This window comes from Myotis yumanensis, unplaced genomic scaffold, assembly GCF_028538775.1.
Source record: "Myotis yumanensis isolate MYYU_CA2020_CCGP unplaced genomic scaffold, mMyoYum1.0.hap1 SCAF_1, whole genome shotgun sequence".
Taxonomy (NCBI): domain Eukaryota; kingdom Metazoa; phylum Chordata; class Mammalia; order Chiroptera; family Vespertilionidae; genus Myotis; species Myotis yumanensis.
Window position 1 is genome coordinate 150,900,227 of NW_027223752.1, and position 144,179 is coordinate 151,044,405.

The 144,179-nt window shown below is 38.8% G+C and overlaps 2 protein-coding genes across 5 annotated transcripts in view; both read right to left on the reverse strand.

Moving 5' to 3' along the window:
- Positions 1–32,905: 32,905 nt before the first annotated feature.
- On the reverse strand, positions 32,906–99,879 carry CENPE (centromere protein E). 4 transcript variants are annotated; one of them, XM_070433215.1, is made up of 44 exons: positions 99,788–99,879; positions 97,827–97,918; positions 94,619–94,708; positions 94,377–94,495; positions 93,538–93,657; positions 92,559–92,640; positions 92,336–92,403; positions 92,197–92,262; positions 87,950–88,001; positions 86,514–86,601; positions 85,566–85,695; positions 84,145–84,264; positions 82,116–82,274; positions 77,973–78,117; positions 75,428–75,516; positions 73,828–73,995; positions 69,675–69,749; positions 69,335–69,454; positions 67,557–67,679; positions 67,306–67,471; positions 66,835–66,989; positions 66,300–66,614; positions 65,717–65,977; positions 65,401–65,559; positions 63,405–63,695; positions 63,095–63,253; positions 62,410–62,697; positions 62,143–62,295; positions 61,706–61,972; positions 60,934–61,092; positions 58,260–58,541; positions 56,401–56,691; positions 55,664–55,822; positions 53,958–54,065; positions 51,837–52,055; positions 48,372–48,569; positions 47,435–47,638; positions 45,246–45,464; positions 44,067–44,252; positions 41,831–41,943; positions 39,942–40,039; positions 38,150–38,333; positions 36,604–36,848; positions 32,906–33,260 (listed from the first exon to the last, which is right to left on the reverse strand). In XM_070433215.1, exons 1-44 carry the CDS (start codon positions 99,841–99,843, stop codon positions 33,166–33,168), a joined length of 6,936 nt encoding a protein of 2,311 aa, XP_070289316.1. In that variant the 5' UTR covers positions 99,844–99,879; the 3' UTR covers positions 32,906–33,165. The 4 variants fall into 4 exon arrangements, with proteins under 4 accessions (XP_070289316.1, XP_070289306.1, XP_070289297.1 ...); XM_070433205.1 differs by having other exon boundaries at positions 53,958–54,062; positions 61,685–61,972; XM_070433196.1 differs by having other exon boundaries at positions 61,685–61,972.
- Positions 99,880–141,815: 41,936 nt separating this feature from the next.
- LOC139020019 (ATP synthase lipid-binding protein, mitochondrial-like) overlaps positions 141,816–144,179 on the reverse strand; it is a 3,065-nt gene continuing 701 nt past the window's right edge. The window contains exon 2 of the mRNA XM_070429570.1: positions 141,816–142,044. Coding sequence (XP_070285671.1) covers positions 141,816–142,044 — 229 coding nt within the window. The remainder of the gene's footprint in view (positions 142,045–144,179) is intronic.

Consider the following 144,179-nt stretch of genomic DNA (forward strand, 5'->3'; position numbering starts at 1 on the left):
CTTTGCTACCCAGGTTCTTTTGGGGATGGTGCTACTGGTGTGATCTCTCAAGTCTCCTAGGCTTGGTAATCTAGCATAGCTCCCTACTTGAGCTATTTGGGTTCTCTTGATGTAGGCTTGTGATCTGGAAAGACACAACTGTGGTGTCTAGAAGTTAGCAGCTGTGGAGGGTGAGTGTCCCAATTTTTGCTGTCTTGTGCCCTTGGTTGGAATAGTGCGTGCCCAGTGGAGATTCACAGTGGTACCCAAGAACCATCTGTTGTGGGGCTCAGGTGGCCTGCGCTTTGGAAAGGCGTGACAGTGGTGTCCAGAGTTCTGTAGTTTTGGGTGGGCAGACTCAGCTTTTGCTGCTGCCACCATGGTTGGATACGTGCACCCTACCCCCAGTGGCAGCTCACAGGGGCACCTACAGTGCATTTGCTAGCAGGGTGTACTGACAGATTCTGAAGGCCCTGGTTCTGAAGCCACAGAATTGTGGTATCTGTGGGCAGGTATCCCAGAAGAGGAAATTCAGCATTTCTACAGCCCAGGAGTGTGCCCTGTTTGTATATGTGCATACCCCACAGGGGCTCACAGCAGTGCCCAAAGGCTGCCTGTGAATGGGTGGGCTTGGGAGGCCTGCATGCTGGAAAAGCGTGTGCCTGTAGTGTCCAGAGTTCTGCAGTTAGAGGGTGGGAAGACTCAGTTTTTGCTGCTGCACCTGTGGTGGATAGGTGCGTGCTCCCAGTGATGGCTTAGAGGGGCACCTGTGGTGCCTTTGCCAGTGTGGCGGTGCACTGAAGCACTCTGAAGGCCCCTGGCACTGAAGTCGCATTAATGGAGGCATCTGTGGGCAGGTGTCCAGGATGAGTGAATTCAGAATTTCTACTGCCGGGGGAGTGCGTCCCTGTTTGTCCAAGATCACACCCAGCTGGGGCTCTCAGCAGCTCCCAAGAGCGTCCTGTGGATAGATGGGCTCAGGGTGCCTGCTCCTTGGAAATGTGCAACTGTGGCAGTGCCCTTGCCAGTGCAGAGTTCTGATGCACTCTGAGGGGCCCTGGTGCTAGGTTGTCTGTGGGCAGTTATTCAGGGAGAGGTAATTCAGAATTTCTACTGTGGGACAGCACACCTGTGTCTGTACAAAATCACATCCAGCAGGGGCTCACAGTAGCTCCCAAACGCTGCCCATGGAGTGATGTGCCCTGGAAGCACGCGAATGTTAGAAACCTGCGAATATGGCTGGGGAGGAGGGAAGTTGCACTTACTGCAGTGGGAGCAGTGCACCTTTGGAGCTGGTGGTCCCAGGGTCTGCGGGTTTGCGGGCGGGGCAGCAGGATTTTGGCTGGAGGGGCTGCTGGGTTGCACGCAGTGTCCAAGGCCTGTCTGGGCGGTGGTGCTGATGAGTTCCTAGAAGAGGCTACTCTCCCCTTCAAGGTGGCATGGGCTCCGCGCCTCGAGTCCTGCAGTTTGGGGAGTGCCCGCAGCGGTGGTAGTCTCTCCCTGTCCAAGAGAGCCTGGTCTGCCAGCCACTGCTGCTCCTGCCAGATTTAACTGTCCCTCACTCACTCACACACACACCACACCCACCCACACACTCTCCTTTCATACCTTCACTCACTCACATCCTCTCCCTCACCTCCATCCTGCCAGCTGCCATCTTTTTTTCTCTACTTTTTTTTTCTTTTTATTGAATTTATTGAGGTGCCTCTGGATAACAAAATTATACAGGTTTCAGGTGCACATTCTACAACACATCATCTATACACTGCATCCTGTGCTCACCACCCCAATCATCCTATGCCTTTTGATTGGAGAATTCAATCCATTTACAAAGTAACTATTGGCAGGTAATGACTTACTAATGCTATCTAGTTGTTCTGTGATTGTTTTGTAGTTTCATTGTTCCATTCTTCCTCTCTTGCTGCCTTCCTTTGTGAATTGAAGATTTTCCATAGTGTGCTTTGATTCCTACTCTTTATCTTTTGTGAATTTGCTAATGGTTTTTGCTTTGTGGTTACCATGAGGTTTACATAAGACATCTTACAATATAACAGTTTATCTTATGTTGATCACATCTTTGGTTATATTTAACTACAGATCTACCTTAAGAGGAGAAAAAGAGAAGAGACAAAAAGCTGATCTGTTATGTGAAAAAAACAGGGTGCAGTTAAGAAAGAAAGAAAAGGACTCTATTAAAGTAGTTGAAATGAACCCACAACTTGAAACCACCATTAAAACACAAGCCATCGCACTGAAGATTATAGGAGAGAATGAGGTAAATTTATCTTTGGGATAAATCTCTTATTTCTAACAGTACTTCATCAATATTTATATCCCTGTCATTTAACGTATGTTATGACATTTAAAACAAATCAAAAGATTTTATCATTCTAAATGTGAACTGTGGCATTTATGATTTAAATTATTATTAATTTATTACTATCCTTGGCATCTAATAGATGCTTGTGAATATTTTCTTTTTTTTTTAAATGGTTGTTGTTGTTTTTTAAATATATTTTTATTGATTTTTTGCAGAGAGGAAGGGAGAGAGATAGAGAGTTAGAAACATCGATGAGAGAGAAACATCGACCAGTTGCCTCCTGCACATCTCCTACTGGGGATGTGCCTGCAACCCAGGTACATGCCCTTGACCGGAATTGAACCTGGGACCTTTCAGTCCGCAGGCCGACGCTCTATCCACTGATCCAAACCGGTTTCGGCAGTGAATATTTTCTAAATGAAGAAATGGAAAATAAATTGATCCTACCCATTAACATAAATGTTAACTCTGGCTCATAAAAAATGTTAAAATACAGGCTACATTTCCTTGAGACTGTGATGGAACTAGTCAAATGTTCATAAATAAATTTTATTTCAGAATACTGTATTTTTGCTCTATGACAAATGTAGCAATCACTTACAATTTTAGTTTTTCATGGAAAGGAATGATCCTTGTGCTTAAACAGGCTACTTCCTTTTCACAGTTTGTTTAAGATACTGCTCTTAAGCTTTGGCCTTTCTTTTTTTAATGGAATGAGATAAAAAACGAAATGAAATGTGTCCCTAGCTTATAAAAGAGCAAAATTACACTCATAGGCAACCTTCTCCAGAACAGAACACCAGAATATTACAAGATAAAATTCTGACCAAACACTTTTGCAAACCAAAGTTGATAGGAATAGCTCATAAGAAAATGAATTCTGAGGTAGTTTATTTAGTCATTTTCAAATGTATCAGCATGTGAATATGTGTAAGTTTGTATATATTTAAAAAAACAATACTGTACAATGGAAACTGTGGAGGATTTAAAAAGCATATAAGAGAGAGAGAGAGAAAGAGAGAGAGAGAGAGAGAGAGAGAGAGAGAGAGAGAGAGAGAGAGATGGCTTTTGGGTCCATTGGATAAAATGATATTGTTAATTCAAATTCATTTGTCTCAAGTAGTGACATTCACAATGGCTTCATCCAAAGAGAAGGTTTTTAATATTTTCCATAAGAACTGATGTTTTGTCCATGATCTCAAAGGTATTGCTACTAACAACAGATGTGTCAGATTTTGTCAGTGATTTCATTTCCTTGATATATTAATATAGAGGTAGGTTAGTTTTCACTTCCAGTGATGGAATGGAGGAAAGTATAGCAGGTTCAGAGATCACATTTTAGATGTCATTCTTCTACTTTTGAGAAAAGTAACAATTGGTTCTAAGTAGTATCCCATTTTAATACAAGTGACTTCTGAAGAGAATGCAAGCCATAATATATACTTCGTGATAATTTATTGGTAAGTATTTTAGTGTATTCCCTCCAATTTCACATTTAATACTAGTTTAAGCATCATGAATGAGAAATAAAAGTTATTGACACAACAAATAATCTCATGATTTTCTAAGAAGACTTGGTAAATTTTAACTTAGTCACCATTTGTTTTTGGAAACATAGGCTTCTTTTGTGTTTCTATATCTACACTGGAGAAGAACTATGGATTGGTGCAAGAACACGAATTGTGGAGTCTGAAAACCTGGGGGAAATCCTGAACTTGCTTATCTTTTTAAACCCTCCATTCCAGATTGTGATAACTGAGTTGAGTTCATTGATGGATATAAAAGGGCTTAGCAAAATGCTTGATTATCAGTTACTAGTAGAAGTTGTTTTTATAACTGACTATGAAAGTATTAGAAAAGTAGAATATCTATGGGATAATATTGGGGAAAAAAGAATTTTAGGAAATTTAGTTTGTCCTAATATATGCGTGGTTAATACTCTTATTGTGGGGTAGCTATATGTTCAGACGATAATATCAACTTGTAAGTGTAGAGTTATTAGTCTTTTAGTTAAATGCATTGTGGGTTTGTGATGATTTAAAAAAAACCCTTTCTAATTCTGAGACTCTTAAAATTCTGTTGTGATTTTTTCACTTAAAAAATTCATCATACTATATTACATTTTTGAACTTTGGAGAATTTATGCTTGTATAAGGTTAGAGGTTTGGATCCAACTCTATTTTTTTCCAGTGGGATATCCACTTATTGCAACTTTTTATTATAAACCTAGGTTATTCTTTAATTTCAGAGGCTATCATGACATGTCATTTCAGTGTTTTAGCTAAAACTCTCCTTTGTGTTATTTAGGTTTCTGAGAGTTCTGAAAAAGAAAAACGTCGATTTCATGAAAATCGCATGATGTGGGATGAAATTGCCAAGCTAAGACTGAAAATGGGCACAATAGAAAAGACCCAGGAAATGGGAAAAGAATATTCTGAGGAAATTGCAATTGCTAGAGAAAAGAATGACCATCTTCGAAAGACAATAAGAGAAGTATTTCAACACAATGCGCAGCTTGAGGTCCTGAGAGCTGAGCTTATAATGCTGAACAGTAAACTGGAGGATGAACAACAAAACAGAGGAAGGTTGGAAGCAGAAGTTGAATCATACCGGTCTAGACTGGCTACGGCTGCACAGGATCATGAGCACTGTCAGACATCAAAAAGAGACCTACAACTTACTTTACAGAGAACAAGAGATGAATGGCTTTGTTTATGGGACAAAATGAATTCTGATATGTCTAACCTAAAACATAACAATGAGATTCTTTCTCAACAACTTTCGAAAGCAGAAAGTAAAACCAATAGCTTAGAAGTTGAGCTTCATCACACAAGAGATGCTCTCAATGAAAGGACGGTTTTAGAAAGAGACCTCAGTCAAAAACAGTGTAAAAAGGAGGAAACTGAACACATGTATCAGGAGGAACAAGGTAAAGTGGATAAAGACAATGGAAAGCAGGAATCCTTACAGGAGAAGTTTTCTCACTTACAGAGTGAAATTATGTTGCTTCAACAGCAACTGGGTCAGACTCACAACAAAGTTGATAGAGTAATTAACATCCAAGATCAGATTCCAGCTATCATAAAAATATTTGATGGTAAAAATGAAAATTATGTTCTTATGCTGAAGAAAATAATTGAGGACTTAACCAATGATTGGCATCATTTTAAAGAAAGAATACAACGGTATGAAAATGATGGTGTAGAAAAAGATGTAAGTATCCAGACAGATAAGTGTTTTTCAAATTTTCTAAGAGAAAATTCAGAGTAATATTTGATGATGGCTAAATGTTGAATCTAGTTGAATATTAAAAATGTAGAGATTATGGCCCTCACTGGTTTGGCTCAGTGGATAGAACATTGGTCTGAGGACTGAATGGTCCCAGGTTCAATTCCGGTCAAGGGTACATGCCCGGTTGCAGCCTCAGTCCCCAGTAGAAGTGTGCAGGGGACAGTCAATCAATAATTCTCTCTCATCATTGATGCTTCTATCTCTCCCTCCCTCTCCCTTCTTCTCTGAAATAAACAATATATATATATATATATATATATATATATATATATATATATATTCAGTTTATAAATGTGTTTGCTCTATCAGCTTTAAAGCAGATGTTGTATCCCATAGATGAACATTAAACCTGAGAGGTGCTTTGTTTTGTATAAAGACATTGTGCTGCCCATGAAATTTTAAGAGGTTATGTTATAGATTATTATTTTTTTAATGTTTATTTTATTTTTTTTAAATCTTTATTGTTCAGATTATTATAGTTGTTCCTCTTTTTTCCCCCCATAGTTCCCCTCCACCTAGTTCCCACCCCACCCTCTGCCCTTACCTCCCCCCACCCACTGTCCTCATCCATAGGTGTACGATTTTTGTCCAGTCTCTTCCCACACCCCTTCCTGGCCCCCCTGAGAATAGTCAGTCTACTCCCTTTCTATGCCCCTGATTCTATTATATTCACCAGTTTATTCTGTTGATCAGATTTTTTATTCATTTGATTTTTAGATTCACTTGTTGATAGATATGTTTTTGTTCATAATTTTTATCTTTACCTTTTTCTTCTTCTTCCTCTTCTTAAAGAATAACTTTCAGCATTTCATATAATACTGGTTTGGTGGTGATGAGCTCCTTTAGCTTTTTCTTACCTGTGAGACTCTTTATCTGACCTTCAATTCTGAATGATAGCTTTGCTGGATAAAGTAGTCTTGGTTGTAGGTTCTTGCTATTCATCACTTTGAATATTTCTTGCCACTCCCTCTGGCCTGCATAGTTTCTGTTGAGAAATCAGCTGACAATCGTATGGGTACTCCCTTGTAGGTAACTAGCTGTTTTTCTTTTGCTGCTTTTAAGATTCTTTGTCTTTTGCTCTTGGCATTTTAATTATGATGTGTCTTGGTGTGGTCCTCTTTGGATTCCTTTTGTTTGGGGTTCTCTTCATTTCCTGGACTTGTAAGTCTATTTCTTTCACCAGGTAGAGGAAGTTTTCTGTCATTATTTCTTCAAATAGGTTTTCAATATCTTGCTCTCTCTCTTCTTCTGGCACCCCCATAATTCGGATGTTGGTACTCTTGAAGTTGTCCCAGAGGCTCCTTACACTATCTTCATATTTTTGGATTCTTTTTGCTTTTTGCTTTTCTGGTTGGGTGTTTTTTACTTCTTTGTACTTCAAATCTTTGACTTGATTCTTGTGATCCTCTAGTCAGCTGTTGGATCTCTATATAATATTCTTTATTTCAGTTAGTGTATGATTATTTTCTAGTTGGTCCTTTTTCATATCCTTGAGGGTCTCACTAGACTTATTGAGAGTCTTACTAAATTTATCAGCAGTTTCTAGAAAATTCCTGAAAAACCTTATAACCGTGGTTTTGAACTCTGTATCCAGTAGTTTGCTTTCCTCCATTTCTGTCATTTGTGACCTGTTTCTTTGTCTTTGCATTTTGCCTGCTTTCCTGTGTTGATAGAGTGGTTTTCTGTGCTAGGTATTCTATAGGGCCCAGTGGCTCAGCCTCCCCAATTACCTGAGGTGGACACTCTTGGTGCACCCCTTTGTGGGCTTTGTGCACAGTCTTGTTGTAGTTAAGCCTTGATTGTAGTTGGTATCAGTGGGAGGAATTGACCTCCAGGCTAATTGTCTGAGAGAATCAGCTGTATCTACGGTGGGAGAACTTCTGTGCTGGAGACACCCTTATGGGGCAAGACTTGTTTCAGTGGGGCTTTGGTGCTCACTGAATCTGCCCCCTGAGTGTGTCCCTTATGGATCTGAGGAGTAGTAATCTGGATGGTCCCACTCTGACCACTGGGTACACTGGCTCTTGGATCTCTAAGGAGGTGCTAATTTAGCCTCTGCCTGAGGCTACCTAGCAGGAGCTATGGAGAGATCTGCAGATTCCTCTTCTTTGTTTGGGATTTGGAGGTGCCCAGATGAGGCCCAGCTGTGAAGCAATGCAAGCTGCTGTGGGACCTTGGGCCTTCTTTTGGATGTTCTGGGTCTCTCTGACCCAGCTGCAGTTTGTTAGGTAATTTTAGATTGCAAAGGGCCAGGTCATTCATATGCAAAAGCCTCTGTGCACAGCTTGGGTGGGGCGGGGTCTCATGGAATCAACAAGGCAGAGCAAACAGCTATGGCTTGATCCTCAGCCTTGCCCTAAGAGGCCCCTGGTCTCAGTGGCCTGTGGTAATTGCTGCAAGCACCTCTGAGAGAAAGCTGCCCTCAAGTTCTACCTGCTGCCAGACAGTCCAGTTTCTCTCCGAGTGAGTCTGGGTCCCCAGAGACTCGTCTGGAACTGGAATTCAGAACAGTCGGGAGTTTGTGTCTCCCTCCCAATTGAAAAAGACATCTGCATCCTCAGTTGCCAGCACTTTCCGAGTGTGCCTCCATATCTCTGCACTTACTTCTGCACCTCCTCCGAGTCTCAATGTGTTTTTCTCTTTCCTTCTAGTTGTAGAATTTCTACTCAGCCAGCCTTCCTGTGGTTCTGGATGATGTCTGTTTTGTCTTTTAGTTGAATTTTTGAAGTGGTTGGGTGAGGCAGCAATTTCCGGTGTTTACCTTTGTCGCCATCTTGGTTTCTTATAGATTATTAATAGATGTAGCTTTATATTTAGTCTTATATTAATAAAATAATGATTTTAACCTTTCTGTCACCAAATTGAAAACCATTATGAAATAGGTAAATGGAAATGCTCTACCTAGAATGAGTATTTTGAAATTAAGATTCAATTCAGTGGATTAATTTGAAAGCTAAGTTCAGATTTCCCAGATGAACTGAAATGTAGATGCTTTATCATATATACTACCTTTCCGTCAATAGCTTCTTATACATTTTAGTTGGTATAAAGTTTTTCTTATTCATGCCAATTTGAATTACATTTGGAAATATTTTAGTCTCGAGTAATATATCCATATGACCTCTCAACTCTTTTAAAGGCATCTACTTTTCATTAAATCATAATTTGGGACAAATGTGATGTGTTTTAGCAAACCTACACTTGATTTAATCTTTCCACTACTATTTAAAATTTTATTTGAATATTTTTTCAAATAATGTGCTCGTTTCTCATTTTGAGGCCTAATTACTATCATTTGGAAATAAGTTTGTCCAAGATAGAGAGAATTGTAGCCCTCTGTGATTTATTAACTTGGCATTGGATATCCATTTCAGATTAGTGAGGGGTGGCAGGATTTATGTGTAGCAGAGGGGGAGGTGAAGACCTGGTTAGCTAGGGCCTTGAAGGCCATTGGAATGACTTCATTTTTGTTCTAATTTAGGAACCTATTGGGAGAATTTGAGCAGGGGATTGAATGTGTGAGGAACTCTGAAGTTAATTGAAGCCTCTGGTTAAAAAAATAAATAAAATGAGAAAATTTTCAATAATATTGATTTTACTACCACTTGATGCACCATTTCTCTTTGAGATGTCAGAAGATTGTATAGCTTTGAGATTTATGGGGGAGGGGGATGAGAGTGGGGCTGAGTCAGCTGTCTGATTTGGCAGGAGTGTTACATTTTTTGTGACTTTAACCTGATTAAGCAAAGAGGAACATGTCCATATGAGGAAAAGAAGGTGAATTGATGTAGCTGATGATATTTTTCCAGTCATAGATTATCGTAATAACATTATGATAATAATATATGACTATAACAAGGTATATCCAGGGTGGGACAAAGTAGGTTTATACTTTTTATAGTTGTTTGTATGGAGAATAATACAATAATTAGTCAATAACTATATAAGAGTAAACTCTGTGTTTTGTGTACTCACAACTGTAAACCTTTTGCCCCATCCTTTATGTGAAGTTATGTATTATTAATATAATTTCATAATAATGTGATTTATAAAATGAGTAACAGAAATATCTTACTAGGCCATTGTGAGACAATTTCAACAAGAACTGGCTGATACCAAAACAAAACTATGTATGACAGAGCTTTATCGGGAGATTGAATCACGTCATCGTATGCATTTAGAAGATAAGAAACAAGATTTCAAGAACAAACTAGATCAAAGTAGAAGTCAAGTATGTATGAAATTTCACCTGTCATCAGTTAAACTATAGCTGGTTAAATAATACAAAGTATTTTAGGATACTACTTTTCTTATGTATTTCATTGTGATTAATTTACAGTGGGGTCTTGACTTACGAGTGTCCCGACTAACGAGTTTTTTGAGATACGAGCTGTCTCTTGGCTGATTTTTGCTTTGAGTTGCGAGCTAAAATTCGGGTTACGAGCCAGCTTCAGATACCCCACTGCTAGTTGGCGCAGCAAACGTCACAGTGAATGCCACAACATATTAATGGCATTTCAATTCATTGTAATGGTGAAAATTGATTTGACATACGAGTAATTTGAGTTACGACCTCTGTCACAGAACGAATTAAATTCGTAAGTCAAGGCCCCACTGTATTATAATTGTATTATCTCTATAGTGCACTTATATCTTAAACCCTGGCTTTTATTCTGCCATTTGTATATATTTTTTAATATTTACCCTTAGGAAAGTTGAGAATTATGCATCATTCTTCATAGAAGTCAAGAGGCTTTGTTTTCTACTAAATAACATTGCAGTTCATGCCATTGGAAAAGCAACCTCACAAATTGTTTTCAGATCAGCTCTTCACCTTGGGCTTCCTGGAGGTGTTGTAGGACAGTGCCTTTAAAACTCTTACATTCTGAAAATCCTTTGAGGCACCACGTAAATGTTTCTGAGGTCTTAAGGCAGTGCTTCTCAACCTTCCTAATGCTGTGACCATTTAATAAAGTTCCTCATGTCGGGGAGACCCCCCAACCATAAAATTATTTTCTTTTTTTTTTAAATTAAATCTTTATTGTTCAGATTATTACATTAGTTACTCTTTTTTCCCACCATAACTCCCCTCCACCCAGTTCCAACCCCACCTTCTGCCCTCACTCCCCACCCACTGTCCTCATCCATAGGTGCACAATTATTGTCTATTCTCTTCACTCATCCCCACACCCCTTTCTCCCCCTCCCCCCACAAGAATAGTCAGTCCATTCCCTTTCTATGTCCCTGATTCTATTACAATCACCTGTTCATCAGATTATTTATTCACTTGATTTTTAGATTCACTTGTTGATAGATGTGTATTTGTTGTTCATAATTTGTATCTTTACCTTTTTCTTCTTCTTCCTCTTTTTAAAGGATACCTTTTAGCATTTCATATAATACTGGTTTGGTGGTGATGAACTCCTTTAGCTTTTTCTTATCTGTGAAGCTCTTTATCTGGCCTTCACTTCTAAATGATAGCTTTGCTGGATAAAGTAGTCTTGGTTGTAGGTTCTTGGTATTCATCACTTTGAATATTTCTTGCCACTCCCTTCTGGCCTGCAAAGTTTCTGTTGAGAAATCAACTGGCAGTCGTATGGGTACTCCCTTATAGGTAACTGATTTTCTTTCTCTTGCTGCTTTTAGGATTCTCTCTTTGTCTTTTGCTCTTGGCATTTTAATTATGATGTGTCTTGGTGTGGTCCTCTTTGGATTCCTTTTGTTTGGGGTTCTCTGCGCTTCCTGGACTTGTAAGTCTATTCCTTTCACCAGGTAGGGGAAGTTTTCTGTCATTATTTCTTCAAATAGGTTTTCAGTATCTTGCCCTCTCTCATCTTCTGGCACCCCTATAATTCGGATGTTGGTACGCTTGAAGCTGTCCCAGAGGCTCCTTACACTATCTTTTTTTGGATTCTTTTTTCATTTTGCTTTTCTGGTTGGGTATTTTTTGCTTCTTCGTATTTCAAATCTTTGACTTGATCCTTTCGACCCTCTGGTCTGCTGTTGGGAGTCTGTATAATATTCTTTATTTCAGTCAGTGTATGCCTAATTTCTAGTTGGTCCTTTATCACAACATCGAGGATCTCATTAGATTTCTTGAGGATCTCACTACATTTATTGGCGGTCTCTCCAGTCTTTTCGAGGGCCTTACTCAATTTATCAGCGGCTTCTAAACAGTTCTTTAAAGACCTTAAAAGTGTGGTTTTGAACTCTATATCCAACAGTTTGCTTTCCTCCAATTCTGTCGTTTGTGTCCTGTTTCTTTGTCTTGGCATTTTTTATGCTTCGCTGTGTCGATAGAGTGCCTTTCTATGCTAAGTGTCCCAATTACCTGAGGTAGACACTCTTGGTGCACCCCCTTGTGGGCTTTGTGCACAGTCTTGTTGTAGTTAAGCTTTGATTGTTGTAGTTATCACTGTGAGGAATTGACCTCCAGGACAATTGGCTGTGAGAATCAGCTGTGTCTGCAGTGGGAGAACTTCTGTGCTGGAGACACCCCTCTGGGGCTAGACTTGCATCGATGGGGCTTTGGTGCTCACTGAGTCTGCCCCCTGAGTGTGTCTTTTATGGTTCCACAGAGCTGCAAACTGGATGGTCCCACTCTCACCTCTGGGCTTCCTGGCTCCTGGATCTCTAGGGAGGTGCTAATCTAGCCTTTGCCTGAGGCTATCCAGCAAAAGCCTCCCTGCAGGGCTTGGGCTGGGTGGGTCCCACGGGATCAACAGGGCAGGGTTAGCAATTATGGCTGCTCTCAGTCTTGCCCTCAGAGCCTCTGCTTCTCAGTGTCCCAGTAATCACTGCAATCACCACGGAGAGAAAGCTGCCCTAGGGTTCTGAGCGATGCCAGACAGTCCCGCTTCTCCTGTATGAGTCTGGGTCCTTAGAGACTCGCCCGGTACTGGAGCTCAGAGCCTGAGACTCCCTCCCGATTGAAAACAACAACCTCGCCCTCAGCCTCCAGCCCGCTCAGCATGCACTCCGCACCTTAGTATTTTACTTCGGCACTGCGCCTCCTCTGAGCCTCGGTATGCTTTTCTCTTTCCTCCTAGTTGTAGAACTTCCACTCAGCCAGCCTTCCTGTGGTTCTGGATGATGTCCGTTTCATCTTTTAGTTGTATTTTTGAAGTGATTGGTCGAGGGAGCAAACTTCCGTGTTTACCTATGCCGCCATCTTGGTTTCTCCCATAAAATTATTTTCGTTGCTACTTCATAACTGTAATTTTGCTACTGTTATAAATCATAATGTAAATATCTGATATGCAGGATGTATTTTCATTGTTACAAATTGAACGTAATTAAAGCATAGTGATTAATCACAAAAACAATATGTAATTATATATGTGTTTTCCGATGGTCTTAGGCAACCCCTGTGAAAGGGTCGTTCGACCACCAAAGGGGTCAAGACCCACAGGTTGAGAACCGCTGCTCTAAAGGCTTGTTCATTCACAGGTTTGTCAGGTGCAGCGGGCTTTTGGCTGGGACGCTCGCTGGGGCAGTCTCAGCTGGACACCTGTGTGAGGACTGACCACGTGGCCTGGGCGGCTTCGTTCTTCACAACACGGTGGTGGGTTCTCAGGGTGAGCTCCCTGGGGAGAGAGTCAGAGGGCACCAGACAGAGCAGGCACACAGCACTCACCATTATCACTGACATTCCAGCAAGTTTGTTATTGTTGATGATAACGTTGTTTTGTTTAGTATCTTCCCTTATTTTGTGGGAAATAACAAAGAATTTCAAGATAGCATTATTGAATTCAGTCTCCCACCCCCACTTTTTTTGGTTCTAAAAAATGTAGGGCTTATGTCGCTAAACTTTAACAGTAAAAGTTTTAATTTCTCTGAAATCCAGGCAATCATTTCTTCTTGGAATGCAATTCAAATTAGCATAAAATGTTTCTGGTTCAGTAAAAGACCTATGCCATTAGAAGCCATATTCATAAGATCGATTAATTAGTCTCATTTTGAAAGTCTTATCTTGGGAAGCATTTGGTGACAGTTCTGAATACCACGATATGATATGTCTAAAACTTTTTTAAAGATTATGAAGAGTTAACATAGGGGAAGAGGTAAGAGACTTTCTACTAAGGGGCAACGTGTAGTCATTTTGTGGAGGAAAGACATGAAACAGTCATAGGAAAAGGAGTATAAAGTCAAATGCAGACGTGTGGCAAAGACAACAACAGTAAATATATTTTTGTCTCCTGGTCGTTTTAACTTTGGTTTTGATTCTGAGTTATTCAAGGTTCCACATCCGAAGACCCTACCACTGTACAGATAACATTTTATTGCAACTGAACTCATTTCAAAATTTCATACTGGTGTCCACACCTTCATAACCAAACTATATCCTTTTATTCATGCAGAATGATGATCTTAAGGCAAAACTGCAACCATCATCTTCAAAATGTTTACGCCTGGATGAAGAAAAGACGCCTCAACAGGAGTTAGCAATGGGAGCACTTCTAAAGAGACGTGAAGAACTAAAGCCTAAACAAGAGAAGTGGAAACAAAGACCAGTGAAACTCAGAACACGTATCACAGAAGACTGTGTAGGAGAGAAGCATAAAGTAACTGCAAAGGATCTAGCAGACCAAGTGACACAACTCGATTTATTTTTACAGGTTAATTTATTGATTTAATGTGCTTTAATTCACTTCACTGCAAATTACATTTTGTATAGTGTTTTGCCTTTCTTCTACTTCCTTTAATAGCAATTTATTTTGTAGATTTCTGGAAGGAAGGTGGCATTTGTTTTTCCTTTTTAGTATTTCAGTTTCCATCATTATTATCACTAAATTGATCTTTCCAAATGATTCTAATTAGAGGATCATTTTATTTTTAAGACCAGTTGATGTTAAACAAGACTATTTGAAAGCAAAGGGAAAAATGTGATTTAGAAATGGTTCCATACTCTTGAATTAAGTTATGTCATTCTACTTTAAAATGTTTAAACTGATTCTATTATTCTTTGAATTATCAGATTACATGAGTACTTACTAATAGAAGAATGATTAACTTTATAACTCAGATTTAATTCAATGGACATTGATGAAAAATATTTTAAATGTCAGCTTTTTTTCCACACTTAAAGCTGATCTCTGAGTCGTTGACTCAAAACTAAAGAAAACCATTATAAACTGTTCAGGTTATACTTAATTTGAAAATGTATCCTTTTTATTTGCTTTAGACACAAAGATAATCTCAAGAAACCTCAGAGGAGTTAATATGTATTCATAGTGGTTCAATAAGAAGTCATTTGGAACTCAGAACTCCTCTTTGCAAACTTGTCAAGATGACAGCAGAAAGAGAATCAGAAAAATATGTCCGACTCTACCAAGAAGAATTGGAACCCAGAAAATTATTGGAAAAGAAATGAACTTTATACATCAACTGCAGAATCAGAGAAAATAAATTCAACTCATCGATTAGCCTCAACTTAAAACATAATTACTATTGTGCCAGGTTCATGAGATTAGTAGGGCATGAAAGCTAACTAAATAGTATAACTCTGGCAAATGATGTTAGTAAATAAACTTACCTTTCAAATGTTCCTTCAAGACAGTTTCATCTCTCCTCCTTTTTTGGTTTTACGTGCCTTTAGTTTTTTCCCCCTTAATGTTTCCATGTAGTTAAACTAATCTACTAGTCTTTAAGATGAATGTCTTGAAGCTCTAAAAGTTATCAATATTATTATAAAATCACGTGTCAGAATTCCCCTAAATAGAAACATTTAAGACAACTTAAACACAAAGGGTTAAGTTCCTCCAACACAATCTGGTACTTGGTAAATTTATTTTCTTTATTGTGATATTTTTTATTATCACTAGAGGGAGCCTTTAGAGAAACTATCCTTTATAGTTTTTCTACTCCACATAGAGCCATACATGTTAAATAGGCAAAGATTAACATAGGGGTGAGGGCCAGTATAATTGACAAAGTGGCTAAAAATAATGTGATCTGCAGGAGGAGGGTGTGGGGAAGACAGAAAGGGCAGATGCCACCTCCAACGCCTTGGTCACAATGTTATAAGCAATGGCCTCTGGAGCTGTTTTCGTTCATTTGATCACCAGCCAGGCTATCCTGTTCTCCCTTAGAGGTTGTTGCTCTAAATTATGCCTGGGTGTCAAATTATTAATATCTCCAAGGTAAGGAGTGTATTGTATAAGGGTGGCGAAGGCATATGCTTGACAATGTCTTTGAGGGATTTTTTTTTTAATCTCTAAAGTGGCTGCTAAATATGTCCAAGGGCATCTTTAAGGATCTCGTAAGTACAGCCCTTCCAGAGGCAGCAAGTATTACCTGATAAGCTGTCTGCATCACTGACAGCCTTCCTCCTTTGGATTACTTAGCTGGGACCACCTCTCCCCACTCCCTAGAAACATAAGTACTTTTTAGAACAGTTTAGAACCTATACTTGAATAGAGTAGCTCTGCTCTGACACATTTTCATTGTTAAAATGCTATTTAATGGGAGATTCCATTTACTATCCTGGATACTTATAAAAATGCAAGTCACTTAGGGAAAAATAAAATACTAAGCACCTGTTGTTTACCATCTTTACAGGGCTCAGAAGCAGCTAGCAGAGGTCAGCACTGAAGTTCTCCTTCTTGTAGAAACAACAAAACAGATGACTGAACACTACTAATACGAGGCCAGTCCTGGAGACACCTTGTGTTGGAAATCCTAATAGTTTTGCATGAAATAGGAAACTTGGTGATTCCCCCGCTGAGAATCTTTTCTTATGAATTAAATAAACATGTAATACTAAACTGATTAATTTCTGTGTTTAAGTGTGAATTTTTGTCATCTTACGTAGAGAACATTCTTAATTGCTACTTTACTTAGAGCATTTTTACTTCAGTTTTTATAAAATGTCTTGCTGAGCAGTTGTACATTTTCTAAATAGTGAAATGAAGGAAATATTTGAATTTTTATTTTATATATTTGCATTTTTAAATGAAGTTCACTTATGTCTGTATCTTGCCAACCCTTGAATGACTGATGACTAAATGGCAGTGTCAGGCCATCTTGACATAGCAACTAGTTTTCATTGTGTATCAGTTATCAATATATCCATTCATTATCTCATTCATTGAGCTTTCTAGTTCCATAATTAGTTTGGTTCTTTTTTTATAGTTTTCATCTCTTTGGTAAAGTACTTCTTTTGTTCATTAATTTTATTCCTGAGCTCATTGAACTGCCTTCTTGTATCTCATTGAGGTTCTTCATGACTGCTGTTCTGGCTTCTCTCTCCTTTAGATCACAGTCATCCATTATTTTGAGTTCCTTTCTGGAGAATTGTCCTTGTCGTCCCATTGTTACCTGGGTGGTTCAGGCTGCTGGATGGGCCGTTCCTCTGAGGGCACATTTGAAGTGTTGAACACTTTTCTTATCTGGGAACATTTTCCTTTCCACAGTTCAGCAGGTTGATAATTTGAGGTCTTTCTTTTGTTATCCAGTAGATGGTAGTATAGCGCAGTTTTTGTTTTCTCTTACCTGGACTACTTAAACTTGGGGCAGGGGATGCTTGTGAGTAAAGGTGTAGGAGGCTTTGCCTTGGACTTGGGAGTGCAGGTGGGGTGACCAGGGTAGTGGGTTCTGGTGTTGGATCCGGGTGGCCTGGGTCTCAGCACCACCCCCCTGACAGGGATGTGGCCAGTTGAGGGGAGCCAGTGTGTGAGCCCACTGAGCTGCTACCTCATTCCCTATGGCCACTGGCAGCAAGGTACTGCGGCCTGGAGGCTGGAGGCTGGCGGCTTTGCTTTGCTGCTGCTGGTCTGTGAAGGTGTGAGCAGAGCTGCAACTGGGGAGGGATCTGGACTTCTGGGGATGGAGAGTTAGGAATGCTGCTGGCAGTTGCCTTGCACTGGTTTGTGGTGTGGAAGCTGCACCCCGACTCAACCACTGCTTCTGTGTTTGCTGGACCTGTAGGTTCAGCCTTGCTGCAGTGATGGGTCTGTCCCTGTCATCCCCTCTCCCCCCTCCCATCCTGCCTCTCCTACACATTCCAATATACCCACCTTCGGAAGTACTGGCCATGGGCTTTTCAGTGTGTGGCGCACAGGACGCTTTGTTGGGTTCTGGATATCTGACTAGTTGTGGATTTCAGGGGACATGCAAAGGAGGTCTCCACCGTGATGCTGTCACTCACTAAAATACCCATTTCCATCAGTGCACGTGGCTGATGGTTTTGATGGTGCTTTTATGGTCCTAATGCAGAGAAAAACAGCATAGGCCTATGCTAATGAGGCTTCAACCTTGTTTTTCCATTTGGCTTCATCGGATCACATCATAGAAGAGCAAAGCTGAGGAATTTTAGATCACCTTTTGGGCAAATATGGTCTAAGTGCTTCAAAGTTGTGAAACTGGACTATTGGGTACAAAAAGAAAATGAATGGCAAATACTTCTGTAAATTGGTAAGCATGAGGCAAACCTAAAATGTTCTTGTTCGTTCTCACCAGGAAAATCAGAGGATGTCTCATTTTAGAAGATGAAGATGAAAGAGTGTGTAGCTGCAGAAGCAATACAAGAGAAGATATTTGTGAAAAATTTAGTCTTTAATCTTTTGGAAAGAAAGAGGTGTTTTTGTTTTTTTTTATTATTTCTAGATAATTTGAAATAAAATAGTTTAAACTTAATGTTGGTTCCAAGGTGTGAATAGTTTCCTTGTGTGGTATTGGTTCACCAAAACATGCTAGACTTTATAGAGATTAAAAAACGCCACTTTATCCAGATACAGAGATCAGCCACAAATCCCCGCAGAATGCCTGGAAAGACTTGTTGTACAGCTGTTGTTTACAGAGTCCTGAGACTTACAGACAGAGGTGCCTTCTAGAGCTGCTGGGAGTTTAATTATTGCCACTAGGAAAACATAAAGTAATCCAATCCTAGGAGAGGTGCTAACATGCCGTCTAAATTGAAAGAGTGGGGTGGGTTCTGGGATGGGCCATTACAAAACAACACATTCCTACAGTTTTTTAAGCTGTGACTCTGGAGAGTAAAATGTTAAAAACGCCTTAATATTGAATTTGTTTTTCAATCCCCTTTATTGGCAAGGTTTTAACATTTTGAAATATTCCTACCTTGTTTTCCCAACTTTAAGCACAATAATTATAATGAGGTATCACTAATTGGTGCTTTCAGTTTTCTCCACTTTCAGAAGATTTAGATGTGTTGCTTCTCTCACCATGACATGGTTAGCCTTGCCCACTTGATTCCATTTAGTGGTATAGATGACGGCCTGTCTGTTTTGATGATTTTTACCTTTGGTATTTACATTCTAGTTTAATTCTGGGATGTTTATTCTGTATATCAGAAGTAATTTCAGTGTTCTTTGATGATATTATAAAATACAAGAGATAAAATTAGGACAATATACCACTAGTTAGATTTTCTTTATGTTTTTTCTTTAATCTTTACCCAAGAATGTTTTTTCAATTGTTTGAGAGAGAGAGAGAGAGAGAGAGAGAGAGAGAGAGAGAGAGATGTGAGAGAGCAACATGGATCAGTTGCTTCCCAGCAAGTGATCAAATCAGCAACCTAGATATGTGCCCTGCTGGTGATGGCAGCTGTAGCCTTTGGGGTACTGGATGACACTCTGACCAGCTGAGCCACCCTGCCAGGGACTAGTTAGATTTTCTTGCACCTGAAATATTTTACTAATAACTGAAAACTTAACAATTTATTCCAGGAAATTTTTTAACAGATGAAATTTCTCTGGTTTCAAAATATTTTATGTGCAAGTGTTTTTCAGTATTTGTGTTTCTAACACAATTCATGGCATGACAGTTCCTCAATCATTGCTCTTTAAATCTGTGTTAAATAGGGAGACTCAATTTTACATTGATTGATTTTAGACTTTTGGTCCACTTGTGACACTGTCATAAAATATTAGAATGCTAATGATTTATTAAAGTTTTTCCATTCCTCAAATGTGTGTTCAATAGTTTAGCCACTCTGTATACAAATATATAAAATCTAAAACATTTATTATTCCTAAGACTTTAACTTTGTACGTGGCAGACAGAACATTGTGTCTCAACAGAATGTTGAGTCAGATATCTTCCTGACTAAACACAGGCCTCACGTTTACATCACCAAGGAAGTGCCTTTCTACTCTGAATTTTAACTCTATTCAAACTATCACAGTAGTTAGGCTAGTTTCTCAGAAGGCAGAGATGAGTTGAATCAACTTGTTTTTATATTGCTCTATGCAATTGCTCATGGCCTCACTTCTCTTTGCTCACTTAGATAATTGCCCCATAGTCATTTTATCTTTTGAAGGATACAGATATTTGCTCAACTTATTCCTATTTTTTTTTTCACTCATTTTCTCTGTACTTAACTTTTTAGTTCTTGGTCAATAAATTTTTCCTCATTTTTTTTTGCAGCGAAATACGTGCTTTTAATATTTACAAACTGCCTAGTGTATTTCCTTTTGCACATTAATCTATTCACAGTTGGATAATGAATTGCAATACTTTAAATGGGCAAATGGACTTGATTTTATTACATTTTATATTACATTTATTTCTATACCATTTAAAATAATATCAAAATTTAACGTAAAAGTCTCAACAGTTACTGAAAATATATTAAATTTGAAAATGTGCACATGTGTCTGGTTTGTATATGTTTATCAAATTGGTCTCAGAGAGAGAATGCAACATTATTTTCTAACCCATAACCTCAGATATAATTTAATGGTAGCTTATCAATAAATTAGTGTTGAATGAATGAACATCTACTTGTATTTGTTGTGCTTTGGTTGGTATTGGCTTCATTATAATCCTTTCTAAAATGTAACTTTCCCCCTCTTTATAGTGGGGGTTGTTTTGGACAATGTACATCATTATAAAATCAAGGAAGAAGAAACATTTCTGTAAGTGTTGTGTAGTCATCTTTCTTGTTGGAGCTGTGGTGGGGTAGGTGGCAAATGACTGCCTTCTTTCCCTTCTGATATTAGAACCTAGGAGTCAGGCAGATGGAGGTGAAATCACTAGCTTGGTTACTAACATGCCATAATGAATTGGAGGATGAGGTTCATATGTGCGGCCACATTGGTCTTTGGACACAATACAAGAGAAAAAAACCTTTTAAACATTGTATAATTTAGTGATGTATTATAGGGTATATGAATTACAGCTTAATAAAGATATTATAAAGATCCTATTTTGTTTTTCTTAATTTTAATATTTTAAATTACAGTTGATGGTACAATATTATATTTGTTTCAGGTGTACAACCACATCTAGTGACCACCCAATCTAGTACCCATCTGACACCATACATAGTTATTATAATAATAGAGGCTCTGTGCATGGATTCGTGCACTGATGGGGTGCCTTGGCTTGGCCTGCGGACATCCCCTGAGGGGTCCAGATTGCAAGAGGGCACAGACCAGGCCGAGGGACCCACCTGTGCATGATCAGGGCATGGGAGGGACCGTGGGAGGGCTCCAGGGCATGTCCGTCCTGTCTCACCCAGTCCCCATTGGCCTGACTCCAGCAGCAAGCTAACCTACCAGTCCGAGTGTCTGCCCCCTGATGATCAGTGCACATTATAGCTACTAGTCGATTGGTCAAGCAGTTGAATGGTTGCTTAGGCTTTTATTATATAGGACTATTGACTACATTCCCTGTGTTGCATTTTACATCCCTGGGAGTATTTTGTAACTACCAATTTGTACTTCTGAATCTCCAACTTTTTTTAACCCATCCTTCGTCTCCTCCCTGCCACCCCATACTGGCAACCCTCAAAATGTTCTCTATGAGTCTGTTTATGTTCTGCTTGCTCATTTATTTTGTTCTTTAGGTTTCACATATAAGTGAAATCAACTAGCATTTGTCCCTGTCTGACCTATTTTGCCCAGAGTAATATGAAGATTTCATTCTTTATTATGGCAGAGTCATATTCCATGCACCACTTCTATATCCATTCATGTATTTATGGACACAAAGGTTGCTTCCATATTTGGCTATTGTAAATAATGCTTCGATGAACATATGGATGTTTATGTCTTTTCGATTTAGCCTTTTACGTTTATTTGTATAAATACCCAGAAGTGGCAGTGCCAGGTCCTTCCCTGTCTTTCGCTAGATAGCCTTTGTTTTAAAGCCTATTTTGTCTGGTATAATTATTGCTATCCCAGCTTTTCTGTTTTGCTTCCATTTTCATGAACTATCTTTTCCCATCCCTTTACTTTCTATCTGAAATGAGTATCTTGTAGACATCATAAGTAAGGGTCTTGTTTTGTTATCCATTCAGTCACCACATGTCTTTTGGTTGGAGCATTTGATCCATTTTCATTTAAAGCAATTGTTGATAGATATGTACTTATTGTCATTATATTATTCATATTTTTATTCCTCCCGCCCCTTTCTTCTTCTTAAAGAAGATGCTTTAACTTTTCTTGGAATGCTGGTTTGGTGGTGGTGAGCTCCTTTAGCTTTATCTTGTTTGGGAATTTCTTTTATGTTCTTCAATTCTAAATGATAGCTTTGCTTGGCAAAATAATCTTGGTTGTAGGTCCATGTTTTTCATCACATTGAAAATTTTGTGCCAGTCCCTTCTGTTCTGTAAAGTTTTTGTTGATAAATCGGCTAATAGTCTTATGAGAGCTCTGGTGTAGGTAACTAATTGCTTTTCTATTGCTGCTTTTAAGATTCTCTCTTTGTTTTTAACCTTTTGCATTTTTATTATGATATGTCCTGGTGTAGGCCTCTTTGGATTCATCTTATGTGGGGCTCTCTGCAGTTACTGCACTTGTATGTCCATTTCCTTCACCATATTAGGGAATTTTTCTTCATTATTTTTTCACATAGGTTCTTCCTTCCTTCCTCTGTCTTCTCCTTGAGGCACCCTATGATGTGAAAGTTGGTCACATTATAACCACTTGAAGTTGTCCCAGGGCATCTTAAACTACCTTCATTCTTTTTGTTCTTTTATTTTTGCTGTTCTGATTGTTTTCTGCTTCCATATATTCCAAAACGCTGGTTTGACTCTTAGTTTCATCTACTCTACTGTTGAGTCCCTGTAATATACTCTTCATTTTAATAAATGTATTCTTCATTTCTGACTGTTTCTTTTTTGTTGTTGTTGCTATTGTCGTTGTTGTTTTAGTTTTGCACATACTGTTTTTATGCTGTTGAATTTCTCACTAAGTTCTTTGAACATCCTTTTAACAATTGCTTTTAACTCTGTATCTGCTACCTCTCTTTCATTTAGTTCTTTTTTCCTGAAGACTTCTCCTGTTCTTTAATTTGGGATCTCTTTTTTTCTTCTCATTTTTGGCTGCTGTCCTGTGTGTGTGTTTCCATGTATTAGATCTTGGTATAGTGGCCTAATGCAGTAGGTTTCCTATAGGAGCTAGTGGTGCAGCTACCCCAGTCACTGAGCTGGTGTGCACCTTGTGTGTGGGCTGTGTGCACTGTCCTATTGTAGTTGAGTTTTGATTGTTGTTGGCAAGTCACTGGGAAGGACTGACCCCCAGGCCAATTGGCTGTGAGGACTGGCTTCAACTATAGCTTAGGATCTGCTGGGCAGGGGTTGATCCCACAGAGCAGGACCTGCTTCAGTGAGGGTTTGGTGCCTGCCAAGTCTGTCCTTTGAGTGTGTTGCTTGTGGAGGTGGTTGGGTTGTAATCTGGCATGGTCTGAGGCTCACCACCATGTTCACTGGCTTTATGACCTCCCAGGAGGTACAAGGTGAGCCACTGCCTATGCCCTGCTGGGGAGAGGCCAAGCTCTAAACTGAGGCTGACTGTTGCTAGTACCAGGCCTGAGGCCACTTAGGAAGATGTATGGGGCTTGCTAGGTCAGATGCTACTTGTTTGAGAAATTTTAATAATGTTTGAAGGATGACACAACACAGCCCATTTGTATGGAAAAGTCCCTAGAAACAGCTTGGCTGGGCCCACAAGTTTGGTGAGGCTGCGTGCCAGGGAATCACAGGTATGGGGCAAACAGTGTTAGCCAGGTTGACTCAGTTATGGGGCTCACCTGCAGGCTCCGTGTGGGGAGGGCTCAGCAAATGAACAATGGCCTTTGCCAGCACTTTTTTTTTTTCTGGCAGAAAGCTGCTCCTCCAGCTCTTACCCTAATGCCAGACAACTCAGTTCCTCCTTGTGTGTGCCTGGTGCCCCAGTGCTGGAGCTCAGAGAGAGTGAGTCTGAGTGAGTCTGTGCATGGGCCTTTTAAGAGGAACTGCCTGAGACTCCAGCAGCTCTCTGTCTCACTCAGCCACAATCCCTGCTGATTTCCACATCCAGAGGTTCGGGACTTCTCCTGATACTGGAACCCAGTGATGGCAGGCCTTGTGTGGGGCTGGGATCCTCACTTCTTAGGGGGGACCACTGCAGGCAAGATATCCCTCCTGATTTTTACTCATCACACATGGGTGTGGGACCAGCCCATTGTGTGTCTTCACCCTTCCTACCAGTGTCAATGTAGCTTCTTCTGTATATCCTTAGTGATAGAAATTCTGTTCAGCTAGTTTTCAGGCAGTTTATTCATAGTTTTGATGTCGTTGTTGGAGGTTCTAAGTATGGTGTTTACCTATGCTGCCATCTTGACCAGAACTCTTCAAAACACTTCTTAAATGACAACACTTGTAGTATCTTACATTTTAAGCTTCCAAGAACATAAATCAATACAGACACAATTTTGAATCATGCTTTAAATAGCTTTCTCTGTATGACAATTCACAAGAGTATTTATTATAAAGTTTATGTTCATCTGTAGTGATTTTAACGGTTTCCTCATTTTCATTGTATCTTTAGCACTGTCTCTTTCTTCTTCTCTTTCTATCACTTCTATTTTGACAGACCAGGAGATGGAAGCGATGTGGCAGGTACTGTAGTAATCCTATATAATAAAAGCCTAATATGCAAATCAACTGAATGGCAGAATGACCAGTCACTATGATGTGCACTGACCACCAGGAGGTAGATGATCAATGCAGGAGCTTCCCCCTGGTGGTCAGTGCACTCTCACAGGGGGAGTGCCGCTCAGCCAGAAGCCAGGTTCATGGCTGACAAGCACAGCGGTGGTGGAGGGAGCCTCTCCCACCTCCATCACAGCACTAAGGAACAGCGAGCCAAGCAGTAAGGAGCAGTGAGTAGGCGGGCAGTAAAGAGCAAGGATCCTGGAGTGCGAGAGGGCACAGGCCGGCTGAGGGGACCCCACCTTCCAGTTCACGCATTTTGTGCACCAGGCCTCTAGTATAAGTACATTGATTTTAATTGTACTTAAAGAAAGCTTTTCCTTCCTTGAACAACAGAAATACGATAACAAAGTTTTTGTTATATTTTAATAGTTGGTCTTTCTGAAAAGATTAGGAATGCAGATTTTTTATTTTAAAGAATGGAAATATATACATATATATTTATATAATATATATTATATTAACAAAGAGATATACATTTTTATATAATTACTAGAGGTCCGGTGCACAAAAATTTGTGCACTTGGGGCAGGGGAGGGGGGTCCCTCAGCCCGGCCTGTGCCCTCTTGCAGTCTGGGACCCCTCAGGAGATAACGACCTGCTGGCTTAAGCCTGCTCCTGGGTGGCAGAGGGCAGGCCCAATCCCTAGGTGCAGCCCCTGGTCAGGCTCAGAGCAGTGCTGATTGGGGAGTTGGGGCGCCGCCCTCTGTCATGCACAGAGCAGAGCGGATCGGGAGGTTGCAATGACACCCTCAGTCACGCTCAGGGTGGGGCCAATTGGGGGGTTGGGGCACCGCTCCCTGTCACACTCAAGGCAGGGTCAATGGGGAGGTTGTGGCGCCACCCCCTGTCACGCACAGAGCAGGGCCCATCAGGGGGTTGGGGCGCTGTCCCCTGTCACTCACAGAGCAGGGCCCATCAGGGGGTTGAGGAGCTCCCCCCTGTCATGCACAGAGCAGGGCCAATCAAGGGGTTGAGGAGCTCCCCCCTGTCACGCACAGAGCAGGGCTGATAGGGGAGTTTGGGCACCGCCCCCTGTCACACACACAGCAGAGCGGATCAGGGGGTTGGGGCGCCACCACTGTCACACTCAGGGCAGGGCCAATGGGGAGGTTATGGCTCTACCCCGTCACACACAGAGCAGGGCCCATTGGGGGGGTGGGGTTGGGGCGCCGCACCCTGTCATACACAGAGCTTGGCCCATCAGGGGGTTGGGGCGCCTTCCCCTGTCATGAACAGAGCAGGGCGGATAGGGAGGTTGTGGCCCTGCCCCCTGTCACACACAGAGCTGCAGGGGGATCAGGGGGTTTGGACGCTGCCCCCTGTCACGCTGATCCTGGTGCTGGGAGGCATATTATCCTTTTACTATATAGGATAGAGGCCTGGGGATCGGCTGGTTTGCCCTGAAGGGTGTCCTGGATAAGGGTGGGTGTCCCCACTGGGGTGCCTGGCCAGTCTGGGTGAGGGGCTGAGGGCTGCTTTCAGGCTGACTGAAGCTCCCAACCACTCCCTTTTTTTTCTCTTTTTAAATTTTATTCTGGGCCAGCTTTAGCTCTGGCTCTAGCTCTGAGGCTTCCTATCTGGTTTGTTTGCCGTTCTGTAATCGAAACAATGTATAACTTCAGCTCTGAGATCCCGGCTGGCTGAAAGCTGGTTTCAGCTTCTTATTTGCAACATAGTACATAGTTGCTTAGAGTTGCAGCTGAGAGGCCGGCAAGTTAGGTGGGGAACGTTGGAGTCCGCAGTCACTAGAGAAAGCAAGCCTCCCTGCTCGCTTCAGTGCATGGCTGCCAGCCTCCATCTTGGCTGACAGTTAATTTGCATAAGGATATGCTGATTAGCCAATGGGAAGGGTAGCGGTCGTACGCTAATTACCATGTTTCTCTTTTATTAGTGTAGATAAATGGTTTCAAATACACTGAAGAGTTTAACCTTTCATCAAATATTTTCTTTTTTTGTTGTTAATCCTCATCTGAGGATATTTTTCCATTGATTTTAGAGAGAGTGAAAGGGAGGGGGAGAGATGGAGAGATAAACATCAATGTGAGAAAGACAATTGTTGGTTGTCTCCAGCTTATACCCCAACTGGGGCCAGGGATCAAGTCTGCAACTGAGGTATGTGCCTTTGACCTGAATCAAACCAGAAACCCTTCAGTCCATGGGCAACACTCTATCCACTGAGCCAAACAGGGTTGGGCTAAATGTTATCTTTTAAAACTGATCATAATTTTTAGAGTTCGAATATTCTCCTGCAAAGGAACAACTCTCATACCATATTAATATGGAATTTAGAAATAATAAAACACAAGTTTTAAATAACAGTTAATAAATCAAGGTTTTAAAATTCAATTTAAAAATGAAGTCACCTTGTAGATTTGTCAAGTAAATTGTTCTTGGTCAGCATAGTTATGTCATAAAAGTCATGATGAAGAGGATGGGTTCACATCATTTGAGGCCAGCCCTGCGTACTTTAACCAGACCATAAGCTACTTAAGGAAAGGACTGGGTCAACTGTTATAACAATGGGCACAATTAAAGACCCAGGAATGATTTTTCTGAATTGCATTGAATAATGAAGTCCAGTTAATAAATACCTTCAGATCTGTGAAAAATGTGGCAGAAATCCCTTTCCATAAGTGTTTAAAATTAAAATTTACTCTTCCTGGACAAAAAGAAAAACACAACAGACCACCTTAATTGAAATAATTGAAATGTGCCTGGAAGTTCAAATTATTTATAGATATAGGAGCTTTCAAGTTTTAATGAAACACGTTTAGCACTCACATTTTGATAAGAACTTTTTGCAGCAAGTTCTACAAAGATAGCCTGAAAGGTGAAGTTCGATAAAAGGAAGGAAATCAAAAGCTGAAAGGGATTTTCTGTCATGTGCACTGTGCTGGTTTGGGCATTTCTTTGCTTTCCTAACTGAAGCAGGGTGGACCTTCCCTGTGCTACTGGCACCACCTGGGAAGCGAAGTGGTTCTGAGGACTGTGTGCCTGTAGGTTGCAGATAGGAAGGGGAGGACCAGAAAGAATAACTTTACCAGCAGGAGTGGGAGATCAGCAGATGTCAGTATAAAGCCACACTTTCCCTTGATTTCCCTTTAACCTAGCTGAAAAGATTGGGTCCTGCCTGTCGCTCAGAGAAACACAGCTGGAGCTTCCTCCCCTCCAAAATGCCTACTTCCCCCTCTAGGATAGCAGCACTTAAAGCTATATGTGGAATAATTATTTCATGCCCCAGATATCACCTGTCCCCCACTCCCTTACACATGCCACACCCCCACCCTCAGGATTCGTGTTCTACATTTCTGAGGCAGCAACTCGGATTTTGCATTTTTAATAATCTCTAAAGAACATTCTGATGAACAGCCAGGGTTGAGAACTGATGTCTGAAGGGCTGGTAACAAATGTATGATTTTTGAATCCTTGCATACTTGTTTTTTCTAAGTGTGTCCTAAGACTTTACTGTTTCTTTTCCTGAAATGTATTTATTTATTGAGTCATTGATTCATTTATTAGTTCATGTATAATTTACTGAGTCTACTAAGTCCTAGGAATTGTCCTAAGTGAGGCTAAGGAGGGTACCCTTAAGTGTGGTAGGGACGATAAATAAGAAACGATTTCAATGTAAGGTGACAGCTATGACTGAGATAAATTCAGCAACGAGGGGGAGCTCTTAGCCTAAGGAATGCAATCATGGCATGACGAAAACATGAATGGGACACGTCAGTTTGGGCAGCACGGGTGCCCCTGTCCTTGGTGCTGAACCTGCTGCGTAGGGTAAGGACATTTTCCCCTAACACCTGGCTTCTGATGATTTCTCTGCTACCTATCCACTAATTCTGAACCAGCTGAGGAGAGAGGTAGAAAAAAAATGAAGGAATACAGACATAATCAGATTAAAGAGGTTGTTGGAGGGATAGCCGCTGAGTTATTGACTCAGTGATGTGGGAATTTGGGGAAGTAGGGAGTAGAGTCTTCAAATTATTTCGAAGAATAAAGTTTCTGCAGTTCATTATGGAATATTATACTTATGAAACCAGAGACCTTCCAGAAGTACTAACAACCTGAAATCAGTCCTGAAATAACATCTTTAGGTGAAGGGGTCAGAGATCCCAACAGTCTGTATCCTCCTCCAACCCTGAGCAGGGTGTATTACAAAGCTGTTAGTTCACACTCTTGCCATTGGTGACATCTGACACGTGGCACAGCCACAGGTTTCCCCGTGACACGCTGAGAAGGAGGGGCTGAACAACTGCTGAAGCACAGAGCAGCCCGTTCACGCCCTCTGAGAACCTGCCTCTCGCTGCCTGCCCTGCCTTTCTGGGGCCAGATTTTGGATCCAAAGGCTTACTTAGATACACCTGGACTAACAAACGAAAATGGATTTATTATGGAAAATGAGTGCCAACATGGCCTGAAATGGTGAAACGAGGCAACTTTCAATACGTCCAACGTGAGAACCACACACGATGTCTTTCTTACTTGAAACATTGGAATCAAAATGTTAATTTCCGACGAGCACAGACACAGAGCATTTTGACGAACTCTATCTTCATGAGCCAGGAAGAAAAATGTTCACTTAAGACAAGTAAAATGCTCTTTTCTTTGGCTATTTTGAAAAACTTACTAAAATACCAGAGTTTCAAATTCGCTAAAAAACCCACCCTTATCCTGATCTAACTGCTAACATCAATCCTGAAATAGGTAATGTGCAGAAAAAAAGCAACATCTAAAAATTCCACCTCCCCTCTCCCCACTCCAAAGTTTCATTTAAAATACATTGGGAAATCTTTCTTTAGAGCAGCAAATGAATGGCATCTCGGGTCACTCAGCTACTAACAAACCTAAGACCTTTGGGCAGAAGCAAGCCAGGCGCTTAACTGTGCATGCTGGGATTCCTAGTTCAGGTCGCTTCCGTTTTGAAGAGGAGTCTCATGTTCATACTGTATCTGTGTACGTGCTGCCTCCTAGTGGAGCTCGGTTGGAACTGTTAAGTCCAAGTAGAAGGTGAAAAGTGGAAAGCATTTTACAGCTTACTTAGGATGTGGCACTCATTTCCTTCACTTTAAGTTTAATCTCTCTCTAAGTCCTTGTCGTTTGTTTGCACCTACTATGTGCTGTTCTGAGGTTCACAAGATAGAATAAGCCTGGACAGTGTGCACAGTGGTTAGAGCCTCGGCCCAATCACCTAAGGGTCTCGGGTTCGATTCCCAGTCAAGAGTAGCAGATGGGTTGCAGGTTCCATCCACGGGTGGTTCAGGGCTTGCGTGGGAGGCAACCAATCAATGTGTCTCTCTCACATTGGTATTTCTCTCACCCCTCTCTCCCTCCCTTTCACTGTCTAAAAATCAATGGGAAAAATATCCTTGGTGAGGATTAACAAAAATATTGAGCCAGAAATTGCCTGTGGAAGATAGCAGCAACAAAATAGAAGGAATCCATGTCACTGAAGATGCTGGGGCCTTCCACCAAGTAGATTGATTTTTTATTGATTTCAGAGGAAGGGAGGAGAAATAGAAACATCAATGATGAGAGAAAATCATTGATTGACTGCCTCCTGCACACCTCACACTGGGGATCTAGCTTGAGCCCACACCCTGGGTATGTGCCCTGACTGGGAATCAAACCGTGACCTCCTGGTTCATAGGTCGATGCTCAACCACTGAGCCATGCCGGCGAGACCCTAGATTGTTTTGAGTTAGGGAAATAAAAATTGTCTAGTGGTTAAGGTATAGTTGTGGTTATTCTGTCACACTCAGTTTATTCTAATCACTAATACATGTTTAGTGGCAGAAGGCAGCCATCCTGACTACACTAAGGGAGGGGGCTGGGGATCTTCAGTAGAAGTACACGTTGGGTGAGAAAAATTAAGTTAGGCAGAAGAGAACAGATATCAGATCAAAAAGAAGGGACTAGGTCAAGTGGGCCCTCTATGCTAGGCTTAATAACTGGCATTTTATCCGGCATTTCATTGGGCAGAATGATTGTGTAGGTTATTTGTGCATGCAATATAGAAGTTGGCTTACTCAACACTCACCCCTTTTCCATGCCTGTTACTTTCGAAAGGCCAGAAAGCAAAACTCTCAATTCCTGCTAGAGTTGGCTGGCCAATGAAATGTAGTCTGGAATTTCTGAGGGCTTCTCTCTTAGAGAGGTGAGGCTTCTCTGAAAGGCTTTTGATTTTTGCTCTCCCGACTCCTTTCTCCTGGAATGCAGCTATGATGCCTTGGGACACAGCAGTCACTTTGTGACTTGGTGTGAGGTCAGAGGCACACAGTAAAGACAGCAAGGTAAGAAAAGGGACCTGATTCCTTGAAGTCGACCTCAAGGTAAGAGCCCTAGACTAACTCCTCTGGAGTTTTCATGTGAGAAAAATAAACTTCTTTAGATTCCCTTTTTCCTTTAGGTTTTTTGTTCTTGGAGCTAAGTGTGTTCATATGAGAACATTGTGGAGTCAGAAAGATGAAGGTAGGTTCCTATCTCTTCCCCAGTAGTTAAGTCACTTAACTCCCAAACCTGCTTTTCTCACCTGTGAAATGAAGTTAACTATAGCACCTACCTCAGGGAAGGAAAGCATGTAAAACCACCAGCACAAAGTGTTCCATTTGAACTTAATGTTATTATTAGAAATGAAATAATGGATAGCAAAAATTTTCCTTTAAAAAATTTTAAAGTAAGAATATTAACAAAGAGAGAGAAACTATAAAAAAAAGAACCAAACAAATTCTGGAGCTGAGGAGATTGAAAAATACACTAGAGGGACTCAACAGCAGACTTGATCAAGCAGGAGAAGAATCAACAAAGTTGAAGACAGGTCATTGGAAGTTATCCATTCAGAGAAGCAAAAAAGAAAAAAAAAGTGAAGAGCCTAAGGTACTTGTGAGACATTAGCAAGTGGACCAATATATGCACAGTGGTACTGCCAGAAGATAATGGTAAAACACTTCCCAAATCTGAGGACGGCAATGGACATCCAAATTCAGAGTCAAGCAACATTCTACTAGACTGGACACCTGAAGACGGACTGTGTTTTTAATGGCCTCAAGGTAGTTTTATTACCCAGGGGTACTTACCTACTAATTTGCATTATTTTTATTCAGTAGAGGAGCAGATATTGCAAAGAATCAAATCTGCACCTCTGTTATAGTGTCTTGTTTGGGTAAGTGTGGAAAGGAGAAACAACACTCCCAGGGTACAGACTTGGGGGAGAAGAGAGGATTTGAGGGACAATTTCTCCTTAGCCCCAGAAATTGCTATGATAGTATGTTAAGCAAAAACATGCAATACATTGACTAAAAATGACAGCTATGATGTACTTCATAATTTCTTTCCTGGAAATGAACCTTACCAAAAAGGCCAAAAAGGCCTTGAAATAACTAACTCTGTTCTGAACTTTATGTAACTTGTTTTGTGCTTTTCCAGTCTTGTGATACAAAATATCGGATACTCTCTGAAATCATAGTCCTTGACCTCTTAGAGAGTCATAGAGCCCTTTGAGAAGATGATAAAAGAAAGTATAAACCCAAGTATCCTAGAAAAATGAATCCGCACACAAGCTAACCATTTTTCAGGTTTCACAGCCTGCATGAAGCTCATTCACAGATGCCTTGAATATGTGGGGTCTCAGGTTTAGAACACGGTATTTAGATAGAAACTCTGGTGCCGTTTCCTCGTCTCTAAAATAAAGGGTAGAATGACATAGTAATCCTTTCACCTGGGAGTAAAGAGCAATAGAGTACATAATTCAGGAACAAACAAATCAATTTAGAGTGCTTATATAGGAAATGGGCTGGGTGGGTAACAGAAAAGTTTTGTAGTTACTACAGTAAAAGGAAGATTAAGACTAGAAAATAAAAAAATGGTCATAGCATTTACTATCCCATAACAATTTAAATCCAGAAAGCATGTGCATTTTTCCTTAGCAATCACATCACTTAAAAATATTTTTATTATTGATAGTATTACAGATGTCCCCCATCCTCCCCTCCTCTACCTTCCTCAGGACAGCCCCTCCCCATCCATGCCTTCACTTCCCTATTGCCAGTGTCCACGGGATATCAGTTCTTTGGTGTATCTCTTTGTCTCTCTACCCCCTCACCGAGGCATGTCAGTCTGTTCCATGCCTCCATGCTTTGGATCTTATTTTGTTGGTCGATTCATTTTGTTCATTAGCAGAATTCTAAATATTAACAAATGAGACAGGAGAACCAAAGATATCCTAAATATCCTACCAGAAAAGCATTAGTTAATATTATAGGAGTTGGATTCAGTACTAATTACTGGCTGAATGTTCAAGGTACTAAACAAAAAATTTATAATTTTGTTAAGTTCCATGTGGATAATGTTACAGTAATAAAAATGGATATAAGTTAAAGTTTCCTTCAATAGCTTTATTCTTTAAAAATATATAAATAAATAAGACAGTTCCACTTCTTAGTATGACATTCAAGACGACGACATTGCTATCACCTAAACTACTAGAATGCCTCAATCTCCTGTTCCTTCACCTTTCAATCTAGTGGCAAAACTAAAACAGAACTGAAATTAAGTTGGACTGTGACATCATCGCCAGGCATAGACACATGAAGTAACAGCGGAGGAATGCGGGGCCCGGAAAAGTGACAGGTGACTACTGCATCTTGCACTCCGGCAGGTCCTTTTCTGAGAAGGCCTGACAAGCAGCTGACTGAGGATCCACATTCTCCCCTCCAGCAGCTGGCTCTTCTAAGGAAAGAAAATAAAAAACAGAAGCAACCTTATTTAAAAAATACACAAAACTCAAGTACAACTGGAAATGCAAAGGATGTTAAGACAGTGGAGGTATGAAAAATGAAACATGGCAACATGATCATTAACATCCTCATGTCCAGTCATGAAAAAAGGTGTATTTCACTTCATCAGAGACAGAGAAGTTTATTCTCCATTTTTCCCATACAATGAATTGTGAGAAAAACCATGCTGTATATAAAACCAAGGAGTGATAAAGTCTTATTTGATTTCATAAATTTGAGATAAAAAGTGAATCAAACATGGATTAAGTTTGATTTTCTTTTGTCCTAATTTTAGAAAAAAAAATGGCGTGTTAAAATAGTAGTTTAGAGAATATTGAGACATCTTTGGAAAACTCTGAGCCTTTAAAAGCACTTCAGCTGCATCTATTTGTTTATGAACCATATACAGTACAGCCAACCCTTGAACAACAGGTTTGAACTGCACAGGAAAACTTATATGTGGATTTAAAAAAAAAGTTTTTATTGATTTTTGAGAGAAAGGGAGGATAGAAACATCGATGAGAGAGAAACATCATCAATTGGCTGCCTCCTGTACTCCCTTGCTGGGGATCGAGCCCCCAACTCGGCACTGAGCCTCACTGGCTGGGCTACATGTGGATTTTTTCAGTGAATAACTATAAATTATTTTCTCTTCTTTATGAGTTTATTAACATTTCATTTTTTCTAGCTTACTTTATTATAAGAATACAGTATATAATACATATAACATACAAAATAGGTGGTAATTGACTATGTTACCAGTAAGACTTCCAGTTAACACTAGGTTATTAGTAGCTGTTTCTACAGGAGTCAAAAGTTACTTGGATTTTCGAATGTGCAGGATGGTCAGCACTTCTAAACCCTCACATTGTTCAAGGATCCACTGTAAATCTAGCTTAACTGCTCTGGCCAGTCATCTCAAGTTCTTGAGATAATTTAGATTCCCTTTTATAGTTAAAAACTGACAAAATTTTTTAGACTGTCATTTTACTAATTTAAGTGGGACTATGTCTTTTAATTCTGAATCGGTAAGTTTTTTTGATTTGTATATTCCTCCAGCCTACTCTTTTGTTAATTTCATTGAAAAATAGTACCAGAGAGATCTGTTATTGATAAATAGACTGAAACAGATTTATTTGTGGTTGGATTAATTCCTACTATGCCTGTGCTTCAGGCATTGTCAGATAAAGAGAGAAGGGTGGTTATAAAAATTTCTATTTTTCCAAACTCTTCTAAAATAGTGTGTATGTATACGGCAAAAGTTCCATATAAGCGTTAACTAATGGAAGGTCTTAAATGGTTGTTAAATACTACTCCATGAAGTGAATAGTTTAAAAAAAAATTCAGAATGTTCTGTGTCTTACAATACCCCCAAGAGCATGTTCAGACTGCTGATGACAGAATTTGGATGTGTGGTCAATGAGAATCGGTTTCTTAGAATAGGTAAGATTTCTTCATCACAAAGCAGAGCTCTCATAAACCCTGGCTAGATGATTTGGCAGGTGCCTTTCTTGGTGTACGATTTTGTTGCTTTAGATGTCTACAGCTGTGTAATAGGGTATTTCAGACGGGCAGACACACTGTCACACAGGGCTCAGCCCCGCACACCTGGGCACGCTGAATGCCATGTGGTGAGAAAGACTACAAGCAACACATTACAGAGCTTCCCTTGCCATGATCCACCTAGTGCAGCACCCCTGCAGAGCTGGGAGTGAGCCTTGACACTGCCCCACTCCCTCCCACCAGGCCCCCAGCACTGCTGACTTTACTTCCAGATCTCTCCCATCTGCCTACTTCTCTCCACCGCTGGTGCACTTGCCCAAGTCCACACTACTGTCACTCTTGCTGAGGCAACTGTCAGAGTCTTGCTCTTATTCTTTGCTGGTTACCTCACAGCAGAGGTAATGTTTTCAAAATGTATAACTCATTATGTTCCCTGCCATTATTTAAAATCTTTCAAAGGCTTTCTCTACATGCTTTCAGGAAGGAGTAAAACTCCCTCTGTGTGCTCTAAAAAGCCCCACAGCTTGGCTCTTCTCTCTCCCGCTTCCCTGACTTCATCCCCACAGGCCAGTGCTCACTGTGCTCTGGCCACCAGTGTCTTACCAACCTTCCCTGTTGTGGTCCCTCCTACTGATAGGGGACCCACATCTGATAGAGCACCTGAATTAATCTGAAAAATAATCACATTATTTTAAATCTCAGAACACATATATTTATGTGAATAGGGTGTTACGTTTTTCTTAGAGTTTCCTTTCCAAGGCCTGTGCGAAGCGATTGAGGAGGTGACTCAGCTGTGAATCCAGCAAGCAGAACCAATAAGCATGGTCAGACCAGGAGTCAAAACATCATCTCAGCAACATCATCTCATCTCCTGATGTCTACAATAGCTGACGTCTGTGGACCCCCAGGGCTGCAGGTAGCACTAGCCCCTTCCCCTTTATAATCCTGTCCCCTGTACCTTGCTGGGAAGGCAGGATTTGATGCTTGTAAGAGCCCTGTCTTCTTGGTTGGCTGGCCTTTTCGATAAACGCCTAATATGATTCAACCCTTCCTTCATTATTGGACACAGCGACAGGCAGCCCAAGCCCAACTGGGGTTTCCTGGTAACATTACTCTGGGGCTGTCGCTGTTCCATCTGCCTGAATGCCTTTCCCTCTCCTCTTTGTTAAGCTAACTCACATTAACCTCTTAGATCTCAGTTCCCTTCTTAAAGGAAGACTGCCTTAACATTCATGGAACAAAAACCTATGATAAGCCTTAGAGTCTGGTGCACTCTTAGAATTTTACCCTTTGTGGACTACTTGATTCCCAACTATACTGCAAACTCCAGTGCGCAGGGACCATGTCTGGTTTTGCTCATCTATGTACCATTGGGGTCTAATGTGTGGCACATAGTTGGTCAAAATATTGTTTACTGAATGAATTAATAAGTAAATGATACAAGCCAATGAATATAATGCTATTGGGACTACTGGCCCACTGAATGGATGAGAAAGTCTTTTTCAGTAAAAGTTTTGTATATAGGGTAGTGTCTTTACGTCCTTGAGAGAGTTGCTTTGTCTATCTTTGGGAAAAGCTTGAGGGTTTAAGAGGCAGAATAAAGTCTTCACTTGGAGTGACTGGACCTCAGTGCTGGGCTTTGGAGAAACTCTCACAAAGACAGCAAATGAAGGTTGTCACACCACCGGCTCACCTCCTCCTTCTCATCAAAACTTGCCCTTTGGGGCCACATAGTACAGTTAAGTCCCAACTGTTACCCCTGATTCCCAAGGAACCAGTACATATTTACCCACCTGGACAAAGGCCTAAACCTGAGTTATCAAAATAGCGAACTGGATGGGGTACTGGAAAGGACTTCGACCGGCTGTCAAAAAACCGAGATTTTGGTGATTCCTTTGGCAGAGGGTCTTGTAAATTCTGCTCCTTGCACTGAGAAGGTGTTCGGTGTCTCTTTTCAGAAGCTGTTCTTTTTGGAGTCTTTGGAGAATTCTCACAAGTTACATCTTTGAGAGCCTCATTGGAAAGATGATGATTATTGCTTAAATGGGGGGTGGGGGAGAAGAGGAAGAGAAAGAAGACTGTAAGACTACAAAAAACAAGATTCCTAAATTGGGTTTCCTTATAGACCTCAAGTAGCCAGAGATGCTACCTGATCTCACCAGGACCCAGCTTCAAATCCTGCAGTGGAGGTCATCCTCCTATTACATCTAGGATACCACCCAAACTTCCTCAGAAAGATCTATGAGGGCCTGTGGAATCTAGCACCTATGGCACCTCATCTTGCATTTGTCTCATTCTCTATGCTCTGGCCACAGTGGATGTCTTCCAGTTCCACCTAACTGGTTATTCTTTCTCACTCACAGCTTGTGCACATGCTGTTCTGTGGGCCCAGGAGGCTTACCGATCTCTCCTTTCATCCAGCTCAACTTGTACTCATTATCCAGATTTATTCATAGATTAGTCTCTTGATCACCAGCTTTCTTTATCACTTAAAGTTTGATCCTCTGGTAAACTCTTTCATTTGTTTAACAACACTCATTAGAAAGAATTAGTTATTTGTGTAATTATTTGATGCCTATTTTTCTTCTACTATATCATTAGTAGACTAGAGGCCCGGTGCATGAAATTTTGTGCACTGGGGGTGGGGGTGTCCCCTTAGCCTGGCCTGCACCCTCTCACAGTCTGGGACTCCTTGCTCCTTACTGCCCACCTTCAGTGGAGGCGGGAGAGGCTCTCACCACCACCACTGCACTTGCCAGCTGTGAGCCCAGCTTCTGGCTGAGCGGCACTCCCCCTGTGGGAGTGCACTGACCACCAGGGGGCAGCTCCTGCATTGAGTGTCTGCCCCCTGGTGGTGTGTGTCATAGTGACTGGTCGTTCCGTCGTTTGGTCTATTTGCATATTAGGGTTTTAATATATAGGATTAGCACAGGATTCTAATCTTTGGTAGAAGCCAAATAAGTTTGTTAAAACTGCTTGTAAAGTAAAAGGAAGCAGGTTACAAAAATGGCCCTAAGGAGTCCTCTATTGAGTAAGGACTTATGACTTTGGTATATGGACATGTAGTATATTTAAGCTGCCCCCTCAAAGATCTCTGTTCACATCTTGGTTCTTGGCTTAGTCAAAAAGAGGTCAGTTGACTGATAGTAAACATCTGGACTAGTGTTACCATATTCTTATTCCTTTTAAAGAAGACACATTACATGAACTCTAAAAATTACTTTCCCCATGTTTGAAGGGTTGCTAATTGCAAAAAACATATATGTATGGATATATACTTTCCTCCCCAACATGTAACAGCCATAAACATAATTTCTGTACCATGTAAGCAGCTCTTACCTTAATGGTTCATTCTTTTGGTGTACTAGCTGTTCATTTTGCTGCTTCAATTTAGAAATTTCCTTTTTTAGTCTTACATTCTCACTTTTCAAAATAAGAGCTTTTGTGCTTTGTACAATGCCACTGCCACCCCCACACGTGAGGGGTTTATTGGAAGGTTTAGAATCATTAACTTCTAGTACAACTGTGGGAGGCAAATAAAGGAAACATTACTAAATGCAATAAGTCATTCTAAAACCCAACACATCTCAACCACCATCTCCCTGGAAATCATCCCTGAATTCCTTCTTCTTTCTGACTTCCAATGACTGTCCATCATGAATTCTAAATATCTCTAGAATTCTTCCCGCTGTTCTCCATCCACCAATTTTGCTACCATAATCCTGCTGAAGCCTTTCCCCATGACTGCACAGCAGCAACCCTCTCTAATTAGAGTTGTCCTCCGCTGATCTATCTCTTGCATCAGAGGAATCACCTGAAGGGCTTCTTCCAACACAGAATGTGTGTGTGGGGCCCACCCCAGCCACTCAGTGCACGGTAAATACTCAACACATACTTGTTAACTAAACAAACCTTAGAATTATGTTAAAGCATATATTATCCTATATTCTACACTATATGTATAAAAAAAGTGGTATGAGGAATTGTTTTGTAAATTTTAGGTAAAACTGCATAAAAATGTGAGTAGCTTAGAAGAGTCCACTAAATAATTAGAAATAATCACTGATAATTATAAAGGGGTTAAAGTGTGAAGATACTCAATGTCCATTTTGTTTTGAATTATTTTGATTTCAGGCAAAGGTATACCTAAAAATCACTTACTATTCAAGAACCATTATCCTGACCCTAATGTAACAACAAAGAGTCCTCGTTCTATTTTTACCCATTGAAGTTTCCCATGTAGGAGCTGCAATAGGCAGTAGGGACATTCAACTAAATTATGTTCTAGACAACATCTTTAACACTATCTCTAATTTCTTTTTTAAGTAAACAGACAATACACACAAATACCATCTTACATTTGCTTAACATTTAGAATATTCAGTGTGCTTTCATATACCACTTTTAGCGTGATCCTCATAACATGTGTACACACGTATGCTAGGTCAGGGGTAGTCCCCTCGACTTCTCACAGCCATTAAGTGAGGGCAATCAGTTGAGAGACCTGCCCCTGACTTTTAGTTCATTGCTTGGTATATTATATGAAGCTGCCCTAAGTACTGTTCAGCATTCTCTCTTGGAAGATGAAACACAAGAGATAGGGATATGGAATAAAGTATAGTTTGAGGAATGTATATGCAGAAATTTGATTATTAGATTTGATAACTATACCTAAGATAAATTTTAAAGAGTTTACAAGTAAGCATAAACCCTGTATTTTCAGTATTAAGAACAAGTAGGATATTTACTTATTTGTATTATGCACTGATTATATTTTACTATGTATAATATTAAAATCTATTAAGATATGTTTGGATTTTTATTGGGAAGGTACGTCTATCTTGATAGTTAAGTCATTCTTTTATAGTACTGAATATCTTCCCTAATATGTAAAGATCTGATAATGCAATGGTAAAATTAATATTTTTCAAGAACCTATACTGGGTAAACAGCTGACATTATAGGAGATGTCACAAGAGAAATATAATTGCAATAAATTCATTTTAAAAGCAGTTCTTTCTAAATTAGTGATTTGTTCTCGACTATCACATATATAATAGTTCTCAAAATGTATAAGTGTATTGAGAAGTAAAATGGACAGGACCTGGAAATACCAGCAGTTTCTACTTACTTGAGGTATCTTGGGCTTGTTGATTTCTTCTAAGATTTTCTCTCAATACCCTTATAGCTTCTTTTTGATATTCTACAGTGGCTTTTGTAGAAGCAATTCTAATGAAAACAACAATAGATATATGTAAGAACCCAGCAACTAACTTTTAATAGAAGAATACACAGAACTGCTGACAAGAATTTTCTATTAAGGTATATCACACTGACATAATACCCTGGTATCATGCACTTTGTAGCTATAATACCATCAAATTGGATGTATCCTGTTTGCTTTCAGGGGCAATGATTTAACATTGAGAAACCAACCTTTTAAATTTGTGGAAGCTCAATAGCTATTAATTGGATATTAGTTTCATTAAAACCAGTAGTGTTATCAATGGAAGGCTGATTAGAATGCATAAAGATTCAGAGTGCTATCTTTTGGCACAAATTTATATATATTATCATTAAATATTTATTAAAGATTTATAGGAAGAATAAAGTGTTAGAAATCAGAAGGGATCTTGAAATCTTCTAATACAAATCTATCCTTTTATTGATTATTACTGAGGAGCAGAGAGATTAAACAACTTGCATATTGACATATTAATAAATGGCAACATTATATTTCTAATTCAGGTTACCCAACTTTCTTTTAATGTTATCTTCATCATGCTATACCACAATGAACATGAGGCATGCTAGTATGTGCAGTATCATACATAGATAAAGCAACAAGAGGACATGCTTTTGAGCACTAGATACTATAATTTCAAAGGAATTACAGGGTGTGGTAAAAGTAGGTTTATAGTTGTGAATATGGGAAACAGTTTATTCTTGTAATATTAATTACTGTATTATTTTCCATATGAAAAACTGTGAACCTACTTTTGCCCCACCCTATACAACCTTTACATAAAAACACAATAGGAAGAACAAATGAAACTGAGAAGCAACAGAAACCTTAGTCAAACTGCTAAATACACATTTACATACACATACACATTTTTAAAAAAAATCCTCACCTGAGGATTTAAAAAAATATATTTTTATTGATTTCAGAGAGGAAGGGAAAGGGAGAGATAGAAACATCAATGATGAGAAAGAATCATTTGATTGGCTGCCTCCTGCATGCTCCACACTGGGGAACAAGCTCTCAACTTGGGCATGTGCCCTGACCAGGAACAGAATCGTGTCCTCCCGGTTCATAGGTCCATGCTCAATCACTGACCCACACTGGCTAGGCAGGACTTTTTAAAATTGATTCTGAGAGGAAGGGAGAAAGGACGGGGGGGGTGGGGGGGGTGGGGTGGTGGGGAGAGAGAGAGAGAGAGAGAAGAGGGGAGGGGAGGGGAGGGGAGGGGAGAGGAGAGGAGAGGAGGGGAGGGGAGGGAGGGGAGGAGAGGGGAGAGGAGAGGAGAGGAGAGGGGAGGAGAGGAGAGGAGAGGAGAGGAGAGGAGAGGAGAGAGGTAGAAACATCAATCAGTTATCTCAATTAATTGCCTGCTCAGCAAACTAGGTATGCATGGTGCCCTGACCAGAATCAAATCTGAAACCCTTGGGTTGTATGGGATGGTGCTCCAACCAACTTAGCAACCTGCCAAGGCCACACATGCACCTCTTAACATTCACTTCCAAGCATTAAAAGGCCATTTTAAGCTATTTATATGTGATTAAGCAGGAAGCATCCAAAGACATAGTGTGTTAGTAATTGATCAGAATTGTGCTTCCTTTTTAAAATCTTTGCATAATGATGAGAATTTAACAAATTAAAACCCTGGGGTTGTTTGTATTCATTTAAAAAAAGCTATAACAACAGTATTTTCAAAAGTTAACTAATGAAAAGAAATATATCATTTGGAAGGAAAATTTAAGATATTAAAATCATGTTCAATTAAGGCAAGGACATACTCCTTTTCAAGCTCCTTGACAATTTTCATATTCTCTAGATCTGTTTTCACCAGCTTCATTTTGAGATCTTCAATTTCTTCTTTATAGGGTTTGGCTCCTAAAGCAACTTTGTCCTTTTTTAGAGAAAAGAAAGATATAAGTTTAGAGCAGTTTCACTTTATTGGTAGAAACATTTTCAAACAGCAAACTCTACATATATGAAAAATGGGGAAGGCACAAATTTGAACCCTAAAATGAATAACAAATAGATATTTGATGTGAAGTATATTTGAAGCTATTGGAAACTAGTATGTAGAGAACATATGAAGAATTTTATTTCTTAAAACAAATTATTTCCCCAATTAAAAAACAGTAACTACAAAATAAAACATAAAAGTTGAAAATAAAGAAATGGGTAAACAAATGAAACAAAGTTAGGAAAATGAAACAAAAAAAGACATCAGAAATTATAAAAATAGAACTGAATTCAAGGCACAAAGTATTATATAGCTTTGTATTCAAAGATGGTTCAATCCAGTGACATAAATGTATCTACTTTCCACTCAGAAACAAACTATCCTATCTAATAAAGAGGCAATGTGCAAACTGACCATCACTCCAACACACAAGATGGCCACCACAAGATGGCCAGCAGGGGAGGGCAGTTGTGGGCTATCAGGTCAGCAGGGGAGGGCAGTTGGGAGGGACCAGGCCTGAAAGGGAGGCCTAAAAGTTGGGGGTGACCAGGATGGCAGAGGAGGGCAGTAAGGGGTGACTGGGCCAGCAGGGGAGCAGTTAGGCGTCTATCAGGCTGGCAGGGGAGTGGTTAGGGGGTGATCAGACTGGCAAGCAGAAGTGGTTAGGGGCAATCAGGCAGGCCGGCAGGTGAGTGGTTGGGAGCCAGCAGTCCTGGATTGTGAGAGATATGTCCGACTGCCCGTTTAGGCCCAGTGGGATCGGGCCTAAACAGGCAGTTGGACATCCCTCGAGGGGTCCTAGATTGGAGAGGGTGCAGGCTGGGCTGAGGGACACCCCCCCCCCCCCATGCACGAATTTCGTGCACTGGGACTCTAGCTCATATAAAAATACATACATATAGAATTCTTTTTTTAATGAATGTCTCATTGAATAAATGCTAATAAAAAGAGTACACTTTCTTTTTTGTTGTTGTTAATCCTCACCTGAGGATATTTTTCCATTGATTTTTAGAGAGAGTGGAAGGGAGGGAGGGAGACAGAGAGAGAAATATCCATTTGAGAGAGACAGATCAATTGGTTGCCTCCCGAATGTGCCCCAACCAGGGCTGGGATAGAGCCTGCACCTGAGTTATGTGCCCTTGGCCAGAATTGAATCCAGGACCCTTCAGTCCATGGGCCAATGTTCTTTCCACTGAGCCAAACCAACTAGGGAAGAGCACACATTTTTTACTTCTTTCTAATTAACTGGAATGACAAGACACTGGAGCCAGAATAGCAAACTTAAATGTCTATTAGGGCCAGACTCAAGTAGCAGAAGTGTGAGAAGTGGCTGGAGCTAAAACAAAAGGGAGTGGGTTAAGGATGTGATAAATGAGGATGTGCTGTGTAATGGCATCCAAGTTAAAAAACACTGAAATGACTATTTTTTTTTTTTTTTAAATATTTTATTGATTTTCTACAGAGAGGAAAGGAGAGAGATAGAGAGTTAGAAACATCGATGAGAGAGAAACATCGATCAGCTGCCTCCTGCATATCTCCCACTGGGGGTGTGCTCGAAACCCAGGTACATGCCCTTGACCGGAATCGAACCTGGGACCTTTCAGTCTGCAGGCCGACGCTCTATCCACTGAGCCAAACCGGTTTCGGCTGAAATGACTATTATTTCTAAAGAACATAGGTCAGATTCAGCCCGTAGGCTACTGGCTAATAGGTGGACTCAATAAGTAGGGCATTAAAATAGAAAAAATAATTTTTCAAAATGTACTTATAAGGAGGGTTAAATATTAAGAAGCATTTTTGAAAAATGAACACACATCTTAAATTATTAAAAATATCTATTTCTTTTAAAATTTTTTCTAGAAAGATATAAATAATCATTATTATATTCTTGTATTTCATTTCTAAGTTGTTACTTGCTTTTTCAAAGCCTGAGTATTGAATTTGAGACATACCTAGCTAATAGGAAGTTGAAGTAAAAGCCTGGGTTCCCAAATGATCTGACAAATTCAACAGTAAAAGGAAAAAAACAACCCCTCTTATTTATGAATTTGTGAAGTTACCTGAAGTTCTTGGGTCATTTCTTTTGTTTTCTCAAGGCATTTATTTGATTCATTAACTTGTGCTTGAAGTTTTGATATTACATCATAAGTCATCTGAAGTTCTTTCTGCATGTTTATAATCTTGCCTTCCTTATGCATAGCACTTTCTTTAGCTTCATGCAGTGAAGCTTCCAGCTCTTTAATTTTCTATAAAAAAAAGACACATATGGGAAAATTGGACAGGTACATGCTCAAACATGAAACTAGACCACAAACTCACACTAAACACAATAAACTCAAAATGAATAAAAGACTTAAATGTAAGCCATGAAACCACAAAAAGCCTAGAAGGAAACATAGGCAATAAAATCTTAGATATCTTGAGTAATAATATTTTTGTTGATATATCTCATAGGGCAAAGGGAACAAAGACAAAAACAAACAAATGGCACTACATCAAACTAAAAAGGTTCCACACAGCAAAAGAACAAAAAGCAAAAACAAAAAAAATCCATAAAAAAACGGGAACAAAATGAAAAGGGAATCCACTGTATGGGTGAACATATTTGCCAATGATACATCTGATAAGGGGTTAATTCCCCAAATATATAAAGAACTTCTACAACTCGCCTGGCTGGCTGGCTCAGTGGTTGAGTGTTGACCTGTGAATGAGGAAGTCACAGTTCATTCCAGTCAGGGCACATGCCCGGGTTGCGTGTTCCCCAGTGTGGGGCATGCAGGAGGCAGCCAATCAATGATTCTCATTATTGATGTTTTTATCTTTCTCTCCCTCTCCCTTCCTCTCTGAAATCAATTAAATATATATAAACTTATACAACCCAACACCAAGAAGACAATCCAATGAAAAAATGGGCAAAGGAAACAAATAGACACCTCTCCAAAGAGGACATACAGATGGCTGATAGACATATGAAAAAGTGTTCAATGTCACTAATCATCAGAGTGATGTAAATTAAAACCTCATGCCTATCACAGAATGGTTATCATCAATAAATCAAATAAGCCTATCTCTCTCTCTCTCACACACACACACACACACACACACACACACACACAGACTGGTCCATGTTCCTTAATTAATGTATTCAATAGTATAATTCTGCTCTGAAATGTTGTATGAGATACATCTTTAACTTTGTGATGAAGCTGCAAATTGAAAAATATAAAAAATTAACATACCTCTGTGATGGGCTGTGTGTCTCTCGATGTAGCATGAAGATTCTTATTGTCTTGTGTAGTAGGATTAGCAAGGGCACCAGGTGTCTGAGAGATCTTCAAAGTTTGGTAGTTTTTAAACAGTTTTTCATTTTCCTCTTTCATTGATTTCAGGTCAAGTTCCCATTCTTTGGCTAAAGTAGCATTTCTTTCCTCAAATTCTGTTGATTCATTCACTATAGCCTATTGAATAGTAAAAATACCATTATAACTCTAAAGTGAATTACATACTTAAAAGTAAAAAACCCTATGAAAAATATTAGAATTCTAGGACAAGATACTAGTATATGCTGAAATTCATTTTCCAAACATTCTAGAACAGTTTGTGAAGAACATAAAAGAATGTAAATGTTCTTTTTTATTTTTAATATTTTTATTGATTTTAGAGAGAGAAAAAGGTAGAGGGAGAGGAAGGGAGGGGGAAAGGGAGAGTGAGAGAGGGAGAGAGAGACATTGATATGAGAGCCTAGTATTCATTGACTGCCTCCCGCCCGCACCCCAACTAGGGATCAAACTCCCAACCTGGGCATGTGCCCTGAGCGGGAATCGAACCAGTGGTGACCTTTCAGTGCATGGGATGATGCACAATCAACTGAGCCACACTGGCCAGGGCTATAAACATTCTTTGTGGTTTGCATTGGTTCCTAACATTTTAGATGATGTTGGATGTTGAGGAGAATAAAAAAAGGCTAAGGACTGGAGAGGATTATATTTATTTGTAAAACACTAGAGGCCTGGTGCACAACATTCATGCACTGGGGCGCGGGGGTCCCTCAGCCCAGCCTATGCCCTCTTGCAGTTCAGAACCCCTCGGTTGACATCCCCTTAGGGGTTCTTAGTGCTGCTACAGAGAGGGGAGAGGCTCCCACCACCACTGCTCCGCTGTGAACCTGGCTTCTGGCTGAGCAGTGCTCCCCCTGTGGGAATGTACTGACCACCAGGGGGAAGCTCCTGCATTGAGGGGAATAGCAATCAATACTGTCTTTTACACTGAAGGATAACTAACTCTGAAATTACTCATCCTTTCTTTTGTTAATTCCTATAGGATTTTCTTTTTGCTCTCATCACAAATGGCTTAATTGGTCATTCTGTCAGACCTGCATCCTAAATTAGTTTTATTCTTACTGGTACCCTGGACTTCCCTTGGCACTGGACTACCGACCTCACACCATACAAAGTTACCAATTCCTACTGCCAGGGTGCTGACAGACGTCTCATCTCCATGCTGACTCACATGGTAGAAATCTCCCATATTACAAAAAACTCTGAATTATATGGAGTTTATCTAAACATTGGTTTTATTCTTTTCTCTATTGGTTGCGGACTTTTTAACTATCCATTTAACAGTATCTATATTTCAATGTAACTTAAATCGTTTTCAGATGAAATCAAAGTGTTAAGAACTACCCAAACACACGAAATTAAAAAACCCATCTTAAAAGCTACATACTCTAGCACCCTTTGCTCCAACTGCATATGCATATATAAGAAGCAACTTTCTGATTACTACATGTCTTATCAGATATATATATAAAGCAGGGATTACTTCAAAAAGCAGCATTAATATTCTGATCAGTGGAAAGTATAACAAATTAAGAAACTGATCTTAAGCAAGGCTGGTTCTTATGCATCAGTCTACCAGGCTGATCAACTTGGGAACAATAATCCAAACTACATTTTCAAACCTCAAGTTGAAGGACAGAGCATATGATAGTGACCCACTAGATGAAAAGCACACGAGGCCTCACTAGAGTAGCTTTCCAGACTTGTCTATGGCTGCAACACAACGCAGGTCTCCCCGTGTCTGAGGCTACTTAGGGAAAGGGCTCAATTCCTGCAGAAGCAGTGAAATGAGAGGAAAGAAAGGAGAGTGACAAGAGGATTCATGATTTCACAAGTGGGAAGTGATATCACACACCCATGTTTTGTTATCTTCTTTACAAGTATAAATTGGTATATTTATCTTAAGGAAGCATAATGTTAGAGGAAGAACATGTTCTACATAGTCAATTTTTCCCCCACAAAGCATATACAAATAAGTGAAAGAAAACATACTTAAAAATCCGGTTGCTCTAAGTCCTTTTAAGAATGAGGTAGAAAAATTAAAGCACACAACGAAAAGAATAGGTAGCACAATAAAAACTGCTACTTACAATTATTCTGTTATTATAGAACTTATTCACTTGAAAAATCCTATCGTTTTCTTTCTGGATTCCACTTTTAAGCTTTTCTATATCAAAATGAGTATTCAACCACTCTCCCAAAAAGTGGGTTATCTCTTTCCTATTACTGAGTACTTGTTGAAATTCAGTCTTTATGATGTGGGAGTCACTTTCTGAAAAATCTTTGAGAATTTCCTGTGTTAAAAAGTAAGCAGTAAATTCATGAACATTGGGGAAGTTTTTATCTAAATATCATAAAAAGAGGAAAATATCTTACTGAACTCTCACTCTTGATATTTTTGAAGTAAATACAATTCTAGTCCTTCTAATGATATTTTTGAAGTAAATACAATTCTAGTCCTTCTAATAATATTAGAAATAAAATTCTAGTCTAAAAGTTTATTCTAGTTATTTGAATAAAATTTTGGCAGTATAGGCTACGTAACAGAGGCATGCTCACAAATTCTGCCTGTTAGAATTAAAATCTGTCAAAACTATAAATTTGTGACTAATAATAATATGTGAAGTGCTTCTGGATATCACTTTTCGGCGCATATAGCAAGATGTACATGCATGTTAGGAATTAGATGCTAGCCTCACACTTCTGGCCGAGAGCAAACATGTGCAGTTGCAATAAAAATGTTTCTGACTTCTAGTCACAGGTCTAGGAAGCGTTAGACTGCACTTAGAAACTTATTCTGAGGTTCCATGAATTCCCACTTGCTGATATTGTTAAATTTTTTCTGAACCAGCCGAGTTCTGAAAGGAGACTCCTCTATTACTTGGTACTCTTTTCATCTGGCCAGCTGTTATTCTGTAGCTTATTTTTAATTTTTGGTAAATGAAAATGCCTCTAAGCACATGAAAAGGTACCTACTTGCTAAAAAAGGCTCAAAATCTAATTAAATCCATTTAAAATAAATTATACCTGAATATGTAGATCCACCTTCTGGTTCAATTTGAGGTCCCTTAATTCTCTGGATGATACATCATAACCTTGTGGAAGGTGCTCAAGTTGACTTATCAGCTCATTTTGTTTTTCCACTTCATCAATGAAAACCATTTCAAATTTATTGATGGATTCGTGCTGTTCTTTCTTTATCATTATAACATTGCTTAACGCATACTGGAAGAGAAACAAACATTGGGAAATTAAACTTATCTCACATTTAGAGGATGTTTTAAACCCTCAAGACTGAAGGTGGATGGCATTGCATTTATCTATATCCTCTGACAAGTGAGGAAAAAGGAAAGAGCCTCTCTTTGTCCCCAACTTTCTCCTCTCAGCATCTTGGAAGAGTAACTTCTGGGTCCTTATTTCTGACTTCCTACTGGATATACCTTATTGCTATCATAAAAATACCCCAGATTCAATGTTTAAAAGGTTACATGATCTTTCCTTCCTAAAAATCCAACTTTCTTTATTGGCTCCTTCTGGTTAATTATATCACCAATCACCTAGGTTTTCCAGCTAGATACCTGATAATTCATTTTCAACACCCTCTTCTGCCTATCTTGGTTTGGTAATCAGCATGGGTGTGCCATGCCTCAAGACTTTCTTGTCAAGCGTATTTAGATATTTGACTTCAAGGTGACAATAATTTGAATGTCATATGGTCCATGGACTTCATGAATAAATTCTGGATATCCAGTAGGATTTGGGAACGACTATCAGAACCTGAGGGGCAATTTAACAAGGTAGGAGACACTTGTTTCCTACTTCCTCAACTTCCACCATTCCTTAACCTCTTATAATTTGGCCTCTTCCTTAACCAATCAACAAAAACTGCTCTGACAAAGGTCCTAATGAGCTCTATAATCAACAAATTGAGGGGACCTCTTCAGTTCATTATGGCTGCTGAGTTATTTGACTTACTCTCCTTCACTGACCTGAGTGACACACTTCAGTTTGGTTCTCTCCTGTCTCACTTTTCCAACCTCGATCCCATGCGTTGCTCTCTTTTCTGTTACTGCTCTTGAAACTTTATCTTTTCCAGAGTTCTTTTATTACCCCAAGGCTTTTATTCCTCTACTAGAGGCCCGGTGCACAAAATTCGTGCACTCGGGGGAGTGGGGGCATCCATCAGCCCAGCCTGCGCCCTCTTGCAGTCTGGGAGCCCTTGGGGGATGTCCAACTGATGGTAGTTGGACATCCTTAGTGCTGCCATGGAGGCAGGAGAGGCTCCCACCACCACTGCTGTGCTTGCCAGCCGTGAGCCTGGCTTCTGGTTGAGCAGCGCTTCCCCCGTGGGAGTGCACTGACTACCAGGGGGCAGCTCCTGCACTGAGTAGGATCGACCTGAAACTGGCTCTTCGACATCCCCAAGGGGTTCCGGATTGCAAGAGGGCACAGGCTAGGCCAAGGGACCCCATCAGTGCAAGATCAGGGCAGGGGAGGGATACAGGAGTTTGGCCAGGCAGGGAGGGACCACAGGAGGGCTCCAGGGCATGTCTGGCCCATCTCGCTCAGTCCTGATTGGCTGGACCCCAGCAGCAAGCTAACCTACCAGTTGGAGTATCTGCTCCCTGGTGGTCAGTGCACATCATAGCAACTGGTCCACCAGTTGAATGACTGCCCCTTGGTAGTCAGTGCATGTCATAGCTAGCAGTTGAGTGACCTTAGCATATCATTAGCATATTACGCTTTGATTGGGTGAATGGACGACTGGACACTTAGCATATTAGGCTTTTATTATATAGGATTATGCTTTCTGGGTGAACTTACACATATTATCCATCATATATATGCTGATGAATCCCAAATCTTTATCTTTAGTCCTGACTCTTCTGACAAACTTCAGACTTACAGCTAAATGCTGTGAGCCTTGAGGGGGGAAAAAAAGGACACCTACTAAGGAGGGCTCCTAGCAGCTAACTGGGCTCAAATAAATTTTAAAAAGCAAAGCCTAGCAGCCATTCTTGCACAGCGGCCTCTCATGAAAATTGCATTTCATGAAGAAGCCTACACTGAATTGCCTGACTCTGCATTGCACTGCCTGTTTCTGCACCGTTTCAGCCATCTGAGCCAGCCCTTATAAAGGAGTTCCTGGAATCCCATTTCAACCAAAAGGACTGAGGCTTTCCCTATCAGCTGTGTAGCTTCATTCAGAGTGGTTCTATTCTAACCAATTAGGAAAGTGCCTTTTGGACCAATCAAACTGTGAGGATTTGGAGTCCTCACTGGCATGAGACAGGGGTGGGAACTTCTGCCCATGTAAGCCAACTCTTCGCTGGCTCTGAGAGAGTACTTTCCCTTTCCATGGAAGCCTGATGTCTGCATCTCCCTGGCTGAGGTGAAACACTGAAGGTGTCTTGCTAGAGCAGAGTGGAGCAGACCAACACAATGCAGGGTGGAACAGCACGGAGCAGAGCAGAGCTGTCTAGCTGGAGAGGGGTCTGGCCCCAGAGCTGCTCTATAGCTCTGCTGCTTTCACAGCTATGCTGTATCACAATTGAGCTGTTTTGCACTGAATAAACTTTCCTTCTTCACCACACCCCAAACTGGGGATTCCATCGGCACTGAATTGGCACCACTGACCACTGGTTGACAACGCCTAGTGAGTTTCTCTTCTTGAATGTCCCGATAGGTATTTCTACCTCAAAACATCTCAAAGTAAACACCTGATCTTCCTTTCCTGCCTCACCCCACTCCTCTTTCCACCACTCACAAACTTGGCTAAACTCAAATCCTGGGATGCAATCTCAACTTTTCTCCCTACCTCCACTATCAAACAGACCTGTGATTTTAAACTGCTAAATATTTAATTTATTTCATCTCTTCTATCCCTATAGAATCCTTCACTAGGAGTTCAGTCACCCATAATATCCCATCAGGACAATTGCTTCTTGGCTCTTCTTTCTGCCACTAGGCTTTTCCCCTGCAAACTCATATCTTCTTTATTTAGAGTGAAGTATCTAAAATCGCAATCTAATCACATTACTGCCCCCACTTAAAATAACTTTCCAGTGGCTCCCCATTATCTGCAAAATGAACTCCATCCCAGCTTCATTGAATGAGTCTGTCTTCCACTACGGTCTTATCTTCTTTAACTTTTTTCCTAGTAAGTCCTATAACCTGCACATACTTCTATCATTGCACTTACTATTATCTGTCTATATATCTGCCTCATCCATTAGACTATGAAATATTTGAGATGTTATTCATACCTGTGTCTGGGCCCATAGGCAGAGTTCAGGTTTTATTGAATGACCAGGTTCTGGTGCACTGAGAATCTTGCACACTATTCTTAGACCCATGTAATCTTTAATTCAGACAGAAGTACATATACTAAGAAGCAAATGTGTCAACTTGCAAAGTTGGACTTAAATACAATGAAGTTTGTAACTAAAATTTATAGCAATATTTACAAAGATATTACTAAAAAGGTGTTACCTTTAGATTCTTCATGACTCTGTGGAATTCCATGGAACACCTTTGGTTTACAGTGAGAAGTTTTTGAATCTCTTTGGTTTGTTGATATGGAAGTGAGAGGTTTGCTTTTATTTTAACTGAAAGCTGTTTTTGGGTTTCAATCTCCTTCTCCAAGTCAAGAGACAATCTATGTAAGAATTCATAATGGTTATCCATCTCTGAGTATCTCTTCAGAAGCTCCTAAAGAAAATTAGAATTCATTCAACTTAACAAATGATTCTAATTTAACAATAAGTAGTTCTAGTCTTAGAATTATAACAAAACTTATGCTTTTATATTTTCTGTAGGAGAGTAATAAATTAAAACCACTGTGATTAAAAAACAACAAAAGGAAACTGATATTATTGATTTTGGATTATAGAAATAATACACAATTATTGTGAAAATAAAAATTTTAAGCAAATACAACAAAGAAAATTGGAATTAACCATTTTTAACATTTGATATTTTCTTTTAGTCTTCTGAACATTCATGATTTGAATGAGCATTTACAAAGTCTGAGGAGAAATTTAAGTGAATTCAATGTAGTATATATTGTAGCTCAAGGCTGAATGCTGGCTCATGTTTACAATGGCAGCGTGAGGTAGCAGATAAAACAAGTGACTAAGGAGAGAGAAAAGAGAAAATTGAGAGAAAGTGAAAATATAAGAAACAGAAAATCAGAAAGAACACAGCGAAAAGAGGGAAAAGAGAACAAAAAAACTAAGGGGAAACAAAGAACAAAGACAAAAAAGAAAACCCCAGAAAGAACAGAGAAAACAGTACAAAGAACTGAAAGAACAACGAGAGAGAGAGAGAGAGAGAGAGAGAGAGACATACATATTGAATGTTGACTCCCATTAGGGATGTGCTAAACACAAAATAAGTCTTCAGTGATCTGGCATTCTAATAGGAGCAACGGAAAATATTGTTGGTTTTACCCTCAATATACAGACTCCAAACACTCCTCACTACTTCCATTTCTACATCTCTGGTCCAAGCCACTATCTGCCTGGATTACAAATGGTCTTCCCGCTTCCACTCTATGTTCAACACAGCAGTGAGTCACCCCTTAAAATGTAAGTCAGATCATGTCTCTCATGTGGTCAAAGTCTACAATGGATCTCCATCTCGACTCAGAGTAAAATGCGGTCTTTTTAAAGCCCAGCAGCCTGCCTCTTCCCCATTAACTCTCTGACCTCATTTCTTACTAGCTTTCTGTCTTCGTGATGTTCCTGGGATCCACACGGCAGTCTCTTCACAGGAGCTTTGTACTTGCTGTTCCTCCTGTCTATACTCTGGTCCAGCAGTTACCTGGATGGCTCAATCCTTCACCTCTTTCAGGTATTTACTCAAATGTTATCTTTCCAGTGAGGCCTTAAACCGCAAGCCCCCCACTGGTTTGTTTATAATATGTATACTAGTATATGCACATCTATATACCTACACTAAAAAGTTTAGGAACATATAGACCATTATCTTTTCATTCCACAGAGGTTCCCTTGAATTCACAGACAAACTATTTTCAACCTTTTTCATCTCATGCCACACATAAACTATTAAAATTCTAAGGCTCACCCTAAAGTATATTTTTTGCCAATCTAGCAACAAAAACAACAATAAAGGTATACTTTTGATTCATTCACAACCGACTGTTATGCTGGCTGTTGTCATTTTTTTATTTGACAATCTAAGGGAAAAAAGGCCAGTGCCTCTGATTAGTCAGGTATTACATGTTTAAAAATTAAAAAACAAAACAAAAACATACATACACACACACACACCTGATTTTAGAGAGAGAGAGGAAGGGGGAGACAGAGAGAGATTGAGGTGGGGAGGAGGAGGGTAAGTAGAGAGAGAGAAAGATCGATTTATTGTTCCACTTGTTTATGAATTCACTGGTTGATTCTTGCATGTGCCCTGACCGGGGATCGAACCTGCAACCGTGGCATATCGGGACGACGCTCTAACCAACTGAACTATCCAGCCAGGACAGGTATTGCATGTTTTTAAAAATTCTTGCTGCACACTGTTTGAAAATCGCTGCTATCGACCTCTGAAGGGTACAAATATTCATTTGTAATTTAAACAAGAGGCACTTACTTTTATCTTAAAGCACTTTTCTCTCAGGCTTTCTGTAGGGTGCTCTTTTTCATCACACAGTAACTTTTTTTTATGTTTTACTACTTCTTTGTGGTTCTGTTGGTCCTGCTTTGACACAAAGAAATAAATAAGGTCAACTATAACTACATTCATAGGAAATGTCTACACATACTTTTTCAATTATGTATTATATATCAAGGTTCAATAATGGAATTAAATATTATACCTGTAGTTCAAAAGCAATGTTAAAAATAGTCAGAAAATGAATCATAGCACTACTAAGTCTTGTAATGAGTGGCCTCAACTCATTGGGGAAAAAATGGGAGAACCACATACTTTTTAGAGATAGAATTTGTGCTTCTAATATTCATAGTTGCAAGTTAGGTTTTAGATTTCTCTCTGGTTCCAATTCCTCCAAATGTCTGAATCAGAATCACTGCTGCCAACTAAACACACTAGCAAACACATCTGTACTATCTACAGTGTTCCAAGCCCTACGAATACATTCCTCCTAGCACCTGAGAGCAGAAAACTCATATCCTGTTTACACTTTGAATTTCTGTATAAAACAAAATATTTTCTCCCATTTGTTTATCTTATATATTATAGGACCTAAAAGAATAACTAATTGTTCAATAAAATACTTTTTTGAGTGATTTAAATCTCTATACATTTAGTTAGGTCAGATAAAGATGATTCCCAAGTGTCTGATATTTCTATTGAGATTACAAATGATGTTGTTTTCCACTTGATTCTTCACAGATTTCATACATTTTCTTATCTGAATTTTGTTTTCTGATATTCAATTTAAAAAGTCATACTAGAATAACTTCATTTTTTCTTTTGGTATTCATCTTGTCTAACCTTTTCCCTTCTAACTTTGTTAACAAGAGCCCATGTCTAAAACTCTTATCATGTAGAAGTAGTGAAATGGAATATTTAATCTTTTACAAATATAATCCTGCAAATTGAGAATACTATTTCTCTGTTTTGAAACCCTTTAAAAAACATTTTGGCTTTAAGAAAAACCCTGTATTTCTTATTTGTGTGAAAAGTTACAGTAATAGTTTCCCCATTACCCTTTACTGTTTGTAGACATTTGCAGAAAAACAACAACAAAACAAACCATTGTTACCCTTTTCAAAAAAGCTTGATTCTTAAAAATAGTTACTAGATAGGGGAAGATTCTGAACTCACTCTAGCTATCATTTTTCTTAAGGTTTCTCTGCATTGGTCTCTTCCCATTTTGAGAGACTCTTTTATCTTCCTTAGCTCATCTCTTTCCTTAGCTACAATTCTTATTTCTTCAAGGCTTTCATGAAGTTTCTTAGTCAAGTGTAAGTTATCCATTTCCAAACTTAGCATATATAAATTTTGAGCCTCAAATTGTTTCTTCAATTGTTCCATTTCATTCACTTTTTTATGACTTTTATTGACATCTTCTTTCATTTTAAGAAGTTGAATATCTTTTTTATGAAGTTCTTGGATCTTGAGATAATTATAAAACAAGTTAGAATGCAATGAGAATCCCTTAAAGGAAGGAAACTAGTGTCTATTTGTTATATATGTACATATGTATGTATGTGTGTGTGTGTATGTATATATATATATATATATATATATATATATATCTACATATCTGTATCTATATCCTCTTATTTCACAAATAATTTTGGACATGCCCCAAAGAACAAAACAACACATACCTTTATCTGTAAATCATCTTTTGATTTATTAAAATCCTTTTGAATATTTGAGATCTGAGTTGTTTTCTTTGAAACACTTTCTCTGAATTTATCAATTGTTTCTTGGTGCTCTTTCAAATGAATACGAGCAATTTTTAGTTCCTTTTGTGTTTCCAGATCCTTTATTATTAGAATTGAGAAATGATGACATAAAAAAACATTACTTTTTCTTAATGAACTGGTTAAACAAAATCTTAAAACAATGCATGCTTCTCATTAAAAACCACCACCATTCCACCACTACATTAGAATAGTGCAGAAGGGTCTAAAGCAAAAGTTCCACCTGTCCCAGTCCTGTTCCCTGATAAACTCTGCCACTTACTTTTCACCTTTTATATCATTTGGACATCTCTCTAAATCGCTATCACATGCCCTGTTCTTATGCTTAGTATTCCATTACACAGATGAGCTCCATTTAGCGAGTGTCTTATGGGTGGACAGTTGGATTACAATGTTGCAGTAAGTTTTGCTGTATTTCTGCCCCAAATGTGTGAACATACTGATAGGTTAAATTCAGAGGCATGGAATTGCTGTAGCAAATGCATATGCTGATAATTTTTTAATAAGGCATTATCAAACTGTCTTCTTAAAAGATTATAACATTTCCTAAAAGATCACCAACAGTATAATTTATTTTCAAAGAATGGAGCCTCTTATATTAAAAACATGTTTACTAGATAGAAAGGAGCACAACTTACTCTAACTATGGTTTCTTGTAGATTTGCCTTGAGTTGGTCTCTTTCCAGTTTGAGAGTCTCTTCTACTCTCCTTAGATGATCTCTTTCTTTCATTACAGATTTCATTTCTTCAAGGTTTTCATGAAGCTTCTGAGCCAAATTTAAGTTCTCCATTTCTGTTTCCTCCAGAGTTAAACTTTGGGTTTTGAATTGTTTCTGTAATTGCTCCATTTCAGACACTTTCTTCTGTGTCTCACTGAAGTCTTCTTTTAACTTCAAGAGTTGATGTTCATTTGCCCTAAGTTCTTGGGTCTTACGATGATCATAAAATAACATGTTAGCAGGCAGTTGGTTTTTAAGGAAAGGATAAAGAAGTTTCTAAATTGATTTAGACAACCGTTTTCCCATGTTGCTTTAATGAATACATAATTCCACCCAGAAATTATTTTCTTTTGAGGTATAAATAAATAAGTGGTCTATTTTTAAGTGTATATAGAGATCAATTATTCTTAACATTTATGTACTTACAACCCAGATTAAAATATAGAACCTTTCTAAAGCAGCCATCCTCAAGTTTTTATGTATCCCATCCTATAATCATTATTCTGACTTTTCTCATCCTAGATGAGTTTTGCCTGCTTTTGATCTTATAAATTATAATTCTTTTGATAGATATTTGCATTGTTTTCAGTTTTTCCCTATTATGATTAGAGCTACTAAGAACATTCTTGTACATATCTTTATGTTGAAGTATGTAAGTTTTTCTTTTAGGTACATAACCAAGTAGAAATACTGGGTCACAGGCAGGTATATGTTTGGTGTTAGTAAAAACTGCCAGGCTGTTTTCCAATGTGGCTAAACCATTTTACATTCCCAATGTATATTAGGCAAAAATAAATCAGATATCTAATCAAAGCCCCCCCCATATCTTTTCTTGTAATACAGTGTTTAAATTTTCTAAAACCATTTACATATTTGACATTTCATCTGTTTCCTCAGAAACAACCCCTGCCTGGTCCTTTTTCAGATGCATGTGAGCAATTCTTAGCTCCTCTTTCTATACCCACCTCCTCTCCCCCTGCCCCACCAGATTCCTTATCATTAAAGAAATTTTAAGAACAGTGACATATGTTAATGTTAACTGGTATTATTTTTAATGAAATTATTATATTTTCTTAATAAAAATAATAAAACTATTACTTCTTACTCTAACTAGTATTTTTTTTAAATATATATTTTTATTGATTTTAGAGAGGAAGGAAGAGGGAGAGACAGATAGAAACATCAATGATGAGAACCACTGATCAGCTGCCTCCTGCACACCCTCTACTGGAGATCGAACCCACAACCTGGGCATGTGCCCTGACCGGGAATCAAACTGTGAACTCTTGGTTCATAGGTCAACATTCAATCACCGAGCCACACAGCTAGGCAAGGTAACTAGTATTTTTAAATGAAAGTAATATATTTTCTTAGTAAAAATAACAGAACTCTAATTCTTACTCTACATTTTTGTTAGAAAGTTAAAAGTTTTTTCCTCTTCCGTTCCCCCTTTCCCCACAAACCTCTCCTTTCTAGAGGCAAACACATTATGCACACAATATTTTACAACCTGCTTTTCTCACTGAGAGTTATTTTGGAATTCCCAATTAGGACACTCAAATCTATTTAATTTTTTTTCTTTTTACCGGTTGTATAATATTCTTGACACATTGCTTATCTTTACCCAGTTTCCTCCTGATTGACATTTTGGTTGTTTCCCATTTTCTGTTACATACTGTTACAATGAACAACCTTGTGGTTTATGTGTGCTTTGTATATGCTTCTATCAAAGAAGGGCTCATATTTCCTCACTAGGAAGAGGTAGGAGTGTAACTTACTTTAGCTTCTGCTTCTCTGAGGCTTTCTCTGAGCTGGTCTCGCTCCATTTTGAGGGTTCCCTCCATTCTCCTTAGGCTATCTCTTTCCTTAGTAACACATTTTATTTCTTCAAGGTTTTCATGAAGTTTCTGAGTCAACCTTAATTTCTCTGTTTCTGTATTTTCCAAGATTGAATGCTGGGCCTCCAATTGCTTCTTTAATTGCTCTGTTTGATACATAGTTTCCTTGAGATCATTTTTTACCTCAAGAAGATGATGTTCTTTCTCCTGAACTTCTTGGATCTTGAAATAATCATAAAATAAATTCAGATATAAATAGATAACAAAAGCTAAACATTAGTTTCTAAATTATGCAGACAAAATCTCTACTTGTCCTCAATTTTAGGCTAATTCATATCTTGTTTCACTACACAAAAGACTTGATTAAAACTGTTACTTAGGGAGAAACCAAGATGGCGGCATAGGTAAACACCGGAGATTGCTGCCTCGCACAACCACTTCAAAAATACAACTAAAAGACGGAACAGACATCATCCAGAACCACAGGAAGGCTGGCCGAGTGGAAATTCTACAACTAGAAGGAAAGAGAAAAGCATACCGAGACACAGAGGAGGCGCACTGCTGAAGTAAAATACTAAGGTGCGAAGTGCATGCAGAGCGGGCTGGCGGCTGAGGGCGTGGTTGTCGTTTTCAACCAGGAGGGAGTCTCAGGCTCTGAGCTCCAGTTCCGGGCGAGTCTCTAGGGACCCAGACTCATACAGGAGAAGCGGGACTGTCTGGCATCGGTCGGAACCCGAGGGCAGCTTTCTCTCTGAGGGGCTCGCAGCGATTATCCGGACACTGAGAAGCAGAGCCTCTGAGGGCAAGACTGAGAGCAACCATAACTGTTGATCCCGTGGGACCCGCCCCACCCAAGCCCTGCAGGGAGGCTTTTGCTGGATAGCCGAAGGCAAAGCCTAGATTAGCACCTCCCTAGAGATCCAGGAGCCAAGAAGCCCAGAGGTCAGAGTGGGACCATCCAGTTTGCAGCTCCCTGGAAACATAAAGGACACACTCAGGGGGCAGACTCAGTAAGCACCAAAGCCCCACTGAAGCAAGTCTTGCCCCAGAGGGGTGTCTCCAGCACAGAAGTTCTCCCACTGCAGACACAGCTGATTCTCACAGCCAATTGGCCTGGAAGTCAATTCCTCCCAGTGTTAACTACAACAATCAAGGCTTAATTACAACAACACTGTGCACAAAGCCCACAAGGGGGTGCACCAAGAGTGTCTACCTCAGGTAATTGGGACACTTAGCACAGAAAGGCACTCCATCGACACAGTGAAGCATAAAAAATGCGGAGACAAAGAAACAGGACACAAACGACAAAAATGGAGGAAAGCAAACTGCTGCATATAGAGTTCAAAACCACACTTTTAAGGTCTTTAAAGAACTGTCTAGAAGCCGCCGATAAATTTAATAAGGCCCTCGAAAAGACTGGTGAGACCGCCGATAAATGTAGTGAGATCTTCAAGAAATCTAGTGAAACCCTCGATGTTGTGATAAAGAACCAACTAGAAATTAAGCATACACTGACTGAAATAAAGAATATTATACAGACTCCCAACAGCAGACCAGAGGATCGCAAGAATCAAGTCAAAGATTTGAAATACGAAGAAGCAAAAAACACCCAACCGGAAAAGCAAAATGAAAAAAGAATCCAAAAATATGAAGATAGTGTAAGGAGCCTCTGGGACAGCTTCAAGCGTACCAACATCTGAATTATAGGGGTGCCAGAAGAAGAGAGAGAGCAAGATATTGAAAACCTATTTGAAGAAATAATGACAGAAAACTTCCTCTACCTGGTGAAAGAAATAGACTTACAAGTCCAGGAAGCGCAGAGAACCCCAAACATAAGGAATCCAAAGAGGACCACACCAAGATACATCATAATTAAAATGCAAAGAGCAAAAGACAAAGAGAGAATCCTAAAAGCAGAAAGAAAGAAAATCAGTTACCTACAAGGGAGTACCCATACGAATGTCAGCTGATTTCTCAACAGAAACTTTGTGGCAAGAAATATTCAAAGTGATGAATACCAAGAACCTACAACCAAGACTACTTTATCCAGCAAAGCTATCATTCAGAAGTGAAGGCCAGATAAAGAGCTTCACAGATAAGAAAAAGCTAAAGGAGTTAGTTCATCACCACCAAACCAGTATTATATGAAATGCTGAAAGATATCCTTTAAGAAGAGGAAGAAGAAAAAGGTAAAGATACAAATTATGAACAACAAATACACATCTATCAACAAGTGAATCTAAAAATCAAGTGAATAAATAATCTGATGAACAGTATGAACTGGTGAATGTAATAGAATCAGGAACATAGAAAGGGAATGGACTGACTATTCTTGGCGGGGGAAAGAGGTGTGGGGGATTCGGGAAGAGATTGGACAATAATTGTGCACCTATGGATGAGGACAGTGGGTGGGGAGTGAGGGCGGAGGGTGAGGTGGGAACTGAGTGGAGGGGAGTTATGGTGGGGAAAAAAGAGGAACCAATGTAATAATCTGAACAATAAAGATTTAATTTAAAAAAAAATTAAAATTAAAAAAAAAATAAATGAAAAAAAAAGAAAGTAAAAAAAAACACACACAAAAACTGTTACTTAAGTAAGAACTTAAAAGAAATACCTGTGCTTTTAAGGCACTATTTTTGTTTTCTAAATCCATTTGCATATTTGATATTTCATTTGTTTTCTCAGAAACAATCCTTCGGAGTTCATCAATAATTTCCTCATGCTCCTTCAGATGTTTTTGAGCAATTCTTAGTTCCTCTTGTCTTTCCAGGTCCTTTATTAGAGAAAGAAAAATAATATATTCAGATGAACGCAATTCAGACCATATGTACATAAGTACAGAGTAAGAAGTAAAATTCCTCTCCCTCCTTATACCTCCTAGTGCTCATCCTCCAATTGACTCTCAGGTGCTAATACAAGCTACATATACTACTTTACAATTTCCCCTACCAGGATACTTCCAAGTCAACACCATAGCTCCACCTCATTCTTTATCTGTGGCCTTGCATCCCATGGTCTGAATGTGCTGCACTTATTTAACCAGTCTCCTACTAGCAGATAGTTAGAATTTTCCCTATTTTTTTTGTTTGCTTTATTTTGTTAATGCAACTTGCTGCTACGAATCCTTCTACAAATATCTTCGCATGGTTGTGCTAACGTGTGCAGGGTAAATAGCTACAACTGAACATTTTGGATAAATGGATAAACTTATTAAAATATTTGGAAGATATTACCAAATACACTCCCACTTCCTCCTTCAACCTTCTAAGGTTGGACCAGTTTTACACTCCCACCAGCCCTACTGCTTATGGTTCTTTTGAGACACAGTGTCATTTTTACTAGATGGGGAAAAGATGGTAACTCACTCTAATTGCAGTTTCTCTTACGTTTTCCTTGAGCTGGTCTCTCTCTACTTTGAGAGTCTCCTCCATATTCCTAAGGTCATCTCTTTCTTTTGTAACAGATCTCATTTCTTCAAGGTTGTCCTGGAGTCTCTGAGTTAACCTTATGTTCTCTATTTCTAGGTTTTCCACAGTTGACTTTTGGGTTTCAAATTGCTTCTTCAAGTATTCTATTTCACACATTGTCTCCTCAGTCTCATTTACAGCTTTCATCTCAAGAAGCTGATGTTCTTTTTCCGGAAATTCTTGAATCTGAGAAAATCATAAAACAAGTGAGGGCAAAGGCAGGTTTTTAGAACAAAGATTTGTTTCTAAATTAAGTCAATCATTTTTACATTTAGTTTAATGTATGTACTCTTTTTATCCTCAGGAACATGAGGAGCACAATAATCTGATGTCATTTTCCAATTTAAAAGACCTACCTTTCCCCATAATTCAGCATCTGAATTTTCTAAATCTCTCTGAATATTTGCTCCTTTATCTGTCTTCTTTGAAATATTCCTTGAACTAATAGTTTCTTGGTACTCCTTTAGAAGAATGTAAGTAGTTTGTAGTTCCTCTTTGATTTTCTGTCTCTATGATTGGAGCAAAATGAATAAAAGTTAATAGTGAATAGAAGTTAATAGTGAGCATTGCTATCACCTTAAAACTATTTGTGTTCCCAAAAACATCAGAAAAGGGAAACTTACCTCAGCTACAAGTTCTTTAATGTTTTCTTTGAGTTGGTCTCTCTCCATTTGAAGGGCCTCTTGCACTCCTTTCAGTTCATCTCTTTCTTTAATTATAATGTTTATTTCTTCTTCACTTTTCTGAAGTCTCTCAGTTAACTTGAGCCTCTCCCTTTCCGTGCTTTCTAGTGATGAATCTTTGGCTTTGAGTTGCTCCCTTAATTGTTCCAGTTCACTCATTTTTTCCTGAGTCTCACTGATTTCTTTGATGCAAATAAATTGTTCCTGTTTTTCATGAAGCTCTTGCATCTTAAAATAATAATAATAGCCAAAAAATATATATATATACAAATGCATAAAATGTTTTTATATGTGTGCATTTGTATATACATGTATGTATGTTGTGTTTTTATGTGATATATATGGGCAGAAGTAGGTTTATAGTTGCGAGTACACAAAGCAGTTTATTCTTTGTTTGTAATACTCATAACCAGTACGTCTTTCCATCTGAACAACTGTAAATGTACTTCTACCCACCCTTGTATGTGTATGTTGTGTGTGTGTGTGTGTGTGTGTGTGTGTGTTTTAGGTAAAAAATCCAGTATGCTCGCCAAAACAATTTAGTGTATAAAAAGTAAGTATTTGCAATTCGGTTAGCTACCTCCCTCAGGTTTTTTTCCCCACTGTCCCTTCATGCCCAATTTACCTTTTTCTGTAATTCATCATTGGTTGTTTCTAATTCCTTTTGAAAGCTTGATAGTTCAGTTTCTCTCTCTGAAAGATTCACTCTCAGCTTATCAATAGTTTCCTCCTGTTCTTCCAGGCGACAATGAGCAACTTTAAGTTCCTCTTCAGTTTCTAGGTGCTTTATTAATAGAGGAAATTGCAAGAAATTTATAGAAACATTATAACTATTACATTCTGATTCCTTTTTCCAAAGGTTTATTTTTCCACAAAAATATTTGCTTACAAATTAGTTAAACACACACACACACACGGAATAGAATGTAACCTACCTTAGCTGTGAGTTCTCTCATGTTTTCTTTGAGTTGGTCACTTTGAGCCTGAAGAGCTTCCTGCAGCCTCTGCAGGTCATCTCTCTCCGTCGCTATCGATTTCATTTCCTGATGACTTTCTTGAAGTCTCTCCGACAACTTGAGTTTTTCCTTTTCTAATCTTAGCAGTGCTGACTCTTTAGCTTTGAGTTGCTCCTTCAATTGCTCCATCTCACTGATTATTTTCTTAATCTCATTGTCTTTTTCCTGCATATGAAAGGACTGTTCTGGTATGTCTTGAGCCTCTTGGATCTTAAGAGAATCATAAAACAGTACAGTTGATATCCAAAGATTTTTATTTTAGGGGAAAAGAAGTCAGGAAATTTTCTAAAACAATTAAGACAGTATTTAATGGTTCCTTTACAGAGCAATTCTCCCACTTCCCTGCTCCTCCATTATGCGGGTATTTAGCACTTATTTATGGAGGGCTCGCTGTGATGTCAGTGTACTACTGGAGGTTGGAGATAAAACTGGAATGAGATTTACAGGATCTCTGCCATTTTGAGACACTTTAGGGGAAAAGTAGACATTAATTCAAATCTTACCAAACAGAAGTACTGTTTCTCTTAGAGTATTAGTGGCAAACTTAACCTATGGTGAGTGTTTATGAAGTGGGGTAGTCGGTATGGTAATGCTGCAGGTAGGGAGACCATCTGAAAGCCATGAGATGAGAAAGAACAATGGACTAGAGTTGCTGGAGTATAATGAGCAGGACGACGAGAGAACTGAAATAATGCTAGAGACCAGCAAGGTCTGGGAATTCTCTGCCTTACGAAGGATTCCGGCCTTGATGTCAAGAGTAACAACGTGTCATCAAAGGGTTTTAAGAAGAAAAGATTGACTGGGCTCAGAATGGAAAATAAATTTATTTCTTACTGAATCAATGAGGAAGACAGTAGTGCCTTATGAGATGCTGAAGGAATAGATTTAAAGAAGGGGGGGAAAAGTAGTTTTGGCTTCATCTTTGTCTATATAATAAAATATTGCTTTTAAAAAATAATTCTGAATATTTATGTTGAAGCCCTAACCCCCAATATAACTATTGCAGACAGGGCATTTAAAGAGGGCAATTAAGGTTAAATGAGGTCATAAGGGTAGGCCCTGGTCCCATAGGATTAGTGCCCTTAAAAAAGAGGCAGAGATATCAGACACTTTCTCAGCTCTAGTGCACAGAAGAAAGGACTTGTAAAGACGCAGAAAAATATATCATCTACTTTCTAGAAAGAAAGGCCTCTCCATAAACAGAATTTTCAGGTCCCTTGATCTTGGCCTTCTAGACCACAACTAGGAGAAAATAAATTTCTGTTGTTTTAGCCACCCAGTCTATGATATTTTGTTATGGCAGCTTTAGCACACTATAATACACCTCTTTTTAAAAAAAAAAAAAAATCATCATTACCATCCTAACTTTTCTTGTGTATTAGTTAACTGGTAAAGCAGCTATTCTCATAAGGTCTCAGGAAAAAACAAACCATGCTGCCTAGAATGAGTAAGGTAAGACTTAAGCACCTACTAGTAAAATTATGGCTGAAGAACTAGAAATAGGCATATATATGATATACACATTGATTTTATAGTAAACTCTAAAGAAGTTTAGTATAAAAATCTGATATAAAATAAAATATCAGCTCAAAGTGTGAACTAATGGCCCTAGCTGGTTTTGTTCAGTGGATAGAGCATTGGCCTGTGAACGAAGGGTTCCGGGTTCAATTCCAGTCAGGGGCGTTAAAAAAAAAAAAAAAGGTGAACTAATATTTTTTGCCATTTTCCAAATTGATTGTAAGAGTTATATTTGAAATTATTCCAAAGCTATTAGGATGAAGTTTATGAATTATTGTTAGTTATTACACTGTGAGTAATAAATAAGATTGAGATTACTGTCATGTACTTAAGTGTTTGAGGTTAAGAAGAAAGCTCATATGTAAATATATGAAAATTTTGAACAGGAACTCTTTACCTCTTCCTGAAATTTATCCTTAGTTTCTTTTATGGTTTTCTCTACAGGCAAATTCTTGGAGCTTTCCTCGGAAATTTTCATTTTTAGCGTGTTGATAGTTTCTTGGTGTTGTTTCAAAGATTCAAGAGCATTTCGTAATTGTTCTTGGGTGTCTATGTTCTTTGTCAGAGAAATACAAAACCATTTCCATTAGAATAAGGTGAAACAATAAAAATAATTTTATAGTTTCTACTTGACCATAAATAATAAATGATGGCTCCGATAATGTTTTTAAAGATGTTCCAAGTTTTCAACATTTAACCAGTCAAAACCTTACCATGTTTACAGTATCCTCAATGTCACTTTTCAGCTGGTCTCTCTCAACTTGCAGGCTCTCTTGGAGTTGTTTTAAGTCATCCTTTTCTTGGGTTAAGATCCTTACTTCTTCTAAGGTTTGGTGAAGCTTCTCAGTAGTCAGTATTTTCTCCCTTTCTATAGTTTGCAGCCTGGAATCTTTACTTTGTAATTGTTCCTTCAGCTGTTCCACTTCATTGAACCTTTCTTGACTTTGCTGAAGTTCTTGCGTTTTCTGAGAAAGCTTTAAAATAAGGCAAAGTGTGAAAAGCAGAACATACTATGGCATATACATGGAACTAAACTACAGACTAAAGATCCTTTCTCTAGGGCAGTGGTCGGCAAACTCATTAGTCAACAGAGCCAAATATCAACAGTACAATGATTGAAATTTCTTTTAAGAACCAAATTTTTTAAACTTAAACTATATAGGTAGGTACATTGTTATTAACTTAATTAGGGTACTCCTAAGGCTTAGGAAGAGCCACATTCAAGGGGCCAAAGAGCCGCATGTGGCTCGTGAGCCGCAGTTTGCTGACCATGGCTCTAGGGTATCTTGTACCAACCTCTGTCTTTAAGTCATCCAAAGTTAAACGAAGTTTTTGAGATTCTTTAGAGAGATTTTCTATTTCCTGATTTATTCTTGTATTCTCTTCAAGGACCATGTCATACTTTTGTTCAAATTCAATATGACAATTTTTAAAATCTTGGAATTCTTGATCCATGTTTTTATAATTCAACTGGGTGGTTGCAAGGTCATCTTTAGTTTTCTTAATTTCTTCAAGTAAATCTTGAATTCTACTCTCCTTATGAACTACTTCAGAACACAATTTGTCTTTTTCTGATGTTATTAGATATAGCTCTTCAGATTTATCATTTACCTATGGAAAAAAGAATACTTAGCATTGTTAATAATGTATGATCTACTGAAGTTTTCAGAAAAACAAAAACACAAAAAACTTTTTCTACAAAAAGACACTGAAAACTAAGCAAAGATCTGACCGAGAAAAGGCAATATTTTTTTTTGTCTCTTTTAACAGTGTATTTTCTTGTTTAACTTTACCATCAAAATAAGAGTTATTTGCTTAAAAATGTGTTTACCTCTTTCCTTAGCATTTCTACTTCTGAAGGTAAAGATTTCAATTCTGAGAGAAAATTAACTTTTTCATGCAAAGCTTCATTTACTTCAACTTCTTTCTTCAGTTCTTTCTGGAGATCTGTAATCTTTCTTTCCAATTCCAAATTACAGAGCAAATCTAGAAAATTTTTGGTAAATTAAATAAATCGTCCCCCAAAATTCTATCCATCACCATACATGTTAATATTTCTTGAATCATCTTTTTAAAGAACATGTACAATTTTTAACCCTTATGATCTGAAGTCCATGGAAACATTTATACATACTGATACATATAATATTGAAAGTTAATATTAAGTTATTAAATTTTAATATTAAGTTATTAAAAATCGGAGAATGGATTTCCAATCATTGGAATATTGTTGCAAAATCCTGTAGGTATATTTCAACAGAAAGTTAGATTTGCAAAGAGGTAGCCTGAAGTTTCAAGATACCTTTTGGAACTTTGCCATCTAAAAGGGAGTTGAGTTTTGTTATTTCATTAAAAGAATATTGTAATTCTTTCTCCAGATCAATTTGTATTTTCTTTTTTGCCTCCAACCGGCTTTGATGTAACTGATTATCACTTTCCATTTGCTTGCACATACTTTCAAGTTCTTTCTATTAAGAGAAACATTGCAAATTTACAAAAATGTACTGATCATTACAAGTGTTCAATTTTGAAAATATTACAAAAATCACCTACCATTTTCTCTTTCAGCTCCAGATTTTCACTCCTAAGAAAGGCTGATTCTCTCTTGGCATCAAGGGCTATAATTTCAGCATCAAGTAGAGTTTGTTTCTTTTGTTTTAGATCTTCACTGTCTTCCTATACACATGACAAAAAAGATTTTAGTGAAATCTAACTTTCTCAGAATTGGAAAACGTTAGCACACTTTTGTTCAGCTAGCATGCTAAAGTTCCCTATGTATTTTTATTTTGTTATTCTCTCCAAAACATGATAGGCTAGTAGTTAGTAATTAAGATTAAGAATATTAAATTAGCCTTGGCCAGGTGGCTCAGGTGGTTGGAGTGTTGTCCTATACACCAAAAGGTTTCAGGTTTGATTCCTGGTCAGGGCAAATACCCTGGTTTCGGGTTCAATCTCTGGTTGGGGCGTATGGGAGGCAACAGATAGATGTTTCTGTCTCTCCTCCCCTTCCTCTCTCTATACATATCCTCAGGTGAGGATTATTTAAAAAATTAAATTACCACTTGAAAATAAAATTATCCAATAGGAAAATAGAGAAAGATACAAACAGGTAACTTAGTGAAGGGAAAATGCAAATGACCTATAAATATATGAAAAAAAAAATCAAAACTCATGTTTAGAGAAAAGTGAATTTTAACATGACTTTAGCTTACATAAATTCAACCATATGTACTTGGAAAAATAATAATGCACCCGTGAATGAATAAAGCGTAAGAAATTATTTTTTTAAAAACTGGCAATTCTGCTTGCTACTGTATCAATCCTACTCTCCAGGATTATATGAAAGCACCTTTCTTACCCACAGCTCAGAACAGTGAGAATACTTTTTAAAAATACTAGTATATATTTTTTTTATTGATTTCAAAGAGGACGGGAGGGAGAAATAGAAACAACAATGATGAGAGAGAATCAATGATTGGCTGTCTCTTGCACACCCCACACTGGGGATGGAGCCTGTAATCTGGGTATGTGCCCTGACAGGGAATTGTACTGTGACCTCCTGGTTCATAGGTCGACGCTCAACCACTGAGCCATGCAGGCCAGGTGAGAATACTTTTAAAAAGAATCATCTGTCATTAATAGAAGGTAACAAAGATTACTATGAAAAACTCAAAACAAAACCAATAGAACAGAAACCAAGATTTAAAAATTTCAAGCTAAAAATTGTTAACTTTCTTGAAGTAGTCAGGTGTACTGATAGTAAATAAATAAATCAAAATTTCACCATGTCAGTGTTACTTAATACCACAATCTAGTATCAAATAAAGTCATCTAGAACAATATTTTCTGAAAAATACTCAAACTGTTGAAAATAGTTACTTAAATTATGAGAATGCATTAATATCAGTGAAATTAATGACATTTATGAAAACATGCTCATTAATGTTTTAGTTCTAGATATTTATCAACAATGTAAGTGCTCACCTGAAGACATTGACTACACACTTCTTTTTTTAAATAAAAAAAAATTTAAAACATTTTTAAATAACTAATTTTTTAATGGAAGTTCATAACCTACTTTTTTTATATTCACTCAAAGGATGATATCCTCAACTCTTTATGAATGGTTCCTTATTGGTAAAAATGGCAATGTTCCTAATATAATCCCTCTCTCATAGGGTTATTGACAAGATTAAATAAAATACTGTATGTAAAACATTACAATGCTCAGCACATAGTTGGCTCAATATAAGTATTTGCTTTAATGATGATGATGAAGGTATGCTATACATATTAACATTATTACATAATAAAATAAACCTGATTTTTACCAATGAGTATGACAAGTCCATTTTCACACTTTCTGAATTCTGAGAGTCTATGTATTTCTGTAACTTTTTAATCTGGTCTTCTTTTTCTCTAAGTAGATCTACTTTTGAACTTAGTTCATTCTAAAAGAAATCAAAGAAGAGTAAAACAATTTAATTGGATTTGAATTCTAGGGGATTACAAGGAACTTATTAACAGTTCAAATTGGTAAACAGTAAAATTAAAAAAGTTGACACAAGAAATAAAATTTATTTTTTGAAATCATAAATCATATTCAATTATGTATGATTTGTTTTATAGTTCTAGTTCCTTATTAGTAGAAATATGAACATAAATGCTCACCTCAAGGTCTTGATTATATACTTCTGCATGTTTAACTAAATTCTTTAAGTTCGAAATTTCATGAATTAGTTGCATCTGTAAGAGCATGTGAACAGGCAACAGAGCAAACCAATAGTTAATAAAGCAAAAAAAAAAAAAAATTGAATCACTGCTTCAGAATCACCCAACAAGTAAGAAGAGACTGAAAGATAACTGATCAAGGTACTGTAATAGAGCATCTCATTATTTAAAAGTACCACAAAGCCCCAAATCAAACCCCAAGACCAATCAACCAAACAAAATCTCTGCAAACCCCAGGAAGCAAGCAAACAAGAAAAAGAAACTTATTTGGGCATGACCCAAATAACAGGTTTGTCCTCTGTTAATAAAGCTACAATAACTTCAAAAGCAAATTAGTATGCACCACTTGGAGGAAATAAAGTAGTAATCAAACTTTACAAAAACATGCTTCTATTAGGCTTTTGTTTTGGGTGAGTACAGAAATGTATTTATCCTAAAAGATTTCTTTTCTTCTCATAAATTATCTATTTGGTTTTACACTGGCATACTTTTCAATGAGTTGTGATTTGAAATTAAGGTTTGGATTATAGAACTTTCATGAAGCCTTTACAATATTATTACTGTTCACCAAAGCTAGAGATTTGCTTGGAATCATCAACTGTTACTTTGATGGTTTATAGGAAATATTGGAAAGTTAATGTTTTTGCTTTATATTGTTCAACTGTCTAAAGTATAAATACTTACAGATGTAAGTATTTCTATTAAAGTTTCCTTTCTAGCAAAACATTTGTAGCATTAACTAATTGAGTACTGGCAATTTTTGTGCTAAAAAAGGTAAAATAAATTTTTTTTTTTGTAATTAATTCAGGCCTAGTTTTAGATTTCAGACTACTGCTAGTTATTTTAGATTAGTACCAATTGATAGAAATATAATGCGATCTCTCTCCCAATTTTTTTGGGGGGAGGCAACATTTGTAATTAATTTTTCTAGTAGCCACATTAAAAAGAAGTAAAAAGAAACAGGTAGAATTAATTTTAATATATTTTATCTAGCCAAATATATCCAAAATATTATTATAATTTCTTCCTGTAATCAATAATAAAAATTAAGAAAATATTTTAAATTCTTTTTTTTATGCTTAAGTCAATTCAGACTAACCCCATTTCAAGTGATTAATTGCCACATGTAATTAGTGGCTACTATCTTTTTCAGCAAATTTTTAGACATCTGTATTGGTTAAAGTTTAAATTGGCTCCATTTGTTACCTTTTATTCCACTTCTAACTTTTGCATTAGAAAATCACATTTACTTATACAGAACTAAATAGTCAATCTTAAACTTTTAAAGCATTCAGCAAGAATAATTCTCCTGCTTTTATTTGAAACAACACTTTAAGTACTGGGAACAGGGAAAGATTATGTGACTTTTGTAATGATCTGAGTGTAACCACTATTTGATGTATTGTGTAATGAGCACAAAGAGAAAATGTACAATATGATCAAAAGATCATCCATTGTTACATACAAAATAGTACAGATTTCAACTGTAATTTGCAGCAGGTGAAATGAAATTTAACTTCTTAAGACAAAAATCTCCAAGTTGTGAAAATTATAAAATTAAAGAGATCAAGTTAAAATAGGTAGAGGGTTGAAGTTTCTCTTGTTCTCTGAGTATGATGATACTTGACCTTGTTTACTCCGCCCTCTAAAATTACTGTTTAAACACCCTATATTATATTCTCACTTGAAAATTATCCACAGCTTTGGAGATTTTTGATGAAACCCTTAGGCAAATCAGGGCACATATCTTTAAGCCATCATATGACTTTCATTCCCCTTTTGTTAAACTTTCCCCCCAGATGTACATTTTGAAACATGTTTTATTGTATGCACATAGACTTATGTTTTTAGTTTAACATGCAATGGATGTCGTAAAACAATCTTCAAGCAGAGTAAGCCTTTGGTATGTAATATTTTAGATTATCTTACGGACCAAGAATTTCAATTTGTGTTTGAGTAAAACTGAAGAGAATTGTATTACTTTCCCCCTGATGGTGGTTAAAAAGAAAAAAAGAAAATCAGATGTGAGTTTTAAGACATAGATTCTGTGTTACTTTGTAATCATGTATGCCCAAAGTTAATTTTGTCATGTTATTCGCACCTGATCTAACCTGAAGCATGGAGATATACATGAAGTAAGCCCTGAGATGCAATGGCGTGCTCAAGAACTTGCCGATAATACACACCAGGCTTGAATCTGTGAGCTATTTAAGCAGCAAAACTGGGGCTTAAAACCAGGTAGTTTGGCTTTTAACCATGACACTAGGTCATACCCCTTTCAATAAAACTGGTTTTATTGATTGAAACCCAATATTCTTTTTTTTTTTTTTTTTTTGGGGGGGGCAATATTTTTATTTGTACTGGGGACAATTAGAACTGAATTAGTAGACATGTTTTAACTCCGGTGTTACATTTTTTTTTTTTTATATTTTAATAATTTTTATTTCTTAAGTATTACAAAGAGTATTACATATGTCTCCTTTTTTCCCCCCCTTGACATTCCCCGGGCCCCTACCCCCCGCCCCCCCGCCCCGTGTCTTGTGTCCATTGGTTAATCTTATATGCATGCATATAAGTCCTTCAGTTGGTCTCTTAATCCCCCCCCGCCAACCCTCCCCAGGCTTCCCACTGTAGTTTAACATTCTGTTCAATGTTGCTCTGCTTCTGTATCTACCCCTGTTCATCAGTCCATACTGGTCCCCTTTATTTGTCCCAACCTCACTGGAGTAGTCTCAACCTCACCAGGGCCGTCTGAGCCTCACCAGGGCCGTTTCAACCTCACCGGGGCTGTCCCTACCTCACGGGGGCCGTTTCAACCTCACCGGGGTCGTCCCTACCACACCGGGGCCATTTCGACCTGACCGGGGTTGTCCCTACCAGACCGGGGTCGTCCCTACCTCACGGGGGCTGTTTCAACCTCACCGGGGTCGTTCCTACCTCACGGGGGCCGTTTCAACCTCACCGGGGTCGTTCCTACCTCACGGGGGCCGTTTCAACCTCACCAGGGTTGTCCCTACCTCACGGGGGCCATTTCAACCTCACCGGAAACCCAATATTCTTTTCATGACATTTTGCATTATGTTATATGCAAATTTTAAAATAAATTAAATGGAACTGTGAACTTACTGACTTTTGCCTCCCAGGATATAATGTCTGTGAAATGCAGGAGTCACTTAAATTTTAGGTAGAATGGAAATAATAGTTTTGGTACAGAATTCTTTTTGCTTTTAAAAAGGTAGAGGATGAGAAACTAATCAATGATACTGAGGGAAAACGACTGTGTCCCTTTGGGCTATTCCTATAGAAATCTGAGGAGTATCTGCATATTTTAACTATACTAAAACACTGGCTCTTATTTTTGGAGGTATTTGTGGATCACTTCACAAGTCTGATACCAGCAAGGGATTTCTGTTCCATAAAAGTAAGAATACATATAAAAATAAATATGTATTCAAAACTTCTGCAAAAGAATTTACAGTTTCTATGAACTGTTTAGGACTATCTGCACTAAGAAATTTATTGAATCTTTAGGACAATTTAAGTTTCCCAAGTTTCATGGTTTCTGGATTAGGTTCTCTTAACATGTAGCCTAATATTATATACTTAGAAAATTTAAGTGATCTATTTTATTTCTAATATTTCCATTAAAACTATTTAGTATTAGTTTCACAATAACTCTCTTATATGGAAAAAGAAAAGTGCAAAATTAGCTTCCCCAGCTTTCTAATAATGTTGTTTAGGAATACACTTTCAATGGAAAAATTCCATTAATATGTAGTATCTATACATAAAGCATTCAGCTAGATATTAAAATTTCTTCAATACAAATCCATCAATAGACAGATTAACTAAACTTTCCCAAAGATGTTTTTAATTCCTTCTTCCTCTTGAGCATAAGAACAGATGAAATAAATATGATTTAACTATTTTAAAAACAATAAACGAATTATTTCTTAAATTCTCTAATTGTGTATGCATATGGAAAATGACTGGATCCTCAATCTCAACCTTACAAATAAATATCTTTAAGAAAATGATATTTCTTACAAAAGAAATACCTTTGTTTTAGTTTAGTGTTGTTTCATATTCTTACCTCTTGATCTTTTTCTGCTTTTCTTTCTAGAGCCTCAAATTCATCCAAATCATTCTTTTCTTTTAATTTCAATTCCATTTCTTCATTTTCTTTTCTTAGTTTTTCATAGTCCAATACCAGATTATCATAATCAGCACGAAGTGAATTCAACTCACTTTCTAAGTTTTCCTGTGGTAAACAAAACCAGATTTTCAAGCTGGAGAGAATTCAGATTATATGTTTGTTTATTTAACTAAAAATTTGGATTAGTCACATAAATTTAACCTTGAATCATTTGGTAATTTAAGCCATTCTCTTTTTCATTATCATCCTAATGTTTTAGCTTGGTCCACAGCAAAATAAAGGATATGCATTTTGGTAAATTAGTTAACTTAGAATACACAACTACTTTGAAAGGGGTAGAATTAAAAAAAAAAAAAGACCATAGAATCAAATGCTCTGCCTGTGCCGGTCTGGAAAAGTTCATCAGGAGTAGGAGATAGGGTGCATAATGGAAAATCCACCAGCTTTATTCCTAAAGAGCTTAAGGATCTGTGATAAAATGTTTCCATTGAAAGTGGCAAAAACCTAGCAGTGGTTAGAGTTTCAGAGATCAATAAGTAATACCCCGGTTTCACTCCTAATTCATATCCATCTGAAAAATAAAATAAAATTCATAATGGCTGCTAGGTTTTTGCCATCCTCAACAGAGACCTGCTTCTGTTTCCTATACCTTTATGATAGAGATAAACTTTATCATACAAATCCATCAATGGGCAGATTAACTAAACCTTCCCAAAGATGTTTTTAATTCCTTTCTTCCTCATGAGAATAAGCACAGGTGAAACAAATATGAGTGAAAAAAAAACAACAATCCACAATCAATAAAAACCAAAAACTAAGACCAAGGATTTTATAAAATCAACAAGCTCCTGAAGTATGCTTTAGGGACAGAGAAGCTTACCAATAATACTTAACTAATTATAATAACTAATTTATGACTAATTACAGTGGTTAGCTAATAATAACTCCCAAGAAGGTTCCAATTTTATTCCAAAATTAACATGAAATTACTTTAACAAATACATATACAGAACTGTAACTATTTCTTTGAACATTAGAAGCTGGGAAGTTAACATGGAATCTACATTTACTAAGGTATTCACTACAGGAGTCCTTATTCCTAAAGTTGTGATAAGACCATATAGAATACAGTTACTTTTATTTTTTATTATTATTTGGCAACATTATCCCTCCCCCATGTATTATTGTACTATAGGCCTGAGAATTTTGACACTTTTAATATCAGCCATTTTTTTTTAACCCTTAGGTGATTTTCCAAGGCAAAACAGAAGAAAATAAATCAAAGATACCAAAATCTGCTGGTAATGGCCTGAAAGTTTTACCTACTACCATACGCTCATTTTATAAAGTTTTTAGCTTCTCTCTGGATGGCACAATTATCAGTTGGGAGTCTAATGAGTGAAGAAGACTTAATTAGAACCAACACTGTTACTGAACTTAAGTCAGAGCCATAATGTGCTACAACAACAGTAAACACCAATAACAAATGACTTTAAAGAGTAAAAGTATAATGTTCCGTAAAATACATTCAAGTTACCTGACTTAGTAGCTTTGTTGCTGGATTCCACTCTATATCCGTTACTGTATCAAGGGTGTTACTGAAAACATCAGCCTCTGAACAGACAGCTGTTAATTAGGGGAAAAGAAACTTATACATAAATATGCTGGTAAGTTTCTTAAAACTCAAAGTATAGATTATTAAAAGAATTCTGATCAGATGTAATAAGCTCAAATTAGCTATTATGTGTTCATAGCATGACTGCCAAGAATACATTAAAAACAGATGTGATTGTATATATTATTTTGTGAATTGAGATCACTAGCTAGAATATAATCATAAAATATAGGCACCTTAACACAATACAGGTAAAAAGAACAAATTCTGAATTTGAGATTTGATAACTGTTAAGCAGTTTTTTAAATGCCCCTAAAAATACTTAAAGTGTTAGGCATAACTTTGAAAATTTTCTGTGTAAATTCCACCTTTTTAAAATTAGCAACGTTGAGGGGGAATCGAAGATGGCCGCATAGGTAAACAGCGGAGACCGCTGCCGCAAACAACCACTTCAAAAATACAACTAAAAGACGGAACGGACATCAACCAGAACCACAGGAAGGCTGGCTGAGGAGAGACTCTTCAACTAGAAGGAAAAACAACAGCATTCCGAGGCTCAGAAGAGGCGCAGTGTGGAAAATTTAAAGGTGTGGAGGTGCGCGCAAAGCGGGCTGGTGGCTGAGGGCGTGGTTGTCGTTTTCAATCAGGGAGTCTCAGACTCTGGGCTCCAGATCCGGGCGAGTCTCTAGGGACCCAGACTCAAACGGGAGAAGCGGGACTGTCTGGCTACGGTCCCTCCGAGGTTGGTCCCTCCGAGATTTGCAGCAGTTGCTGGGACAGAGAGGCGGAGCCCCTGGGGACGGACTGAGAGCAGCCATAACTGCTCCCTCCCCCCGCCCTGTTGATCCCGCCCCGCCCAAGCCCTGCACAGAGCCATTTGCCGGATCGCCTCAGGCAAAGGCTAGATTAGCACCTCCCAAGAGGACTGAAGTTTTCCCACAGCTGATTCTCACAGCCAGTCGGCCTGGTGGTCAAATCCCTCTAGTATTAACTACAACAATTAAGGCTTAACTAGAACAAGACTGTGCACAAAGACCACAAGGGGGTGCACCAAGAAAGCATAAAAGATGTGGAGACAAAAAAACATGACAGAAATGGAGGATATGGAGCTAAAAATCGCAATTTTGAGGGCCTGCAATAAACTTGAGCAGAGCCTCACGAAAACTAATGAGACCCTCGATGCTAAGATAAAGAAACTAGAAAGTAAGCATACATGGTCTGAAATAAAGAATATTATACCCAATAGCAGACCAGAGGAGCACAAGAATCAAACCGAAGAAGCAAAAAACACCCAACTGGAAAAGCAAAATGAAAAAAGAATCCGAAAGTGTGAAGATAGTGTAAGGAGCCTCTGGGACAGCTACAAGCGTACCAACATCAGAATAATAGGAGTGCCAGAAGATGAGAGACAGCAAGATATTGAAAACCTATTTGAAGAAATAATGGCAGAGAACTTCCCCCACCTGGTGAAAGAAATGGACTTACAGGTCCAAGAAGCGCAGAGAACCCCAAACAAAAGGAATCCAAAGAGGACCACACCAAGACACATCATCATTAAAATGCCAAGAGCAAAAGACAAAGAGAGAATCTTAAAAGCAGCAAGAGAAAGAGACTCAATTACCTACAAGGGAATACCCATACGAATGTCAGCTGATTTCTCAACAGAAACTTTGCAGGCCAGAAGGGAGTGGCAAGAAATATTCAAAGTGCTGAATACCAAGAACCTACAACCAAGATTACTTTATCCAGCAAAGCTATCATTCAGAATTGAAGGTCAGATAAAGAGCTTCACAGATAAGGAAAAGCTAAAGGAGTTCATCACCACTAAACCAGTATTATACGAAATGCTGAATGGTATCCTTTAAGAAGAGGAAGAAGAAAAAGGTAAAGATACAAATTGTGAACAACAAACGTGCATCTATCAACAAGTGAATCTAAGAATCAAGTGAATAAATAATCTGATGTACAGAATGAACTGGTGATTATAATGAATCAGGGACATAGAAAGGGAATGGACTGACTATTCTTGGGGGGGAAAGGGGAATGGGAGATGCGGGAAGAGACTGGACAAAAATCGTGCACCTATGGATGAGGACAGTGGGTGGGGAGTGAGGGCGGAGGGTGGGGCGGGAACTGGAAGGAGGGGAGTTATGGGGGGGGGGGAAAGAGGAACAAATGTAATCTGAACAATAAAGATTTAATTTAAAAAAATAAATAAATAAACATGTGATAATAAAAAAAATTAAAAATAAAATTAGCAACGTTTAAGGCAGATGTTATATGAATAGTAATTTAATTAGTTAAAGATTAGAACAAAAACAATAAAAATATTTGTCTTATGGAGTCTAATGACAGTGCATCATTTTAAAGAGATCTGGAAATAGAAAACGTCTTATTATACACATTACCTGAGATACAATAAGTAAAGTCTCCCATCATAAGGATAGTTTTATAAAAAAGCACTCACATTCATCAATTTCTCCTATTGAAGTTACATCACTCCTTTGTCTTTTTGTTGTATTCATTGGCATATTAAACTCATTCACATAGTTTAAGTCCTTCATTTTGTTAATTTTGCCAGGGCACCAAGTGACTCTTCGTTTTATTTTTGCCTAAAGAGGAAAAAAATGAAAATGACCTCCCCCAGATAATAAAACAGGGGGAACTAGTTTCCATTTTTAAGAATGACTGGCTTGGTAGAATTCTTATCAAGCCTAGTTTAAGATCTTAACAGCCTAAGGACATACTGAGATAAGAAAACATACTCAAACTTTTCAAATCAATGTTTAACCCCATCATAAATTTGATGAAACTATTTAAATTTTTTTAAAAATTGGAATCTTAACTTATAAGTTTCTCCGGGACTTAATTGAAAGAAATTGGGTAACACATAATCCTTAAAGTAATCTGTGTTATGCAGAACAGACGACTATGGCTGCCACCATCATAGCTACCACAAAAAGCACCTTTGGAAACCCAACTTGAAGTGGGAAGAAGCAGACAGGTGGCCCATTTGAATTTCCTCTCACAGAGCCCGTCACAATGTCAATTATCTTCCAAGTTGGCAAACTAATGCCTCCACCTATGCTGCTGGTCTCATTTGTTCCTTTCTCTCGTGGTACTCTGCACCCTTAAGGACCTGTTCATTTGTCATTGTCACTAGGCTCCTTTCTCTCAGCTTTACAAATGCACAAGCCTCTGTTTGCTTTTGATTAAAACAAACAACAAACAAACAAAATCTTGATTCTTTACTCTCCTTAGCTACCATTTTCTTTCTGTTTTTACACCATCTTCCTCATTCCTTCAAAGACACCTGCCTCCTGGTTCTTAACCCACTCAGCTAGCTGTCCTCACCACTCACTCCACTTTGCTGGTTTCTTTTCCTCTGCCCACCTCCTGTTTGTGGTCTTCCATATTTCATAGCTACCATTCTTCTCTTATCCCTCTACTAGTACAAGCATTATCTCATTTTATTTGATCCTCTCAACAATCCTCTATTACCACATCCATTTTATAAAGAAGATGAGGGTCCAAAAAGTTGGGAGAAGTTGTGTACAATCTTACACCCAAATGGTGGCTGAGCCCATGCCTGTAACTTCAGAGCCTATCCACTAACCACTCCATTGCATTGCCTCTCAAGATTTTCTGTATAATATAGATATTTGTATAATGCAGATATATATATATATCTGTATATATATATATATACAGATATATATATCTGTATAACTGCATGCTTTCATGCTCCTCCCACACAATATCTTTTTGCTTAAAATAGACAATCCTTTCCACAGCCTGCTCTGCAAAAGCTCAGTTATAAAAATCCTTCACTTCAATGACTTTCAGCTCAAATCCATTTGCTCTCAAACGCACTCTTGGAGCTTGCCATTATCTGAAACTCATAAACCTAGACCTCCTACTCTATCTAAAGTTCCTATCCTTCCACCTCATTGATTCAGTCAATACCATTTTGGCTATCAAGCATAAGAGGGAGCTCTATTCCCTTGATCCACTACTTTCTTCTTGCCAGCTCCCTCTTGGTTCTTATCTCATCATCTTAGATTCCATAGATGATCACTTGAATCGTGTTTTTGGGTCAACAGCCTCAAATTATTTGACCCATTCTCTGTTCCTTACACCTAGTCCAATCCAGTGAACACTCAAATGAATTACACTACCTCCTCCACCTTTACCAGTCTCCTGAACGCTGTCAGAGGCACACAACCAAAAGTCTGGCTGCCAACATCATCTGGGTCTTTAATGCTGCCTGGCCACACTCCTCTCCACGTGGGCTTTCTTTTCCATTCCTTACAAAGGCTAAACCCTTAGCATGTCTACAAACTTGTGTCTTTACCATCTCCTGCCACCACAGCATAAAAATAAATAAACCTCCTATTTCACAAAGAAAATATAAGCCTAAATTTATGAAAGCATTACTTGCACTGAAGCCTATTCCTTCCTCTGTCCTTGTTATAATTAACAGGTGTTTCTCCCTCTAAGTCCAGACCTTCTGCTGTATTTAAGATCCCATCCCTTTGGGCCATCTCAACCCACTGCAAGGTGGCTTTCACGCCCAACACATAATACAAATTGCTTTTGCAAATGAGCTTCTTGTTTCTAAATCCCAATTTTTTTTGGTCTACATGTATCTTATTTAACTTCTCAGTAGAATGTGACACACTGCCTCTCTGGAATAGTTTCTTCCTCTCATGACCACATTCACTTGTTTCCTTAACTCTACAGCTTAACCCTAGGCTCCTTTATGGATTCTTCTTCTCTGCCTTTACCAACTTTACACCTATAAAGTTGCTGTTTCTTGGGGTTTTGTCTTTGGCCCTCTGTTCTTTTCATTCTCAACATGCTCCCAAAGCAAGCTCATCCATTCACAAGACTTTAATTTGAATCGATCTGTAATGTTTATGTCCAAATGGCTATCTCCATCTCAGATCTTTCACTTGATTTTCATACACTTGCATTTTCAACTATCTGACACCTTTAACTGGTGATGTCTCAGATCCAAACACTGAGCAGCGTCACTGCTCTATATTCCTTGACCCTTAACGCAACGAGTACTGCTACCAGCTATCCAGTAAGCCTAGCAATGCTTGCAAGTCATTCTGGAAACCTCTTTCTCCCTTTCCCTGCCTCCCACATCTAAACAATCACAAACTCACGTTGAGTCTCCCTCCCAAATAGCTCTTCAGTTTATCCAATATTAGAGCCACCATCCTTGTAGAGGCCCAATCTGATGTGCATACCAGCTCTACACCTTTTTAAAACACAATTCCGATCATGTTACTTACAAGGCTTTGTTCCTGTCCTTAGCATAACGTAACGTTTAAAACTTTCAATGTGGTTTTAAATGCCCCTGCCACCAGAATATTTTAAGTCCAAGAAACATGTTTTTTCACAACTTCTGTACATGCAGATATCTTTCTGAACCACTCATTTCTACACCTTTCATTGGGCTATTTCCTACTCATCACTCTCAATACATAGATCTTGAAGTCTTCTATATACTTAGCATGGTAATTTGAATATAACGTATATTAATAATAACCTTAATAGCAAATCTTAATTGAGGGTTTGCTATATGGAATATTAAGCACATTCTGTAATACTTCTCACATCAATCCTATAAGGTGGGGATCAGGCTGTCTCACTGATTAGGAAACTGCAGCAAAATTTATCTATAATAACAAAAGCATAATATGCTAGTTAGGGCAGATGTCCTTCCAGATGAAGCGGGGCTATGAAGAAAGCCTGGGTCCCGGGTGCCAGAGGGAAGCTGGCGCTGGATGCCGGGGGAAGGAAGGCCTACTCTTGCATGAATTTCTAGTATTTAAGAAATTGCTTGCCCTGACTGGTTTGGCTCGGTGGATAGAGCGTCGGCCTGTGGACTGAAGGGTCTGGGGTTCGATTCCGGTCAAGGGCATGTACCTTGGTTGCGGGCACATCCCCAGTAGGGAGTGTGCAGGAGGCGGCTGATTGATGTTTCTAACTCTCTATCCCTCTCCCTTCCTCTCTGTAAAAAAATCAATAAAATATATTTTAAAATATACATATATTAAAAAAAAAAAGAAGAAAGAAATTGCTTAAGGTCCAGAGTTAGGGACTGACAGAATTGGGATTCAAATCCAGACAGTTCAGCTCCAGAGGTCATTCTCTTAACTATTACATAACCAGAACCCAAAAATATCTGTTGGACAAAAGATATCTAACTATTCTAGTAGAAACAAAAAGAACACATACTGGAAGCCAGAATTCTGATCACTATGTTAACTTATATTCTAGTTCAATTTCCCTGAGATGAATATTTGTTTAAAGAGAAAATATTCCCACTCTAGATGTCTGTGGCTCCCAATCACTTAATCAATTTCATAAGAAGCACATTTCAAATCTATTCCTTGACTATATACCAGACTTCTTGAATTGCTATCTCTGCATGTGGGAATCAGGAAAGTGTATAGGCAAATACACAAAAAGTTCTGAGTTTCTTGAATATATAGTATCAAAGGATAAGAAATACATAACTAGAGAATAAACATATAGGAATGCCAATTCTATTCTCTATATACTAAGTTTAAGCTGTCGACATTTACACTTTTACCTTTAATTCCTGTTGTGATGTGAGGGAAGAAGAAGTCACCAGCATTCGTGTTAAGTTTTGAATTTTCTCAATCTGCACTTTTTGAAGCAGATCTTTTTCTTCCAAAAGTTGGGCCAATTGGTCTTTTTCCATTGCCTGGGCCCGAGTCTCTGTAGAAACCTATAGAATATAATATTCGGTTATATTAATGAATATGGCTAGGTTTTAGAACCTTGAAAAGTAACCTAAAAGAATATAAATTTTTGTGAACCATGAACATTTTAATGTTATTAAACTAAAATATCCTACCTGCAGAACACCAATATGCAGTTACAACAGTTTCTCAATCTTATAATAAAATCAGTAAAATATACAGTTCTTCTCATGTGCATACTCCATATGCCATGTATAAGATTATAACAATGCTCTTAGAGCAATTCTATTTAAACAAAAAATAAATAAAAGGGAGGGAGAGAGAGAAACATTGATTAGAAACATCTATCAGCCACCTCCTACTGGGGATCAAACCGGCAACCTGGGCATATGCCCTGACCAGAGTTGAACCATGACCTCTTGGTTTATAGGTTGATGCTCAACCACTGAGCCACTGGCTGGGCTAGAGCAATTCTATTAATTGCCTGAAAATATATAAATAACAGGCAGAGAAGTCAGAAAAGTAGAGACCTGAATACCTACAGCAAAAGAAGAGATGTTCTTTTAAGACTACCATATGGTATCTTAGAGTTCATCTTTTAAAAGATCACCAGGGGACCATAATGATTAAAACAAATAAATTACAACGACAAGTGATTATGCTATTTTATTAGATTGATTAGAGGCCTGGTGCATGGATTCGTGCACCAGTGGGTCCCTCGGCCTGGCCTACAGGGATCGGGCTGAAACTGGCAGTCTAATATCCCCCAAGGGGTCCCTGATTGCGAGAGGGTGCAAGCCGGGCTGAGGGACCCCACTGGTGCATGAATCTGTGCACCGGGCCTCTAGTATGGTTATTCTCTTCCCGCCCTCTCCCCTTCCCCCCTTTCCTCCGAGATTCATCAGTCTGTTCCATGTTTCCATGCCTGTGATTTCCGCTTGTGTTGAGCATCTGCCCCCTGGTGGTCAATGCGCATCATAGCTACCTGCCGGTCAGCGGTAGCCTAGGCTTGTGGTCGGCAAACCGCGCTTAGCTAGCCACATGCGGCTCTTTGGCCCTTGAGTGTGGCTCGTCCACAAAATACCATGTGCGGGCGCACACGTACAGTGCAACTGAAACCTCATGGCCCATGCGCAGAAGTCAGTATTTTGTGGAAGAGCCAGTATTTTGTGGAAGAGCCACAATCAAGGGGCCAAAGAGCTGCATGTGGCTCGTGAGCCGCGATTTGCCAAGCAGCCGTTTGCCGACCACTAGCCTAGGCTTTTATATATATATAGATATAGACACTGCAGGGTTAGAAGAGGAATTCAAGATAACATGAAACTATAGAAAGTAGTTTTGCATAACCACACATGGTCTTCCTTTTTAACCCACTTCCCTATATTTGTGACCATTTTTAAAGAGTATCTACTTGGCCTGTCTGGTGTGGGTCAGTGGTTGAGCACTGACCTATGAACCAGAAAGTTTCAGTTAAATTCCTGATCAAGGCACTTGCCCAGGTTGCAGGCTTGATCCCCAGTAGGGGGCATGGAGAAGGCAGCTGATCAATGATTCTCTTTCATCACTGACGTTTCTATCTCTCCTTTTCCCTTCCTCTCTGAAATCATAAAAATATGTATTTTTTAAAAAAGTATTTACTTGGCCCATTTCAAAATCCCAAATTTTTCCCTTTGGAAACAAAAAATGAAATCGAAAATAATTGCAAGAAACCAAATCTTTCAGTTTATAGTGAATTAAACTAAAACTTTTGCGTTGATTTCTTCTTAGTTAAAAACTGTTTTAAAGTTAGGTCACATGACACAGATATTGATGATTTAAGAGCCTTTCTGAGCATTTAGGCAGATTTCAATTCTATTTCTGTCCCATTCTTTACTGAAATACATGGTTCATACATACCTCCTCTAACTGTTTTTTAAGATCCATTATTTCTTTTCTATATCTTTTCAGGAGCGCTTCATCACTTGATACTTCATTTACATAAGGAGTATTCTTCATATATTTAGCAGTACTGGCAAACTGGGAAAAAAATATGAATGTTCAGTGCTTGACACTAAAACATTTATTTTAGTCAATATTTAGGTTTCTTGTAGTTAAGTTCTTTAGAGAAAAAAAATCAATGCTCTTCCAAGGTGGCATAATACTTTTCAACACAAAGAACATTCTGTATGCTGTAATAATTCCTGTAACCTACCCTGGCACTGAAATATCTTCAAGGAGAGTCAAATGTTTTAAAAACAGAAGGTGACAGAAAACCTACAAACACTGGCTTACTAGAATCCCATCTACCCTTCAAAACCCAGTGCAAATCGCTCCCTCTAAAAAAGCAGCTGTCCTTCCTTTGAATTCTATCCTACTTACTAGCCACGTAACTATTAATCCAAGGCAATTATGTTGGAAGACAGTCTAATCTTCCCCATAAGACTATAAATTCTGTGAAGCCAGGGACTGTATGTTCTATCTTTGTTTCTCTGACAGTATCATGATCCAGTGTTCAATAGCTCTTTAAAGCAATGAAGTAACTTTAAGTGATAACATGAAGATGACCATTAAATCACTGAACCCTTCATTGAAAAAGCTATTCTATTGAAATTTCTCATTTTTCCTTTAACTCACACCCCCAACCCTCCCCCCGTTCCCCACAAACAAAAACAAACCCAAAACAGAAAGTGCAGGCTTTGAGCTCAGAGTCAATTAGCTAGCAGGAATTTAAGAATTATTGTTATCAAGACAAACACTTTTTTGAAACAACTTCCACTTGTTGCAAGCGATACTAGTTTTCATTTATGGGACTGATTAAAAAGTATCCTTCTATGATAAATTAAGTAAAAAAGTGAGTTATTTAAATAAAAATATCGTGTTAATTTCAGTAAAAGTGTTAGATGTGGCAAAAATTGTGGAGATGAGATATGAATGACTGAAGTCTGGGAAAATTAAAAAAATCTATTTAGTAGACAGCACATTAATTTTATCAGGTATGTTATGTCAATAGAAAAAAAGAAAACACAGCTAGCCTGGCTGCTGTTGCTCAGTGGTTGGAGCATCAGCCCACACAAAGGGTTGCAGGTTCGATTCCTGGTTGGGGTGCGCACAGGAGGCAACCAATTGATGCATCTCTCTCACATCGATGTTTCTCTCTCTTATCTTCCTCCTTCCCTTCCACTCTCTCTTAAAAAAAAATTATGAAAAATGAACAAAAACAAAAAACCCAAAATAAACCCAAAAAACCTACAACTAAGCTTAGTAGGTATTTTTTCTTCTTTAAGATAACACCCCCGCGCCCTGCCCAATTAAGTTGAGATAAAAAAAAACAAACTCACCTGGAGAGTACTAAGAGTTTCATCAAAAGACACTGGAGTAATTGTGCAGATAATACGTGTTTTGGCATTTCCTCCCAAGGAATTCTGGAGAATTCGTGTTAATTTGCTATCTCGATAATTTATGAAACCCCTAGGTGAGAAATGAGTTTGGGAAGAAAAAGAGTAAGAATTTTTATATAACAAAAATGGTTACTTGATTAATGCAGAACTTTAGCTACAACTATAAAAATAAATTCTTTTCTGATTAAAGAGGGCAGGTAAAATTTACTGACTCGAAATCTATACTAATAAAAGGGTAATATGCTAATTAGACCAGATGTCTTCTGAACAACCTTCCGGATGTCCTTCTGGACAAAGCCATGGTGGCGGGGCCGAGGCAGAGGTGGTTAGGGGCGATCAGGCCGGCAGGGGAGAGTGGTTAGGGCAGTGGTCGGCAAACTGCGGTTCTTTGGCCCCTTGAGTGTGGCTCTTCCACAAAATACCGACTTCTGCGCATGGGCCACGAAGTTTCAATCGCACTGTACATGCACGCCCTCCCATGGTACTCGTGAGCTGCAGTTTGCCGACCACTGAGTTAGGGCAATCAGGCCGTCAGGGGAAAACAGGGGGATCAGGCCGGCAGGCATGTGAGTGGTCCCGGATTGCGAGAGGGATGTCTGGCAGTTGAACATCCCCTGAGGGGTCCCAGATTGGAGAGGGTGCAGGCCAGGCTGAAGGGACCGCCCCCCCCCCCCCCCACACGAATTTCGTGTACTGGACCTCTAGTATTTAAAGTAAGTTAATTTAGCTGGTCATAGTCATAGATATAAGAAGTCATGCATGCTCACTGAATCACAAAAGCTTTTGAATACATGAAAGAAATTAGCACTTTGTCACTAAACTATAATAATTTTCAACCTCATGAAAAATGTAAGCATTAACAGGTAAATCACCGTGGGATAGTCTTACCCAACTTGTCCATCACTAAGTTTCTTGATCACTTGTCCCAAAATAAATAAACTTCGATTTATATTGCAGCCTTCCTTAAGTCTCACACCTGCATTGATTAAACAAATATGAAAACTAAAATTGATTTCTGTACTACATGAAGAACTTATTTACCAGTAAGTTATAAGACAAATTAGAAATAAAAGGGTCAGATGCTAATGTCTATGCTTTGCACTAGATCTGAGCCCACCTTTTACACCACAGGTAGAAGGAGCCCTCTCCCTATTCCTCCCACCTATAGAATGAATCAGCAAAGTTGTCACCTGAGGGAACTAGCAAAAGGAAAATGACTAAGAATCAGAAGGAGGAAAAGCCCATTTCCCAAAAGAGCCTCTGACCCCTCAGTTCAAATCTATTTTTTTCAAACCTCACAAGCAACTATAGACATACAATCAAGTTAGTTCCTATAGGCTCACAACCAAAAAGGTTTTCATTTTAAAATTGTTAATATGCTCAAATGACTCAAACATTTAAAAAAAAAAGCACATTGAAAAAACCCTCTCACTTTTATGCTTCATTCAACCTATTCCTGTTTCTATTCCAGCAAACCATTTTTATTAGTTTATTTTTCTAGAGATTTTTATAAATACAAGTCCATACATATTAATTTCTCCCCTTTTTTACACTAATTTAGTAGATTAAATACACTACTTTTGCACTTTGCTTTTTTTCAATTGGAAGCTGTTATTTCAGGTGCATTATTCAGCTATGACTGTAATATTGCAGCTTAACAAGCCAGCTTAAAAAAAGCATTTATTTCTTATTTACAGGTCTGAGAATTCACTGGTTTGGTGGATATAGGCCACCCTCAGCTGAGTGTGTCTATGTCAGGCTGAAGGAAATTAATGTAGAGAGGTTTGACATCTTTATGATTGTGAACCTTCCCATCTAAGTAAGCTCACCCATTTGTGTAAGTATATGGTTATGTTCCTCAGGTCTGTTTTAAAGTTTTCTTTATGTTGGTCTTATGAAATTTTTGTTGAGTTTCATCCTAGGTATTACATCCTTTAAGTCATTGCTGTAAATGGAGTCTTCCGTACGCTTAATATTCTAACTGGTTGTTGTTTGTATCATGAGAGTTATTAATGTCAGCATATTAATTTTGTACCCCACTACCTTTCTGAATTTCCTTACTGATTATGACAATTTGGTTTTCATGGTACTCTCAGGAGCTTTCCAGCTGTACAATCCTAACATCTGCATAGTTTTAGTTTTTTAATTGATGCTACAGTAGCCTGAAGTAACTAGCTCAATACAGAAGCTGATTTTTTCATTAAAGACCTTTATCACAAAATTGTTATTGCCAATACGTTATTAGTTTCTAAAATGTATGCTAGCACTTTTTATTCTGTAAAACAGGAAAACATTCAGACCAACACTGCATGAGTTTTCATTACCTTCAGCACCTGTTTGAGCAGCTCTTTCACTGCCTGCAAGATCAACCAAATTCTGAAAGATAGATGGAAATAAACCTTTAGGAAGGATAACCTGAAATAATGAAATCCAAACTGAAAGCATGTTTTTAATGCATGGTTTATCTGAACACCACTCTTATACCGCTGTCTCTCACCCCACTGTCTAGGCCTTCTGTTTCCTGAGTCATCTACACAGTATTCCTTAACTATACTGTATCCTCCATACTGCTGACAGAATAGGTTCTCTATTTCCTACACAAAGTTCAAAACCTAACTATGGTGATTATGATTCTTTACAACCTGGCAATTGTGTTGCCCCAACATTATATCTATCCATTGCTTACTCTTAACTACTCACTAAATTGAACTATATGCACTATGTCCTACACACACATGTGCTTCCACACTTGCAAGTGCTATCTTTTGCCACTCCCTTTTAGTTAGTTTGAATGTTCTAGTATGCCCTTACTCATTATTCAGGACCAAAGGCAAATGTTACCTCCTCAATGTAGTTTTGCTGATTTTACCCTTCATCCCCCACACACTGAATGAATTGATTTTCAACTGTGTACAGAGAGGTGTTTATAGATATGACTTATTCTTACTAGTATAGTGCTGAGCTAGTCATTTGTATCTCCCAACACACTGTAGCATCTTTAAAAGCACAGGCCCCTCTTTCATTTCACAAATGTTGTTGAACAAAGTGACTGCTTGTCATGCTGCAGGCGGTTTGTTAGGTACTAGAACCGGACAAATAAAGGCCCCTGCTCTCAGAGCTTATATTCTACATGGGGTGGGATGAGGAGAGGAGGGAGTTGGTGAGAAGAGAGAAAAAGACAAACAGATAAGAAACATATCATGTAAGTGTAATACAGATAGTTTAAAGGGAAGGGCAGAGAAAATTCTTTGGATTGGGTGGTTGGGGAAGACCTTCCATTAAACCAGGGGTGGGGAACCTTTTTTCTGCCAAGGGCCATTTGGATATTTATACTGTCATTTGCTTAATATAATTCAGTTAATATAAATTTATGTTGCTATGAATAAAGCTCACAGATTTATTGAATTTCCAGTCCCGCCAGTGGTTATCTTGGCAGGGCCAGACTAAATATGCAGCCTGTAGGGCGGACATTCCCCACCCTTGCATTAGACTAAGATCAGAAATGACAGAGAAGAGGGAGCCAGCCATGCAAAGACCAAGGGAACTGTATTTAAGAATAAAGAATAGACTGTACACTCAGTCACAAAGCAATAACAAGCTTAGTGCATTCAAAACATAGAAAGGGCAGCACTGGCAGAGTGAGTGAAAGATAGGACAAGATAGGGTAAGAACTCTGGATTTTCTAAGTGCAACGGGAAATCATGAGAGGGCTTTAAGCAAGAGCAACATGTCTTGATTTAACTTTCTGAAGGATCAACTGTGAAACCCTAGGTGGAGAAAGGGTTGGGGAGGGGCAAGAGAGGCAGCAGGGAGCCCAAAGAGGAATGTTAGTGTGAGACAATGGTGGCTTGAACTAGACAGGTAGCAGTGGAGACAGTAAGTAGTGGAGGGATGTTTTCTTTATTCTTTTAATCTCCAGAGCCCAGTACTATGCTCACAACATGGTAAAGGCTCAGTAAATATTCTTAATGCATTTAAAGTCAGAGATTTAAATTGTTTCTCTGTGGAGACTTGCAGGAATGGCAGGTAATTCTGTACTATTACTTTGTAGTTCTATCTCAGATACTTCTTTCTCTAAAATACTCAGAGAAGTCTAATCTTTTTTGTAAAGTATCTATTACAGATAACTCTGATACATAATAACAGGGCAACGTGGTGATGAAGGCAGCATGAATTAAGGTATAAGATGGAATGAGCATTAGTATTCGAAGATATGAAGAATCTATAAGAGAGGAGCTCATGTGGAGTAGAAGGAAGTAAAGTAGATGGGCCAAAAGTGGCCAGATCTTGACTATGGGAGAGACACAACAAGATCAGTACTTAATAACATTTGAAATGAAGATCAAAGTCCAGGAGAATGATGTAGCACCTAAATGAGTATGACACCAAGGAGAAATGTTGAAAGATGAAATCAGTAAGAAATGGTTAAAACTGGATAAAAGGGAAGGCAGAAAGAGAGCCAAAATGACTTGGGTTTTTAGCCTAGGGGACCAGAATAATGCTGGTACAACTGGAAAAAAGGAATATTCATTGCAATAGGAATAAATTAATTTGGTTTTAGACACACTGAAGTTTGAGACAAGAATGGGACATCTGATATAATAAAAGGTTAATATGCAAATAGACCAAATAGCGGAACCAAATAACCAGTTGCCATGATGTACGCTGACCACCAGGGGCGCACACGGAACATGGTGGGTATTGGCAGCAAGCGGCAGAGCGTGGAACATGGCAGGCGTTGGCTGTGGCAGGATGATGGAACAGGTGAGCAGGGGTGCCAGACCAAAGCAGGGCGCTGGTGGCTGTCATCAGGGAGAGACTGTGGTGGTTACTGAAATTTCTTTGATCCTGCCTGTGCCACGGTCCCGCCAGTACTCTCACCTGCTGCTGGCGCCGGTCCCCGTCACACCCACAGCTGGTGTTCAGCACCAGACCCAATTGCTTGGTGCCATCAGCAGGTGCGAGTGGTGGCTGCTGGCCCTGATTGCCCCTCAGGGCTTCTTCACCTCCCCCTGCTCCTGAGGGGTGATTGGATCGGCAACTGCTGCTCACACACACTGAGGGTGCTGGTCCTGCTCGCACCCGCTCCTGCTCTCTCCACACTGTCAGCAGTTGTGAGTGGGACAGGTGCTGTCAGTGTGTGGGAGCGGCAGCAATGGGAGCAGGACTTTCAGCAGACAGGGGACTGGGGGGCCCCAGTGGAGTGGGGTAGCGGGGGGGGGGGGGGGGGGCTGCGGCAGGAGGGGCCAGGAGGGGGCACGGGGGATGGGCCGAGACCCGCCCCTGTGCCCACCGCAGCCTCGCAGCCCACAATTCCTTTCATGGTGCACGAATTTGTGCACTGGGCCCCTAGTGCGATTATAATAATCATTAGGAAGACATGTATTAGAACCCAGAGACTCTAGATAAAATAAACATTTGGCCATCATTAACACAGAAGTGATAACAATGTCTGAGAACACGCATGGGAAGTAAGAAAGGCCACAGAACAGCCTGTGTTTTTGTTAGAAGGGTAGGAGAAAAGAGGCCACACAGGGGAATAGAGAAGACGCACAGCTAAGAGAACCTGGATCTTATCACAGAAAGGCTAGGAAATGCTCAAAGGCCACCTACAAAGAGTCAGAAAATGATCCTTTGGGGAAGACTTCTTCCCAAGAAGATACTTAAGAGTGGGAGGCTGGAAGGTTGTTGGATCAGATGGGACCTGTTGTCCCTAAATGAGAGCATCAAACAACATGAGAAAAGTCATCAAATGGATCACTGACCATGTCAAGGGTATTAAAGCTAAATTAAGAGAAAAGTTGGAAATGTAGTGATATATCACAGGCCAGGTTTGGAAAACAAAACAGAAGTTAGGTTTTTTGCTGTTAAATTAAAGCAAGACTAGTTTACTAAAATAAGCTTTGCACTTGTATGGTAAAGTAAGTAAACTAGAATTAGATTTAATTAAGACTGATTTTTCAAAATCTAAAAATGAACAAACATAAACTATGTACAAGATGAATAAGATATCACTCTTGCTTTCCAGGGATTTACAGTCTAAAACACTGTGTTTATAATATAAAATATATTTTTTTATTTACTTAAGAATGAACTTGAATGTGATTTACTTTTAAACCATCCCACTTAAGTTTTTGTTTATCGCACAAGTCTTAATTCTATTGGATGAGACTAAAAAGCCAAAAAACAAAGACACTGACCCATTCCAAAATTACGTTAACTCTTAAATGTGTATGAAAAACAAATAAACAAAAAAACAAAAAAAAAACACCCCCAAACAAAAAAACAAACAAACCCCCCTTCATTACTGTCATAGAAAGCCTCAAATCCTACAGTCCTAACATCTAAATTTTAGGAGATGGTAGCCATACATAATAGGAAGAAAGATCCTCTAAATTCTTCCTACATTTTAGCTAGCAATTTTATGCTACATATGTCGCTAGTTAAAGTACCATTTATAGATGGTTCTATTTAGTTCAGTTAACAGTCCTTATGAAACCAAACAACCCACAACTGAGTCCAATTTTGCTTTGGCGGATAAGGTACATTATCATGGTTTATCAATACTCACCAAGTGGGACACCTTGACAGATCCTTCACAATTAGAAGGTTCACCTTTCTCTCTACTTTCCAAAATCTAGAAGGAAAAGGAAACTTGTAGAAAACTTAGTGCATTCTTAACTGGAAAGACCAAATAGAGAATTACCTACCATCCTAAAAATGGTATGAGAGCGACTGCTTCTTTGATTCATTTTTGTAATTCCATAATGTCTATTCTCTGTAAAAAATGAGTCATATTTCAGCAGTGTATGTCAACATTTTTAAAAATTAACTTTTACTTTAGCTTAAAACTGAAAGTGTGACTTGAAGCCTAAATGCATTCAATTGAATAGTTTTTACAATGTCTTGAAGAAATACAGAATAAAGTCTTACTTTCTCCCTTTCTGATCCACTTCAAAGCCATTTCTGATGTAGAAACAACTTCTTCTGTGAGGTCAGATACATACACATTCCTCTGAAACAAGTTTAATTATGGGAAGGGTAAAGAAATAGAAAACACTTAAAAGTTTGCATATCAAAAAGAAGGTGCGAACTATGATAGAATACATTTTTAGAAGTCAAAATGCAAAATGAAAACTATAGTATGAAAATAACAAGTAAACTTATGATATTTACAATTTACTTCCTATATCAAAGCACACCAAATTCTAACCTGAAACTTCCATCTTGCTCTTTTTAGGCACTTACACCAATATATTACAGCTGTCAATATTTAAAAACTACACATATAGGGGTGGGCAAAAGTAGGTGTATAGTTGTGAGTATACAAAATACAAAATTTATTTATATTTTTTAGAATTTATTCTTGTATTATTGTATTACTAGAGGCCTGGAACAAGAAATTCATACACTCAGGGTGGGTGGTGGGGGGGCGCCCTCAGCCCAGTCTGTGCTCTCTCCCAGTCCGGGAGCCCTTGGGGGATGTCCGACTGACAGCTTCGGCCTGCTCCATGAGGAGCGGATATCCTTAGAGCTGTCACGAAGGCAGGAAAGGCTCCTGCCACCACTGCTGCGCTCACCAGCCGCAAGCCTGGCTCAGGGCTTCTGGTTGAGTGGCACTCTTGCATTGAGCATCTGCCCCCTGGTGGTCAGTGTGCGTCATAGCCTCCGGTCATTCCACTGTTCAGTCATTTGCATATTAACCTTTTATTATATAGATGTTACAACTGTAAACCTACTTTTGCCTGCTATGTATTGCTTAAAAAGGGATCTTTATAATCACTTAAGAAAAAATAAAATAAACCATAGATACAGCACTTAAAAATATAGAAATTAAAGGTAAATGTTCAAGAACAACAATAGCAATAAATAAGTCTCTTTTTTGAGCTACTTTGTTAACTCTGCTACTCACATTGAAGTCTTCCCGAATTATTAAAGGCTTCATTTTTCGAGTGTCACAAAGTAAGTCTGTAATGGTTTCATTATATATTTCCATGTAAGACACACGCAAGAGAAATTCCCTATCAGGAAACTAGAAGATAAAACAACAACAAAACATTAATCATCCATTTAGGAAAACCTAATACTAAATGTTTATGTGTTAATATTAAAATATTGTTTGAAAAACTATCTCCTTAAAACAAACAAACAAACAAAACCCCTAAAAATCCCCTTATGGTTCTATATTAATAATGATAAACACAAAACTATAAAAGCAAAAGCACTGTTTCAGAAAAATATAGTATCATAGAATTAGAAGAGTGTCCAGTCCAAATCTATAAGTTCAAAATAAAACCATACACACAGATGTTCAAATAAAAACATTAAAAATCATTAAAATAATAATAAGTAATTTAAATGCAATCAACTCTTAACTAATTAGGCTGCCTTATCTGGCCCTCTGCTGCCCTTGTCTTTTATCTACATCTATTTTTACTGCACCTTGGTAATCAATGGCAGTTAAACAAAGGCAGTGAGGAGTTATCCATTCTGATAAGACTTTCCTGTTCCTTAATGCCCATTTTGTGGTCGGAGTATTACTATTTCAAGCAAAAAATGAAGAACTTTAAGCTCTGAAGTAAGTTTGTGGAAAAGAAGTAAATCTATGCCATGCCTTTCTTCTCTCCCCATAGATAATCAAGAGATAACTGTAAATCTACTTCCTTCATCATTACAAGAGAACACTGAAGTTGCTATCCTATTATTACTACTTTTACCTGTCTATACTAGAAATTTAGCTAAGTTATTTACCTTCTCAATTTTATGGAAAATGTCATGAATTGCCCTGGGTATTACTCCCAAATAATCTCCTGAACCCATCATAGTAAATGTTTTTCCCGAAGCAGTCTGCCCATAGGCAAATATAGTACCTGCAAAAACAAAACACACACAAAGATTAAAAAAAGAGAGAGACTACTAAAATATTGACTAAAACTATCAGTATTTGTTGAACAAACAGCCCAAACTAAAATGTTTCTGCAATGAATACAAACCATTATAGCCTTGTATGGCAGAATCTATGATGGGCACTGCTATTTCTTCGTAAACATCTTTAGTGGTTTCATTACTATCAAAGACACGATCTAAAAAACAACAACACATGAGTTAAACCAAACAAACTGTGTTTTCTTCTTAATTAGTAGTTGCTCAAAGAAATAAAATTGTCAGAATCTATAACAGTGATTCCCAAAGTAGGCGCTACCGCCCCCTGGTAGGCGCTGCAGCGATCCAGGGGGGCGGTGATGGCCACAGGTGCATTTGGGGGCGATGAGTAACTGCTATTAAAATTAAGAAAAAATTAATTTCCAGGGGCTGAGTAATATTTTTTCTGGAAAGGGGGTGGTAGGCCAAATAAGTTTGGGAACCACTGATCTATAATAATAAAAACATAATATGCTAATTAGACCGCACGTCCTTCTGGACGAAGTCAGGGCTGCGAGGGAAGCCTGGGTCCTGGGTACCAGAGGGAAGCCGGTGCTGGCAGCTGGGGGAAGGAGGGCCTACTCTTGCACGAATTTCGTGCATCAGGCCTCTAGTATAGTATAAAATATTGAAGACTATATTTTCTTCAACTTTTTGGTCCTCTGAAAATATACTTTTCTATAAGGTAAAATGTGTTGGTCCTCACACCTAAACCCCATCCAAACAAACAAAAAAACCACCCAAGAAAACGTCATCTATGCTATGTACTTTCAAGAGGCAGTAGGGTATAGTGGCTAAATATGGAGTCTTGAAATAGATTGTCTGCAAATACTGGTTCTGAGACTTACTAGCTGTGTGACTTTGGGCAAGGTGGTTGATATATCTCTGTGCCTCAGTTCCCTAATTTGTTAAACCAATACACTATATTATCTTCCTCACAGAATTATTCTAAACGTTAGGTTAATACTTAGGAAATGAGAACTATTACTATTCTTTGGGAAATTTCAATGTTTAGAATGTCTAGCAAAAAGGACTAGCCCTAACTAAACCAAATGCAAACATTTGAAAGAAAAGTACTGAAAAAAAGCTGACTTTAGAGGGAATGCCCAGTTTGCTGGTTGCCAAAGACTAGGTTTAGGACAGCATTTGCCCTGATGAATTCACTAGTCTAGGAAGTGGTTTTCTGCTGTTGTTAGCACATTAAAAATGGACCACTCTTGCAGTGGTAGCCTCACATTAAAAAGCTCACAAGCAATTAATTTGTGCATCAGGAGAGAAATGGATTGACCCACAATGAGAAATTCAGTGATCACACTGCTTGCACCACGCCCATATATCTACCCTGTTGGCAGAACTACATGGAAAACCAAAGTTCCATCCAAAGACTGCTTAGGCATCATAATTTCTGAGCAAGGAGAGATGACCGGATGATTCAAATCTTAATGCCATCTGCTTCAGATAGGTGAATGAGTCAAAATCCTCAATGGGCATATACGGCTTCCGAGAATCTGTAGTACCTGAGTCGAAATGCTTTCGCATTCACTGCTTTTGGTTTTATAATCTCTGGCACATATTGTTTTACCTTTTAAAAACTTATGTTAATCCCCTCAAATAGTCCTTTATCAGGAATCATTTTCTCTACTGTACATCTTGGCTCCAGATCTTATATGTTGGCTTTCTACATTAACACTGTTTTGACACTCATTCCTAAGGTTGTTGAGAACACTTTGCTGTCGCTCTTTGGTGCTTAAGTGGCTAGGACACAGATCTGGAGCCTGACTTCCCCTTGCTGGCTGTGTGACTCTGAGCCTCTGTTTTAGTCCTGTTCTAAAATGGGAAGGTACCTATCACATAGTATCTACTGCACAGGCTTGTTGGAGGATCAAATGAGTTAAGATTATGAAGAGCTTAGAACAGTGTTTGACACACTGGCAACACTATATACATATTAAATCAATACAACAAATCAGTCTAATCAACCTTTAGGGCAGGGGTGGGGAACCATTTTTCTGCCAACGGCCATTGGGATATTTATAACATCATTCTCGGGCCATACAAAATTACCAACTTAAAAAGTAGCCTGCTACATTTGCTTAAATTAGCTTACCCTAGTGCCTTGGCAAGGCCAGACCAAATGGTTTCACAGGCCTCTATGTTCCCTACCCTTGCTTTAGGGCCTTTAAGTCCCTTTGTCCTAGGTAGCTCTCCCTCATCCTGCAGGTCCCAGTTTAAGTGGTACCATTTCAGACACCTAGCTAGATCCCCACTATAAGCTTCCACAAAGCTTGTCATAATAAGTGTAATTACTTATTAAGGTGTCCCTTCTGACACATGATAAGCTCCATAAAAATAGGGGTGAGTCCTTTCCGTATTTCAGCAAAGAAGGAATATCTTCCCTACTTATTGTTTAAAGAGATTTCTTGGAAATAATTGTGGAAAAAATACTAAATTGAAAAGATGATCTTAAAGATGACTTCACATTAAGTGACACATTTTAGGCTTACGAAGTTTTAGGCCATAAATACACTAATAAATAAGAGGGGAAAATGATAGTTTTAGTCATAAGACACTCTGACTATGACTGTTTTAAATATCAATTTATTATCTTACCTTTCATACATAGATGAATAATTTTTTAAGGCACCCACTGAAGCAGTTACCAAAAGGCTTGGTCTCTTCTTTAATGACAAATCCAGTATTATTCACAAGCCTTTGTACTCTTTTTGTTATTGTTGTTAAACCTCACCCTATGATATTTTTACCATTAAAAATATATATATATATATATATATATATATATATATATATATATTCTTATTGATTTCAGAGAGGAAGGAAGAGGGAGAGATAGAAACATCAATGATGAGAGAATCACTCATCAGCTGCTTCCTGAATACCCACTACGGGGGATCGAGCCTGCAACTCAGGCATGTGCCCTGACGGACACTGAACCCGGACCCTTTAGTCCACAGGCCGAGACTCTATCCACTGATCCAAACCAGCCAGGGCTTTCCATTGATTTTTAGAGAGAGTGAAAGGGAGAGGGAGAGAGAGAGAAACATCAATGTGAGCGAACCACATCCATTGGTTGCCTCCGCACAAGCCTTGACCAGGGCTGGGGATCCAGCCTGCAACTGAGGAACATGCCCCTGACCGGAATCAAACCAACCAGAGACCCTTCCGTCTGAGAGTCTGAGCCAAACCGGCGAGGGCTTTTTAATTTGTACTCTTAACAGGAACAGAATAACAGGTTAGCTTTTGATGCTAGCATAAGCTTACCAAAATTAAAGGATTTACTCCCATCCACTTGATAAACAGCATTATTGCCAGTTTTCCAATAAACTTGGGTAGTTTCTCCAAGAGCTTCTTCTCTAAAACAATAAAACACTGCATTTTACTATTACTGGTCAAAGAAGCAATGTTATAGGAAAGATAATTTAAAATATTTCAACTTCTGAAGACTATTTTAAAAGATGGTAATGACATCTATATCAGATAAACATGGAAAATCCACCTTTGGGGGGGAGGGGTGAACACTTTTTTGTAATACTTTTTTTTTATTGATTTCAGAGAGGAAGGGAGAGGGAGAGAGATTAAAACATCAATGATGAGAGTGAATCATTGATTGACTGCCTCCTGCCCCCCCCCCCCCCCCCCACTAGGGATTGAGTCAACAACCTGAGCATGTGCCCTTGACCGGAATTGAACCTGGGGTCCTTCAGTCCGCAGGCCAACGCTCTATCCACTGAGCCAAACCAGATAGGGCAGGGGTCAACACTTTTAAACAGGGCTTCAATAACCTCCTGCCCTCTCATGGGAGATTTATTTCGAAGCTCTTCATTCCCACGGTCTTACCCAGTACCAGCAGCTGAGAAGACACACCCCAAATGCAACCCTGCTTAGGTCCCTCTCCCTTAAATCCTTTATTTATTTTATTTTTTTGTTTTTATTTTATCTATCTATCTATCTATCTATCTAATCCTTTAAAGGTCATCTGAAGTCCTTGCTGTGGCACAGGAGACCTGGATTATGTTTATCTCTCTTCAAACTCATCTTCTAAATTCCTCTATCTATATATCTATCCTAACTCCCTATTAATCAATTACCTGAAGGTTCCTACGGATAACAGATTCAACCCCTCTGCGCCTGGAATACCCTGACTAACCTTCCCGTTAAGTAACTTGATTCTTTCATTCATGAAAAGTGTCAGGAGTTTCCCGACAGTACCCTGCCTCTCCCCCAAACTGTCATCTCACCAAAGGGCTAGGAGGCCTCCAGCCAACACTCTCCGCCAGGATATGGTAACACTTGCCAAGACGTATTGTAATAGTTTCTTTCTGGGGTGAAGGCCGGGGACGAGAGAAGCAAACAGACTTACTTCAGTACCTCCCCTCCCTGCTTTTTCTCTGTAGCATTTATTACTCGCCTATCAACATTCTCATTCTACATTTTTTTTCTACTTTACTTTCTGTCTCTCCCGCCCCAATGTAAGATCCACAGGGCCACGATGACAGTATGTTTAGTACAGTGCACCGTACTAAAAAAAATAAAAAATCTGTATATATCACCAGTCATTCCACTTTCTGCATGTTATATGCAGTCATTGTCTGAATGAAGTCTCAGGTGCCTACTGAATACGATGCAGAAAAATAAAATAAAAAAGACAGGCTCGTCCCGGCTCTTACGGGGTGCACAGCAGGAGGGAGACAGGTCGGTGTCACCTGCCTGAGTGCCAGCAGGACCCTTCCGGCAGGACCTCCCCGGCCGGTGGGTGGCTGGGTGGGTGCAGATGGGGGGCGGGGGGGGGCAGCGCAGGGCTAAGGCTCTCACGCTGACCACACTGAGTTTTTCGATGTAAGAGAGTCCGCAGCCGGAATGTGTCTTTTAGACCCGCCGGTCCTTCCCTGCGACCTGACACATGAGGGAACCCAGGCGAGCAGCGGGTAAGCGGGTCAAGGAGAAGGGATTACAGACCACTGTGCACACCCCAAGGACGCCGCCAACAGTTCGGACAAAAGATCAAGGGAGCGGGTGGAGGGGTAGGTGGGGTGGGCAAAGGCCGGGGAGGGAGACACCGACGATAACGCCAATATTAAAATGTTTTTTTATTAAAAATTTAAAAAGGACAAGCGGCCGAGTTACTGAGCAGCGGCGCCCGGCGGCAGCAGCTCTGGGGAACCCCGCGGGCTTCACCTCTCGGGCTGGGGCCGCAGGGGCCGGGTCGCGGGCCGCACACCTACCTGCTGTTGAGCGGGCGGACCCGCACGCAGACGGCCACGGCTCCCTCCTCCGCCATCCCGTCCTGTCACGCCAGACCCCGGGGAAGCGGCCTAGGCTCTCCGCGCCGGCGATGCGGAGGCCGCGGGCCGCCCCGCCTTTAAGTTTAAATTTTCCCAAACGCCGCTGCTGATTGGGCGAGGTCTCTATGACGTCACGGGCCGTTCCACCTGCGTCGCGGCGCGGGGGGCGCGAGGCCGGCGGGCGCGTCCACGGGTATGGGAGGGGGTGTCACTGTAAAGGGTCTGGAGAAGGGGGTTGCAGGGAGGGATCCGTGAGAGATAAATAGCTATTTTCTGCTACAAGGCGCTGAAGTGCAGGACGCCACTTCACCCTAAAAGTTTGCAATATGCAGAAAAAAAAACCAGAATTTTTTTTCACCAACGAAAGAGAATATGAACTTTAAAGAATCAAAGTGCCCCCCCCCCCGCCTCCCCCCGCCTCCCGCCCAAAAGAAGAAAAAAAAAAAAGAAGAAAAACCTTCAAAGTCACTGTCCAGCCTGGAAACAAGAATCTTGTGCTCAGAAACTCTGAGGTTTTGATTTTCTCTTTTCCTTTTTATCTAAGTTCCTGTTTTCATTGGCGTTGGGTTCTGAAAGGAGTAACAGTTTGCCGCCCTGAAGCTGCCTTTTGAGATACTGATTTTAAGCTGTTTGTTAAGAAACAAAACACTCAGAAAGAGCCTTTGATTCTTCCCCCTTTCCTGCCCAAGAGAGTCAGAGAAGCCTGCTTTAGGAAGGGAGCCTTGGCTTAACCATCACTTTAAGAACCTGTTAATTTGATTGTTAGCCCAGCTAGAAGATGCGGGCAGTATCAAATAAGATGATAAGAGTTAAGAAAGCTGTGCTTTAACTTAAATTGTGTGGTCAGGAAAGGCGAAGAGATTTGTTAAAGATACACTGAGGCATATTTAAAAATGTAAAGGTCTATTTGAGCAAAAATCGATTCAAATTGGCCAGTATCTCATCTAGCAGATAGAAAAGAGCTCTAAGGACCTACACAAAAATGAATGACTTTCATGGGCAGAAAGGAGTGGAGAAAGGACATTACACTCAGCCCCAAAGTGGACTGGTTATTAAAAACTGACTTTCTTTTAGGGGGTGACAGGGGCCTATCAGGCAGATTACCTAGTTGTTGATTCCTGATTGACTGGTTTAAAATCCTATTTCTGGGAAAGCCAAGAATACATTTAAATATTAATTTGGTGGCATGGGGTTTAGCATGAGCAACTCCATTTTGGGCCTGTTGTCTTGTTTTCAACAGATTAAAGAATTTGAAGTTATGGAACTTTCAGAGAGAGAGTTGTAAAGTGTGCATGCATACTACTTCTCTAACTTTTTTCTTACTATTAATTTTTTTTACTATTAATTTTTCCCCAAAGATTAGTACATGCATTTGATGAAAAAAAAAATGTAAGTAGTGTAAGAAGAATCACAGTGAAAAATTAACCTTCTTCCCACAACTGATCCCCAGGGTACAAGTTTGTCGCTCCAAAGGTAACTTGCAATTTCCTAGAGTGTTATCCTCAGATTAATCTACAGATATGCACATACATATCTCTTTTTCTTTATCGCATGTCTTTTTATATAAATAGGTACCTATTATATATACTGTAGTGTACTTTGCTTAAAATCTGATCTTTACATAGCTATTTTTATTCAGTTCAGGAAGGGAAAATGAATACCAGAGCATGCATGTTAATTGCACACACTTCCATGTTGATGTTTAAACCACAGTTTTTCCATCCAAACTGCTGATTTCTGCTGAAGCTGCAGAGGGCACTGTCATCCCTCCAGAAGCGTAGCAAAGCCTTGAATAGCGTTTTGCAGTGTTTGAATGCGTTGCCAACGATAGGATTCTGAGCAGCTCCTGGTATTCGTATACATCAATTCAAATCACTCACTGTGCTCACTTCTTAGATATGTATTTTATATAAAATTAATTGCCATATGTGTTTACATTATGTCATCATCAACAGGGATAATTTTTGTGTAATAGGTACAACATTTAATTTTGAAAGCACAAATCTTAACTTTAATTTTGTAGCCATCTCTGCAATGATCACAGACATACTATCCTTTTCTTTCTAATTATGATTACACGAGATTTGTGTGGCATCATGGAAACTGTAGGTCATCCAACTCCACAGTTTCTGAACTATATGCCACACTAGGAAATCATTTATTTCTGTGATTCAGTATTTTCTTATCCACAAAATGAGGAGATTGGATGAGAGTATTTTTAAGGTTTCTTTTAGCTTCAATAAGTTTATGACATCTTCCTAAAAAAAACAAACAAACACACCTGTTAAAATTGAGTATGGATGAGTGTTAAATAGAATATGGATGAGTGAAGGGGTGGGAAAAGCATTCTAGGTTACAGAGACAGTCTAAGACAGCTACACTGCTGTGGGACTGATGACAGGCCACCCTAACTCATTCTCCTTTTTTCGGACCAGAAAGCAAGACTACAAAACCAGCCTGTCTTGCCCTTAGGCTGCTACTTCTAGGCCTAGATATAAAAACTGCATTTTTCCTTGGTGATCAGTCTTTCCCCTTGCCTCACTGACTATTGCAAACCTTGGCCATTCTCCTCAAGGCTGGGTCCATCTTTACTGAGAAACCAGGGCAATCTGGTAAGATGTCTCTCCACCCAGCTCTCCCAGTCTGCTAGCCTGCACTCCAACTGATCTATATCCCCACCAACTCTTTCCTCCTTTCATGCAGTTACTGAGAATGAGGTCTCTGTCTGGTCTGAGGTAGATCCTCCCGTTTATGCCCTTGATTCCTTCCTCTCCAGCACCTTGCTCCAGCAATTATTCTCTATGGGGGTGGGGGGGGGGGGGTGTGGGCGGGGGAAGAAGCTACAAAACAAGAGACGAATCACCCACTATTCTAAAACAACAACAATCTAAAGTTGTCAAGTGAACATTCTCTATCACCCATCAAACTTCATCTTCCCTAAAGTGAGTTAAATATTTTCACTATTTCACAGTTGAGCAAGCTAAGCTTAAAAGATTGAGTTCTTTGCCATTGAATTAGAAGCTGAATGCAGGCCCAATGCTTTTGTGTCACTACTATAGTTGTTTAAAAAGGTTTATTTCATATCCATTTGCATAATTAAACTTTTTCTGACACTCTTCACACCTTACTTTTTCTCTAAAAGGCTATGGCCACATAATAAATATTTTAGGCTTTGTAGCCATTGTAGTGTGAAGGCAGCTATAGACAATTTATAAATGAATGGGTGTGGGGTGTTCTAATACAACGTATATATAGACAATGAAACTTTAATTTTACATATTATAAAATATTCCTCTTTTGTTTTCTTTTCAGTCATTCAAAAATGTAAAAGCCATTGTTGGTTCTTGGGACATACAAAAATGGGTGGTAGGCTGGATTTGTTCTGTGCGCCTCAGTTTGCCACCCCCTATTTTAGGAGATCTATTTGCAGTATTGATATGAATTGTAATTTATGTTCATCATTTTTATATTTATTTTTTTCTTTAATAAATATATATTTTATTGATTTCAGAGAGGAAGAGAGAGGGAGAGAGAGATAGAAACGTCAGTGATGAGAGAGAATCATGAATTGGCTGCCTCCTGCATGCCCCCCACTGAGGACCAAGCCTGCAATCCCGGCATGTGCCCTTGGCTGGAATCGAACCCAGGACGCTTTATTCTGCAGGCTGACGCTCTATCTACTGAGTCAAACCAACTAGGGTAATTTTTGTATTTCTTTATAGACATGGGCAAGGAAGCAGCCAACCCTATACTGTGATGCTCTTTAAATGGTAAAATTTCCAGCTTATTTGAAACATCACTAATTTCATGGCTTATAGGTTAAGCAAGAAAGTTCTCTGAAGACCAGTTTTGTTCTCTCTTATGTTTGCTTTCATTTCTTCCCTTTTCTATTTAATGAGAATAAACAAAATGTTCTGGGATAAGAACAAAAGTTTTTATCAAAAGTTAACAGCTATTGAGCCATCTGTTACTGTAAAAGAGTTTGATTAGCATCCTACAGCAATTAAGCCATTTTAGGTTGGAATGTACTAGGAAAAAGAGGAAATAGAAGGCACAGCTAACCAATGATGCGTATTGTTATTGACAACAGCCCACCTCATTTGGAAGAGGATGTAGATAACAAAAGAAGTAGACACTTGATAAATTATCTTCTTTAAAATTTTTATATTCATTTTGGTAAAAATATAAAAGGAAGTCATGTGAAAAGAATGAGCTGGGAAAATTAGTTGTGAATTTGTAAAAATAAAATTTGATGGTCTCAAATTTGTGATTCTCAATTTGTTTCCTGGGGCATGTGTGTTATAAATGCCCCCACAAACATCGTCCCGGATTTGGCTTGTTGAGTTTTGACTACGTAGAGAATAGAAATGATTTTAGTGATGTCTGGCAGACTGGACCCACAGCCATGAGTGCAACAAGATGTGGTGAGAAGTGGAGCACAGCTTGCTGCAAGGTACATATGAGAGGTGGCGTCTATCACCAAGTTGGTACCAAGGAATAGCTAGTGTTTACTGGAATGAGTGAGAAACCGGCCAGGTGAGTTTAAGGGATGGAAGTTAAGGCAGTAAAAATTACAACTCAAACAGCAAGATAATGCTGAAGGTCATCCAAGGATCATCTGTAAAAATATGCGTATACAATTGCATTCCTTCTTGCAGCCAAATATTCTAGTATTTAAGGTGTGCCATGAACACAATCATGGTCTAAACATGTGTTTCTCAACATGGCCACTTCTGAGACTGTGGGCAGAATAATGTTTTGTTGTAAGGACAGCCTCACATGCTTTCAGGATGTTCATGATCTCTGGTTCTACCCACTAAATGAACAGCAGTATCCCCTAGGTATTGTGACAACCGAAATATCTTCACATTCTTTCAAATGTGTTATGGTGCCACCGCTCCTGGTCCAACAACACTGGTTTCAATGATAGAATTCTTCTATGTTGCCAGCCTTACCCTTTGCCAGGCTGTTTGTTGGATAGATGGCTTATACACAATCAGAGTTTGCAACAATAGACATGTTGGCAATAACACATAAAGATACGAAAGGTTTCTTCCATCCTTCAGATGAACAAAGCAAAAAAGACACATTGACTAAAAGATATGCTATCCCTAAAGTACATTGTTCTTTGTTTTCTCTTTATATACAAGGCTGGTGCAGTAGAAGTTTGTATATGGCTATTTCTAATAAGCACAGCTTTTTACCAATTTCAATACATTGATCCTATTATCCCATTTTGGATGATGCATATTGTATTTGTCCTTTCTTTCACATATCAGCCCTCATGTAAAGTAGTTTCCCTGTACCTCATTGTCCTTGTCCTCTCAACACACCGTTGTTTGTCAATGTACTTCTGAAGGTATGGTGCCCAGAATTAAACCAATTACTGTGGCAGGTCATTGTCAGGTTACAGTGAGTATTGAGTACTATGACCTCCTTTGATCTGGGTGTTAACTTCCTGTTAATGCAAATGATGAAATATATAACTATTTTAGATATCATGAGTCATTATTATTTGATGTACTTTTGCTCATGTAAAACTTCTTTAGTTGTTTTTATTGGAATTGCTGTCAGTCTTTTTCATCTTATACTTAAGCTATTGAAGTTTTGTTTCTATGCTTCAAACTTTATGTTTTACTTTTACATGTTTTCTTGTTCATTTTTAACTTACTTAAACTTATGAAGAATAGTTTGCATTCTGATTTTGTCACCCATTACAGTAGCAATTGGTTTTATCCTTGTGTCAAATACAATTTGAGAAGTATGGTTTTTGTCTTTATCTAAATTATCAATTAAAATGCTGAACAGGACAGAGCCAAGGACAGAGTTCTATAGCAACTCACTAGAGAACATTCTCCTCATTGATACTTATTAATCAGCAACCTAGTTATTATTTTCAGTAAGCAATAACCTATCAATAGACAATTAGATTGTTCCCATGTCTTAGCTATTAGAAATAGTGCTACAATGAATATAGGAGTACATATATCTTTATGAATTAGTGTCTTCACTTATTTTTGCCATAAAGAAAAATTGTTGGATTCTATGCTAATTTTATTTTTAATACTTTTGAGGAACTTCCATACTGTTTTCCATGGTGGCTGCACTAATTTACATTCTCACCAACAGCGCACAAGAGTTCCCTTTGCTCTACATCCTTGCCAACACTTTTTATTTTGTGTCTTTTTGATGATAGCTATTCTAAAAGGTGTGAAGTGATATCTCATTGTGGTTTTGATTTGCATTTCCCTAATAACTAGTGATGTTGAACATCTTTTTGTATGTCTGTTAGACATCTGTCTTCCTTGGAAATGTACATATCCTATATAATAAAAGCCTAATATGCTAAGTGTCCAGTCAGCTATTCAACCAATCAAAGAATAATATGCTAATGATATGCTAAGACTGCTCAACTGCTTGCTATGACGTGCACTGACCATCGGGGGTAGACGCTCTGACCAGTAGGTTAGCTTGCTGCTGAGGTCCAGCTGATCAGGACTGAGTGAGACGGGCCAGACACGCCCTAGAGCCCTTCAGTGGTCCCTCCCCGGCCCCGATTGTACACCAGTGGGGCATTTCAGGCTGGCCTGCACCCTCTCACAATTTGGGAACCCTCGGGGGATGTCAGAGAGCTGGTATTGGCTCGATCCTGCAGGCCAGGCCGCGGGACCCCACTGGTACATGAATTTGTGCACCAGGCCTCTAGTATACAACAGAACTCTATTTAGCCATAAAAAGATGAAACATTGCCATTTGTGACAACATAGATGAATTTGAGAGTATTATGCTAACTGAAATAAGTCAGGCAGAAAAGGACAAAACTTATAAGTGGAATATAAAACAAAAAGTAACAAACAAATTAACAAAAAAAATAAAAAAACTCATAGATACAGACAACAGAATGATGGTTACCATAGGGAAAAGGATTAAGGAAAAGGGCAAATTGGGAAAATGGGTCAAATACATGGTAATGGAAGGAAACTAGATTTTGGGAGGTGAACACACAATAGAGTATACAGATATCAAATTATAATGTATACCTGAAATTTATATAATGTTATTAACCAATATCTACCTAGCTATTTTATCTAATTCATATCTCTGACTAAGAACTTTCAAATCCCTTGTCAAAAATCAATATATAGCCCTAACCAGTTTGGCTCAGTGGATAGAGCGTTGGCCTGCGGACTGAAGGGTCCCAGGTTCGATTTTGGTCAAGGAATGTACCTTGGTTGCAGGCACATCCCCAGTAGGGGGTGTGCAGGAGGCAGCTGATCGATGTTTCTCTCTCATCCATGTTTCTAACTCTCTATTCCCTCTCCCTTCTTTGTAAAAAATCAATAAAATATATATATTTTTAAAAATCAATATATACCCTAATTCTTCTGATTTGGTAGTCTAGTAAGCAGTTAATAGGAATTATGCTTATTTAACTTCAGGCTTTCACTATCTTCTTTTCTAAATGCTCCCAAATTATCTGTTTACTAATGTGTTCTACAGCTTCACACTCATTTGCATTGTAGTTTGTGAGTAATCCTCAGAATCCATTTTTTAAATATGTTTGTTGATCTACTTCTAGCATCAACTATTATTCCATGATTATTCTTGACATTTTTTAAAAAATTGTGCTTATTGTTGAAAATAATACAGATGTACCCTGCCCTCCCCCCACCCATTGACCCCTTCTAGCCCATCCACTTCCCCTGACCCAGGCCTTCACCACTATTGCCTATGTCCATGGGTTATGAATATATGCATATAAGTTCTTTGGTTAATCTATTCCCATCTATCCCCATATTCTTGACATTTTAATTTAGAATTTTGACTTATGTAGTGACTTGAAATAAAGAAAGTATCTATCTGTCCATGATACAGTTAAATACTTTGAATTTATAGTTGAGTAAATTGAAAATTATATTATGGGATATTTTAAAAATAGGATTATAATTTGTGCATATACTTAACAAGAAATACTCAAACTTATCTGAGAAAAACTATGAGACATCTCCAGAATGCATAAAATTAGCTTTGAGACAATGGAAAAACACATGATATTCTTGGCTAAAAAGATGACTACCAAAAGATGACAACTCTTCTTAAGTTAATTTATAAATTAATGTTATACAAATAAAAACTGGATTAAAATTTATTTCTGGAGTTATATTAGTTGATTAAAATTTTTTATCTGGAAGAACATTAAGCAAGAAAAACCCTAAAAAGCCAAGAAAACCCTAAAAAATAAGATTAAGTGATAGGGGTGCTAGTCTTAGCAGATATTATTGGAACATGAACCAAACAGACTAATGTAATAGACAAACTAATGTAATTAGACTAATATAATAGAATAAAAAATCCAGAAGTAGTTCCAAATGCATATAGAAATTGATATGTAGGATAAGGATAGCTCATCAAAACAGTGCTCCTAGATAGATATTTTAATAAGTGATGTTAACATAACTGAATAGCTACAGGGAAATGATAAAATTTGATCCTTCTTGAATCATACACCAGAAAAATTTCCAAATGTATCAGAGAAGTCATTCAACTACTCACACATATGTATATATCAATTCCTTTATAACTTGCAAATGGAAAGACTTGAATGATAAAGATTCAAAAATCTAGAAGAAATAAGGTAATGACAGATAAATTTGCACAAAAATAAAAAAAGAAATTTGCATGGAAAAAAGCTATAAGGAAATTAAAATAAAAAAAACTGGGAAAAGTATTTGTGAGTTACAATGCAGACCAACGGTCACTATATATATATCTAATATAAAACAAATTCTAAAAATACAGTAAGAAACCAGTAACCCTAAGAAAAATTGGCAGAAGTTAGCTCAAAAGTAATAATGAATGCTAATGGTTTTACATAAACTGAAAAAATACTCAACCTTATGTATATTGAAAAATGTAAATTAAAATTACAGTAACAGTTTCTCAATCATCCTAATAATAAAAAAATTGACAATATATTCTATTGGCTGGTGGGAATACAGAAAGATACACCTCTAAGGAGGGGAATTTGCAATATCTCGCCAAGTTATATTTGTATCTTGGCCCCCAAAATCCCAATTCTAGAAATTTACCTCAAATATGTGGACAAAAGTACCAAAACAGCTACTCACAGCAAAACTATTTTCAATAGAAAAAGACTCAGACCTTAAGTCAAATATCCATGAATAAACTATAGTTGAATAAATTATTATACATACCCATAATGAAGTACTATGCCCTTTTAGTAAAGAATAAAGAATATGGCCCTGACTGGTTTTGCTCAGTGGAAAGCGTCGGCCTGCGAACTGAAGGGTCCCAGATTCGATTCCAATCAAGGGCATGTACGTTGGTTGCGGGCACATCCCCAGTGGGGGGTGTGCAGGAGGCAGCTGATCGATGTTTCTCTCTCATCGATGTTTCTAATTCTCTATCCCTCTCCCTTCCTCTCTGTAAAAAATCAATAAAGTATATTAAAAAAAAAGAATAAAGAATATGTCTATATGCTTCTTTGAAATGAACTCCGTGGTAGATCATTAATGTAAAAAATAAACATGAAATCTGTATATGATGCTTACTGATATTCTAAGGAAGTAATATTTTTTGGCTTGTATTTTAAACACAAAAGAGTACCAAACTAAAAGGAAACAGTGTTACTTGTAGATCAGGATTTCTCGACAGCAATGCTATTGAAACTTTGGAATGAACAATTGTTTGTTATAGGATTGTCATGGGCAGTGGTAGGATGGTTCATGGCATCTTTGGCCTCTACATGCAGATGCCAGCAGCACTGCCTAGTGGTGAACCAGATGTCCCCTAGGGGGCACTATTTTCCCATTAGAACAGTGGTTCTCAACCTTCCTAATGCCACGACCCTTTAATACAGTTCCTCATGTTGTGGTGACTCCCAATTTCATTGTTACAAATTGAACATAATTAAAGCATAGTGATTAATCACAAAAACAATATGTAATTATATATGTGTTTTCCGATGGTCTTAGGCGACCCCTGTGAAAGGGTCATTCGACCCCCAAAGGGGTCTCGACCCACAGGTTGAGAACTGCTGCATTAGAGACTCACATTGATAGTGGTAGGGAGAGTGGAAGGGTAAGAAATCTTAGAATCTATTTTTTGGTTTTAGATTTGACTTTGGAACCATTTTTATGTTTTATGTAACCATATGAAAATTTAATACAAAATAGAAAGCAGTTCCTAAAAATTGAGAGTAAAATGAAACAAATTGAGCTGTTAGGTTAACCTCACTGAGAGTAGATATTTCATGTGACTTTAAACTATAATAATTTGACTGTACAACTCTAGTGAATATACTCCAAGAAGGAGAAAAACAACAGCTAGGAAATATTAAAAAAATTTTTTTCAGTAGTCAGTGTTAGTAATAATGTTGATATTATTGTTAGAAAACTGATAAATAAGTAATTATGTTAATGTTTTAGGAACTAATATTTTTAGCAAAAGAGAACACACATATAAAAAGTATGAACAAAAAGTGAAATATCCTAAATTTGGATTGGAAATATTAACATAAACTCATGATATATATTTTCTTAAAACAAGTGTTTCCTGGCTGAAAAAGTCCTGAGAAATACCTTATAGTAGCCTAGCTGTGGCCTTCAATGATTTTCTCCATAAAAAGAATCCAGAGTTTCTTGCAGAAATGAGTGCTTCCAGGTCCACATCAGACAATGTATAAGAGAAGTCTGAAAGATCTTGTCATCAGAAAATGAGGAAGCTACCAAATAACTACTATGAGCAATGACAAAATGACCAGGAGCCAATTAAAGAGGCTTCCCCAAAGAACAATAACTGCATTGAGTAAAGCACATCAAATATGTTAAATTTCATGACTTCATAGTAAATAAACCTCATTGGGTACCTTTGGAGAATGTCACTCCTTCCACATATGAATCTGTAATCACGTCATTATTTCTTCCTCCCTCATGGAAACGCTCTCCACTAGACTGGCACAGTAGGGCTTATGAACTAAGAAACCGTATTCTTGTACAACATCTATATAGCTGCTATTCCGTTTCATTTTCAAAAGCATGATCTTCAATAGAAGCAGAAGAAACACCACCTGTGCCCTCAAACCCTCTGCTTTCTACATAGACTTCAAGGTTGCTCAAGTTAAATTCCACTATTACCCACTACATTGTTCCTTAGAGTGAATCAGCAGAAATCCAATATGGGTTTTATATTTTGCCTGACTCACTTCAGAGCTATTTCTTCTCTATTAGACTATAAAAAATAATTATTGTATCTGTATCATGAGTTATATTCTGTTCTATCTCAGTGATCTAATTGGGGTCATTTCATTCCTTGTTTCAAAATTTTGAGTTGATTAAAAAAAAATTATTAGCCCTTACTCCATGTACTGTTATGGAGAGGCAGCATGTTTTAATAAAAAGAACACACACACACACACACACACACTCAGTAAAATAAATAAAATAAAATAAAATAAAATAAAATAAAATAAAATAAAATAAAGAACACCGAAACACATGTTAAAAATAAATGCTGGCATTCTGGTTCTAGAATTTACCTACACTGTGTAACTTACTAGCTTCTCTAATTCTTTAAAGTAGAAATAATACTATTTGAGATTTTTATTAGTATCAAATGAAAACAATACATGCAGAAGTAGACATTTCAGACATTCTATGTACACATGCAACTATAAGCTCATGTGATTACTTTTGATATATCAGTCCTTGAGGCCATGTTGTTTTTTCTGTTTTCTCTGTTGTTTCTTCCTGTGCATGGTTAGGCACCATTTCCATCAGGACCTTTCTCTGTTGGTCAGATTTCTATCTGAGAGGCAGGTGCTGAGATAGAGCCTCACTCCCTTGGTTTTTATCTGTTCTATAGTTTACAGACTGGTTCTTCATTTGTAAGATTAGAATGAAAACACTGAGACTTAAATAGAAAAAAATGACAAAGCAATCAACCTTTTGTGTTGGAATCTCTCCTGAACCCATGCAATAGATAGTCCCCCTTTGACTTTCACTATCTCTTCTAACTCAAGTTCTTTAAAATTAAGTCATTTTCTTACACAAATATCTTCTTGTGCTCTCTCTCTTAATGAATGACCCTCTGATGCATTGCTAGCCCAGCCCAGAAATCTGGGACTCATTTCTTAATATTTCATCGATGATTCAATCGGATTGAGCTGATTCTCTTAAAAACTTAAAGCTTGTGACTCTCCATTCCTGTCATCACTACCTTAGTTCAGGCACTTGTCCTTTTATTCCTGGATTACTGCAACAGCTTCCTAAATCTGCTTTTGGCCTATAGAATTCTTTGTTCTTCCTTCAATTTATTCTCCTCATTGGTGTTGGTAGATGTTTTTTGAATCGTGTTTGATCATCTAACTGCCTTGAAATGTTAAATACTACTAATGACAGTAAGCAAATGGTCTCAGTAGACCTGTGCAGAAATTCATGTAATATTCTCCTGTTAAGAATAAGATCAGATGAAGGGAGCAACCAGTGAGTCCGTTTCATTAACTATTTTCTTTCTTTTTATGATCCATAATTGCTCTTTAATATTGCCTGATGCCTTTTCAGCACATGTGGAGATAATTCTATGATGTTTCTTTCCTTTGAGCTACTAATGGATTTCCTAATATTGAACAATTTTTACATCCCTGGAATAAGAATAAGTTGGTCATGTTGTGTTTTCCTTTTAGTGTACTACTAGATACCATTTGCTAACATATTATTTAAAAATTTTTACATTGATAATCATCAGGGAAATGGGTTGTAGTTTTATTTCCTATGTAAACTTTTAAAATTTAGGTGTCAATATTATCCCTGCATCTTTAACTTGAATTTAGTTTCTCTCTCATTCATATGCTCTGAAACAGTTTAAATAGCATTAGAATTGTAGGACCTTAAAATATTTAGTAGAATTCTCCCCAGAAACATTTGGGTCTGGTGCTTTTTCCTTGGGTAGCTCTTTCATATTTCTTCATGTTTCTTTGATGGAAATTGGCCTATTTAGCCTGGTCAATGTGGCTCAGTGGTTGAGTGTCGACCATGAACCAAGAGGTTGCCAGTTTAATTCTGGCACATGCCTGAGTTTTGGGTTTCCTGGGTTTCAGGCTTGGTGCCCGGGTTGCGGCTCAATCCCAGGTGCAGGAGGCAGCTGATGGATGTTTCTATCTCTCTCTCCCTCTCCCTTCCTCTCTCTCTAAAATCAATAAAAATATTTTTTTAAAAAAGAAATTGGCCTATTTAGAGGTTTATATTTCTTCTTTCTTTTGTAACTTGTGCTAAGTTGTAATTTATCAAAAATTTGTCCATTTAATTCAATTTTAAAATTTATTTATAATTGTGCAAAGTAGTCTTAAATTTTTGTTGTTGATTTCAGAGATAAAGGAAGAGGGAGAGAGAGAAAAAACATCAATGGTGAGAGAAAATCATTGATCAGCTGCCTCCCACATACCCTCTACTGGGGATTGAGTCTGCTACCTGGGAATGTGCCCTAACCGGGAATCAAATCGTGATCTCCTGGTTCATAGAGGGAGGGGAGGCTGGGTTCCAGGTGTAGGGTGAGGCAGAGGCAGTTAGGGGTGATCAGGCTGGTAGGGTAGCAGTTAGGGACAATCAGGCAAGCAGGTGAGCTGCTAAGAGCCAGTGGTCCCAGACTGTGAGAGGCAGTCGGACATCCCCTGAGGGGCCCCAGATTGGGGAGGGTACAGGCCGGGCTGAGGGACCCCCACCTGTGCGAGATTAAATTGGCCCACTAACAAATAACTTTTCTTTTTTCCAGAGAGAGAGAGAGAGAGAGAGAGAGAGAAGCCATCTCTGTGTCAAGTAGTAGGCACTGTTAGATTATATTTATCTCTAAATTTGCTACTTTAAAATAAAAATAACTTCTTTTTTTTGACATGCTTTCTTTTAAAAATATTTTTTACTGATTTTTAGAGAGAGAGGAAGGGAGAGGAATAGGGAGCTAGAAACATCTAAGAGAGAGAAATATCATTGATCAGTTTCCTTCTGCATGGGATTGAGCCCACAACCCCATATGTGAGCCCACAACCCGCATATGCCATGAGGGGGAAATTGAACCAGGGACCTTTTGGTGTGTGGGTCAATGCTCAACCACTGAGCCACACCAGCTGGGCAAAATAACTTCTTTTTTAATGTGGGAATTTGGCCATCTTCTCCCTGTTTCTTTACATGGTCTTTCCTCTGTGCATGTCTGTGTCCTAATCTCCCTTTCTTGTAAGGATACCAGTCATATTGGATTAGGGTCCACCGAAATGGCATCACTTTAATTTAATTACCTCTTTATGGACTCTATTTCCAAATAGTCACCTTCTGAGGTATTGGGGGTTAAAACTTCAACATATGAATGGGGGGGGGGCATCAGCCCATAGCAGAGCACTAGTTTGAAAATTAAAAATCAAAAAGTGAAAACTGAATTCAATTTGTTCCAGAACAAGATTTCCCTAGTCAGAATCTGCTTGTATATTTCCTATTAGCCTGCAACTCAAGTTTCTTTTTAAAACTGGTTGTTTCTGTGTGAGCTCTCTGGACCACTGGAGCCAGAATCAATCAGTCAGCAGTATTAGTCAAGCATCCGCTGTGTGCAGAAGCTGTGCCAGGAGGTCTGAAGTATTCGGCACTGATTGTGTCTGCCAGCCAGGGTCAGGCTGTGTTGTGCAACCCCTTTGGCCTTTGCCTTGTGCTATGAAAGGAAGTAAGCAAGTGTGAGTTGGGTATTCTAAACCCTGAAATCTAAAGGTCCTTATCACAGGAGGGAAGTCTCCAAAAATGTCCTTCATCCATAAACCTATGGTTCAGAGACTGATGGTATCTGTAAGCAGAAGATCTTAAAATATGCACATTAAGCCCTAGCTGGTTTGGCTTAGTGGATAGAGTGTGGGCCTATGGACTGAAGGGTTCCGGGTTTGATTCGGGTCAAGTGTACATTCCAGGTTGTGGGCTCGATCGCCAGTAGGGGCTGTGCAGGAGGCAGCCGATCAATGATTCCCTCTCATCATTGATGTTTCTATCTTTTTCTCCCTTCCTCTCTGAAATCAATAAAAATATATTTAAAAAATATGCACATTAAAATGCATTCCATTAAAAGCTGTGTTAGGGAGAAAACACTGTCTTACTTTAATAAGCTATTGCAGAGGGTTCATCTCAAGGAGAGATCTTCATTTGGAAACCTACCTTAATAATGTGTTTGATTACCAATGTGAGGCCGTCTGGAATTCAGGATGGAGAAGAGAAAAGGGGGAGAGGGAGGACACCCTGCAATCTGATGGGTGGCTGGAGCTCAGGAAGATGAAACTGTTGAAAAATGCCTCAGGTGGAATGGCAGAGGGAGGTCTGATCCGTAATTGTAAATTGCTGGCTGTGCTGTGCAGTGATGTGAACCTCGTCTGCTCTCTCCAATTTCCAGTGGAGTCTCCTGCAGGCACAGCTTTGAGGTTTTGAGTGCTGAGAGACAAATGGTGAGGCCAGATGGAGTGGGAAAAAGAGAAACAAAATAAGCACAAGACTCTTCCCATACTAAGAAGTAGTATTACCGATAACGTGAAGCTGCCTTTGCAATGTACTAACTAAAGCAAGTAGCAAATGCCAACAAATGCGGAAGCCTACTTTAGTGTATTTCTGTTACCAAAGGCCTAAGATTTTGCTTGGTCTGTGGTGGCCTCCTCTGGGACATGATATGTGGTGGCTGCAGCGGCGGGGATAATGGATCATGCTTCTTAAGCACAGGTGAAAAGACTCCCAGTTTCTCTATACTCTGGCATGCTAGGGCATCACTTGTCTTTAGCTTGGTCCGTTAGTGCAAAGGCGGGGCCTGATTATCTTATTGATGTGTTGTACTTCACATCTGTCCTTCCAATTCTGAATTTGCATTCCCTAAGTTACTACTGATATGGCTAAGGGCGAGACCTTGTGCCTGCTTCTTCCAATTGCCTAAACCCACCTCCTTCCTAAGAATCCTTATATAGTCAGATTGGGGTCTTAAATCTCTAATATTTCATTTTTCATAAGCAAAGACTCATATTTCAAGGCTTGATAAGAATTTTCAGTTTAGAAATCTGAATATGATACCCAGAAGGTATGTGCCAGGGTCTTGCCAAGAAAAAGATGGCACGCTTAATCTGGGTAACTGAGCAGCGTTTAATAAAAGGACAATTTACCCTAGCTGGTTTGACCCAGTGGATAGAGCGTCAGCCCTTGGAATGAAGGGTCCCAGGTTTGATTCCAGTCAAAGGCACAGACCTCGGTTGCAGGCTCCATCCCTGGCCCTGGTTGGGGTGCGTGCGTGAGGTAACCAATCGATGTGTCTCTCTCACATTGATGCTTCCCTCTCTCTCCCTCTCCCTTCCACTCTCTCTAAAAATTAATGGGAAAATATTCTCAGGTGAGGATTAGAAAAAAATAAAAATAAAAGGACAATTTATAAAGGTGTAGGCAGGGCTCGTTGAAGGCTGTAAGGGAGAGTGCAGCTCCTCAGGGCTGGCATCATCTGGCTAAAAGGGGCAAGGGGAGAGAAGGGGCCCCACTTCCGGTGAGAGAGGTATAGAGAGGGGGTGAGGAGCTGGCCTTGGAAAGACAGACACAGATCATCTGGGCGGTCTGCAGGGAGGAGGTTAGAGCACCAGGGACTCTGACCTCATTGTCCTCCTGCCTTCTGCTGCCCGCTGGTGTCTCAGGTTGACTGAAACCAACTCGACGTTTGCTGCAGCCCACTCAGGCCAGACTCCCAGCGAGAAGAACAGGGTGAAAAAGGGTGGCAGAGGATCTGGAGGGCAGACAGAAGAAATCATAATTTTTCTGTATTTTGAGGGTTTTACAATATTATCCACATTATAGGCTGTCTCATGGGAAGGCTGGGGCTACTCACTTAGCTGCTAAGTACCTTTTCCTCCAAGAAGACCTCCCCTCAAGCCCAGCGGAAAGGAATCTTGCTATTTTCTGAGCATCTCCAGTACTGTGTTTGTCCTACTCATTGAATAATACAGATATTGCCTTGGAGCCTATGTGCATGAAAGCGTCTAGTACATTTTTAGCTCCTAAGGCAGAGCTGGTGTCTTGCTTATACAGTGTCCTGCAGTCTGAAAATATTAAATGGAAAATTTCAGCCATGAACAACTTATATGTTTTAAATTGTGCACCGTTCTGAGTACTTCACTTCATCTCATCACGTAGACATTGTATCATCTCCCATCATCACAGGAAGATGGTGAGTGAGTACAGGACAATAGCATGCAGGGAGTCCCTCAAAAATGTATACACACTTTAACAACCGATAGCTCAATTTTGAAAATGAAATGTATTTTAATGAACACTGCCTTTATCGTTATTCAAAGTGTGTGTATACATTTTTTTGGGGGGACACTATATTTTGAGAGAGACCACATTCACATAACTGTCATTATGTAATATATTATTATAATTGTTCTATTTTATTATTAGTTATTGTTGTTAATCTCTTACTGTACCTATTTTCTGAATTAAACTTTATCATAGGTGTGTATGTATAGGAAAAGACAGTATAGATAGGATTTAGCACCATCTACCGCTTCAGGCACCCACTGGGGGTCTTAGAATATTTCCACCCCATGGATAAAGGGGACTACTGTTTTTGTTTCTTCCAAAATGCCTCACACAGTATCTTGCACTCCATTTTTCTACTAAAAGTTTTTTGGTTTTCTTTTTGAAGTGGTCAGCCCCACAGGGCAGCAGGGAGAATTATCCACGTCTCCTTGAGTATAACACGTGCTTACTGCATGTTTCCACTGACACTAAGAACGTCCAGTTTGCTGGGATGGTACTGACAGTATTTTTAGCAGGATTCATGCCCCCATCCTTCCACACAGTTTCTAACACACAGGGCAGCAGGAAGAATAAAAAAGCTGTGATGGTATTGGCATGATTGTTTCTCTTGTTCTGAAGTCTCTTGCTGTTTGCCTGCTTCCTGTCCTAACAGTTACTCGCAGCCTGTTATCAGTTCCTCCCTGTAGTCTCACTCCTCTGTCCTTACTACTCTTTTTATTTTATTTTATTGTTGACTCTATTACAGATGTCCCCCATTTACCGCCCCCTTTACCCTCTCCACCCTGACCCCACCTGCTCTAGGCCTTCACCACATTGTCTATATCCATGGGCTATGCATATATATTCTTTGGTTGATCTTTTCCTGTCCTCCCCACACTCTTCCCCTCTGAGATCTGTCAATCTATTCTTTACCTCAGGCTCCTGGCTCTAGTTCAGTTAAGTTGTTTGCTGGCTCCTCAACAGGAAGAGCATAATTTGCTTCTGGTCTTTTTCACACATCGTATTAAAGGTCTAGAACACTCTCTTTTCCCTTCCCTGGGTTATTAGGGAGATAGTGTTGCCCTGAGGTTGTAGGCAAGAATCTTAGCAGAGGGGAAAAAATTAGTCATGTTTCCCTAATTTTGCATTTATGTACTTGTGTTTTGGAATCTATAGGTAGTATTTTAGATGTTTCCTTTAAATATATATATGTATTTTTTTATCTTCCTAAAGTTATTTTAGTATAGGCTGCATGTTTTGGATCTTGATTATGCCCTTAAGCATATTACTTATTTCTCCAATTTCTTTTTATTTGTAAATTTTATAAGCAGATAGTCAAAATTTTCATACAAATATTGGTAAAAGAATTAAAATAGATAATTTATTACAGATAGAATTTGATCTATTAACCAACACTCTTTGGTTCTCATTACTCATCTAGCTATTAATTCATTCACTTGTAATATTATCCATATCAATTTTCTCCTAATGAGTAAGTTTATCATTAAAAATTTCAAATGACTTGCTACAACCCAAATATAACATTTCATGCCAGCCTGGCTATCAGAAAAAGATATTAGGTGAAAGTGCTTGATTTATTCTTTGTAGGGCCTGACTGGCTCCTAGCCATTAATACATAAATGTTCACACATCCTATTATTGATTTCTTCAGTTATTATTATTATTTTTTTCCAGTGTTTGAAATAAACTTTGAAGTCTGTCATTTCCAGAAAATATATTTGAAAAATGGAACATTTGTTTGCTAATCTTCAGTCTTCTGACATCTCTTTTATTCACTACTACGTCTCAGATGCGAATGCCTATCCTGCATTGCACCAGCAAATCCCTTTACTATTCAGATATAGAATTCATTCTCATTAGATCCACTGGAGAGTAGCTCTTCAAGTCTCATGTCACCAATTTTGGATTTCAATTCCATATTTGAAAATGTTTATTACATACTTTTTTGTTTGAAGATTATTCTCCTTAAAGGAAAGATAGAAGCAAAATGGGAGACCTAATTCTCTCTTGTATTGGTTATCAATGTGTTGTAGTATAATAGATGGTACCAAGTACTGAGTTTCTTTGCTTCTTTGTTTTATTCTTACTTTATTGTTTATTATCTCTCCCCTACTCCCCAAACAACAGCAATAACAAACCCAAAATTCCCACAATAAACCAAGTCAAAGTCAAAATTTAAAAAGGCAGCGGGAAGGAAGGGTGAGGACAGAGGAGAGGTGGGCAAAGGTGGGGAAAATGGGGACATCTGTAATAGTGTAAACAATAAAAATTAAGTAAAAAGAAAAAAAGTCTCTATATAACCCCACATCAGATCAGATCAGTTTTGCTACCAGATGAGCTATTTTTTGGCTTTCAAAGAGTTTTGAACTTTGTAATTGTGAATAAAAGACTGTAAACTTTGTATTGCTGGATTAATTATATCAAGACAAAGTAGAATTCGCCCCATAGTTGCAATAATGGTTTAATATTTGGGAATATATTACATATTAACAGCTCAAAGGAGAAAATGTATGTGATGTCTCAACAGTTTTTAAAATGGCATCGAACAAAATCTAACATGCATTGCTGATTTGTAAAATAAAGGAATACTGGCATGTGGGTTCATCCCATTAATAAATAAATAAATAAACAAATAAAGCCAAATTAAAAACAGTCTCCTTCAACTGGAAGGTCTGGCTGTGGGTGGTAAAGGCCCGGGGAGCAGGGCTGCTTGCAACCTGACTTCTGGGTACCATGGTGTTCAGCTATTCTTATAGTGTTTATTCTGCTCTTTTTATATCTATGCAGCTTTAAAATGTATTTAGATGACTTTTAAGTTACTAATAATAGCCTCCTTTTGTGGGTTCAGAATAAAATTGTCATGGCTCCAAGAGCCTGGACCTGTGGAGATGATGGCAAGCAGCGGCAGAGAGGCGTTCTCTCAGGTCTATTTACCCAACACCAGTTTGGTTTGATAATCTCACTATAGTATTGCTTACTGGTCCTAAATTTAGCTACTTCTTTTTTAAAACGTACCCCTCAACATTTGAGTCTGCTGTTTTAGTTCAACACCATAAAATCCAAGTTTTATTTTTAAAGAGACTTTCAACTACAATACCTAAGACATTTAGCATGAAGAAAAAAATGTGTGCACAGAAAGGTTATAATTATGCTCCCTCACTTGATTTGTGTTATTGTTGTTGTTGTGTGTGTGTGTGTTCTAAGTTTGGTTGTTGTGGGTGTGTGTTCCAATGAGTTGATTTTTGTAAGCAATGACTTGGATACGGAAAACCATTAGAATTGTGCTTTCACAAAAGTGCAGCTGCTGAATGAGAGTACTTGGTTCTCCTCAATGATTCCTGTGTCTAAGCAGCGGTTATCAACCTGTGGGTCGCAACCCCTTTGGCGGTCGAACGACCCTTTCACAGGGGTCGCCTAAGACCATCCTGCATATCAGATATTTCCATTATGATTCATAACAGTAGCAACATTACAGTTATAAAGTAGCAACGAAAATAATTTTATAGTTGGATCACAACATGAGGAACTGTATTTAAAGGGCCAGAAGGTTGAGAACCACTGGTAGTAATATATACAATTATTGGAAACTACTTTTTTTTTCTTATTAAACTGAAGACTGAGGAGCAATTTAATATTGTCCATTTTCTGCTGAAGAAAGACAAGAAGAATTGATATTAAACTGCACATGAAGGATTGAAATAAGTTTTGAGGAAAAATTCTCAACGTTGAGGGTTGTTACATTTTGGAAGGGAATTCTGCCTGCTTTTGGGAACATCAGGTAGGGAGACAAAGGTAGAAATGGGGTCATTGGGACACGTATTTGGGGTGGGAAATTATGCCATAATTTTCAGAGAGCCTTTAACAGGAGAATAGGTTGAAAGATGTTTACACTCTTTCTGGGAATTTAAGAAAGATATTGGAGGAAGACTGGACAACAGTCTTGGTTAATATTGCCATTCTATGATCCAGTAATTCTTTCAGTTGCAAGTCTATTTTAATTTTAAAAATTTATAATTTCTTTTATTAGCCAAAGCATCACATTTTATTGAACATTGTTATGTGGAAGACTTTTTTGGGTTGGATATAATTTGTATATTGTGAAATTAATCATTGCTGCTTAACAAATACAGAGATGAATGCAAATTTACAAGGTTGAAGGTGATACAACTTTAAAATATAAATATATATATTTAGTGTATTGGTCCCCTATGTAAATTCCGTGAATGCTTACTCTGAATACTCTGGTGGGTTCACCTGACTTGTGAAACTTCTTCCTCCTCACCCAGATTTTCAACTTTCAACTGCCTCATTATTTTGTAGAAGTTTAAGATTATTATATGGTGGCTAGTCTTCATATATAGTGTCTTGGGCAGTCAGTCTCACACCAGGCAGATGTTGTATGTTGATTATGCACAATCTGAATTTCACAAGCTCCTACAATAATCTTTATAGTACCACCCTCAAATCCAGCAAGAGGGGGCCCTTCTTTGGGTATTCTTATGGGATGAATTGTGTTCATCCCAACTTGCAAATTTAGATGTTGAAGCTCTGACCCTCAGTTCCTCAGAGTTTGACTACTGTGTATTTGGAGATAGGGCCTGATAATGCTTGGTGTATGCATCTCAGGTGTCTGCTGCTCATGATTTGGAACTCATGATACTAGACCATGAATTTATCTGGCCATAGGCTTCTGCTTTGGTCCCCTAACATATCTGGCACCAAGTTTTACACATGGTTGGCCATATGGAAATATTAGTTGATTCAGCTACCTTCTTATGTTCACTATTAGTTGCTTCAAACTAGAGTTCTCTTCTCTCAAATTTACCATAGGGGAGAAGTGCAGATTCCCACAGCTTTCCTCTTTTTAAAATGAGGACTTTTGAGGTTTTCTAAGTACTCTTTTTATTAGTTTTGCTTTGGTGTCAACAACCACTGGGAAATTAAAAAATAGGTAAATATCTTCCCACTTTCTGGCTACTCCCTACCATCAGGATTGGGAGTAGCCAAGGGTCTAAAAGGGCCAGAATAGGGGTTGCCAATAGAGGAAGAATAGGAAGTGGGGGAGGGAGGTTCTGGGGTGAACTGTGTGCCAATTGTCATGTGAAAATGTAATCCTGATTGTGATATATTGCAGTTATTCAAGAGTAGTCAGAAATCCAGATTTTATTAAAATAAAAATAAAATATGACATGGACCAAACAAGACAATCCTGTGGGCTATATTCGGTCTGCAGCATACAGGTGTATAACTTCTGAGCAAGAAGATCTTTAGCCTCAGGATTGAATTTAATGCCATTTGATTTCTTTTTATAGTAAAGAGCAATCAATATCTCAGGACCATTTTATAATAATATTGTGTCATATATGAAGGCTTGTTCCTGACAGCTAGACTCTACATTTTATTATTGTGTCTGGCCCTAGCATAATCAGTACTCAATTAATATTTGCTGACTACATTTATGCCAGGCAGAAAATTTGATTTCCAAATTTATTGGATAAATACTGAGATGGAAGGCAGTCTTAATGTCTACCAGCAAATGTCATACAAAACATAGAATCTTCCAGAAAAAGTTGATAGTATTCTTCATTTTCTGCACTATTTGCATTGCTTTTATTTCTATTTTTTCCTAGTTTTTACTTTGTGTTTCTTTATTGCCTTTAGTTATTGCTAAATGAAGAAAAATAGTAGATATAGTTTGCTGAGGACCATTCAGAACAAGAAATTGTTTGGTCTTTTTTTAAAAATATGTTCTTTGTGTTTGTGGCATATAAGTATCTTTTTAAAAAAATTATATAAATTCTAAATGTTCTGCGTTGTTTATTATAAACTTGCTTAGTGTCTTGGAAATTCTAACATATTGGTATCCAGACTACTTCTTGGCTCTCAGAAACTACACAAAATAAATCTTTACTCAGATAATCACCAATCTTGGTTCTGAAAATGTGGTCATGATTTATTTTTCTTACCAGATCATATCACCATGATTTTTCTTTTGCAAAATCCAGTTTATCTATTTGGTTGAAGGCGTGCATTAAAAGACCTCTTTTATTATCCTTCTCCTTCTAGTAAAGTGGCCTCAAAGTGTGGTCTGTAGAACCCGGAGCCCCTTTTGGAAGGTCTGTTAGGTCAAAACAATTCTCATAATAGGAATTTTTTTTTGCCTTTTTTTATTGTGTTGACATTTGCAATAGTAGTAGAAAAAGCAAGTGTGAAAAAACAAGATGAAACTATTGGAATTTAACAGGAATCAAGGCACCACAAGCTTACAGTAGAATCAAGAGACTCATTTAAGAATGTCCTCTACTGTATATCAAAGTGCGATGTCTGTCCCACGAAAACCATTTTTTTTGACTTGCTAATAATTTGGAATTGCCTCTTGCCTAGGGTGGGAAGGAAGTCCTCTAGATAAGCAGTACAATGATAGGCAGTGTGTGGTGCAAAGGCTCACTGGAGATTAGGGTTTAGTGCAGTGATGGCAAACCTCTGACACGCGAACTCATTTTTTTGGTTGATTTTTCTTTGTTAAATGGCATTTAAATATATAAAATAAATATCAAAAATATAAGTCTTTGTTTTACTATGGTTGCAAATATCAAAAAATTTCTATATGTGACACGGCACCAGAGTTAAGTTAGGGTTTTTCAAAATGCTGACACGCCGAGCTCAAAAGGTTTGCCATCACTTGTTTAGTGCAAGAAAAAGAATGTGTATTTTGATAATTTCTTGTAAATTTATAGAGTTGTGTAGACATACCATAATCCATTTATTTATTGTTTAAAGTATTACAAATAGTAGTACATATGTCTCCTTTTTTCCCCCATTGACCTCCCCCTGGCCTTCTTTCCTCTCCTGCCACCCGCACATGCCCTCACTCCCCTACTGTCTGTGTCCATTGGTTATGCTTATATGCATGCATACAAGCCCTTTGTTGATCTCTTACGGCCCTTCCCTCCCCCCCACTTCTCTGCCTTCCTGCTGAAGTTTGACAGTCTGTTTGATGTTTCTTTGTCTCTGTATCTATTTTGGTTCTTCAGTTTATGATGTTCATTATATTCCACAAATCACAATCCATTTTTTAAGAGCGTTTCCATTTCTCCCCCAATTTCCCTCAATCTCATTTCTTATTAAGCCTAATTCCAACCCCTTTAGTTATAGGCAACCACAAATCTGCTTTTTTGCTTCTTTAAATTCTTTATTTTTTAAAATATTGTTTGTTTAAATTTATCTTTTCAGAATATTTCACATAAATGGAATCATATAACATGCAGTCTTTTGGTGTCTGGCTTCTATCACTTATGTTTTTGAGGTTCATCTGTGTTGTAGCAGGTATTGGTATTTTATTCATTTTTATTGTGGAATAATAATCCTATATGTGGCTATATGACTTTTTATTTATCCATTCATCAATTAATAGGACTTTGGATTATTTCCAAATTATGGTTCTCATGAGTAGGAATGCTATGAATATTCACAAGGTATCATTTTAATTGCTCTATTGATTTTTAAAATTGTATTTTTAGTTATTTTCTTTCAGCTATTGTACTTTCCATCTCCAGAAATTCTAGCTAATTTCTAATTCTATTAAATTTCTAGCTCATTGAAATCTCAAGCCATCCTGAGATTTCTATCTTCTAAGGAACAAAAAAGTTAAGGTTGATTTCTAAGCAACTTTCAATTTCCTTATTTCCTCTATCCCAAGATTCTTTATGTAGTTTGGGGTGGGGTGTATTGATGATCTCTATTTTCCCCCCAAAATTTGTTGTTGTTTTATAAATGTTATAACCTGAATCCATCACAGTTTTGGAGATCCAAAGTTTCAATTTTTGAAACTCAAGAAGCCTATGCTGTCAAAACTATATTTTTCTACCATGAGTTTCAGAAAGTTATTTCAAAACACCAGACCTATGATTCAATTCTTTTAAAAATTATTTTCTATGATGAAATTCTTGTATTGAAATAATAGGAATTTTGCTTGAGTGAGAGGAAAGAACATGGGGTAAAATGAATAACCAGGACTAAAAAATACATCAATTAATATAGGAAAACATATTTCACCACATATATGTTCCAAAACTCCAAAGAGGTCATGGCTGAAAAAACATAGGGCCTTCTGTTCTATGACATGGAGCATGAATGACAATAACAAATTGTGAAGGAGTTGAAATTTTCACTGCAAGAGTAATTGCTCTTCATTCTACCTTCTTATTTAAATCTGATACCAACCTATTTCTCCCTGACTTTTTCCAGAACACTAGGAAGGTTCTGTGTGTGTTACGTGCCATTGAGTTGGCTCCAACTCTTAGTGACCCTGTGAATGATTGATGTCCACAATGTCCCGTCCTCAACAGCTTTGCTTAGCTCCTACACATTCATGCCCATGCTGAGTATATTTTCCTGGCTTGATACCTTGTATTTTCTCTTCTCTTCTTTATTTTTTCAACGGAAAAACCTACATTGACACATAATAATCACCCAAAGTCCAGAGTCTAATACTATTTGCCATCTGCATATCTTCTTTGGTGAAGTGTCTGTTAAGATTGGTGATCCAATTTTTAATCAGGTTTATTTATTTATTATTTTTGGATCACAGTCCTCCATCAGCTGTGTCTTTTGTAAATATTTTCCTCACTCTCTGTCTTCTCATTCTCTTGACATTGTTAATCACAGACCAGATGTTTTCTTATTTTAATCAAGTCCAGCTTAATTATTTCTTTCATGAATTGAGCTTTTAGTATTATACCTCAAAGGTCATTGCCATACACAAGTTCATCTAAATTTTCTTCTATCTTATTTTCTAAGAGTTTTATAGTTTTTTATTTTACAGTAGAGGCCTGGTGCACAAAAATTTGTGCACCCTGGGGTGTCCCTCAGCCCGGCCTATGCCCTCTTACAGTCTGGAACCCCTCGGAGGATGTCCACCTGCTGGCTTAGGCCTGCTCCCTGGGGGATCAGGCTCAAGCTGGTAGTCAGACATCCCTCTGGCAGCCTGGCAGCCCTCAGGGGATGTCCACTTGCCAGCGGGGAACAGACCTAAGCTGCAGTCAGACATCCTTAGTGCTGCTGAGGAGGCAGGAGAGGCTCCCACCACCACCGCTGTACTGGCAGCCATCAGCCTGGCTTGTGGCTGAGCAGAGGTCCTCCTGTGGGAGCGCACTGACCACCAGGGGGCAGCTCCTGCATGGAGCGTCTGCCCCCTGGTGGTCAGTGTGTGTCATAGTGACCAGTCATTCCCAGTTGTTCTGCTGTTAGGGTCAATTTGGATATTACTCTTTTATTATATAGAATAGAGGCCTGGTGCACCGGTGGGGGCCAACTGATTTGCCCCGAAGGGTGTCCTGGATCAGGGTGGGGGTCCCACTGGGGTGCCTGGCCAGCCTGGGTGAGGGGCTGATGGCTGTTTTCAGACTGACCAAGCCTCCTGGTGACTGAAGCTCCCAGCCTTTCCTTTTTTTTTTTTTATTCGCTCCAGCTCCGTAGCCATGGCGACTGGAAGCAGGTATCTGGGGTTTATTTATCTTCTATAATTGAAACTTTGTTACCTTGAGAGGAGGCAGTAGCCGCCGCGAAGCTTGGCTTCTTCCATGACAGGTGCAAGCAAGTCTCCTGCTCTCCAGCTCCATGGCCACGGCCTGCTGAAAGCAGGTATCTGGGGTTTATTTACCTTCTATAATTGAAACTTTGTTGATTTTGAGTGGAGCTCAGAGCTGGCGGCAGGCTGGCTTCCTCCATCACTGGAGCAAGCAAGCCTCCTGCTTGCTCCAGCACTGTGGTTGCCAGCCGCCACCTTGGTTGGGTTAATTTGCTTATAGTCGCTCTGATTGGCTGGTGTGCGTGGCTTAAGGCATAGTGAAAGTACGGTCAATTTGCATGTTTGTCTATTATTAGGTAAGATTTAAGCCTATGGTCCATCTTGACTTAAATTTTGTGAAGGGAATAAGGTCTGTGTCTTATTTCAAATTTTTTTCCCATATAGATGTCTAATTATGTTGAAAAGGCTATTTTTGCTCCACTGCATAGCATTTATTCCTTTATTAAAGGTTAGTTAACTCTATGTGGGTCTATCTCTGGGCCCTCTATTGTGTTCCCTCTCTATTTCTGGGTATTTGTCTAGTCTTTCACCAATACCACACTGCCTTGATTACTGTAGCTTTATAGTAACTCTTGAAGTCAAGTAGTGTCAGTCCTCCAACTTTATTCTTCTTCAATATTGTGTTGGCTATTTTGAGCCTTTCTCCTGCCATATAAACTTTAAAATCAGTTTGCTAATATGCTTCCTGAAATTTTGATTGGAATTGCATTCATTCTATAGGTCAATGGTTCTCAACCTGTGGGTCACGACCCCTTTGGGGGTCGAATGACCCTTTCACAGGGGTTGCCTAAATACATCCTTTATATCAGATATTTACATTACAATTCATAACTGTAGCAAAATTACAGTTATGAAGTAGCAACGAAAATAATTTTATGGTTGGGGGTCACCACAACATGAGGAACTGTATTAAAGGGTTGTGGCATTAGGAAGGTTGAGAACCACTGCTATAGGTCAAGTTGGGAAGAACTGGTATCTTAATAACACTGAGTCTTCCTGTCCATGAACATGAAATATTTCTCCATTTATTTAGTTCTTTGATTTTGTTAATCAGTTTTTCAGTTTTCCTCCTATAGAACTTTTACACATTTTGTTAGACTTATTTCTAAGTATTTACCTTTTTGGTGCGAATATAAATGTGTTTTTAATTTCAAATTCCATTTGTTTATTGCTGATATATAGCAAAGTGATTGACTTTTATATATTAATCTTATAAACTTACTATAATGTTAGTTCCAAGTTTTTTGTTGTTGGTTCTTTTAGCTTTTCTAAATACATGACCATGTTATCTGTGAACAAAGACAGTTTTATTGCGTCCTTTCTTATATGTACACCTTTTATTTTTGTCTGCTTTAGTGCATTAGCAAAGGCTAAGAATTTGTCAGAGAGGACATACTTGTCTTACACCTGATCTTAGTGAGAAAGCTTAGTGGAAAAGTTTCTCACCATCAAATATGATATTTGCTGTGTGCTTTTTGTAAATAATTTTTATAAAGTTTGAGTGAGTTTGCATCTAATTTTAATTTACCAAGAGTTTTTTTTTTAAATCATGAATTGGTTTTTATTTTATCAAATGCTTTTTCCTGAACCTACTGATCTATAATAATAAAAGCATAATATGCTAATTAGACCAGACATCCTTCCAGATGAAGCCACAGCGGCAGGGGCCGAGACCCTTGCACAAATTTCGTGCATCAGGCCTCTATGATTTTTCTATTTTTAGTCTGTTGGTGTGATGGATTATAATTAATTGATAACTAATTGATGAATCAGCCTTACCTACCTGGGATAAATCCACTTGATCATGGTATATGATCCCTTTAGTGTATTGTTGAATTTGGTTTGATAATATTTTGTTGAGGATTTTTTTTTAATCTATGTCTATGAGAGATATTGGTCTGTAGTTTTCTTTTCTTGTAATGTCCTTTTCTGGTTTTGGTATTAGTATAATAGTGGCCTCATGGAATGAGTCAGGAAGTATTCCTCTGTTTCTCTCCTTCGAAAGAGATTATAGAGAATTGGTACCTTATATTTTCAACATTTATTTTCATTGTTTATGATTTTTTATTTCAAAAGTTTTAAGGAGATGAAGAATTCACTCAAATTAGTTAATTAATGTTGATAAATAAAGGTGCGCTGTATGCCTATCCTTCCCAAATAATTTTTACATATTACCAAAAGGTATATATATATCTGCATATAAAAAAGAGAATCTCATTCCAGGTTTAGGCTTAAAAGGAATCCGGAAGAGAGGAGCAGAATAATAGCCAGCAGAAGAAGTTTTAGGGCAGGACTTTTTTGTGTGGTATTGCTCACACCTTATCTCAGCCTGTTACTCTAATTCTGCTAGCTTGGGGCCTCTTTATATGCACCTCTGAAACCTCTGGTATCTGTTATGTCTGAATATACTTTTTAATCTGTATTTTAAAGATATTTGTTTATGTTTCTTTCTTCCTTTGCAAACTTCATCTAAAAAATTGATGGTATCCTCTTTTACTGTCTTAGCCTGAAATCATTCCTATCAGCAGGAGAGATTGAAAAACTGTCAACCCCAAGTCTATTGTTTCCATTTATAAAACACAGAGACAGTGTTTTGCAGGGATGAATTCCATTATGGGAGTGAATAGAGTGCTTTTTGAAGATTATTCACATTGTACCACAAAAAAAGCAAAAAATAAAGCCTGACGATCTAAAAGAATGACAGCCTCTAACAAACATTTACATTTAGTTTAAGAAAAGGAATGAGACCTACATGGAAAAATCTGTACTTTCTGTATCACTTTCGAGATTGTTGTGTTTTCTCAGCAGGGTTTGGTATTTTAGATTCATTAAATGTATTCATTGTTGAGAATTTCTTGAGTACAAATTTCTTGAGTACATCTACACTAATAAAAGCGAAACATGGTAATTGGCGTACGACCGCTACCCTTTTCATTGGCTAATCAGTGAGTATATGCAAATTAACTGTCAGCCAAGATGGCGGCGGGCAGCCAGGCAGCTGAGAACAGGATGCTTGGTTGCCCCAGCGATAGAGAAAACCAAGGTTCCCGCCTGCAGCTGCGGGGCTCTGAGCTCCTGAAGCAACAGCTCCAAAAGATACAATGTTTCAAGTAGAAGCTAAAAGATGGCGGTTAATCTGCAAACTCAGGCTCCAAGCGGTAGAGCGAAGCCAAACAGCCCTGAAGCCGCAGAGCAGAGAGGCCTCCCGGCCTGGGATCAGCGGAGCCGAGAGGCCTCCCGGCCCCTGGATCAGCGGAGCTGAGAGGCCTCCCGGCCCGGGGATCAGCGGAGCCGAGAGACCTCCCGGCCCCTGGATCAGCAGAGCCGAGAGGCCTCCCGGCCGGGGATCAGCAGGGCCGAGAGGCCTCCAGGCCGCCTGGATCAGCGGAGCCGAGAGGCCTCCTGGCCCCGGGATCAGCGGAGCCGCGAGGCCTCCCGGGCCCAGGGATCAGCGGAGCCTGATGGAAGCCCTGTGTGTTTATGCACCCTGGGGGTGCAGAGGTCCTGTCCTAGGCAGAGGCCTATGGCGAAATTTTTGACTCTGAGAAGCAGCCTATGGGCTGGAAGGCGGCTCCTCTGACCTCAGTGCTGGAGAAGACCATTAAGCAGAAAACTAAAGAAACCGATTTTACATCATTTCCCAGGTGGAGAACAATTGGCATGTAAGCCCCTGACCAGTGCCCAGCCTCTCCTCTGTCAGTCTATCTCACTCTTAGGTACCATGTTCTTTGTTCTGTCTTAACTGCAACTCATTTTTAAACTAGATTGCTTTTAAAAGAAGACTAAATAAAGTTTCTCTTAAGTTATTTAGGTGGTGCTGGGGCTGCTGGGGGCCTGATAGAAGACACAAACACGCAACAGGTGGCCTGTACCCAGCAGCTCCAAGGCCGGCCACCTTGGTGCTGGGGCTGCTGGGGGTATCAGAGACACAAACCGGCAGGCCTGGCACCCAGCAGACCCGAGGCCTTTGTGGCAGCACTAAGGAGCAGCAAGCCAAGTGGTAGGAAGCAGCAAGCAGCTGGGCAGTAACAAGGGAGGGGTCCCGGACTGCAAGAGGGCACAGGCTGGGCTAAGGGACCCCCCACCCATCCCCAGTGCACGAATTTCGTGCACCGGGCCTCTAGTATATATTATAAAATATAATGACAAGTATTATTTTCTAATGTAATATATGAAAGTACCTAGTTAATTTATGATTTTACAAGGACTTCAACTTGTCTGGAAATTGCCTTGTATAGAAATACTTGCTGTTAACATTGTCAGCTTTCAGAACGAAACATTTTTCAAAAAATTACATAATTTATATTTTCAATGCCATGTAAAATATAATAGTGACTGCAAGGAAACAAGCTTATTGCCTTTATTTTCTTGGTGTAGTCTTATTATATCTTGGCAGGATAAGTCATACCATCATTTGGATAACTTAGATATTTTCAAACTTGATTTCTGAATATGCTAGTTGATCAAAATAAAGACTTTCTCTCATCAGTTTATACAAACAACAGCTTTAATTCTGTTTCATACTAGAGGCCTGGTGCACAAAATTCATGCACGGGGGGAGGGGAATGTCCCTCAGCCCGGCCTGCACCCTCTCCAGTCTGGGACCCCTTGAGGGATGTCTGACTGCCGGTTTACATCCTTCTCACAATCCGGGACTGCTGGCTCCTAACCACTCACCTGCCTGCCAGCCTGATTGCCCCCTAACCACTACCCTGCCAGCCTGATTGATGCCTAATTGCTCCCCTGCTGGCCCGATTGCCCCCAACTGTCCTCTCCTGCCAGCCCGATCACCACCAACTGCCCTCCCCTGCTGGCCTGGTCACCCCTAACTGCCCTCCCCTGCCAACCTGGTCGCCCCCAACTGCTTTCCCCTGGCAACCTGTTCATGCCCAACTTCCCTCCCCTGCAGGCCTGGTCGCCTCCAACTGCCCTCCCCTTCAGGTCTGGTCATCCCCAACTGCCCTCCCCTGCCAGCCATCTTGTGGTGGCCATTTTGTGACAACATGAGGTTGGCCATCTTGTGGTGGCCATCTTGTGATGATTTTGCGGTGGCCATCTTGCGACGACGTCACTCAAGGGCATTACGTGAGGGTGTGATGCCACCTAGGCTTTTATTATATAGGAAAATATTTATGTCTGACGTGAAGCCAGTTTTCAATAAACATTTGCTGGATTGAGGAATGAATGAATGTGCTTGCCACATATTTACAGGGTGGAAATTATAGGTAAATGAATGTTGTTACTTCAATTAAATGAAATATCTCCTCAGATCCTGTGGCTTTATGTTTTCTCTGCCTTAGGAGAGATATTGAAGAATAATATGGTAAAAGTCTCTGGAGTAGAGGCCTACCAGTGTAAGGTGTGGAAGGTCAGCCAGCTTCACATAGATCACGATTCTTGCAGGGCACCTCTGATTGGGGGGAAAGGCCTAAGGAGGAAGGTATCCCTATTTTATTGCTTCACCAGTCCTTAAAACAGTATTTCTCAAACTTCAGTGTATCTATAAACCATATAGATATCTTGTTAAAATGCAAATTCTGTAATTTGTTAGCCAACTGTAGGTTGAGTGCTCTTTGTTTTGTCAAATTCTTTATGTTTTATCTTCAGGCAGGATAAGAGCCTGCCAAAGCTTGTTGTTTTAATTTATTTACTTAAAATATGAATGACCAATAAAGCATAAATAGCTACGTTTATTTTTCCAGGACTCACAGTTGAATTCTTGGGTTGATTATGAAGCATTAAATTGTCTTGTTTGGATGCTGTGGGATTAGTCAAATACCATTAATGATTAGTGAATATGGTCTGTGCATTGTCATTCTTCCGGGCATGATAGAAAAGGCTTTTATACTTTTTCAGCCCTCCTTTGTGATTTATTTATTAAACTAAAGTGTATTCTTCCATAGTCAAGGCATTGGGTATTTTGTTGATACCTTTGCTTCTATAATAATCACTTCTTTCATACTCTGAGCTGATTACTGAGTTCATTGTTACTTCATTTCCTCTGACTTTTAAATTGTAAACATCTGTTAAGTTTTATAACTTCCCAAAGAAGGAAAAGAAATTAAATATGATCCATAGTGTGTTTGAACAAAATACATGCAACTGTTATAGATTGAGTGAATAAATAGATACTGAAAAGTCTTTGGGCATAGTTTCCTATTAGCCTTGGAAGAATCCTCTCCCCTCCACTTGAAAAAAATAATTATACATTTGGATCATGTTTTGCTTCTAAGTATATGTCCAAGAATTTTCCTGATTGACATTCAAGTTCAGCAAACATATCACAAAATATGCCTCAAAATACTAACATTGGCTGTGATGAGATAGCGAGGTAATGGGTATTTTTCTTTGAATTTATATTTACATTCCCATTCTTCTGAAATGGAATTTTGGGACTAGAACCCGGATTCTTTGTCCACCAGAATCAAGGAATGAATCCACGGACAGAAAGTGGTATAGCAAAGGTGGAGATTTATTGAAGAACTAGAGGCCTAGTGCACAAAAATTTGTGCACTCAGGGGAGGGGGTCCCTCAGCCTGGCTGTGCCCTCTCGCAGTCTGGGACCCCTCGGGAGATGTGCACCTGCTGGCTTAGGCCCTCTCCCAAGGGGATCTGGTTTAAGCTAGCAGTCAGACATCACTCTGGCAGCCTGGCAGCCCTCGGGGGATGTCCACTTGCCAGCGAGGAGCAGGCCTAAGCTGCAGTCAGACATCCTTAGCGCTGCTGAGGAGGCGGGAGAGGCTCCCACCACCACCACTGTACTGGTAGCCATCAGCCTGGCTTGTGGCTGAGCAGAGCTCCCCCTGTGGGAGCACACTGACCACCAGGGGGCAACTCCTGCATTGAGCATCTGCCCCCTGGTGGTCAGTGTGTTTCATAGTGACCAGTTATTCCCAGTTGTTCTGCTGTTAGGGTCAATTTGCATATTACCCTTTTAGTATATAGAACAGAGGCTTGGTGCATGCTTGGGGGCCGGCTGGTTTGCTCTGAAGGGTGTCCCAGATCAGGGTGGGGGTCCCGCTGGGGTGCCTGGTCAGCCTGGGTGAGGGACTGATGGCTGTTTGCAGGCTGGTCAAGTCCCCCAGTGGGGACCCTCACCCCATGGGGGTGTGGCCAGCCTGGGTGAGGGGCTGAGGGCTGTTTGCAGGCTGGTCACACCCCCTTCAGGGTTGGGGTCCCCACTGGGGTGCCTGGCCAGCCTGGGTGAGGGGCTGAGGGCCGTTTTCAGGCTGGCCACGCCCAAGAGTTGGAAGCAGGTATCTGGGATTTATTTATCTTCTATAATTGAAACTTTGTAGCCTTGAGCAGAGCTCAGGGCCAGCCAGGGCTAGCAGGAAGCTTGGTTTCCTCCATCACTGGGGCAACCCAAGCCTCCTGCTCACTCTAGCTCTGTGGCCGCTACCATCTTTGTGACAGAGTGAGAGTTAATTTGCATATTACTCTTTAATAGATAGGATAAGCACAGACTCCCACATGGGGAGAGGGAAAGAGTCCCATAGAATGGACTCCCAAGTAGGGAGGGGGAAAGGGTCCCCCTGAGTTCCTTTTCCCTATGGCTTATAAAGGCTGCAGATCCTGGTGCCGTGATATCCCCTCTGATTGGTCACTATTCCCTTAGATTGGTTGGTAGAGTAACTCCTGAGCTCAAAGGTCCAACCTCACATGGGACATGTGAGTTTCTCCCTACCTCCTTCCTCATTGTTCTTTTCTTTCTGGCTTTCTTCCTTCTTCTTTATTTTGTAAATATAGACCTTTGGGCTACTTACAGCTTTTCTGTCTTATGTAAATACAACAGTTGTTGCTCCCTGCACCTGGCTTCCTTGTGTTTTGGAAATGTACCTTCTCCCAATCTGTAGTCCTGTGTTTTTCCATGGACCCCAATTCTAAAAATTCCCTAAGCTTGCCTATGTTCCCCTAGAATTCCTGTTTCACTTCTATCATTTTTATAATTTAAAAAATATTTTTAAATGCAACATATTTTTACATGTTTGACTTTTAAAATTTGGCAGTGAATCAATTGTTTATATAACTAGCTTGATTCTTGTTTAATCTCTGAATGCTGCTCTAATTTATATCACAGAATATTAAGTATAAATAACATGTTTTATTTTTTAAATATATTTTTATTGATTTCAGAGAGGAACAGGGAGGGAGAGAGAGATAGAAACATCAATGATGAGAGAGAATCATTGATTGGCTACCTCCTGCACAATCCCTACTGGGGACTGAGCTGACAACCTAGGCATGTGCCCTTGAATCAAAACTGGGACCCTTTAGTCCTCAGGCAGATGCTCTATGCACTGTGCCAAAATGGCTAGGGCTAAATAGCATGTTTTATTTTATTTTTTTAAATTTCTTTATTGATTAAGGTATTACATATGTGTCCTTACCCCCCTATTACCCTCCCAACCCCTCCACCCGCCCACTCATGTCCTCACCCCCTGTTGTCTGTGTCCGTTGGTTAGGCTTATATGCATGCATACAAGTCCTTTGCTTGATCTCTCCCCTTACCCCCACCCTACCCTACCTTCCCTCTGAGATTTGACAGTCTGATCCATGTTTCTCTGTCTCTGGATCTGTTTTTGTTCATTAGTTTATGTTGTTCATTATATTCCACAAATGAGATCATGTGATATTTATCTGTTTCTGACTGGCTTATTTCACTTAATATAGTGCTCTCCAGTTCCATCCATGCTGTTGCAAATGGTAAGAATTCCTTCTTTTTTATAGCAGTGTAGTATTCCATTGTGTAGATGTACCACACTTTTTTAATCCACTCATCTGCTGATGGGCACTTAGGCTGTTTCCAAATCTTAGCTATGATGAATTGTGCTGCTATGAACATAGGGGTGTATATATCCTCTCTGATTGGTGTTTCTAGCTTCTTGGGATATATTCTTAGAAGTGGGATCACTGGGTCAAATGGGAGTTCCATTTTTAGTTTTTTGAGGAAACTCCATACTGTTCTCCACAGTGGCTGCACCAGTCTGCATTCCCACCAGCAGTGTAAGAGGGTTCCTTTTTCTCCGAATCCTTGCCAACACTTGTCATTTGTTGATTTGTTGATGATAGCCATTCTGACAGGTGTGAGATGGTGCCGCATTGTCGTTTTGACTTGCATCTCTTTGATATTTAGTGACTTTGAGCATGTTTTCATATGTCTCTTGGCCTTCCTTCTGTCTTCTTTCAAAAAGTATCTATTTAGGTCCTTTGCCTATTTTTTGATTGGATTTTTTATCTTCCTTTTGTTAAGTTATATGCATTCCCTGTAAATATTGGAGATTAAATCCTTATCAGAGATAACACTGGCAAATATGTTCGCCCATGCAGTGGGCTTTCGTGTTGTTTTGTTGATGGTTTCTTTTGCTGTGCAAAAGCTTTTTATTTTGATAGTCCCATTTGTTTATTTTCTCTTTAGTTTCCATTGCCCTAGGAGCAGTATCAGTGAAGAAATTGCTTTGGCATATGTCTGAGATTTTGCTGCCTGTGGATTCCTCTAGTATTTTTATGGTTTCCCGTCTTACATTTAAGTCTTTTATCCATTTTGAGTTTATTTTTGTGTATGGTGTAAGTTTGTGGTCTAGTTTCTAAATAGCATGTTTTAAAAGAGCCAGTTCAATAACTAAAAGAGATAGTGGAAGCTTAGAATTTTATATTATACATGTATTAAAAATGGTTTTTCTTATTGACAGCAAATATTGCCTGATTTACTGTAAGTTCTAAAAGCTCTCTGTAATCGTTGGTTTGTGACTGTCTAGAGTTACCTTTATCTTTTGTGTACTACATTCTTCAATTTATAGAAAATGCAAAGAAACAATATTTTTTCCTTAGCAACACACCGAATTTCTCCATGTTTAGGGGAGATAATGAGAAACCAGGCCAGATGTATGATATAGCTATGTATAGAATGAATGAATAATGGTATCTTGGTTGACAGGTGGAGCATAGCTTGGCAATCTGGGAGTAGGTGACACTTGGAAATACAGTAAGGAGACCTGGATTACAAATCCTCTGAGCTAAAAATCAGAGTCAGAACTATAGCCGATAGGTAGGGCCTTGGACAGCATATAGTATTCAGAGCCCTAGTTTTGGAGATGTTGTTCTAGGTATGTGATGGAAGCAAGGATTCCAATTCACTTCATAGATAGGTGTTGGAACAGGTGAGTCTTTTCAGTATTTAATACCAGTAAAAAGACTAGTATAAAGTGATTACGAGGAGAAAAAAAGGAAGAGTGGAATACTCTAGTTGTTTGCCTTCAAATGCAAGATTAGGACTAGACCAGAAGTGAGGGTGATGGATGCTAAATCTTGAATATTGAATTGGTGTTCCTTAGTGTCTGCCTGCTGGAGGTTGGAATTAGTTTTAGAATTTCCTGCTTGGAGCAAGAATGGTGGTGAAAGGTTTGAGCTTGCAGAAAGATGGAAGTGTGAAGACAGGTGCTAAATTTCTATAAATTGAAAATTACCTGCATTTGAATAATTTGGAAGACTTATTAAAATGTGGATCTTTAGAATCTATGAACTACATGTCTGAGTGCATGTCAGGAATCTGCATGGCTGTGAAGCATCTCAAATGTGATTCTTGTGCACTCTGGAGTTTAAAAACCCTCAATGCAGGGTGTGGCAATCACCTCAAGATGAGCCTTTGGCTTGAAATGTCTTTTGCTCTCAACTCTGCTGATAAGCCCAGCTTTTTTATATTCAACTGAAAGGCTAACTGTTTTGTAAAGCTCTTCTCAGTTTTCTTACAGAAAATGAATCAGAGATGCTCTCATGCACTTTCCTTTATTGGATTTTTGGTAAATACCCTAATTGCATAGTTTTTGTTTTTTTGTATGTATAGATCTAATTCTCTTAAAGGAGGGCAGAAAGCATGGCGGTCAAGAATCAGTCAGCCTGGATTTAAGATTCACCCAGCTATGCAGCTTTAGCTAATTTCTTATCTTTTTATTAGTGCTTAATTTCTTTTATCTGTTAAATGGAGGTAATTTTGAAAATTAAATGAGTTAATGCAAGCAAAACAATAATGTGTATGCTCAAGGCATTTTTTGCTATTAACTGGAAGATAATATGCCATATTAGTATCTGTCCAGCACCCAGTGCAAATATAGACATTCAAGAAAATTGTTGAAATTGAATTGAATTAATCTCAGAAGGCAGTCATAAGGTTAGACAGGACAATGTCCAAGTGGACATGAAAACATGTCATATTAATGATTTTGGGTTTGAGAGCATGAAGGGATTTAATTAAATATACCATAAAGAGAAGGCAGGGTGAAAGAATTGCCAGAGTTGTCAACGTAAACTCTGAAGTGTATTCACTGTGCCTGTAGTACGTGTCTAGTAGACTGTAACTGCTACTTGCTAAACCATCTATACTGTTCCTGATTTTTAAAAAGAATAAATTAAATAAAAAAGATATTTTAAAAAGAGAAAGAAAAAACTACAGAGCTGAAAAAACATATACCATGCTAAAATTAGTTAAAAGAAAGTTGGAGTAGCTCTATTAATTTCAGAAAAAGCATACTTCATAACAAGGGTAATTAGGGATCAAGAGGGGTTGTACATAATGATAAGGGGGCCAGTTATCCAAGAAAACATAGTAATCCAGAATAGATAAGTCCATCAAAACAGAAAGCGGATCAGTGGTTGTCAGGGGCAGGTGGGGGAGGGAATAGGGGTGAGTGCTTAATTCTTTTGAGGTTATTTTGGAATGGTGAAATATCTTGGGTAAATAGATAGAAGTTAAAGTTGAACATTATGAATATACTTAATTATACTGAGTTGTATACTTTTAAAAATTTAGTATTTCATTTTATGGCATGCAAATTTTACCTCAATAATAAAAACAGAGATGCAACAACAACAAATAAAAAGCAAAATACTAGTTTAAAAGTGTACCACATAAGTGAATTCAGAACTATTAAGGAAATGTCTCATTTCCCATTTGGCTTTGTCGTCACTCTATAAGTATTTTGATACTTCTCTCCTATAAAAGTTTAGAGCAGGTAGTACAAGGAATGAGATTCCTTCCAGATTGCCACTTTGCCATCCCTAGAGAATGGCCTCATCCCCATAGTTTAAAATGGTGACTTATTCTAAGCAGTAGGATGAGAAAGGGATTAAGTCAATAAAGGGTCAAAAGGGCATGCACTGGTGGACATTCGGTAATGTGCACTGAAGCTGCTCTGAAACCCTCTACTTCTCTGTTCAGAGGTTTGATTCTTAGTCATGTGGTCACACTGACTAAGGAGCCTGAGAAATGCATCTTTTATGATGAGTGCCTATGTGTCTACCTAAACATTGATGCCTATTAAAAGAGAAGCCTTAAAAAGTGGAATGGAGGGGCTGCTAGAAGTCTCAGCTATGTTGGGCATAAAGGAATATTCAATATGATTATTTTTTTTTGTAAAAATGGCATCATCTTGCCCTAGCTGGTTTTGCCCAGTGAATAGAGCATCAGCCTGGGGACTGAAGGGTTCCGGGTTGGGTTCCAGTCAAGGGACATGCCCAGTTTGTGGGCTTGATCCTCAGTAGGGGCATGCAGGAGGTAGCCGATCAATGATTCTCATCATTGATGTTTCTATCTCTCTCTCCCTCTCCCTTCCTCTCTGAAATCAATGAAATATTTTTAATAAATGGCATAATCTTAATGTATTTATTACTATCTTTTAAAAAAGGAATTGTTTTAGGATAAGGCATGTGAAAGCTATGGGAAGTCACACAAATAATTTGTTTAATTTATGCCCAATTTTTTTCCAATTTAGTATTTTTTTTGTTGGGTTTGAAGAAAACAGTACTAAAAGACACTGGATTTTCCTATTGCAGATATTTAAATAAATATTTTGGAAATTATCTTTTTGCATGGCTTGTAATCATTTCCATAAAAGATAGACAAGGAAGGACTGAAAACTATCTTAAAGGCATAACAGTATTCAGATCTTTTAATTTATGAAAGCTGTGTGTAAAATTCCATCACCACAGTACAACCTTTGAATAGAGTTCTTTCTTTTAAAAACTTTTCTTTCTTTATTCTTTCTGACTGACTACTAGACACCAGATATTAAGATTTTATTGAACAGATGTGTGTAAAAAGAAAAACCATGATAATCTCTCTTATGTTTTTTTTTGAATTGTTTCTGCGTAGATTAAATTTTATATCCAAGCTTAGAGGGAAAAAGCAAGCTAGTAATATAATTGTTCTCTGTCTGGCCTGGTCACAGTCCACTGCATGAAGCTCATTCAAATATGAGCTCTTCAATATTTCTGGCAGAAAAGAAAAGCTTTCTCTCTTGTTCACATAAATAATACCATGCCATGCATCTTTATTAATCTTGGCTTTGTGAAATGAAGTTTAAAAATCTACTAAGCATCCTCTTATTCAGCAATTTTCAACCGTTTTTTCATCTCATGGCACACGTAAATGAATTACTAAAATTCTGCGACACATAAAAATATATTTTTTACCAACCTGGCAGAAAAATAGGTATAATTTTGACTCATTCACATCAGCTGGCTATTGTTGTGTTGGCTTATTGTCATTTTCTTTATTTGACAATCTAGGGGACAAGAGGTGAGTGACCCTCACTAAATAGTCAGGTATTGCACGTTTTAAAGATTCTTGCAGCACACCTTGGCACACCGGTTGCAAATTGCTGCTCTAATTCACAGAATTGCGCTCATAGAAAGAGATAAAACAACTGCTTTATTACTCAAAGACCATGTTCCTCTATACAATCTGTTTTCCATCTCTCTGTCATCGCTTCATTGGCAGGATGCTTGCTTTCAAATATAAATGAGTCCAATTTTACAACTTCTGTATACCAGGCATTCCGCTGAGCAATGTGGGTGACCAGCTGTCTGAGAATTTCTTATCCAGGGTTGGCTTCTGCGTGCTATAGGACGTCTTCTTCCTAGGACTGTATAAGTTTACAATATTCTTTATGGAGTCGTCTAACAGCTTCATTATTCCGTGTTTCTAAGCAGTCTGCACTTACTGCAGTGATGGAGAACTATTTGAGCTCAGCGTGCCAGCATTTTGAAAAACCCTAACTTAACTCTGGTGCCGTGTCACATATAGAAATTTTTTGATATTTGCAACCATAGTAAAACAAAGACTTACATGTTTGATATTTATTTTATATATTTAAATGCCATTTAACAAAGAAAAATCAACCAAAAAAATGAGTTCGCATGTCACCTCTGACACGCGTGTCATAGGTTCGCCATCACTGACTTACTGGCTGCTGAAAGGAGACTCTCCTTCACACATTTGCAGTGCAGTTAAATAGACGGGATTCTTGTACTGTCGCTGACAGTGTGGCGTAAATAAAGTCACAGGAATTGTGGTAAAATTTGGATTCTGCTTTGAAATGGGATTTTTGAAGCCCCTCTCAGTGGCAATGTTCAATGCAAGTTGCTATTTTTTCCTAAAAGTTTGTAACTGTATTACAATGCTAATCATTTATAGTCTACTGTGTGCAGTACTTTGTTCTGGGTGTTTTGAGAGATACCACAGAACAATAAGATAGTTTTTTCCTCGTTTATTTATCCTACTTACTTACGAAGTAATTGGGTAAGAGATAGTAGGCAGGACCCCTTTCTGCCCCAACACACATTCAGTGTTTGCAGCCTCTTTAACCTCATGAGATTGCATGTGCCTCCCACTAAAGAACTCCCTTCCCAGCCTCTCATTCATCTAGGCCTGGCCCTTAACCCAGCTCTCACAAGCAGCCACACATGCTCAGTCATGGGGAAACACTCAGAATGCATTCTGGTGAGGCAAGGCAGCTGCGTCCTCTTTCTAGAAGCAACAGACACCGGTAATGGGGGTGTAGTGGGAACACCCAATGGCTAGCATTGCTGGGGTCGTGGAATTAGGTGTCTGCATCCATGAGTGGTAGCTGTGATGTTTTCATGAGACCAGTTCTATGATATGAATTTGGGCACTTCCCTGGGTGGGAAGTCTTTTTTTTTCTTCTGGTGTTTAATGGGCACATTCCAGCACCGGGCCTGGAATCGAAGCAACAGGGACGGGTAGGTGACCCATGGAGCCTCACATGGTGAAGAGGATGAGGAAGGTGACCATCAAACAGAAGAGTCCCATGGCCTCAGACAGGGCAAAGCCCAGCATGGCATAGGAGAAGAGCTGCTGCTTGAGAGACGGGTTCCTGGCATAGCCAATGATCAAACTGCCAAACACTGTTTTAATTCCTGCCCCTGAACCAGCCACACCCACTGTGGCAGCCCCAGCACCAATAAACTTGGCTCCTGTGTCAATGTCCCTATGTTCATAGCAGCACAATTTACAATAGCCCAGATTTGGAAACAGCCTAAGTGCCCATCAGCAGATGAGTGGATTAGAAAACTGTGGTACATCTACACAATGGAATACTATGCTGCTGTTAAAAAGAAGGAAATTTTCCATTTGCAACAGCATGGGTGGAACTGGAGAGCATTATGCTAAGCGAAATAAGCCAGTCAGAGAATGATAAATATCACATGATTTCACTCATTGGCGGAATATAATGAACATCATAAACTGATGAACAAAAATAGATACAGAGACAAAGAAGCATTGAACAGACTGTCAAACTTCAGCAGGAAGGCAGGGGAGGGTTGTGAGTTGGGTGCAGAAAGACGGGAAACCATAAAAAGACGGGGGAGGTAAGAGATCAACTAAAGGACTTGTATGCATGCATATAAGCATAACCAGTAGACACAACACTGGGGGCGGGGGGGGGGGGTTAGTGAGGGCATGTGCCGGGGGTGGAGGAGGCTGGGAGGCAGTCAATGGGGCAGGGGGAAGGGACATATGTACTAGTACTTCTATTTGTAATACTTTAAACAATAAAAAAAGGATTCTCTGTGGAGATGCAGATCTAAATGTGTTAATAGATCAATTTTTAAAAAAACTATAATTTGCTCTGCATACTTTCACTTAAGGTAGAAGATGATAGAAATGATTGTGTTCATCACACTCTACTTATGTGCGATGCTCTTTTATTCATTTGCTCTGTATTGGATCTGCAGATTTGCTCAGTTCCAATTACTCTCTTGCCCTCCTGCTTGCTGCTGCAGTAACAGCATCTGTATCTCTTGTACCGACTACACCCATGGAGACTCTGGTTCCTGAAACCACATCCAGATTCAAGTGAAACATGGGACAGGAGCCCAAAATCTGGTTTCTTCAGCAGCTGACTCAGAGGCACTGTGCAAAGATTAATCCTTGGCACACGTTTTAACCAGTGAGATTCCAGAGATGGGAAACTGGCAGATTAATTTCTTCCCCTTCCTCTACTTGATGGACTCTTCCAAGGCACAATGATTTTATGGAAGCTGGAAGCATTCTTCGTGATAAGAAATCAACCTTCATTTTCTTTAAAGCTATGGGTGGCTCAGCAGTTTACTCCTTGCATTTGTTTTTGCTGTCTATTTCCCTTTCTCCTACATTCTTGATGTTCTAGGATTGAATGATCTAATTAAATATTAGTAGATAAGCTTTGCTGCATGGTCTTTTTATGGGGTAACTCAAGCGAAGATTTATTTATTCATTCAGCAAATATAGTGTGTCCCAAAAACATGTACACACACTTTAACAGCTGATAGTTCAATTGATGTTCTTTTTTTTTTTTTCCAGCCATACTAAGCTTTGAATAAAGGAAATTAATCCTGCTACCCAGCTCACCTGCCAGCTGATTGAAAAGCCCAAGCAAGCCCAGTCAAGACCAGCTGGAACCTGTTCAGAGTAGCAGAACTGTCCAAGAGTGACTTTATGGTAGTTGTAAAAATGACATTTATGCTCATTCATCAGTACTGAATAATACATAAAAAAGTATAAAAATCACACCACCCACAGCTACATATCTCTTTATATTTACTTTATAGTTATGCACACATATTTCAAACCATCTATTATATAAAATAATAACTATATAATATATATAATAAATTTGAAAATGTAAATATTGCCCATTAACATGTTAAGAAATGATTTTATTCAAACTCGTCAGGTGTGTATTTGATATTAATAATTTTTTTCATTGTTAGAGCCGCTTTCTGAGTTGTCTAACAGTTGTCCAGAGAACATTATCTTGACTACAAGGTTATTTGAGATGCAGCATTCTGTGAAACCTGCCTAATGCTGCCACTGGAGGCTTTTTAAAAGTGCTAAATACACATTTCTATATTATTAGGAAAATTGTTTCTTTACCCTGTAAATGTATACTTGTAAGTTCAAAAATGTTACTGCTATACCGAGGAGACAAAGCCCTCAGACACTGCAATTAGACCCCGAAAAATAGTCACCTGACAATTTCTTGCTTCTAAGTGGAGCACGATCTAGTGGCGGAAGCGCCCGATGGACTGCAGGGACTGACGCCTTCTACTCCCAATGTACTGCCTCTTAGCCTCTTGCAGC

What these genes read in the sequence shown, in the direction of transcription:
- CENPE (XM_070433196.1), bottom strand. Translation starts at nt 99,843, where the DNA reads ATGGCGGAGGAGGGAGCCGTGGCCGTCTGCGTGCGGGTCCGCCCGCTC. An exon ending in TGGATGACTTAAAGACAGAG is followed by an intron (nt 65,978 to 66,299) that starts GTTGGTACAAGA and finishes CTTATTTTAAAG; the next exon opens with CTTTCTCAGAAAACGCAAGA. An exon ending in TACAAGAAACCATAGTTAGA is followed by an intron (nt 55,823 to 56,400) that starts GTAAGTTGTGCT and finishes CTAATAATAAAG; the next exon opens with GATCTGGAAACACAAAAGGA.